The sequence below is a fragment of the Camelus dromedarius genome, chromosome 4, assembly GCF_036321535.1.
Source record: "Camelus dromedarius isolate mCamDro1 chromosome 4, mCamDro1.pat, whole genome shotgun sequence".
NCBI classification, from domain to species: domain Eukaryota; kingdom Metazoa; phylum Chordata; class Mammalia; order Artiodactyla; family Camelidae; genus Camelus; species Camelus dromedarius.
In genome coordinates, this window is record NC_087439.1 from 85,439,131 (window position 1) to 85,561,026 (window position 121,896).

Genomic DNA, 121,896 nt, shown 5'->3' on the forward strand with positions numbered 1-121,896 from the left:
TACTCGGGTGTGAGAATCACATTTTAAAAAATAATGATAGCCTTGCTCAAACAAAGCACATGTTGGGCATTCATCACCTATGTTCATTTCCTTTCCTAAGTTCAAAGCAGGAAATTGCGGGTCTTGGGAGAAAATATATTCTCCCCTTTAACTTTTCACAAGGGAATTGCCTAACATTGGGTTCCTTGGGACTAGACTTTAAGTTGAAGAAACATATGCAGAAGGTTTACGGAGAAATGTTCTCAGGAGATCAACCTGTAAGAACATGTGGGAGCCGGGCATGGGCAGTGGGGAAGCTGCCTGCAACTCTATTGCACCTGAGGGCTCAGCCTATCCTGGGGGGAGCTTCAGAGTAGGGGCACCCTTCAGAGTTGTCCCATGTGGAGAAGATCCTAGAACAAAAGGCTCCTGCTATTTTCTGGCTCCAGGGTCTGGAAGGACTAAGAGAAGGAAGGTCTAGAAGTGGGAAATGATTGAGTCAGAGTAGATAGAAGTGTCTTGACACCCCCACTCTTTTTGGAAGCCTCCAAATGGAGGTGCTGAGTCTAGGAATGCAGATATGTTTAAGAACAGACCAGCTGGGGGTTGGGGAGCACTAGTCCTTGAAGACAACTTCCTCCAGACACTGCCGTGCACCAAGTCTGGTGTGAGGAGACCAGCTTCCCCTCATCCTGCAGGCTTGCTGGGTAAAACCTTTGTAATTGCTTCTGTCTGGGCTGACCTATCACACATGGGGTTTTGGCCTGGAGCCCAGAAGTGACACATTTCAATTCCTGCTGCAGCCTGTTGGTCAGAACAAGCCATATAGTTCTGCCCAACTTCAAAAAGGGCTGAGAATTATTCTCTTTTATGTGCTAAGGAGGAGATAGAGGACAGGAAATGCTGATAAGCCGCCGTAATATCAACCATGGTACAATCAGCTGACTCAGTGGCCCAGCCAGCAGTCAGCATTCTCCGTTCTAATTTCTCCTTTTGCAACTAGATGAGGAGGTCAGAGTCCTATGACTTTGAAACCCTAGTTTTAAGACAGAGGAGGCTCTGTGGAATTCTTCAAACAGGCTTTATCATTCAAAAAGCTGGTCCTGCATTTTAATCCCCACCTGGTTCTCTGTGCCTTCCCTCGATTGGTTAGAACCCATGGGAGAGAGAGGAGTGACTGGCCTTCTTCAAACCATCCACATCTGGCAAAAATGTAGAGTGAGCTGTTGTTGGAGGTGAAAAATTGTCCACCCAGCACAAGAATGTGTGTGATGACTCAGGATAAGCAGTTCATATTTCTGAGAAGAAACTGAAACTACTTAATAGCAAATGATCATCTGTGCCCACTCCTTCTGTCCCCATTATGCCTTCGCACAGGAAGAACAGAAGTGTTGACAAAAAAATCCAAACAGCCTCCAGATGTATCATCTTTTTACAAATCCCTGCAAGATGCTCTGGAGAAATACTCCATCTTCCAGTCTGATTAGATATGAGGCAGGAAATCATGAAACACAGGTATAGAGGGTGTTGAGTTGATGAGAAGGCCCCTTTGCTTAAAAAAATACCTGCCTAAATCAGTCATAGAAATTATCTTACACTTGTCACACTACATTGGGATCAACAGCGTCATTTGGGGTTCTTATGAAACCATATTTTCTTTCTCTATCCTTCTGTAAATTCTTTTGCTTTGAATTCTTTATTTTTTTTTCCTTTTTACATCAGAAGACAGCCATATTTCTAAGGTTTAGAGGAGAAACAAAACATTTCCCATGTCAAAAAAGAGTGCTACAATTGGGGGGGAAATGTTTAGTGCAGTAATTAAATTAGATTTAGCAACTTATGTTCCTTTTGCAGAAAAATCTCAGCTTTCCATAATCCAAAATATTAGGGCTGCAACTAGGTTTTTAAAAAACTTTATGTAGAAAAATCCCAAAGGCTATTTTACCAACATATTAAGCAATTTTTTCTTTGGATGATGAGATTTCAAGAGGCTTCCTGTGCTAATTGTACCAGGGTCCTTAAAGTGATTTACACTTTATTCTGTGGGGACCCAGGGCTGATAAGATGTTTGGGAAATCAGTTTCTTTTCAAGCTTCACATTTGGCCTTGAATTCTCTCTTTCTCTTTTTTTTTTCCTTCAGATTTATTGAAGTACAATTGAAAATAAAAGTGTAATCTATTTAAAGTACACATTATGATGATTCCATATACATACATATTGTGGAAGGATCCCCACCTTTGAGCTAATTAACATATCTATCACCTTACATATTTGCTTTTTTATTCAATTTATTTAAACTAAAAAAAAAGGCAATTTACTCACTTTCCCCAACTCTGGCAGCCATCAATCTGTCCTCTGTATCTATGAGCTTGTCTGTTTTTAGATTCCACATACCAGAGAAACCATGCAGTATTTGTCTTTCTCTGTCTGATTTATTTCGCTTAGCATAATGCCCTCAAGGTCCATCCATGTGTTGCACACAAATGGTAAGATCTCACTCTTTTTTTTGGCTGAATGATATTACATCGTGTATATATATACTACCATTTCTTTATCTATTTGCCCATTGGTGGACATTAGGTCATTTCAACACCTTGGCTATTATAAATAATGGCTCATGTGACTCTGTTTGGAGATAGGGTTTTTAGGAGGTAATTAATTTTAAATGAGGTCATGAGGGTGGAGGTACTAATTTGATAGGACTAATATCCTTATCGGAAGAAACTCAAGAGAGCTCTCTCCCCCTTCCTCCTCTCATACACACACTAAAGAAAGACTGTGTGAACATGGCAAGAAGATGGCCATCTACAAGTCAGGAGGAGAGTTCTCACCAGGAGCCAAATGAGCCCGTCACTTGATCTTTGACTTCTCAGAATCCAGAATTGTGAGAAAATAAATTTCTGTTGTCTAATCCATCCAGTCTATGGTGTTTAGTTACTTAAGCCTGAGGAGACTAAAACAACTTGTTTTTACTTTTTTTTTTTTTTTTTTAATTTTCTTCAAGGTGTATGCATTTCTTCTATAGAGGTTATTAGTTCTTTTCATTAAATATTTCTGTCTCTCTGCTTTCTGAGCCCACAGAGCATGGCACCCCTTCATCTCCTTTGAAGTTAAGCACAGCCATGAGACTTTATCTGGCCAACAAAAAGAGCCTGACCCCTGCTATACTTCATTCTCTTCCCCTAACTAGGGTGAGCCTGGAACCTGGGATCACGTGATTTTGGCATAGTGTTTCTGTCATTTATAGTCTTTGAGTGACTATGATTAGCAGAGACTTCCTACTCAATGGTCATTGATTGTGAAATAAAGCTATAATATCTTTACTTGTTACTGCTGCATTGCATAGCCTATCCTAACTGATATAGCTACTAAATGAAAAAAAAATTTTTTTAACTTTTTAAAAATTATATAATACCTGCTTTTGCCTGGAATTAGACTTTACTTAGAACAAGTAAGCCATGTCAGTTGTCATCTACCTTGTGGGGTCAATGAGCACTAAACTATCTCCCCAGCCCAAATATTTGTTGTATATATGTATATATTCTTTTTCATATTCTTTTCCATTATGGTTTATTACAAGACATTGAATATAGCTCCCTTTGCTATACAGCAGGACCTTGTTGTTTATCTATTTTGTATATAGTAGTTTGGCCAGATAATTGAATTCTTGAAGGACAGAAGGCAGGTGAGAACACTGGGTAGGTTGCGTAGTACAGAGTTTTGGACAGTAAGGGCATGAATCTTCTGGAAATAAAAAGTGAAAGGTGATTAAAAAGGAAGAAGTCTAGAATGTCTTCACAATGGTCCACAGAGAAGACTCCAAGATACTCCAAAAGAGTGTAGTGAGTGCTTTTTATCTTGCAAATCAGAAAAGGCTGGAGGAAGAAATGGGGTGTGAAATGGACCAATTAGAAGAAGAAAGCTGGACAACAGTTGGAAAGTGGAAATGCTTCTATATGTCACAAGATATAGTTACAGGACCCTCACTAGGAACACAACTTCTCTCAGAATTCAGCATTCCTTGTTACACGTACAGTATGAATAAAATATTGGGCAGTATTTCCAGAAGAATAACTTTTTATAAAAATGGCATCAGTGAAAGAAATGGGCAAGGCAGGAGCAGTCAGGCAATTAGACTATGAATATCATAGCACATATTTTTCCATTAAAAGTAAATGCCCCACATAAAAATCCACTGCTCCACAGCAGCTATTCTGTTTTGTAGCTTCTGTGAGTCAAGCTTGGTCTATTAAGTATGTGAATGGACAATAGTGTGTCTTGTTAATTACCATCTTTTCCAATTGGCATGGAGCCTGAGTGGGAAAAGTGCAATTTGTAGCTCCCTACTAAAAGCTAATACCCTCACAAATGTTTTCTAAAATATACCGTTATCTTCTTTATTTCCAAAATATATGAAAAGTGACAAGATACTCTTCCTTCTCCCACTTCTGCTGACAGAATTCCATATTAATTCCTTTGTGGGGATGCTCAGTTACTGAAATAAAGAAGCAAATGGATCTTCAAATATTACAATGTTAGGAGAATCCCAAAGTATGTGAGTAAGATTAGTTCTTCTCGTCTCTCCAGTTTCTGCATCTTTCTCTTTCAACTCCTAACACATTTTTATTATTCTTTTTTACTTCTTTGTGACTGCATGGGCAGAAGCCCTTACTGTGTCTCTGAATCAGCCCTCTCCTGTCACTGTTTCCTTCTGTCTCCATCTTAGACGCCAGGGTCCATCACCTGAAGCAGGGTCTAGCCAACATCCTCAATGCCTTTAGTGCCAGTCTTTCCAATGTGCTCATCTAGTGTATCAGATTCAAACAGCAAAACACCTATTCAAAATGACGTAAGCAATAAGGTAATTATCTCACATAACAAGAAGGCCACTGCTTCAATTATGTTAACAAACAACAAGTTCTCTCTTTCAGCCCTGCATCCTTATATGTCTTGCCTTCAGGCCATTTCAGCAAGCATCACTGCAGGCAGGACAGCATCCCAAGGTAGAAAATTGACCATCTCTTCCTTCTCTCTCTTTTTAGAAGCCAGAAAACATTTTCCTGACTGTGGAATCCACCTCATTGCCTAGACTTCCATCACATGCTCATGACCTTGCCCAATTCAGTCACTGATAAGGGACCACCATACCTGGCTTAGAGTAATTAGAACCAGCCTCCTCCATCAGTATCAGATGGGCCTGCCTCCCTTGAAGAGAGGAAGGAGAGTGGTCACCTAAACAAAAACAGGGCTCTGTACAGAAGGAGGAAGGGAGAATAGTCAGTATGCTACAAGCAACCAATCACGTGTGAATTTTAGTGCAGTCTCACCATCCACCTGTCCTACAGCCTGACCACCAGGCTCCGCTGGCAAAATCATGCAGCATGTATGAGGAATGCTCGTTAATGACATTTTGACAAGCTGGACACTAATACCTCCTGACAGTTCATCCAGACGTGTCTTCCCAGAGGGGATATTCTAATCATCCACGTTGTTTCATATCCTGACACCCACATCTCCCTCTCACTTCCTGAAAATCTCAGGGAAAATCAGTGACTTCGGACAAGAGCTCTATGAATTTTCCAAACCCATTCTGTAAACCGTACTTACATCTGCCTCAAGCCATTTCTTCTTCCTTCTTGTGACGCTGGAGAAGCTGTTCCTGATCCTAAATACAGTAAATCCTTTTACCTCTGTTACTGATCCTGCCCTTTCTCCCTTTTCCAGGATCCTTCTGCCAGCAGGCTCCCTCTCCACCCTAACTTGAGTCTCTCCTTCACACCCAACTTAATCCTAACAACGTGTGGCTCTATCAGCATGCTCATTTCAAGCCAATTTTTTCAAAAGAAATATTCCTCCTTTATCCCACATCCCCACCCACTTCCACACTATCTGTGTTCTCACCGTTACAAACTTCCAGAAAGAGTAGACTCTGCTTCCTGTCTCTTCTTGTCCCCAGTCACATCCCAAATCATGAAACCTGATATCCACTCTCATCATTTCACTTTACAAAGCAGTCTCACCGTGCTCACTGACAACCTCCTCATCACTGACCCCAAGTCACTCTGCAGGCCATTTCCTGCTTGACCTCCAGTCAGCACTGGTCACACTATTGTTCATGCCACCCTCAGTTCCTTTCTGCTTCACAAGTTATTCCTACGTCCTCTGTCCATCCCTGGGGTCCTGGTGGATCTCAGGCCTCTCTCAGGGTTTCCTTTTCACCTTATTATAGATAAACTAATCTGCAGTGATCATCTGGGTGGTATGTAGCTGAGTGCACTGTGGAACAGACTACCTGGGGCTCATTCTGGATTTTACCACCAACCATTAGCTATGTAATTTGGGCAAGTTACTTAACTTCTGTAAGCCTCAATTTTCATATTTATATGAGAAGGATAATAGTATTTATCTTGCAGGGCTGCTGTGAGGAATGAGACAATGAATATATAGCACTTAATAATATTTGTATGTAGTAAGCCCTCAAATGTTACATTTTTTGTTTTTTTAATGTATTTTATTTTTATTGAAGTAATAGTTAAGTGTTACTGGTGTGCAGCAAAATGATTCAGTCATATATAGATATGTATATACATGTTCTTTTTCATATTCTTTTCCAATATAGTTTATTACAAGATATTGAATATAGTTCTCTGTGTTATAGTAGGTCCTTGTTTATCTATGTTATATATAGTAGTTTGTATCTGCCGATCCCAAACTCTAATTTATCCTTTCCTCCCTGTCCCACTCGTTTTCCCCTTTGGTAACCATTAGTTTGTTCTCTGTATCTGTGAGTCTCTTTCTGCTTTGTAAATAAGTTCATGTGTATCGTATTTTAGATTCCACATATAAGTGATATCATAGGATATTTGTCTTTCTCTGTCTGACTTACTTCACATAGCATGATCATTCCTAGGTCCATCTGTGCTGCTGCAAATGGCATTATTTCATTCTTTTTATGACTGAGTAGTATTCCACTGTGTGTGTGTATATATATACACACACACACACATCTGCTTTATCCATTCATCAGTCAGTGGACACTTAGGTTGCTTCCATGTCTTGGCTATTGTAAATAATGTTGCTTTGAACATAGGGGTGCATGAATCTTTACCAATTAGACTTTTCTCCAGGAGTAGGATTGCTGTATCACACGGTAACTCTATTTTTAGTTTTTTAAGGAAACTCCATACTGTTCTCCATAGTGACTGCACCAATTTACATTCTCACCAACAGTGTAGGAGGGTTCCCTTTTCTTCATACCCTCTGCAGCATTTATTATTTGTGGACTTTTTGATGATGGCCATTCTGACTTGTGTAGGTAATACCTCGTTGCAGTTTTGATTTGTATTTCTCTAATAATTGGAGACGCAGAGCATATTTTCATGTGCTTATTGATCATTTGTATGTCTTTTTTTGAGAAATGTCTACTTAGGTCTTTGTCCCATTTTTGGAATGGGTTGTTTGTTTTTTTTGTTGTTGAGTTGTATGAGCTGTTTATATATTTTGGAATTAAGCCCTTGTTGGTCACATCATTTGCAAATATTTTCTCCCAGTCTGTAGGTTGTCTCAAATGTTAATTTTTATGTTTTAATCTAATTATGCTGATGACGTTCAAAACTGCTTGTCTGATCCAAATGCTTTCTAAAATTCAGGACCATTTATTCAGTCAGATATTCAGTAACTTGTCTTGATGTTTCATGGGCCACTCAAACTCAAGAAATCAAAAACTAAAATGATCTTTAAATTTTTAGTTTAAAAAATAAAATACATAAATAAAATAAAAATAATTTTTTAAAAAATGTAAATGATCATCTTCCTTCTCTTGCCAGACATGTGCCTGTTCCTGTACACTACCTTTAAGAATGGTGCCTTCATCCATGGCAGAGGCACGGGATGCATCCCTGAATCCTTCTACTCTTTGATCAGTTCCACATCCTCTGCAGTCCACCCCCTGATCCCCGCTTCACCTTTCCCAACATCACTGTCACCAACCTGGTTCAAACCATTATCTCTCACTTGGATGACTGTGCAGAGCCTTGTGAAATCCATTCTCCACTTTGAAACTAGAATGTTCATCTTGTAACATCATCTGAGCAATTTGCACACCACCTTCCTCCTTAGCCCTTCCCTGCTGTTCCCATACCTTCCAGCCTTTATGAATTTTTTTGTTCCATTTTCTTTATGAATGTTCATGTTATACTGTGTTTGTTATGGCCTCCTCAACTTGCCTGACACCTTCTCCCTCCTTAGCCCCTATCTTATGCCTACTCTTACTTCACATCTTCACTTTAGTCCCAATTCCTCTGGATGTCTCCCCTCACCCCCATCCCGAACATACACACACTTAGTTAGATGGTCCTGCCATTTGCTGCAAAATACTGTGCACTCCTCTCTTTCACGGCATGGATCATTAACTTCCTCACTAGGAAATATCAGTGAGAGCAAAGTCCCTGTTCACCATGATGTCCCCAGCATCCCCCAGTGCGTTGGGCAACTCAGAGAACTTGTTCAATGAGGAAGTGCGTTTTCCTTTACCTTTTCTTTAATTTTCACCCTGCCTCCTTTTCATTCCTTAAACCCAGAATACTCAGTTCTTTTATGTTACTCCTACCCACATACTTCTTAGAAATATTTCTTCTATCAAATCCTCTTTCCTTTTAGTGCCCAAACCAGGCTGGCACTAGAATCACCAGGGAGCGTTTTACAAACAGTGTTTCCTGGTCCTGTTCATAGACCTACCAAATCAGAACCTTCGGGATGTTAGATTTTTGAAATATCCCAGGTGATGTTGATAACTACTTGGTACTGAGGACCACCTGCTGTTTATAATCCCAGTAAGGGCTGTTTTACAAATGAGTGCTTTGGGATGTAGAATTGCTCAGTCAGACTGACAAATCAAAAGTGATATACTAATAAATTAGTGTGATACGCTTCCCAAGGAATCTAAAAGAACATAGTGACTCACTCTAATTAGTGCCACAGTGCCACTGTCTCCGATGGCCCCTCAAAATCTGAATTTAATGGAAATATTTTAAGGCAGGTTGGTGGAATTTATTACATTCAACAACATTTACCTGAGCAACTCTGGTGTCTTAATTTCTGGGCCAGTTGGTCAGAAACAAAGATATGCAAGGTGTGGAGTTTACAGCCTAGTGGGAGGAGAATGATATATACATGGGCAGGCATGCTATAAGGTGAAAAGGCCAAAAGAGGTGTGAAACAACAGTAGAACATAGAAGTGCTATTTGGGCTGAGCCTTGAAAGGTAGACAGTACTTAATATGTGGATTGGGGATAAAGAGTATTCAAAGTGGTGAGAAAGTCATGAACAAAGGTCAGGACAGTAGCAGAGTACAGTCAGGAAATAGGGAACTCTTGGATCCAACTGGAACATGGAGGAAGGAGTGAGGGTGAGGCAGAATGGAGACAATGACAGACGGAAAAGGAGACAAGATAGTTAGATTGAAGTTAGAGCAAGACGGCCTTGAATGCTGAACCAAGGACTTAATTCTATAAATGCGATGGGGAGACAACAGCAGATCATTGCAGTAGTTTAGCTACTAGACAGTCATGATCTGAACTAGGGCTGATAAAACAGAAAAGAAAATGAGATAACGGGTTATGTTTTAAGGATTGTTAAAGAAGCCTGCAATCAGTCAAAACCAAACTGTTCAGTGTTTCCTTAAAGAGGACATTGGAATTGACTACTATAGTGCTTAACTATTGACCCTCTGAGCCAGAAACTATTATTCTAGTGGTAACAGATATAGTTACCAAAGTTACGAGTCAAACATAACCTTTGTGTTGTCTGAACAAAGACAAAAATCAATAACACTTCAGCTTTCTCTTTGGAAGTTATGGGACTTATCCCTCTTTTAGGCTGCTCTAATGGATGTGCACGAAGGCCTCAAGGAATAAAATGCTTATTATAGCCTCGTTTTTTACGCTAGGTAGATGATTTTTTTTTTTTGAAATTAATGTTGAAAGCATGTCTTTCATTATCATATCCTCTAATCCTTAGAGTAAAAGACATCACACACACACACACGCACACACACAATGTGGAATATGGGTCATTTTCAAAGATCTAGCTTTCCGCAGAGTTGTTAATCACTTCAAACTGAATCATCTCAACAAATCTGATCACTACTCTGCTGCTAATGTCTATGTAATCGCAGTAGAAAATTAGTAATGAACCTGAATAACTTGACTTGAGCATACTTTAAATTTCTACTTTAAAATGTTTGAATTAAATCATCAAAAAGACAGATAACAAAAAGAAATAACAAACAAATGCTGGCAAGAATGTGGAGAAAAGGGACTCCTTGTGCACCTTTGGTGGGGTTGTAAATTAGTACAGCCACAATAGAAGATACTGTGAAGTGTCCTCAAAAACCTAGAAACAGAACTATCACACAATCCCAGCAATTTCGCTTCCAGAAACATACCCAAAGGAAATGAAAACACTATGTTAAAGAGATATCAGCACCCCTATGTTTACAGCAGCACTATTTACAACAGCCAGCACCTGGAACTAAACTAAAAGTCCACTGACGGATGAAAAGATAAAGAAGTTGTGGTATCCATACAATGAAATATTATCCCACAAAAAAGAAGAAAGTTCTGCCATTTACCACTTGCAACAACATGGATGGACCTTGAGGACACTATGCTAAATAAAACAAGTCAGACAGAGAAAAACAGATACTGTATGAGCTCAGTTATATGTAGACTCTAAAAAACAAATAAAAAACTCATAGAAAAAGAGTTTGGATTTGTGCTTACCAGAAGCAGGGGTGGGACGGGGAAGTTAGATAAAGGTACTCAAAAGGTATAAATTTCTAGTTATAAGATAAATAATTGCTAGGAGTGTAATGAACAATGTGATGACAATAGTTGACATGGTTGTATGGTATATCTGAAAGTTTTTAAGAGAGTAAATCCTAAGATTTCTCATTACAAGGAAAAAAAGTTTTTTTCTGTTTTTTTATTGTACCTATATGAAATGATGGATATTCACTAAACATTGTGGTAATCACTTCACAATATACAAATTATGATGCTGTACATCTTAAGCCTATACAGTGCTGTATGTCAATTATATCTCAGTAAAACTGGAAAAAATTAGATTGAGAAAAATAAAATAAAATGTTTGAGCCAAAATGCAAAGGTGTAAGTGTATAAAATATGCTATATATAAACGAGAAAATTGAGCGCTATCTCAGAAACACTGTATATGCTGATTTGATCATCAAATACAAATCCATTATGTAATCAACCCACACAAGTAGATCTCTGCACCTGTTCTCCAGAATCTTAAGCGTTTATATAGAGGCCTGAATAGGGTTCAGCAAGATGATCAGTCCAGATGGTCTCAACAACACCTCACTCTCTCAAGGCTACATCCTTGAAACAGTCCCTACTGTGGGAACTGTGGGCAGAGGATACATTTCAAGGACATGGGGCAGGGTGAGGAGCCCCTGATTGCCAGGATCCAGCTCTTGGGTCAACTGGCAATCATGTCCTCTTTAGAAGTTCCTCCAATAAAAGCTTTCCTTGGCATTTCCCTCTGAGACCAACTACACACACACCTAAGCCTTTGTTTCTTCTATTCATCTCTTTGTAGACTTGTATTGTCAATATTTGTTTCTGTGGTTACCTGCCCCAGTTGGCTGTGAGCTCCTTAAGAGCCAAGACTTGCCTTAGAAATATTTGCATTCTCAGTGTATACATATCATATCACTTCTCACATAGTATGAGTTCAATGACTGTGAATTATGGTGGTGATCCTACTAAGAAAACAACATTTATTACAAGAAATGAGAGTTTCTGTTTTCCTTATGGTTGACAGAAGGGTTACAAAAGAGACCAGGGGAATTTGTTTTTTTTTTAAGAAATAGGAGAGATTTAAGATTTCTTTTAGTATTTTAGTTTGGAAATGTGACAGTTTTCAAAGGTAGCCCATGGCATAATTGCAAATATCAGGGTAAGACGCCAAAACATTCCCTTGAAATTGCAGTGAAATTAGAAATCTAGTTTTGTTTTTGTTTTTTTTTTTTAATGTCTGGAGTAACTGAAAATTGTAATAAAAATCTGATGTGGTCATGAAATGAAAAAGAGCCTTAAACCTGCCTTATTAACTAGCACTGAATTTTAAACAGTTTAGACATTAACTCTTTGCTGCAGGGGGTGGGAAGTGTCAAAGGCAAGAGATCTTGTAATGCTAATTGCTAAAGTACTCCTCATTTGTTTCCAAGGGTTTGAAGCAGCTCTTAATTGCTGCTCTATCTTTGATCAAGGCAAAGAAAAAAATCATTAATGTTAAATTCATTTAGTATTCCCAATGCCCAACAAAGGGCATATGTGTTAAAGTTTTTAAAGCGTAGCCAAAAATTAAAATCTAGACAGCTGGCAGACTTTAGTTGACAATGAATGTAAAGACAGACTTGTCCCTTCCATCTGAACTCCTAGAGAATAGGGTTTCTCAGTCTGGTATGTGGATCTCTCATCACTCACTTTATTTTTACAGGAATTTCAAGGTTGTAGTTTCCTCAATTGAATGTTGGAAATATTTTAAGACGATTATATATTTTCATTTCTGTAGCTAGGATATGTTCGTTTATGTCATTTTAAGATACAAATTGCAAGTAAGACTACATCATGATTTCCTGAAATTTTTCCCAAAATAAAAACAGTGTGAGTTTCATCAAAAACAATTGATTACTTTGACCATGATTCTTCACTTAAGGTCAGGAAAATATTTTTTAAAATACGTTCAAACCATCAGGTAAATGCATCAAAAAATTAATTTACATAAATAAAAATGAAGGAAAAAGAAATGCTAGTAAAGACAGAAAATTAGATTACTGCACAAATCCATTAGAAGCCAGAAAGGCTGTAAGAAAAATAAAGAGAAAAAGTGCAGAACTATAGCAAAAGGAGATCTTAACTCTTTTTTTTTTTAATAGAATGATTCCACTATTCTCTGAAGACACAATAATTTCACTTAAACAATCCCAACAAATGTCAATATAACGTTAAGGCACTTAAAGTGGACACTGTTGGATGCCTCTCCAACATTCATCTTCCAGCTCTTTCTTACTGAGTGTAAGTCTCTTTTACATAATAAGCTCAAGGAAGATGGCCCAGTCCCCAGTCCAAGGGTAAATCTGAATCAGTCTTGGCCTTTTATGTCATCGTGTTCCCTTTGCCAGTAATTATTTTAAAGATGGGCGTATGTTCATCATGTGATCAAAGCAGGACACTCCTTCTTCCTTTTTATTGGAAGTTATTATGTCAGGATCTGATGCTTGGAACTGTGGCAGCTGTCTTGCAACCCTGAGCTGGGTGAGCCTGAGGACAAACTGCCATTCTGAAGATGATGGAACAGACAAATTAAAAGAACTTGGATCCTCAAGGATATTGTCAAGGTCATAAGTTAACAAACCCTGGAGTCCTGTATTTTTTTTCCACGAGACAATAAGTTTCCTTTAAGTGCTTTGCCATCTGGACCGAAGGTTTTCTATTTCTAGCAGCTGGAAACAAACTAACCGATACAATATGATAAAAGAGGTTGCAGAAGACCACATGGCCCCGTCAGGCTTACTTAGTTCATCAACAATGAAAAAGTCCCGTAGACTTTCACTTGCCTATAAAACTGTCAATGCTTTAGCTTCTTTCTGCACCAATGACAAAAATAAGATAAAAATGAACTCTCAGGACCGAAGAGACTTCGGAGGATATGAAGGGAGAACTGATCTTCCCCCATGCATCTGACTTCCACTCCTTCCCAACACTCCTTCCAACTTTTCCTCTCTTCCATTTGACTCCTGAGAATTTTCAGTAATTGAAACACACAGCCAGAAACTCTGCCACTTATCAGATTTGTGACTTTAGGCAAACCACACAATTTCTCTTGGCTTTGATTTTCTTATTTATAAAATAGGAAAAATCACAGTACTTAACTCATGGGGTTACTGAGAGTATCGAATGATGTAATAAATGGAAAAGAGCCTCTCAAAACAACACCTGGTACCTAGTGTCAGCTTTTATTATTATTATTAACCATAGTTTCCCCTTGACCAGATAAAATTGTCTACCTCCATATCAACAATCACATTAAGGAATGTGATAAGAACATATTTGTCGTGACCAAAGCAGATTATCATGATCAGAGAGAGAATACATTTTTTTCATCTTAATGCATTTTAAAAAGTGTTCAAACAGCTATGCTCTCACTTTACACCGTGAAATTCCTTTTGAATACTCCTCACAGGAGCATACATTTTGAAACCGTAAGCAGAAAAGCATAATTTGGGAGAATACCTTAAGCATTTTCCCAAGTGAGCTCTTGAGAAAACTAATTCCACAGTTGTGCACACATACACAAATACACTATATTTCTGTGGCCAAATAAGTAGGGGAAAAAACGGGACTCAAACAGCAGTAAATGCTACTATCGCTCTTCAAGACATTTATGAGCGACTCGTAATAACCTTCTAAGTAGTCTTTCACTCAACCTCTTTCCTCCTCTGACCCACTCGCTAGATCACAGTCAGATTTTAAATCGCAACTAGGTCGTGTGATCAACATCCCACCACTATTTAAAACCTTTTAATATTTTTCAGTGGAACAAATTACAAACGTCCTACCATTGCCCCAAAGCTCCTCTGTGATTTGGCACAACAGCTGCCATCCCATCTCTTTCCCTGGTTTATACACTAACCTTAAGATGCTTGAAGAATCCTCCAGGCTCTTTCTTACATCAGGGTTTTTGCACTTCCTGGTCTACATGGTGAGAATGGTTATGTGCTTTTTTGAAGAGCTTTCAGCATAAATGTCTGCCTTCAGAGGATCTTTCCCTAAACACCATCTAAAGTACTTCCTCACCTTCAACAAGCTTTTTCTCCATAGCAAGATGTCCCTTAGCTTTTTCCACAATCAGTAATTTTGTTTACTTGTATGGATTTTCTGGCCCCTCACAGTGTTATAAGCTTCACGAGGAGAGCAACCATGATTTCTTAGTACACAATTGTATTCTCCGATCCTAGTACAGGGCCTGGGGCATAAGTGCTCCATAAATATTTGATGAATAATTAAATGAATGAATAAATGAACACTTGAAAAATTTGTAGGGCCTCATCTGATCTATACCTGAGATAAGCTTCCTGTTACTTTTCAAAGTCAGTAAGTAGCCTTTCTTTTCCAGAGTTCCTCTTTCCAGGAGCTTTGGTTTCAATCCACTCAAGACTTTGCTCCTCCAACTTTGTTCATTCTCAAAATTGGTTTGGCTACTTGGGTTTTTTTGTGGTTCCACATGAATTTTAGGATTGTTTTTTCTACTTCTATGGTAAAAAAAAAAAAAAAAAAAAAACCACTGGAATTTTGACTGGGATTGCATCAAATCTTTAGAATAGTTAAAACAGTATGGTGCTTGCATAAAGATAGACATATAGGCAAATAGAATAGAAGAGAATAGAAAGTCCAGAAATAAACCCTCATATATACAGTCAACTAATCTTCAACAATGGTGCCAAGAATACACAATGGGGAATAGCTCATCTTTTCAACAAACGGTACTAGGAAAACTGGATATTCAGATGCTTTAGACCCTCATCTTCTACCACACACTAAAATGAACTCAAAACAGACTAATTTAAACGTAAGACCTGAAACTATAAAATTCCTAGAGAAAAACATAGAAGATAATTTCTTGACGTTGGTCTTGGCAATGATTGTTGCATATAATCCCAAAAGCACAAGCAACAAAAGCATAAATAGACCAGTGTACTACATCAAACTTAAAGTCATCTACATAGCAAAGGAAACAATCAGCAGAATACAAAGGCAATCTACAGAATGGGGGAAATATTTGCAAGCCATGTATCTGATAAGGGGTTACTCTCTAAAATATATAAGAAACTCCCAGAACTCAATAGTAAAAAATATTTTTAAAAAAATAAACCTAATAACCTAAACTATACATAGGTTTCTCCAAAGAAGACATGAAAATGTGCTCAACATCACTATCAGAGAAATGTACATCAAAACCATGATATCACCTCATACCTGTTAGAGTTGCCATTATACAAAAATATAAAATAAATAAAATAAAAAGTGTTTTTGAGGATGTGGAGAAATTAGAACACTTGCACGCTGTTAGTTGGAACGTAGAATGGTGCAGCTGCTATGGAAAACAATGTGGAAGCGCCTCAAAAAATTAAAAATAGAACCACCATATTACCTAGCAATCCCACTTAGGGAAATATACCCAAAAGAATTAAAATCAGGATCTGAAAGAGATGTATGCATCTTCACATTCATTGCAGCATTATTCACAACAGCAAAGATATGGAAACACCCTAAGTGTCTATCAATAGAGGAATGAATAAAGAAAATGTGGTATATAAATGTGAACTATTATTCAGCCTTAAAAATGAAGGAGATTCTGCCATTTGCAACATCATGTATGACCTGAAGAACATTAGGCTAAGCAAAATAAGCCAGTCACAGGACAAATACTATATTATTCCATTTATATGAGGAATCTAAAATAGTCAAGCCCATACAAGCAGAAAGTGGAATGGTGGCTGCCAGGGGTTGGAGGTGGGGGAAAATGGGGAGGTGTTTTCAATGGGTATGAAGTTCAGTTTTACAAGATGAATAAGTTCTAGAGATCTGCTATACAATACAGAGCCTACAGTTAACAATAGAGTGCTGTGCATTTTTTAAAAAGTGTTAGCAGGGTAGATCTCATGTTGTATTCTTATCACATACCAAAAAAAAAAATTGGAATGAGAAAACTTTTGAAGGTTATGGATATGTTTATTACCTTGATTGTGGTGATGGTTTCTTGGGTGCATGCATACACCCAAACTCATCAAGTTGTATACATTCAACATATGCAGTTTTTTATATATAAATTACATGTCATGAAAAGCTGTTAAAAATATTAAATGGAAAGTGGAATTAAAGGCCATTGTGGAAAAAAAAGACACTGCCCTCTGTCCTCGCACAGCCCATGCTGTAACCAGATTCAGCAACACTCAACAGGCAGCTACTCTGATGTGGCTATCCACATTCTCTACAATTCTTGTACATGTGCATTTTAGGTGTCAACTTGGCTAAGCCACAGCGCCCAGATATTTGGTCAAACACCAGTCCAGATGTTGCTGTGAAGATATTTTTAGATGAGATTAACATTTAAATCAGTGGACTTTGAGTAAAGCAGATTACCCTCCATAATGTGATTGGGCCTCATTTAATCAGTTGAAGGCCTTAAGGAAAAAATTGACTTCCCTAAGGAAGAGGTAATTCTGCCAGTAGTCTGTCTTACAATTCCAGCTGCAATATCAACTCTTCCCTGGGTCTCCAGGCTGCCAGTCTACCCTGCAGATTTTTGCTTGTCAGTCTCCACATTTGCCTGAACCAATTTCTTAATACATACACACACACACACACACACACACACACACACACACACACACACACACACACACACATACTGTCCCTATTGGTTTTATTTCTCTGGAGAACCCTAATATAGTCATTTGTTTTAAAAGAAGAAAAAGAAGTTCCTTATTTTTATTTTATTTTAATTCAAAACTCTATAGATGTTTACAGAAGTTTCTACATGAGCCTAGCACTTTTTAAAGAAGCCACCCAAATAATTCTTAATATGTTTAAGGAGGATTTATTTTACCCACAAAACAAAGGTATTGTGGTTTATTTCCCTACTTTTGTTTAAGGGATATAATATCAAAGTTAAAATGTACAAGTAATATTAATTTGCACTGAAGAAAAACTTCCTGAGGTAACACCTGTGACAAAAACAAGCAAATCAAACTCAATCAACTGGGATTACACGTCACATTTTAATTATCAAGAGAGGACATCTAGATGGAGTACTTCCAGCTTTATATGTGAAGAGACATGCTGTTTTAATTTCTAATTAATCCCAAAACTGCCATTTCAAAAGACCAATCAGCCATTCAGCCATGTCAGAGTTGGAGTTTACAGATTTGATTGTCAATAGGCAACCATTCACAGCTTCCTAATAAAAAGCAAAATGAGAAGAGGTTAATGGAGATCTCTAGGATTTAAATAATTATAGTTCTTAGGAGATTTCTATTTGATAAACATGCAGAGGTTCCTGCTTCTGAATACTAATAAAAGTATTATTTGCTGTCATTTTCAAAGAATCCCAGTTAAACCAACAATCCAATCAAGTTGACAGACCTGACTGTTTTGGCCATGCCATGGTTTATTTGCTTGTCCCCAAAGGCCACTAGGTACTATTCTGAGTGTGCATGAACACATACATACACACATATAAAATGTCATATTTAACAGTGGTGATAATTATATCACAATATTAATCACAAACATACAGTAAGTGCTTTTTAAATGGCAATCACTGTGCTAAGTATTTGACATGTGTTGTCTCATTTAAAGCTTACTACCACTCTACAGGGTAGCTACTTTTGTTATTCTGTCTTCCAGGTGAGGAATCTAAGGCTTCCAATGTTTAAAATATGTCATAGCTAAAAATGGACAGAGATGTCTAGGAACTCACACACCAAGATCCAAGTTTCTCAGTGTAGAAAGGGAGAAGAAAAAAAAATAACAGTAATAATAATAATGATGAGGATGACAGCTATTGCCTAGAAAGTGCTTATGTGTTTCCAGGCATTGTTTCATATGTCTTGGATATTTTTATTGATTTACTCCTCACTGCTATAACCCCTATTTTGCAGACAACGAACTACGGTAAAAAGTGCAGAATAACTTGCCCGAGATCACACAGCAAATCAATAGTGAAGTTGAGCTTCAAACCCAAGTACCCAGTTCCAGCTCCCTTATCCACTGTTATTATACTACAGCAATTCTGTAAAGAAACACAAAAGATTTTCAGTGGTTCTGCAAGATCAAAACTATTTTAATAACTGTACTAAGGTATTAGTTGTCCTCCTTACTCTCATTCTTTCCTGATTATTACACTGGGAGTTTTCCAGATGCTACATGATGTGTAACATCGCCACAAATAAGTGTAGGAAAAAATATGAGACTCCAGCAATCATCCGTGAAGGTAATCATTGAAAACACATTGCAAAAAATGAAAAAGAATGCCACACTTTGGGAAAATATAGCTATTTTTCACTTAATGATATTTAGGTTGACAAATAGTGGGTTTATTATTGTTCTTCCTTCTAGAAAGGAAATAGTAAACAAATATTATTTTGTTTCCATTTTTAACTCGGTAAATATTGATAAATATAAACCATAAACTAAAGCTTTTTGGGGTCCTCAATAAGCTTTAAGAATATAAAGGGGGATCGGAAACCCAAAAGTCAGAAAATGGCTATTATGATATATGCTATGTTTTTCAATAATAGCATCTAGTCATAGGGGTTTTTGTGAGATTAAATGAGATAGTTGATGTAAAAAGCTTAACATGGCACCTGGCACATGGAAAGTGCCAGCATATGTCAATAATTATTGCCATTGTTATTAGAGATGGAACAGCTTGCCTGAGGTCACCCTGTTAGTGGCAGACCATGGACCTCAAAAAGCCACAATTCTCATCAGTAGTGTACTAAGCTGCATTCATTAATGATTTAATAAACTTTATGACCAAATTCACTTCCACTGAGCAATAAAAGTACCACAGAAAAAGGATCTGTCTACAACTAATACCAACTGAGAAGCAAAATTGTGGGGTGTAAACAATTCTAAGTAGATGACTATGCTCTAGATCCCAGGCCTGATTCTGCCATTAGCTAAATGTGTTAACAAAGGCAAATCATTTTAAATCTCTGAATTATTGTGATTATATGTTTAAAATAAATTATATATTTCTCATCCATTTCAAAAGTGTAAAATGACTTCATTTATGTAAAAGTGATCTAAAAATGTAAAATGAGAAAAGAGTTTTCTACCTCACTTCTCATAACAAAATAAATCCCAAAGGGATTAAAATGTTAATGTCAAAAATATAAACAAACATTACTAGAAGAATATATAGGAGAAAATTTATATACTCTTAGGGTAAGGAGAAACTTCCTCAGTATGACAACAAAGAGAAAACATTCTATAAAAGTACTAGAGTCGCATCAAAGAGAAGAAAATACTTAGGAATAAATTTATCAAAAGAAATACAAGACTGTACACTAAAAACAACAAAATATTGTTGAAAGAAATTAAAGAAGACCTAAATAAATGGAAGACATTTCACATGCATGAATTGGAAGACTTACTATTGTTTTAATGGTTGCTTCCCAAAATGATCTAAAGAATCAATGTAGTCCCTATCAAAATCTCAACTGCCTTTTTACAGAAATTAACAAATTAACCTTAAAATTCATCTGGAAATGCAAGAAACATAGAATAGCAAAAAAAAAAAAAAAGAAAAAAGCCAATAACAACAACAAAAAACCCAAACCCACAGTTCACTGATTCACATTTTCTGATTTTAAGACTTACCAAAAAAAGAAAAGACTTACTACAAAGTTATACTTATCAAGACATTGTGGTACTAGCACACAGATAGAAATGGCTCAGTGGAATAGAACTGGGAGTCCAGAAATAAACCTTTACAATTATGTTCATTCAGTTTTCAACAAGAATGCCAACACAATTCAATAGGGAAATAGCACCTTTTCAACAAATTATACTGCAACAATTGAATAATCACATGCAAAAGAATGAATTTGAACGCCTACACCATACAATATAGCAAAGTTAACTTGAAATCAGAGATCTGAATGGGAGAACTAAAACTTTAAAACTTTTAGAAGAAAACAGCAGTAAATCTTCGTGAATTTGGGTTACTCAGTGGTTTCTTATATGTGACACCAAAAGCATACATGAAAATAAATGATCAATTTGACTTCATCAAAATTAAAAGCTCAGTGCTACAAAAGGCACCATCAAGTTAAAAAGATAACCTCAGAAATGGAGGAAAATATTTGCAAATTATATGTCTGGTAAAAGTCTGGTATCCATAATACATAAAGAACTCTTACAACTTCACAATGAAAAGACAAATAACTCTCTTTAAAAATAAGGAGAGAAAAAGAATACAAAGCTTTATATTTAAAAAAAAAAAGTGAGCAGAGGACTTGAATAGACACTTCTCCAAGTAAAACACACAAATGGCCAACATGTACATAGAAAGATGCTCAGTATCATTAGTCATTAGGAAAATGCAAATCCAAATCACAATGAAATATCACTTCACACCCACTAGGGTGACTATGTTTACAAAGACAGAGGATAACAAATGTTGGTGAAAATGTAGAGAAATTGGAACCCTCGTCAGTGCAGGCGAAATTGTAAAATGGTACAGCCACTTTGGAAAATAGTTTGTCAATTCTCCAAATGTTAAACAAAGAGTTACTATATATGATAATTATATGCATGAACTTGACTAGGCTAAGGGATGCCCAGATAGCTGGTAAAATATAATTTCTGGATGTGCCTATGAGGGTGTTGCAGAAAAGAATAACATTTGAATCAGTAGACTGAGTAAAGATCAACTTCAGCAATGCGAGTGGACATCATCCAAACCACTGTGGGCCCAAATGGAACAAAAAAGCAGAGGAATGGCAAGTATGCTCTGTCTCTTTGTCTCTCTCTCTCTCTCCCTCTCTCTCAGCATGAGCTGGGACATCCATCATCTTCTGCCCTCAGACTTTGAACTCTCTAGTCCTTCTGACTCTGTGACTTAGCTATTGGCTTCCCTGGTTCTCAGATCTTCAGCCTCTGAATTACACCATCAGCTTTCCTGGTTCTACCACTTGCAGACAGCAGATGGTGGAACTTCAAAGGCTCCCTAATCATGTAAACCAATTCCTATAGTTAATCAACATCTCTCTCTCCCTCTTTCTCTCTCTAGCTCATTATTTTATATACTTTATTTTATGTTAACATTTCATATTTTATTATATATCATATTGTATATATAATGCTTAGGTCGACAATATAAAAAAACATGTTTTCTCACAATCATTTAATTACTTTGCTGTTGTAGACTTCTAAAGAAAATTAGAGAATGTAAATCAAGCTAAGTCTGAGAAAGTGATTTACTGTGCTTCTGAAATATTAAACCAGTGACTGAAAAGTCTCCTCTTCAATTAGGGAAAGAATTAGGGAAGTTGTGGGTGCAAACTGCTTTTGCTCTCCCACATGATGGATTATGTATGTCTCACATCCCTAATATGAGAAAATATCAAAAAGGCAGGAAGCAGTGATTTTGCTAACAAGTCTTAGACAAAAGGGCAAAGCTAAACTGCTGGGCAGGTTATATCCACTTGTCTAAAGCTCCACTCCATTCATTACAGTCACCAAGGAAAGTGGTGGCTTCTGGATGAAAGTCTCATTTCCCAACGATTTCCTTTATTAGTCTGTTTAGTCTACTGTGCACAGAAATGTATTATCTTTTTTAAATTCAGAGGAACAGCTGGGTTGTGCATGCTGGGTCACAATGGTTCACCATTGCCAGAAAAGCAAAATTAGAGTTTTGGGGTTAGCAAATAAATAAATAAATAAAAATCTGTAACCTTTGCTCTGATGAAGGAGAATTAGTGTAAGAGCAGATAGAATCTGGCTAACCTACACCATGCATTCCAAGGCTTAAAAGGGTGATATTGTCACCTCTTTGGGAGTCATTAGCTTACAGGTAGGTGGTAGGCTATGGATGAGGACTAAATTGCTTGCATAAAAATGACCCAGCTAGTAGATTAAACCCCAGGGTTCACCAGGGAATCTACATGTTTTAAAAGTGCTCCAGCTTTTAAAAATTGATGGAAACCCAATTTGGAAACACAGACTTAGGAAGTAAAAATCACATAATCAAATCAACCTTCCTAAACTAATTAGCAACCATCCAATGACAGTTCAGCAAAAAATCAAAGTATGTAATCTTTATTTCTTTTACTTAAAAAAAATTCTTTATTGAAATGTAGTTGATTTACAATGTTAGTTTCAGGTATACAGCAAAGTAACTCAGATATATATACATACACATACACACATGTATTTTCAGATTCTTTTTCGTTATAGCTTATTACAAGAAATTGAATATAGTTCCCTGTGCTATACAGTAGGTCCTTGTTGTTTGTCTATTTTATATATAGTAGTGTGTATCTGTTAATCCCAAACTCCTAATTTATCCCTTCCTCATTTCCCCTTTGGTAACCATAGTTTTTTTTTTTCTACGTGCAGGAGTCTATTTCTGGTTTGTAAATAAAATTTGTATCTTCTTTTAGATTCCAAATAAATGATATCATATGATATTTGCCTACTTCACTTAATATGATAATCTCTAGGTCCATCGATATTGCTGCAAATGGCATTATTTTATTCTTTTTGATGGCTAAGTAGTATTCCATTATATATCTATACCACATCTTCTTTATCCATTCATCTGTGGATGGCCATTTAGTTTGTTTCCATGTCTTGGCTATTGTTTACAGTACTGCTATGAATATTGAGGTGCATGTGTTTTTTCAAATTGTAATCTTTACCTTTAAGCAGTCTTACCACAACACTGAAGCAGCCGTATTGGAAATAGGAAAGATTTAAATAATCCATCAGGTATTTTCATCTTTGAATCACCAGTTCAATGTTTTTACAGTCCCTACCTTACTTAATTGAGCAGTTGTTTTGAGTTAAACATGTACCACTTCCATCTCAATTTCAAATGACGTATAAAACTGAGGGACAGAAGTAAGCTGGTACTGTGGACTCTATAATGACATATAAAGGTTAACATTATTCATTATTGAACTAATTAGGCTAACTGCCTTTTCAGAAATCTAGATTTGAATATACTGTAGACAGTGATAGTTTATTCCCACATAGCTAATGCTACAGTTGGAGTTTAATCAGAAATTCCATGACAGTCTCGAATTCAATCTTCAAGTTCAGGCAATCTTTCTAGGCCAAAGCTTTAGCAAAGTTGCAGATTTTAATCATGTCCTTCCCAAGGGTTTTTCAACTTTCAGTGACAATATGGCCTAGAGCCAACTGTACTGGGAGAGTTGAAGACCTAGGTCAGTGATTCCCACTGTGTTCCCCTTTAATTACCGGAGTGGGAATCACCCAGGACCTCTGGGAGGAGCTTTGGAATCTGCATTTCCACAAGCTCCACGAGATGATTCTGATGTGAAAATACTGCTCAAAGATTCTATTTTCAACTCTGTCACTAGCTGTATCGGCCCATCTAGATAAAGCACAAAATCTCTCATGCCTTGGCTTGCCAAAATATATAGTGAAATAATGGCATTCGACTCTTCCTCTCCCCTAGGAATACTGGAGAGATAACATTAGTGAATTTAAACTTAAAAGTTGAAACTGAGGGTTATGTTTAAAAGAGTAGCCTAACATATTGGCTAAAAATAACAGATTTAGCATTAGAAAAATCTGGATCCAACACCCAGTCTTCTGCTTACTCACTAAACTTGCATCTCAATTTCATATCTGCAAAAAGGAGACAATAATGCTGAGCTCATAGCTATATGAAATTACAGTAGATATTATATGCAAAGTACTAGTCTTGTGATTGCCACATTGTGGATACTCAATCTAAGGTGGAGAAGAGCTACAAATCTGATGAGCTTTTGCCAAGTAAGAGTGAAAGTAAAATTATGTTGTCACAGCCGCTAATATTTTGGGAATGTTTGCTACCCCCTGTGTATAACTAGCCTCTCCTGACTGATGCAGATGTCAATTGATGGTAGAGTGTTTTGCTTTTAAATAAAGGAACTACTAGGTACAGCTTTCTTTATGAACTTTGGTCATTATGAATATAAAACTCTTTAAGTAACAAAAAATCTGCAAGGTAGCTACCCACAGATCCTCTACTTATGAGTATCACTTGCAGAGGCAAACACAAAGAGCCTCTGGCAGGAATACACCTCGGGCCAGATGTTAAGTTTCACATTTAACCAGATGCCCCATTGTTTCTATTTTCCAGCCCTAATTCGTTACTAAAGCTCATGAAGATGAGATCTTGAGATGCCGTAAGAGCAAAGCTCTCTCCTCAGAGAGTTTGTCTCTACCCCAGAATCCCAGACTCTCTGGAGAGCAGTCTTGCCCAGATCCATCAGTGCTGCCGCTGAGTGAGACACCGGCAGCCCTCTCCCTGCTTGTTTACCGCCCTGGCAGCTCTCAACACTCCTCCCTGAGGCCAGGAAGACCCCTTGAGTCTTGTCAACATCTGGCATGGGTGAAGTGTTTGCAAGGAAAGACACTGCTAACACGTGTCAAGAGAGAAAAGTAATGATGAGAAAGCACCAGGAGTGAAGCATGAAGCCTATTATTGTTACAGATCAGCACTGCTTAGGAAAACAGAGCAGAGGGGCTAAAAAATAGCAGAATTTGGACTCAAAAAACAGGGATTTGAAACACAGCTTCTCCAGTCCTATGAATAATAGACCTAACATTTACTGAGCGCTCTCTAAGCACATTACGAGCATCATCTCATTTAATCTTCACAACACACGAGACAGAGTCCACTGTATCATCACTCTCGTTTTCTAGATTGGGGAACTGAGGAAGAATGGGGTGTACTCCAAACAAGAATGTTGCTTTCGGTCCATCAAACAATTCCTCTTTTTTTAAACTCCGAAGGTGGTCAATTCTTCTGGATCTCTGTCAATTAAACTCAGGGAGCCAGGAGTCTGAAATGTCCATGGAATTAGTTTCCAGTACAATCAAGGGACACTGGGTCTGGTAGGAAACACCTCCTGCAAAGCAGAGCAGTGACATTTACTACAGGTGAGATGTAAGCCAACAGCATGTGAGGACTGGGTAGAATTAGGCAGAACTGAGAGGAATAAAGCTACATCATCTATAGGCTAAAGTGATTTGGTAGAAACCCAATTTCTTTACACTGGGTTATGTGAGCATTTCCCCAGATATTTTCCTCCAGAAGTGTTTCGTGTACGTTAAAAAAAAAAAAGAAAAAGGAAAAGAAAAAGAAAATTAATAGCTCTAGATGGCTTACCCTACCCACCTGAAACCTTCAACAGCTCCTCAATACCCAAAGAAAAAGGTCCATAACCCTTATCAAGAAACTCCAAGCTCTTCACAGTCTCCACCAAACATACCCTTCTGGCCAGCCTTAAACCTTCTCCCCACCACCCACCCCACTAAGCACATACACTGACCCTAGGTCACAGCCACCTCCTCTCTCTGTTACTAGAACTTACCTTTCTCTCTCTGTCTTTGTTCGTGCTGTCCCTCTACCACGTATACTGTTTTCCTAACCATTATCTGTCAAAACAACATCCCTGCATATCAGTGTGCTAGGACTGCTGTAACAAAGCCTCACAAACTGGGTGGCTAAAAAAACAGAAACATATTGTCTCACGATTCTGGAGGCTGGAAGTCTGAGACCAAGGTGTTGGCAAGTTTGGTTCCTCCTAAGGGGTGTGAAGGAAAATCTGGTCCATGCGTCTCTCCAGCCTCTAGTAGCTTTCTGGCCATCTTTGGCACTCCTTGCCTTGAAGGTGAATCATCTCGATCCCTGCCTTCATAATGTCCTCCCTGTGCATGCCTGTGTCCGAATATCCCCTTTTTATAAGGACGTCAATCACAGTGGTGTAGAGACCTACCCTACTCTAGTTTGACTTCATTTTAACCAATTACATCTGCAACCACCTTATTTCCAAATAAGTTCACATGGTGAGGCCCTAAGGCTGAGGACTCCAACATATGAATCTGAGGGAACACAATTCAACCCATAATTCAATGTTCCAATTCTTACATCAAAAATGACTTCATTTAAAAATGTCCCCAAATTCCAAGGTGGCATGTAAGTCCCTCCCCTCTGAATTTACAAGGGTGATTCACACGGAATGACTTTGGAATGTCTTGTGGTAAAGCCTAACACTTCATGCTTCCTAGTTGTTCACCATTCTGTTTTTCTTCTGAAGGTAGGATTTATGTCTCGTTGATTTTCATATTCTCTTCGTGAATACTACCTTGACACAGCTGATGCCTCATCCATGTTTGCAGAATAGAATTCTAATCTCCTCTTTATTCTCATGTAGTCATTTTTTATTCCTTTTTTTTGTTTTTATTGGGAAGCCACACCTGGCAACACCCCAAAAGTTGTTCATTCCTGACAATGTACATCACCGCACATCACAGAGCTGATCTGGTGACATGCATGAACTAACCACATTCCTTAAACATTTTGATGTTTTGTAACTTCCCCGTATAAGCAGACATTTCTCACAAATTAAGCCACTTAGTCCAGAATACCAGGATGGTGTCTAACATAGGTAATTATACCCATATGTTTAAATTCTTGCTCTACTAGTAGAATGCCACTAGATTTACTGTAAAGAACTTGAAATTGTTATATTTAATCTGGTAAACCTGCAGCTGTAGACTAGAGCCTCTTCAGATCCCAAGGAACCAGTGTTGTGCAGCTTTTTCTTTCTTTTTTTTTTTTTTTTCAGTGGAGGTTCTGGGGATTGAACCCAGGACCTCATGCATGCTAAGCACAGGCTCTACCACTGAGCTATATACCCTCCCCACTTCTGCAGCTTTTTCTCATCTACACTATTAGCATCACGGACAACTAGGGAGTTTATCCCTACAGATAAGGATTACAGAGGATTCCAGGGACGACTACTCCTAACATTATTTCCTTTCCCCGAAACAAATAAACATTTAATCACAGCATCTACATAAATATTAGTAAGTTTGTGCTCATAGACAAATTACAGCAAATGACATAATACTTTAAAAGCAGCAGTTAAATGCCTGCTTCTAAAGCTAGTATGTAAAATGAGTATTTAAAGACAAAAAAAAGATGGAGCTATTTGAGAGGCTTACATTTTACTCTTTATTTCTTGCATATCAGTTGCTACTCGCCTTATCTAAGGTTGCCAGCCTGTTTTACCCTCTCCTCTCTACCCATTCCTCGCAAAGATTTCCAAGACTCAGCATGGAGAGGTGGATATGGATTTCTGCCACCCCAGCTGTCTCTGGCTTCTCTATTCATACAAGAAGCTTGCTAGTCAGTAGAATCCTTAATCTAAGTCAATAATTCACATTCCTGATTGTGTACTGGAATCACCCTGGGAGATGTACATTTACATCTAATCTCTCAACCCCAGACTTTCTGATTTAATTAGTTGGGCAAAGGGCCCATGGAACAAGCATTGCTTTGATATTTTTAAAAAGCCTCCCAGTGATTCTAACATTCAGCCAGTTTAAGACCCACTGAACTAACTTCAGTCTGTCTCTCAAAGCCACTGTTTCAGAATGTGTGATCCACTGACATCCTGCATCAGAATCATTTGGGAAGATTATTTAAACAGTAAATCTCCAGGTCTTCCCCCAAACCCACTGAATCAGAATCTGTGGGATTGAGGCCCAGACATCTGCTTTCAACAGGTTTTAAATTATTCTGAAAACTTGAAAATGACAGTTCTAAAACAGTAGTTTCCCAACTTATTTCGCTGGGGCTCATTTTCTGTCACTTCTTGTTACTCAGGAGGGAGGCTTGTGACACACTGTTGGCTGGCTCACCCAGCAGGCAGTTCTAGCCTCTTTCTCCCTTCCTGCTTTCCCCTGTAGATGCCAGAAAAGTGAGAATTCAGTTTTGCAGGTTCCCTCTTCACATCTAGCAGCAGGACGGCACTGTGATCCAGTCTGGCACATAACTCACAGGGGGAAGTCTGCTAGCAGGACGAGGATACACTTGCTTCTTCATGAGAAGGACCTGAGCAAACTACATGCTCCTGGCTTCCCCCCAACCCTGTTCTTTCTGCATCTTTGAAACCGGACGTGGTGATATCTAGTGACTGCCGAGGAACAAGAGTAAAGACAAAATAGCAGCACACTGTGGCTGATGCAGAGAAACGACGGGGAGACCCTGGCGTGCTGCTTTCATTAAGAAGCCCACACATGCTTCAGGATTCCTAACTGAGGAAGCACACGCCTCCATAATCCAGTCCACAGAAGGACCGCATTTAAAGAAGCATGACCTTTTAGAATCTGAATTTTTATTCCTTTTGAAACATTTAATATTGTCCAAAAATTATTCTACAAGAGCTAATATATAAACTCGGGTACCCCGGTCCTAACCTCCGCTTCCGCCCTGTCTAATCTTGATGGACTTTCATTCTACTATCTCTCATCCAAGAATAGAAAACCGTCTTACCCAGGTTGTCCCGTCCCACCATCCAAGTGCTGTGAGTCCTTCTTTCCTTCTCACAATGCTCTGTTCCCTCTCAAATGTACCCTCACAGGCTATTTCCTTTCTCTCCTAGGAGGGTGAGAGGAGCAGGAAGAATCTAAGCAGGGAACGGGGAGTGGGGAAGCTGTGGACCCCTCCCATTAATGATTTTTAACCCCTCACACAAAGAAACCTGAAGTGTAAAGACACATAGACTTAGATGTTTTAGGGCTGGAGGCAAAAAGGAGAGGGTAGGAAGCCTCCATCACATCCATCCATCCATCAACCTCCAGAGCTCCATTCTCATCCCAAGCCGTCCTCCTGGTTAGCCATTGGAGCTTTCCAAATTACAGAAACCAGATTCTGCCCCCAGAAAGTCAGATACAGTAGACTCTGACATCTGTTGTTCAAACTTCAGAGGTATCTGATGAGATCCAGCGCTGAAAATCCCAGACCACAGAGGGCAACTTGACAAACAGCTCTCGTGGTGAATAGCACCTCTCCGTGAAACAAGGAAGTCTTGTCCCTTCCTGTACTCTAGTCTACATTTAAAGCAATTTGAACAATGATCGAGGCATTTACCCAGACCTCTGGTCACTGAGATGTCATTTCACCTAAGTAGAAGGAATTTGTAACTTGACAAAAATGTGAAATCCTTGATTCCCCGAGAATCTCCTTATCTAGCATGAATGCTTTAGCACAAAGCAAGAATGGCCTAGGCTGCTAGTGTTTCCATGTTAGATCCTGTTATTTTATCCACGAATGGTTTACTTTCCCTGCTTCTGATGGGTGACCTTGGGTGACCTTGGCTGACAGTCAAACCGAATTTTTACGATGAACAAATACTTCTCCAAGGTAATGAAATTTTTTAGACATTTTCGGGAAAATTGACAATCATGCAGCCACCACCATCGTGCTTAGCAGCTCAGGCTTGACCACATTTTATCACATTCTTACTTAGCATTCTAGGCTTATCTGTTCAGGAAAAAAAAGGTAGAGAGACAGCTAAATATCTTAGTCTACTTCTCACTGTGAATTTTTTATTAGAATAATGAAAATCCTTTGCCTTTTGGAATTACTCTTGGAATCTCTAAATACAGGATGAAATTATTGGTGAATACCAGCATGAGGTAATGGCAATGTATCAAATGAAGTGTTTTTTTAAGGCTTTGGTAGGATTTGGGGGAGTTTGATGATAAACTCACAGCTCTAACATATCATTGTGTTTCCCAGATACGTCACTACTTGCTAAACTTTTCCAACGTTTCTTTTTCTTAGGTCCCCAGTCTCTAAAATAAAGGTGACCATCCATCATGACCACCACTCTCACCAGCACCCTGAGATAATGCATGCTTCTGAGAGTGTGGCATGTTTTTAAATATTACCAAATTAAAAGTGTAATTTCCATGGCTAAAAAATGTTCCTCATTAGTACCTGTTATTAGTTCCTCTATTTAAGTGAAACGATTCTCCTTAGAAACTGATCTTCCTTCACGAAATATACTGAACCCAAATGAAACTGAGGCCTTGTAATTAACAGGAGAAGCTAAGATCAATTGAATTGATACTGTTCCATAAGGCCGTCCTTTTCATTGATGTCTTGTGAATCATATGAACTTCAGGGAGCTCTCACGCCCATGGTTTTCATTAAGGAACAAAGTAATGCATTTAGCTTTCTTTTTATGACTCAGTCTAGGGAACGCTATGATCTGGCCCCTGGGGGTTTGAAATAAACAAACTACTTTCTCATCAATATTGAGATAACCTCAGAGAAGTTGGAAGATAGGTTTTACTCAGCATGGGAAAAAAAAAAAAACAGTGAATATTACAAAGACAAAAAATTCTGTACAGCACGGTGATAAAAGTTGTCTGTGAAGGTTTATGGCACAACACCCACCTGGGCGTGCAGAGGAGTAATTCTCTGACACAGCAGCTTCCAGGGTCAACCCTGAGAAAGAGGTGAAGGATGCTTTTACCACATGTGTTGGGAGCACTGATTCCCCCTGTTCTCCTGATACAGGCAGTAAGTCACCTAGACGTTATGCACCCACATTGTCATTTAAGGCACAATTAGACTCAAACTACCAGGGAAGAAATACTTGGGACTGGGGAGGGGAGAGGGGCAGGAGATCTCTGTCCTTTGTTGGTGGGGCAACGTATGTATAGCCTGCATCCTCATAACTTCTATTTCACAGTCTTGCTTTTTCTAACATGTTCTCAACTTAGTCTTCCCTGTTGAGTTAACACATTGCTGTTTTTTTTAATAGTTTTTTGAAGTATAATTGATATACCCAAAAAAAAGGCATGTATTTAATATATGTAATTTGATGAGTTTGGACATATGCATATACTCATGAAACCATCACTACAGGTAAGTACTAAACATACCCATAACCTTCACAAGTCTCCTCCTGCTCCTTTGTTTCTTTTGTTCTTTGTTGTTAGTGTGTGTGTGTGTGGTAAGAACATTTAACGTGAAATTTACCCTCTTTACAAAATGTTTAAGTGCTCAATATAGTTTTGTTAACTTTAGGCAGCATATCACTATAAAAATGCTGTTGAAAGTGAGCTACATTTGCAGAATGTGCTCAAGGAGAAAGACTATTTATTCTGATCTTCCCCTAGCAATGCTTCTGATTGTCATTAACAGACTTTAAAAGGTCACTGAACAATATCATCACTGTCCTAAAGAAGGAGAAACCGTAGGATGTATTTTTTAAAGTGACTTTGTATGGACTCTTGGAACAAACCAAGATCTAAGCTGCATGGACCCAAATTCTTATCCTTTCTCAGAGATTGTTTCTTACCTGCAAATGAAACTCATTCTGATTAAGAAGGTAGGTTTTTTGTTCATTACAAACAAGTACAAAACAATCACTGTTAGAAAATAGGATACAACCTATTCTTAGCCTTTTTGAGATCTCCCAATTCCATACAATCTAGCACATACTGTTTCTACTGTTCCCTAGTCATTCAGCCAAAATTTCTCTAAGGTTTCCTTCTCTCCAACACAGAAAATGGAGAGTGACTCAGAGTGATAAAGTCCTTACACACATATCAAGCTAATGTCATTATTATCCTGATTATATTACAGACATAAATTAAAGTCATCTACCTCTCAGATTTCTGCCTCCATGTTTTGAATCCAGCCACCATGTCCTCTTAGGAATGGTTCTATTATCCTGTCTCAGCAACTAGCTCTTCCAGCTGGTGGAGGGACATCGGGACATGACAAAGGAGGAAATTATTGTTTTGGTGCAGAAACTAAATATAGAAAATGGGTGGGATAACTGTTGTGTAACTTAAGGAAAGCAACTTTTGAAAGGGAGTGGATTTTTTGACTCCGTTTTAAAACTTGGTATCCGTCATGGGAAAATTATAACTCAATTCCAGCCACAAAGTTAGTTTACTTGGATTGTGTTAGAAACAGAAAGGGGATGTGAATGTTAAAGAAAGCTTAAAGGAGGACAAGTTTACAAGAAAGGAAAGTGCGGGGAAAGAGCCTGAACCATCTAGTCAGTGTTTAATGATAACTCATGGTGCTGCTCATCAGAGTCACTTAATAAATATTTGAAAGAAAATGGAGATGTACTTAGATACCTCCCTACCTAGTTAAAAAGAACATAAGGTACTTTGAAGTTCATCTTCAGACCTTTTGCGCAGATATGATGAACAAAGACGAGTTACGACTCTGACTAACTAGAGGAAATGAGTCATAAGACGGAGGATTTAGCTGTTTGAGTTTCAGCACCACAATCAGCCAATATGACGTTCAGTTTGTTTGAAAGTTGAGAAGTAAACTTACTGAACACTGTTACTATTGTTAATATATTCATTTTTCAACACGAAATACATTTCTTGATCCTGTAAGTTTGGACTCAACTCTACGGTGACGTTCATTCTCAAAAGCCAAGAGGTTTTTATTTTCTTCTGTTTTTCTTTCTAAGTAAACATTTGCATTATAGGAAACTCATAAATGCAATGAAATAATCTATGCTCTATTTTCCTATGAGACATAAAAATTCACATGTGTTGAAAAGAAGTTAAATTAACTATTTCAAAAAGCCAATCATGGCAACTATTTTGCAGTGACATCATAAAATATATAACCTAGGGGTCTAGAAAATGTTTGGTAATGTATCCAATGAAATACAAAATATTGACTTTTTCATGTTAGAGGAAAAGATAGTATTAAATTTTCCATTGCACTTGGTTCTATCCATCCAAACACTTAGATCCAGATTCATGATGAATAAATATCTCTTTTTAAAGCAAAGTGTCTTCTTTGACTCTTTGTTTGTTCAGGAGTGTGCCATTTACTTTCCACATACTTGCAAATTTTTCAGTTTTATGCAAGAGAATAATCCATAGGACTTCAGTTCTCAGAGAATAAAATGATAATTTTTTCCCATATTTAATTGATTGTAATGTCTTGGACTAGTAGATGGGCTCAAGGAATATGTTGGCAGAGGACCAATAACAAATACGACTCATTAATGGACTGGATGTAAGAGAGAAATTTATTAATGATGACTCCAAATTTTTCAGCGTAAGTAAATAGTGATGACACTTATTGAAATAAGAAAGACTAGGTAGAAATACATTTGGGGTTGGCAGCAGAATTAAAGGTTCTATATTAGAATGTTGACTTTGAAATGTCTATAAAACATCAAAGAAGAACTGTCAGGTAGGCTGTTGAATATACTCAGAGAAGATGTTTTGACTAAAAAGATAATTTGGGGAGTCATAGGTAGTATTTAACGCTATAGAAATGGATGAAATTATCTAGGCAGAGAATGTAGAAAGAGAAAGCAAGACAAGGAAAGATCTTGATGTCTTTCTGAATCATCCAAGAAAGAACTAATCATGTTTAGCATAATTAACCAGAGTTAAGAGGCTTTTATTATACTCCCAATCTTGGTGAATCTATAATTTGTGAGTGGCAATAAACCCACATTTCTATTCCCCAAATAATTTTTTTTCAAATGTATTGAATGACATAGCCTTTTTCTGAGAACTGTTTTGGGGTACGTGTTCATCTAAACAAAATTTGGGAAATGCTGATAACTGTGATTAGTATAATATATTTAATATAACTTTTTTATACATTCATTTTCTTATACTCATCACCTACAGTTTTCTAGTCAAAGAGTTAATATTAGCCTTCCTGGCATGAAGAAAAGCAGCAGATTTCAAATAATCTCTGTGATTCAGACTTGCACTCCATTTTATTTCTATCTAAATAGTATACTCAATGCACTCCCTCTTGAGGTGATACCTATCCAGAAGTTAAATTCCCTGCAGTTTAATAATACGGAGAGAACAAAGACTGTAAGAGTGGATACTCTCCTGTCATCTGCTCAAACATTTTGTCCTCCACTTGTACAAGACCATTCTCTGTTTTCAGGAAGGCAATGGGAAAAGGAAAAGGAAACAATAGATGAGAGAAGAACAAGAGTATGCAAGACAATGAATTTAGTGCCAACAGCCATTCCATTTTCTGATGAAAAGGTAAAGAGGTGGTGTATTTCTACTTTCAGTATAGTTGAGTGGCTCCTATCAGATCAGCCCTCAAGTAAATAATAGCTACAAACTCTGGACAAGATATAAAACATAATTAATTGAAAGTACTGAAGGATAAAAAAAGCAGGCAGAAAATGGAGTAGAGTCAGCATCTATAAAACAAGAATGGCACTGGGTAAAATTCCACTTTTGATAACTTTTTGATGATGGCAGTCTCAAGGATAAAAGAACTAAACTGAAATTTGAGGAGAGACAAAAATTTTCAGTTTCAGTTTGGCAAGTTACCAGCTGAAATTTTTTTAATCGATATTCTTCAAAGGAACATAACAGACCCAAGAGTTTCCATAACACATTCTTCACAATACAATACATAATTGTTCAACATACAAATTAATAGAAAACCGTGGCTCATTCTCAAAAGACAATATAAACCAGTCCTGAGATGACCTAGATGTTGACATTAGCATACTGGGATTTTAAAGCATATATTGTAATTATGCCCAAGGATGTAAAGGAAAATCTTCTCATAGTGTGTGAAAATGAGGATATCTTAGCAGAAAAGTGAAAACCATAAAAAGGAATCAGATATAATTTCTACACCTAGAACAAGCTGTATCTGAAATTAAAATGTTAAAAGATGGGCTTAGCATCAGAGTAGAGATAACAGAGGAAAGATCAGCCAACTAGAAAACAAATCAATGGAAGTGATCCCATCTAAAGATGAGTAGAAAAGAATATTGAAAATAACAAAAGGAACATAGCCTCAGGGACTTGTGGGACAATATCAAAAGGTCTATATATATATATGTGTAGTTGGAGTCCCAGAATAACAGAAGAGAAATTACGGGGTAGAAAAAATTTTTGAAAAAATAATGGTTGAATTTTTTTCAAATTTGGTAAAAGTAATAAATTTACAATGAACACCAAGCAGAATTAATGCAAGGAGAACTATTCCTAGACCTATCATAATCAATCTGGTGAAAACCAGAGAGAAAATCTTAACAGTAGATGAAGGAAAATAACACATTGATCACAAAGGAACAAGAATTACTGACATCTCATCAAAAACAATAATCTTTAAAGTGCTGAAATATTTTTAATAGTGAATGCAAAATTTTATCTCCAGCAAAATTATCTTTCCGAAATCAAGATCAAATAAAGATATTTTCAGACAAGAGAAGACTAAGTTTTCATGACCTGCAGATGTGTACTGCCAAAAATGCTAAAGGAAGTTCTCCAGGCTAAAGGGGATGGAAACCTAAATTTTCAGGAAGTAATAAAGAGTATTAAAATTGAAAAATATATTTAAATATATAAAAGACAATTTTTTTCTCTTAAATTTAGAAATACATATGACTATTTAAAGAATCACATTGATGCAAGTGTGATATATACCATGTCAACAAATGAAGAAACAAAAACTATATGATCATCTCAATAGATGCAGAAAAAGCATTTGATAAAATTCAACATCAATTTACAATAAAAACTCTTACCAAAGTGGGTACAGAGGGAACATAGCTCAATATAACAAAATTTATTTATGACAAACCCACAGCCAACATAATACTCAGCAGTGAAAAGCTGAAAGCCTTCCCACTAAAATCTGGAACAAGAAAAAGATGCCCACTCTCATTACTGCTATTCAATATAGTATTCGAAGTCCTAGCCACAGTAATCAGACAAGAAAAATAAATAAATAAAAGGGATCCAGATTTGAAGAGAAGAGGTAAAACTGTCACTATATGCAGATGACATGACACTATATACAGAAAACCCTAAATACTCCACACAAAAACTACTAGAACTGATAAATTCAACAAGGTAGCAGGATACAAGATTAACATATGGAAATCTGCTGCATTTCTTTACACTAACAATGAAATGTTAGGAAAAAAGTATTTTTAAAAATCCCTTTCAAAATTACATCCAAAAAAAAATTTAGGAATAAACCTGACCAAGGAGGTGAAAGACTTATGCTCTGAGAACTATAAAACATTGATAAAGGAAATTTAACATAATTCAAAGAAATGGAATGATATCTCATGCTCTTGGATTGGAAGAATTAATATTATATATGGCCCCCAATATAAAAGAGCCATACTACCCAAAGCAATCTACAGATTTAATGTGATCCCTATCAAATTACCCATGACATTTTTCACAGAACTAGAACAAATAATCCTAAAATTTATATAGAGTCACAAAAGACTCAGAATTGCCAAAGCAATACTTAGGGAAGAGAACAAAGCTGGAAGCATAACCTTCTCAGACTTCAGACAATACTACTAAACTACAGTAATCAAAACAGCATGTTATTGGCACAAAAACAGACATTTGATGAATGGAACAGAAATGCAATGGGAGAAAATATTTGCAAATGCTGTGACTGATAAGGTTTTAATTTCTAGAATATACAAACTGCTCATACAACTCAATAACAACAACAGCAACAACTAATCAAAGAATGGGCAGAAGACCTAAACAGACATTTCTCCAAAGAAGATACACAGATAGCAAATAGGCACATGAAAAGATGCTCGATATTGCTATCAGAGAAATGCAAATCAGAACTACAATGAGGTATCACCTCACACCAGTCAGAATGGTCATCATTAAAAAGTCCACAAACGATGCTGAAGCAGGTGCGGAGAAAATTGAACCTTCCTACACTGTTGGTGGGAATGTAATGTGGTGCAACCACTATGGAAAATGATATGGAGATTCCCTAAAAAACTAAAAATAGATTTACCATGTGATCCAACAATCCCACTCCTGGGCATACATCTGGAGAAAACTCTAACTTAAAAAGATTCATGCACCTCAATATTCATAGCAGCACTATTTACAATAGCTAAGACATGGAAGCAACCTAAATGCCCATCAAGAGATGACTGGATAAAGATGATGTGGTATACACACACACACACACACACACACACACACAATAGAATACTATTCAGCCATAAAAAAGAATGAAGTAATGCCATTTGCAGCAACATGGACAGACCTAGATATTATCATACTAAGTGAAGACAAATGTCATATATCACTTATATGCAAAATCTAAAAAAATTATACAAATTAACTTATTTACAAAACAGAAGGAGACTCACAGACATAGAAAACAAACTTATGGTTACCAAAGGTGAAAGGGGTAGGGGAGGGATAAATTAGGAGTTTGGGACTAGCAGATACAAACTACTATATATAAAATATACAAACAATAAGGTCCTACTCTACAGCACAGGGATTTCAATAGCTTGTAATCACCTATAATGAAAAAGAATATGAAAAGAAATACATATCTATGTATATCTATGAATCACTATGCTGTATACCAGCAACCAACACAGTAGTAGATCAACTATACTTAATTTAAAAAAAGAATCATATTGATCTAAATATCTGAAGAGAGACTGAATTTTTCATTTTCATCTTAATGTTATTAAGCTTAGATCTTAAAAAAACATCAAATTTTTCCTGGCATGAAGCTGACATTTAGATATAATGCAATTATTATTTTCTGAAATTAAATATATATATTCTACTAACGTTTACTTGTCATAATCATTCTATTTGCATTTTTTCTCCCCTTTGCAGAGACATGTGTCTAGAGTTAATAAGCCTAGCAACTTCTAGCCTAATAAGATTATTCTCAGAACATCTCTTTTGAGATTTTCCTAATGGTCTTCCATCTAGAGAGATTTCTGGATTGTGAATCAATGAACCAATAAGTAGTGAACACAATCCTGTGTAGTTAGAACTCCTAGGTTCCAGAAAGTGTACTTTGTTCATTAACTCTGCTGACATTTAAGTTAAAATAAAGATCAAAACATGTTCAGATAAGGGTAAAATTCTTGGAGAAAAAAGATTAAAATATACAGCCCTGGGGGAAAAAAAAAGTTATAATGTTAAATTCCTCCAAAAAGAAAAGACTAATTTAACAATTAAGTTAAAAATGCATCCAAATGCTGGTGGAGAGAAGGAAATGACATACTATTTAAACTTTTGAGCAAAAATATCCAAAATAAAGTCATCAAAATCACATTATATTCAGAATATTTTCATAATCTCTAGAGGTAAGCAAAAAAATTATTTTCCCAATTCCTGCATTTGCCTGCTGGACGTTTGTTCTGGATGCTGTATCAATGCCTCAGCATCTATATATCAGCAATTAAACTCATCTTCTGTCTCAAAACACTTTCCTCTCCTAACTTCCCACTCCCTAGAGTCCACATCTTTGTCTCTGAAGTCCCAAATCTAAAAATGGCCCTTGGTTTCCCCTCACCTCTCACACAAGGATTGATCCTCTCCTATTTTATAACTGCAAAGTTTCTGTAAACTAGCCTTTTCTTTCCCTTGCCCCCGCTTCCGATATAATTTAGGCTATAGAACATGTCACTTTGGGCCAAGCCTGGATTCAGGGCTAAAGAATACAGAGGTAAGAAGATAATGTGCAGCCCTTAAGTTAACTGGTGTGCCCTGACCATTAAATTAGTCCATCTAATCTTACTACAACTCGACGAGGGAACCATGATTATTATCCTAGCTTTAGAGAAGAGAAGACTGATATAGAGAGAAATTAAGTACCTTGCCCAGGTAACACATATATGTACAGTAAGGCCTAGATTGAAGTCAAGCCAAAGTGTAAGTCTTAGTCTTAAGTGTTGCCTTCCAGGGCCAGGTACTGAGGCCAAGACGTAACCTGATGCCATCATCCTGCCCTCACTCCAGAGCAAGTCCTCTCCAATCAGTTAAGTTCAATGTGCAAAAAAACATGGTAGTTAGAGAAATGTGTTCCATGGATCAATACCTGGTTTATTCTGGCATGCTCTCCTTTACTCTCAGCTTTAGAAGAAAGATAAAAATGGAATCTATCTAGCTAATGGGCAATACTTTCTTGTGTAAGGGAAAAATCTATTCTATGTCTCAATGGATTCAGCTTCCACTAGGCTGGCCCTAATTATTTAGAGCTTCCCTGCCCTCAGTCACTAAGGCCACTCCTATCCAGAGGAAGAGGAGTAAGGTGCAAAAGTTTTAAAGCAGTTGGAGTTTAAAAGTGGCCCTGCCAGACCTGGAGGGAGATCAAAGAGCAGTTGCTATTGACAATGTCAGCACCTCCAATAGGTTGCTATTCCTGAATGAGCCTGAAGATACAGAAAGAAGCATAGACGAGGGACAGAGGAACATATGGGGCTGCCATGCTGCCTCCATGATAGGCAGTTTTTGCTTTGCCTTTTGGAACGAACCTTCTTGGGATGAAATTCATCTTCAAGTGTGCATGAGGCCTGTGGTGGAGGGTCTCTGTTTCCCTCTAAATCTGATTCTTCTATTAGCTCAGATTGGGAAGAGGGTCCCAGGGACAAGGCTGGGACAGCCTGGAGGGCAAGGAAGATTTGCTCCATATGGGAGCCCAGGAACTGGATGTTTTGTCCCACTTTCTATGCACCATCTTAGCAACCATTGTCTGTAAGCAGCTTTCAGCCAGAGTCACAGCTTAAGGGGCCAGACTCCTGGGTGAAACGGACAGGATCTGAGCTTTTAGCCTGTCAAAAATCCATACCAGCTGGCACAAGAACAGAGATTCCTTTTTAAAATTGAGTACATCAGCCAAATTAATCCTATTAAACTCTGAATGACCCTCCACCGAGGAAAGCGCATTAAGAAGATTGTTGCTATTTTACTCTTCCTTCTCTACCATAGAAATCTTCTTAGGAAAACAGAATTTTTAAAAATGTCATAGAAAGTCAGGGGTAAAGGTAATCTTTAAAGACAATAGACTACCTTAAAAAAAAAAAAAAAAAGGACTATAGACTGCCTTAGTAATATTCCCATCCAATCGTTTTATTTTACAAATGGCATAAAGAGAAAGAAAATTCATCGGGGTATATGAATTACCTAAGGTTTTTTTTTCTTAGTTGAAACATAAAATACATGCAATATGTAAGATCTATCATTTGACTTATGAAATAAAATAAAAATCAGTAAATGTTGACAATTTTTTTAGTTCCCTAAAATGAATCTCAATATAATCTAATCTAAAGCCTCTTTTAAAGATAATTTGAAATAGCTCTTTATGTAAAATTGTAATCTATGCCACTTCTGGGTTGATGCAAATGCCTCCTCTGGCCAGATTGATCTTCTGTCCACCATTAGAATAAGCCTGATAGAGCATTTTCTTCCCAAGGTCTAACCCATTCTTGATATTTCTTCACAGGTTGAGTTCACTGCCTTCTCCTCTATATCACTATACATAATTTGACTTCCTTCTTTCTGTGTACTTAACTCTAGGTTGAAATTTTAACATGGTAGAAAGTTCTTGCAGCTCAAGTACTGGGCTTCCAATGCCGATCACACTTTAGGAAAAACAAGCAAAATCCAGCATGAGATACACTGTTGCTAACTATCACTAATGGTAGCAACAGCTACTATGTAGAGAGTGCTCCATAAGTGTGAGATAACTTGCTAAGTGAATTAACTTCATGTTATCATGACCCATGATTTTACGTAGAAGGTGGTGGTACTAAAATCTCCATATTGCCTATAAAGAAAGAGGCTCAGAGTTAGGAAAATTGCCCAAGATCTAGGAGAACCAGAATTTTAATCCTGGAAGTCTGATATAAAAGCCCTCTCCCTTAATCACTATACAAACCTATCTATAAACATACGATGGACCATAGTGACAGAGGAAGCTGGAAAATGACTTGTGACTAGATTTATTTGGAAGTTTCTAATGTCGTGGTACAGGGCTGAGTAGAAGAGGGGCACTTAACCCAGCCTGTTGGCTCAAGGAAAAAAATTCATAAATCAACTGCTTTCAAAGCTGTTTTGAATGAAAAGTAGGAGTTACACCCTATGGCAGAGATATTCTCCAATCAGTGGGAAGAATTTAGAGGAAAGAATAGAAGTATAAGAGGGTGTGGTTTACCCATTTTTTCTGGATTTAACAATTTGCCCTGATTTATAAGTGTCATTTGAAAAACACCAGTCCATTAAACTATGTAGAAATAAGTATGGGAAAAGTTTGTAAAACAAATCATACTTTAAATATGTTTAAGCCAGGTTATCCGAAATTCTGGATTTTTCCATCATGTTATGATGATGTTATGGCAGCCAGGTAATCCTTAGCTTTAGCTGGAGTAAGCCTCGTAGATCTGGCTTCCCTGCAGACTCCAACCTCTACGTAGTCCTCTGTCATTTGCCTTTCAAAGCGCTCCTTTAGGGTTAATTTGGCTGTTTGAGTAGCATCTTCAAGCTCTAGATCGTCATTGTATCTTTTCTCAAGGTTCGTTCTCCCAGTCACATAGTTCTTCCCCATGATGTGACTTTTCAGGCAAAGTAAGTTCTGTATGTATCTGACTGAATAAATAGGGTTGTCCCTTTTCCCAACCACAAGTAAATGAGAAACTCCACCTGACTGGGTGTATTCCTGCATCACAGGGGTTAGGCTCTGCACCAGCAGAGTTGCAGCAATGGGTTCTTAGTAAACAAGATAGTGCTGCTGAGCTGGTTTTCCAGCTCTGGGCACCAGCACTCTGCAGGCTGGGCTCACCCCACCAAACCTCTATGCTTGGTCATCACTTCCACTTTGTGTACACTTCACTCACCCTGCAGAGTGGATTTCTGTTTCTTCTCTGTTGCGAATACCACACCATTTGCAGCTCTAATTCCCACTGAAGGGTCTCCCCCAGCTACAGCAGCCAGAACACATTCAATTTGGATAAGTTTAGCAGACAGGCTGAAAGCTGTCAGCGAACAGCTGCCACTACACTCTGCCATCTTCACCCGGAGAGCCATTTTTGTCTTTTAACCTTTTTTAAAAATTGACGTATAATCCATTTTCAGTGTTGTGCCAATTTCTGGTGTACAGCATAATGTTTCAGTCATGTATGTAGATACACATATTTGTTTTCATATTCTTTTTCATCATAGATTACTATAAGATATTGAACATAGTTCCCTGTACTGAACAGTATAATCTTGTTGTTTTATCTATTTTACATATAGTGATTAGTAAATATCGAACTCCCAGTTTAGCCCTTCCCACCCCTTTTCCTCCCAGTAACCATAATTTTGTCCTCTACGTCTGTGAGTCTGTTTCTGTTTTGCAAGTAAGTTCATTTGTGTCTTTTTTTTTAGATTTCACATATAAGTGCTATCATGTGGTATTTTTCTTTCTCTTTTTGGCTCACTTCACTTAGAATTATAATCTCCAGATCCATCCATGTTGCTGCAAATGGCATTACCTTATTCCTCTTTATGACTGAGTAGTATTCCATTGTATATATATACCACAACTTCTTTATCCATTCACCTGTTGATGGACATTTAGGTTGTTTCCATGTTTTGGCTATTGTAAATAGTGTGACTGTGAACATTGGAGTGAGCCCTTTTTTATTGTTTATAGTAGCTTTATTCATAATTGCCAAGAACTAGAAATAACTCATACATCCATTAATCAGTGAGGACAGCAGAGTAAGTTCACTGATTGGTGAAGAGGCAATCAGTGGATGTCAAAGGATATTATTTAAAAAAATCACAAACCAGATAGTGAAGATTAAATAAGAAAGTATAGGAATGGGGACCTTTGAATAGTACAAAAGGAACTACTAGTGAAATAAAACCTTCCTAAATATCAGAAGAAAAAAATCTTAAAAAGCAAACATAAACAAACAAAAAATCACAGAGAAATACAGAAAACAATGTAGTACATACAAAATAATTCTTTAAAGTCAAGATCAAACACAAAAGTCCTATTAATAAATGTGAATGGATTTAACTCATCTATTAAAAGACGTAAATCTTTATTATGCTCACAGAGTGAAACCTAACTTTATGCTGTATTCAAGGGACATACCTAAAACAAAGTGATTCCAAGGTTTAAAATGAAGTGATGGACAATGGTATACCAGGAAAATGGAAATAATAAGGAAGCAATCTTTCAGATTCTGACATCTCAGATGAGTAGAATTCAAGCCAAACATCACTGACAAGAACAAAAGATCTTCTAAATACTAAGTTTTAAAATTTACAATAAGGATCAAACTGCTGCAAGTATCAATGCACCGAATGAAGTAGAAACTACTTTCATAAAGCAGAACAAAGGAGATACAAAGAGAAACAGAAACACACCAATAGTAGGAGACTTCCCCTTTCAGTAGAAAATAAATCAAGTAGACAATAAATAAAGATATAGGAGACCTAATATATTCAGTAAGATAGCTCTTATGGATCTATTTGAACTTTAACCCCAATAACAGAGAGCACATCTCCTTCTTGGGCACACATAGCATATTTACAAAAGTGATCAAATATTAGGTCATAAGGGAAACAATACGTTGCATAAGTTAGAAAAATAACACTCTCTGATGGCAATGCAGTAAGTCGATAATTAATAAAGTTTTTTTTTTTTTTAAGCCAAAGGCCCTTCCTCCTGGAAATTTAAAAGCTACTATTAAACTGTCACAGGTCAAAGGACAACTAAATGCGACATAACATTCAGAAAGGATCTGGGAACAAAAAAAAAGAACACATTAATGGAAAAACTGAAGAAATCCAAATAAAGTCTGGAGTATAGTTCACAGCACAGTGTACCAGGGTTGGCTCTCAGCTTCAACAGAGGTCTCACAATAATGTAAGGTATTAACAATAGAGGAAACTGGTTGGGAACTCTGTACTATTTTTGCAACTGTTCTGTATACACAAAATCATTCCAAAATAAAAAGTTTGTTTTAAAAACTTTAAAATGAAAATGTTTTTATCAAATAGCTATTAAGTACAAGGAACTATACAACCAAAATAACAGAACTTCTAAGAATTATTATTTTATTTTTGACTTAGACATTATTACTCTCTAAGACATGACCAAATGGGCCTAATTATTATTTGTAAAATCTCTAAAAATCTATTAAGCTCTCTAGTGTCCATATACAGAAATCAATACTATATAAGCCATATTACTAAAGAATTATGATAGCAAATTTGAGTGATGGAGAGCTTTTGATATAAAGCCCAAAACATAGGTAAGCGAAGCCAAAAGAAGACTTATAATTGGTTGAAACACCGCAATTCAGAATCTGTGGGACCAACTCATGAAAGCCAAAAAAATAAGTGAAACCCACCACCACCACCACCACAACAAAGTAAACCAAAATATAACACAAGAAAAGAAATAATAAATATAAAGACAGGAATTAATGAGACAACAGAAAAAAACAGTGTATCTAATTAGTAAAACAAGATAAGTAATTTTTTAAACATCAACAAAATAAGCAAAGCACTAACTAACTTAATTGAGGGAGAAAGCACAAATATACAAAATTAATGACATTCATTTAAAGAAGAATGAAATAGAAGAGCTTTTTAAAATAAGATACTTTGCAGACCTCTGTACAAATACATTTGAAAAATTAGACAAAATGGATAATTATGTAGAAGAATACAGTTTTCCAAAATTGACTCATTAGAGACAGAGTTCAAAAAGGTACATTTCTGTGGAAGAAGAAGAGAGAGCTTCTAAACTGCTTGTATAAATTAAAAGAACAAAAAAAACTTCTGAAAAATTAAAAAGGTGAATTCTAGGCTCCCCTCCTTTTATGAAGTTCTACATTTTGATTCATTTCATTTTTTTCCCATTACCCTTTTCTGCCGTTTTCCTCCCTTCATTTAAGTTCATATTTTTCAGGTTGAACACTGGCTCAGAAAGAATTTTCTTACGTAAACTTCCCTTTTGGCTCCAATTCATATTAAGAAATCTTTCAGTTACTTCATCAATAATGTAATTTCAGTTTATTGTCCGTACATCTAAACCCAGTGGCACATATCCCTTTCATATGCCCTTCTGAAAATCTTTTCTCTGCTTGAAATAATAATTTGTTAAAGGCGAGGAAAAAAATCAAAATCCAGACAAGAGACTTGACTCCCCATTTGAAATAGATCTCTTCATTGTGAAGAGATCAATGATCAATGTTTTACCAACTGTCTTTGAAGTCAAACCTGTCATGTGTCCTCTGAACTTCTCCTAGAGGTATCATGTGATCTCTCCCTTCAGAAGCATTTCTCCTTTTCATAAACCATCACATGAGTGAGTAAACAAGCTTCTTTTGGTCATTTCTCCACTTCTGCCATCTCTGGCAATACTGTCATTGTGTGGTTGGGTTTTTTCCTCTGAATTCCATCAGACTTCCAGCTAATTTCATAATAAGCCCTAGTGGAAATCACTGGCATGAATGGTCAAAACTATTTGTGTGGTTCATGATGAATTAAAGTCATTCTTACTGTAATGGGAATGAAAAAGAACTGAATAACCCTTGTTATCAAGTGATAAGTAAAAATATTACTATTTGATGATTTTTTTTTCTTTTGAATTTCCTTGGTTTTTTGTTGAGCCGGATTCTTAAGAAATAATGTTAAGTGGACTATGCTATTTTTTTTTCATTTGTAAGTTTTATGCTGTCAACAGAACCTGCCTTTACTGTCATTTAAAATTTTAAAGAAAATCAAGCTTTTCTTCCAGAGGGGTTATAATGAATGAACAGATAACTTTGTTAAGGAATATGATGAGACTGTCTGTTTAGTTTCAAAGAGGAAAACACAAGTATTTATATGTTTTTTTCTTAACTATTCTCAATAGAATAAAAGTTTAAAGACGCTAGAAAGTGTCTAGTTTTATCTTTAAGTTCCCACTGCTATCTCTCTTCAATTTCCTCCTTTCCATGACTTACTCTTTTTTTCTAGCGCTTAAGACAAATTTTGTTTTTCATCATTATCTTGGGTTAAATTCAGTTGGGAAGGAAATGAGAAGCGTGGGAGTTGATAAGCATGAAAATTCAATTCAAATAAAACTGGCTCTTGCATTTTTCAGTCTTCAAAGAAGAGTCACAGTTAGATTTGAGAGAAGTCTCATTCTGCCGCAGCACTGAAGCCCGCTTACTTAGAAGTATTACCCGTGTGCCAGCCATTGAGAAGGGGTGTTGCCGCACTCTGGGGATACGACGGTGAGAAAAACAAAACAGAAACCTGACCCACAAAGTATAGGATCTAGTCAGGAAGATTAACTAAACAATCATGCAAATTAGTGTAAGCTACAGCACATGCAAGAAAGGAAGGGTAGGTGGCATAATGAGCGCCTATGACAGGAGAGCTGGAACACTCCATCAGGTCAGACGAGGCTGCTCTCAGCAAGCGGCGCTGTAGTTGAGTTGAAGACGGGTGGGGGTAGAGGATGAGAAGAGTATGGAAGCAGGGGCATGGGCTGTGCACAGCCTCTGTGGTATGAGGAAGGCTGGTATAATGAGGAACTGTAAGGAGTGCCTCAAAATAACTTCCCATCAGTCATGTTGAAGGGAAAAAATAGAAAAATGGGTCACAGTACTTAGCACAGAATAAGTACTAAATAAACTTGGGCTTCTATTATTAGCGTGTTCCATTTCAACACGCTGCCTCCCACCTCTCTCTCTACAGCTGCAGCTCTCTCAGCCAGCTTCCAAGCAGCTTCCAAGGTTGACAGAACTGTACTGTCAGCCCCCAGGCAGGAACCCTTTCCAACGTGTGTTCTAAAATCCATCCTGTGACATAGCAGAAGTCTTCCTTGGATACATAAAAGTAATGTATCGGTCATTCAGCAAATACGTGTGAAGCAGGTATGTGGTTAACAATAGTGACAGCTCACACTTGCTGAGGACGTTACCATTTCGCCAGGGATGTTGTATGAGTGAGCTCTTCACAACAATTGTATGAGGCGGCTACTTTTGCGGCCATCATTTTAGCAAGGGAGGACAGAGAGGTTAGACAATTTCTCCAGGGTCACATATCCAGCAAGTGGCAAAGCTGGGCTTTGAATGGAAGAAAACTGTCTCTAGAATGTTTAAGAGCCCCATACTGTCTCTCTTAAGCTAGACAATGTGTTTGCTCACCTAGAGCTCACAACCTGTTTGGAAAGAGGCGGGAGATGGTGGCGATTTAATAAACAAGTCAATGAATAAGGTGGATAATTGCCATTTGAGATTAATCTTATAAAGGGATTAAACTGAGGGAGGTGAAGAATAGGGATTAAGAGTGAGCAGGGCAACACTGCTTTCAAAGGAGTATTCAGAAATGACTTCTTGAGGGAGGGACTTCAGGACTGATATTTAAAGGATGGAAAAAGAGAGAGCTCTGTGAAAAGGTAGGGAGGAGAATTCCAGCAGAGGAAATACCAAGTGCAAAGATCTTGAGATAGGGTGAGACTGGTGCATGGGAGGAGCTAAGGGACGCCAAAGAAGAAGGTGGAACTGGAGAAAGATAAACTAGATCATGTTTAGGATCATGTCCCTGCCACCGTGATGGGAGATTTGAATGTCCCCTGAAAAACAATGGGAATTTTAAAGCAAGAACCAGGGTAAAAAGATTTAATTAATATTTTTAGAATTTCATGTTAACTTTCACATTGGAAAATAGATTACAGGAGTCAAGAGTGAAAGAGAAGACACCAGTTCAGAGCTACTGCTGTTAACCCAGTGAGGGGTGACCACAGTTTATACTAGAGTTCTGACAGTGGGTATGGAGGGATGGGAGTAGAGAGCAATTTAAATCTTGCTCATGAATTGGATGTAGAGAATGAGAACAGGAAGACCAAAGATGACTCCTAGACTTTTGGACTTAAATAACTACAAATGGCAGACCCTCCTAAGGAAGACAAGGGAAGAGCAAATTTGGGGGGAAAAATTATGAGTTCCACTTTGAATACAAAGTTGAATACCTATCAGATCTTCACATAAAAGTGTAAAACACAAAGTTGGATATGCAGTTGGACCTTAGGGTTAGAGAAAGACATGTAAGAGTCATCGGCATATAAGGTATATAATAAAGCCATGGAGATCCCCCAAGAAGGTAAAGAAGGGAAATGGGTTTAGGCCATAGTTCCTTGGCATCACTGGCTAATTCGCCGTCCCTCTCTGGGTCTCAAGATTCCCTATCAATTAAATGGGAGCAAAGCAGTAATGACAGATCCTGTCTCAGGCTGGAGGGATCTTGATCACTCCCCTACATTGCTGGCAAGTAAGGAGATATTTTTATTCTTTTCCCGAACAGATTTTCAAACAGGTTGAAAGATTAATAAGGAGCAAAACAAAGAATAACTCTTAGAACACAGGTCAATTTTCCTGCAGATAAAGCTCCAGAAAAGTCCTTATTCATTTTCCTTTCAGAATGTTCATGAGGGTGGGGTCAGGGATGTTACTAACATCTTTATGTAAATCCGATGAATCTAAGTGACTTTCTGTGGCTCTGAGGAGTAAATAAGCACAAACCTCTGGATTCCAACCACATAATCGCATCTGAAAATTCAGTTTCAGCACCAGGATTTACAAGGACGCCGCAGATGCTTTTGTCCGTCAATCAGCGAGTATTTACTGTGTGCCCTTAGGGTGCCTGGTAGTGCAAGAGGCTGCTTTTGTGAGCAAGCAAGCGGGTTCTCTGCTTTGAAAATAGAAATTTAATCACTTGCTCATCCAAGCATTTCCCTTCAGCTTTTCCAGTATGCTTTTTTTTTTGTGAATGACTAACAGAATAGCTACTGCAAAGGCAGCTGCAAATCCCAGCCAGAGGCCCTGGGGGGAAAGATGAGTCATCGGCACCTGACGTCAAAGCCTCTGTTTTGAAGGCTTTGAGGAGCAGGAAGAGAATGATAATGGCCTGGGTAGAATGACCCAGCTGCCCTCTCGAGCCTGTGTGGGTCATGACAGCTTCCTCCTCCCCCGCCTGACAGTGATGATTTCAACCCAAAGAAAGTTTAAACTGTGAAAACTCCAACTTCATCATCAAATTGACTGGAAAACTAAATACAGGAGCTTTTCCTCCCTGTCAAGTAACAGCTAATCTTTGTTGTGAGGTTTTTTTTCCCCTTTGGAAAATGCTGAAGGCACGCAGTCCCTTTCATGGTGTGTTTTATATTGATTTGTGTCTTAGTTCAGGCTACTGTAACAAATAACACCCACTAGGTGGCTTAAACAACAACAAATGCTTACTTCTCATAGTTCTGGAAGCTGGGAAACCCAAGATCAAAGTGCCAGCAATTTTGGTGTCTGATCAAGACCCTCTTCCTAGTTTGTAGACAGCTGCCTTCCTGCTATATCCTCACACGGTGAGAGGAGAGAGAGAGACAGAGAGAGAGGAAAGGAGAGAGTGAGCTGCAGTTTCTTTCTTTTCTAATCAGGACACTAATTCCAAAATGGCAGCTCCACCATCAGGAGTGCGTCTAAGCCTCATTACCTTCCAAAAGCCCCACCTCCAAGCAACATCACATTGGGGGTTAGGGTATCGACATATGAGTTTGGGGGCAGGGGCACCCCCAAACTCAGAAATGCTTCTGTACACTTCGTGCTGTGTCCTGGGCCCAACGGTTGCTCCCTCTCACCTCCAGGAATAAACATGCAGGAAATAATGGTTTACTTACAACATATTAAAAGTGATCATTTCCAGTATGCCTTTTATTTCATGATTTCCAAGGACTTTACCGGGTTACACAGAGGGCCATTCCACTACTCACTCTGATATCTCCACGAACAGAGGTTCAAGTGCACGAGGTAACCGGCCACCTCACAATTCAACAAAGCTCTGACATCCCTGTGCAAGAAGTCAAACAAATGTGCCCTGGGAGACTTTCTGGCCATGCTCTGACTCCTTTTTCTAAAGTTTATGTAAATCGGTATCTTCTGAATTCTACCCCTTCATCTGATTTCAAAACTCTGTGCCTTTCCCGCTGTTTTTAGGGGGCCACTTCTCTGCTGTTGTTATCATCATCACTGTTACTGAGACTCTGCCTGTTGGGTTCCTGGAGGATATCTGACATCTGCCTGGTAGCCTGTAGCTCTTAATATTCAGTGTTCAATCTGGAATGTTCCAAGAAAGTGAAGCAGTTCAGGAGTTCAGCCTAAACAGATCCAAACGATCGTCATCTAATGGAGAAAAAGGATCATGAGTCAATATCAGAGGTGAGAAAAAGGCAGGTGGTTCATGGTTGTGAACCCCCTTTAGGGGAGGAGTGGGCCCAAGATGAAGCACGTGGTAAGTGTAAGAGGCATAATGGTGCTTAGATTTTAACTCTATAGAACTCAGTGTGTGATGGTGTAATAATAACCCCAGTTATGAAAAAAACTAAGATTCAGAGAGGTTCAATAACGTGAGTAGTGTCACAACTTGTGATAAAGCTGAGATTTGAACCATGTTCCTGTCTGGCTCAGATGCTTCTCTGCACTTCCCGCTGTGTCCTGGGCCCAAGGGTTGCTGCCTCTCAGCTCCAGGAATCAGTCCTGGTATTTCTATTGACTCTGTACCTGTTTTCCGTAGGCATTTCATCTCTGCCAACAGGGAGTTTAAAGTGGAATAAGAGTGAGAGATGTCTGCATGAAACATACGCTACATTTTCTTAACTGTTATCTCATCTTATATCTCTACTTCCTTATTCCATTCCTGAAAAACATCAAGTCAAATCAATTTCCCAACATGGTGGGGGGTAGAGTATAGCTCAATTGGTAGAGCACATGCTCAGCATGCACATGGTCCTGGGTTCAATCCCCAGGACTTCCTCTAAAAATGAAATAAATTAATTAATTAAATAAGTTACCTCCCCTCCACACACACACACACACACACACACACAAATTTCCCAACATGGTAAGTATAAACTGATGATCCAACAGCCTTGAATGAACCCTTCGTGTTCTGTCTGACACAGTTCCTACTATTATTTCTCTTGTTCTTCCCTCTGTCAAAGGTCTGAATGTCAGCCGTCTGCAGGGCCCTCCCCCAAGTCCTGAAACTCACCATAAGCCCAGCCCAGGTATGGAAGATTCCTCCCCCAAGATTATAGGTTCCAAAAACTGCAACCTCTTTCCTCACTTCCCTAAGAGGGGGAGCTGCTTCCTGCAGTTACTTCCTCTGTGATACATCAGGATTCCCTTTTAGGCTTTTCAACCTTCCATCCTGTCTAACCAATGTTTATTTTTAATTATCTTTGTTAAAATGGATGATTTCTGTTTTCATGACTGGATCCTAACTGATACAGTTATTGATACCCCAAAATTGGACTTCTTTCCCACCCACTGGCTCATGTCTTAGTAAGGTACCTAAAGTAGTTGGCATTTCCTGCTCTTCTAAGTCCAACGTGCACAATGCCATCAACGTTATTGTCATAGGCTAGTGTGTTACTCTTTGGAATATCAAGATGATTGCCTTGTCGGCATACTACATTGTGGCAGGCAGTGGGAGGGTTAACACAACCCGGAGCCCACAGTTAGAAGGCACAGTCTTGGCCCCCTCAGGTGAAAGCAAAGTGCTTCGAGTAGTGCCTGCAAACTGGTCCAGGGCAAGAGCCATGGTGAGGTCAGTCACTGCTTACCAGGTGCCAGGGGCTTATGTAATTTGCTTCAGTAAAGATGCCACATCTGGAACAGTTACTACAGCTGGAGTCACCGTCTGATTCAGTTTATGATACTCCACAGGAATTCTCTAATATCTCTCTGCCTTCTGAATCAGCCACATAGACAAGAGGAATGTGGCTGCAACAGACCTCAACACCCCTGAATCTTACACGTCTTTGAGGTCATTTGGTGAGAAGACTCACAGGAAGACTTAGCTCTCATACTTGCGACGCTGTGTGTGCTTCAATCAATCAATAATTGTATTCTGAGCATTGAGCAAAGGATGAAAAGATGATGAGACAAGAGGCCTGCCCTCAGGGAGTGCTGTTTTTTATTATTCTGGAAAAGGCAGTCCAGTAGAAGCAAATTTTCACATATAAAGTGCAATATAGTCATTAAGTGGTATGATGGGGTACAAAATTAAGTGACGTCAAAGTACTTTATATAAGGAAGGCTACCATTTATAGAAAAGTTCCTTGAGAAAGAAATTAAATATATTATTTTGTAATTGGTTAGAAGCCAGCATTGGTATTATAATCCAAGTTTTCATGTTAGAGTAGGTTAGCAGGTGGGGTTCATTTTCTTTTCAAACTAGAAATATTTGCATTTTCCAAACTTTTCTCTAATAAACTTACATTTGTTTTGTAATTTGAATAGATCTTATTTTAAAATTCTCTCAGACAAAAGTCCTATCCTATTTAATAACTACTCAGAAATCCTCCTTCACATATAGTCCCCAAAGCCAGATGTAAGTAATGGTGATAATAATGATGCTTGTGATGATGACAATCTGGCGTCACCACTTACCTGCCATCTGTGTGATCTTGCTCTCTGTGTCTGTTTCCTCAAATGTAAAATGGAGTGATAAGAATATTTACTTAATATGATTGTTAGAAGAATTAACTGCATGAGGAAATACAAAGCCCCTAGAATAGTGTCTAGCACATAGTAAGAACTCAGCAAATACTAACAATAACAACAACAATGAAATAATTGCAACTTGCGTCTATTGAGCACTCACTGTGTACCAGGCACTGTGCGAACCATCTCAATGCATTATGTCATCTGCTCGCCCCAGCCAGATGTAACTAGTGAGGGTGAGATTTTAATTCCAACTGCTTTAGTTACCCACAGTCACAGTTTTGCATTTGAAAAGTGGTATGTGTGCAAAAGAATGAATAACCCGTTACTCCATTAGCTACTCATTTCTCTCATTCTTCTGGGTCTTTCCACTTAGAAAACAATGAGATAGATCACATCTTCATGCCATGAGCTTGGACCTTTTCCCCAAACTGAACAAAAGCTTTGGATTCTTCCAAGGCAGCACAGACTTCCTTTTACAACTTGCTCTTTCGGAATAGGGACTGACTGCAGCATTGACCTCAGACAGCAATCTCACCGTCAGGTGATCTAAGTACTGTTGTAGATGAATTCACACTCTTTTACTGAGGCTTCAGTCTCCCACAAAGAAAAAGGAAGAGGAGGTGGGGTGGGAGAGAAAAGGGAGGAAAGGAAGAAAGGAAGGAAGAGAGAGAAAGAAAGAGAAAGAGAGAAAGAGAGAGAGAAAGAGAGAAAGAAAGAAAGAGAGAAAGAAAAGAAAGAAAGAAAGAGAGAAAGAAAGAAAGAAAGAAAGAAAGAAAGAAAGAAAGAAAGAAAGAAAGAGAGAGAAAGAAAGAGAGAAAGAAAGAAAAAGAAAGAAAGGAAGGAAGGAAGGAAGGAAGGAAGGAAGGAAGAAAGGAAAGAGAGAAAAAGAAAAAGGAAGGAGAGAGAAACAGGAAGGAGGGTGGGAGGGAAGAAGGAAAAAAATGCAGAGAGAAAGAAGTGGGGGAGGTAGAAAGGGAGGGAGGAAAATGACAAAAACCAAAAAAAAAAAAAAAAAACCAGCTTTGCATATGCTCTGCACTGTAGGTCACAGGTAGGGGTAATTTTTAACCTCAAAGAAGGATATCTTTAATAATTTGTTTCTTGCTCCTAGCTTATCCAGATAAAACCAGATTCAAAGGGACAGGCTTAAGTGGGAGCTGATGGAAACCATGAGATAAACGTTTGGCAGTGTCTCCTGTAAATTGTTGAGGGCTCTTGAAGTACATTTAGTCTTCTGAATCCAAGTCCTCATCATAAACACAGTAACCGAGAGGAGCCTGATGTAACTGATAAGTAGGCTGCTGAGTGACTCGGAGGGGTGTAATTCACACATCAACACCAGTTATTCTTGCTTTTCTGCGTCATTCCCTCTTCAGGGACAATTTTAAATCATCTGTGGGTAGACAGTTCGGTCAACTAAAAGTGAAATTTTCAATTTTCATAAAATAAATCCTATACAAATACAACAATGAACATAGGGACATCTCATTCTCCTTTTGGGGTATTTTTCTCTCTATTGGCATCCTCCCTTCCCACAAAGCCAAACTCGTTCATCCCAGAATGGGACGTGTGCTGAATATATACTCATGCCTTCAGAACATATTTAGCAATCATTGCCACGTATCAAGTTTTTATGCTAAGCTCTAGGGATAAAATGAGTTCCTGGTCAGAAGTCCTGGTCTCCAGGAACTTACAGTGTAATGAGGGACACAGATGAATAGGCAAGCAGCATGACAGTGTTAAAACAGGGAAGTACTAGAGAGAACAGAAGTGCCCAGCCTGAGCATATCACCATTGGGTGGGAGTAGGCGGGATCAGAGGAGGCCCCCTAAGGGTAACATACAGGCTGAGGTAGAAAGATTTAATATCAGTCCTTCATTCAACAAATATTTATTGAGATCTAATCTGCACAGGGGTTGTTGTAGCCCTTGGGACACAGTAATGAATAAGACAAAAACCTTGCCCTCTGGTAGCTTATTGAGAAAGATTAACAGTAAATAAGTAGATAATAAATATATCCTATCACTTTAGGTGCTGGTAACTGCTGAAAGCAACGTAAAGAAATAGAACAAGAGTATTTCTGAAAACATATGAATAAAGTAGGAATAGAAATACATTTATCTTGTTACAAAATAAAATAATAAAACAAGAAGTAGAAAGTAGTGGAACAGTCAGGAACAGCCCCTTTGAGTAGGAGGCATTCAAACGTAAGTGAGTAAAGGAAGGAAGCCAGACAGTTGGCCCTTTACTGTCAAATGGTGCCTGCGGCAAACAAGCGTGAAACCTCTGTGGATTCCATCACTGAGTTTGTCCCGCCCACACGCTCGGGGGCTCCGCTAGGAGGTGCTGCTGATCTTGGCTGGGTTCGCTCACAAATCAGGGGTGAAAACCAGCATGGCCCCAGTAAAACAATAGGAGAACAACCTGAGGATGGAGATGTTGGCAGGAGCCAGGTTCTTGTAGATGATGGTAAAGGATCTGAACTTGATTTAATGCATGGTGGGAAGCTTTTGAAGGTTTTTGAGAAAAGAAGTGCCATGATGGGACTGTTATTTCAAAAAGATCATGCTTATTGTTACAGGATGAATTATAGTAAAGCAAGAATGGAAGTGACCAGATAAGGGGTCCTAATGATATCCTGGCAATAAATTTTGGTGGCTTGAACTAGGGAAGTAAAGGCAGAGGTAATGGAAATAGTCTGAATTTTTAAAATTTTTTGAAAAGACATCTGACAGTTCTCAGAGGTGGACTGGAGGTGGTCAGTGAGGGAGACAGATGAGCGAATTCTAGAAGCAGATTCTGCAGGCTGGACTCACCAGTCAGCCCCACAGGAACATGGCATGGGTCCCCTTCTTACTCTGGGCAGCTGTCCAGAGAGGTGACATTGCCCCTCTGCTGCCATTCTGACAGGTGGCACCAGAAGATCAGACATAAAATGGCATGTTCCTCACTCCGGATTGCCAGTTGGAGCACTGAGTCCACACCCAAAGGGAAGCCAGTAGGATTAATCCCAGTCTCTACAGGTTACCAGAAGCATGAGTTCTGCAAAACTACATCACCTCTCCGAGTCTCAACTTTAAAATGGAAATAATAACCGACAACACCAAGTGCTGGCAGGGATGTGGAGCAACAGGAACTCTCGTTCACGGCTGATAGGAATGCAAAATGGTACAGCTACTTTGGAAGACAGTCTGACCTTTTTTTTTTAATTAAGCATACTATGGCCATATGATCCAGCAATCACACTCCTTGGTATTTACCTAAAGGATCTGAAAACTTATGTCCACATGAAAACCTGCACACAAATGTTTATAGCAGCTTTATTCATAATTGCCAAAATTTGGAAGCAACCAAAATGTCCTCCAGTAGATAAGCGGATAAATACATTGAAGTACTTGCAGACAATGGAATATTACCCAGCACTAAAAAGAAGTGAATTATCAAGCTATGAAGTCATGGAGGAAACTTAAATGCTTCTTACTAAGCAAAAGAAGCCAAGCTGACAAAGTTACATACTCTATGAGTCCAAGTACATGACATTCTGAGCAAGACAAATTTATAGTGACAGTAAAAAGAGCAGTGGTTGCCAGGAGTAGGGTTAAGGGAGAGATAAACAAGCAGAGCACAGAGGACTTTTATAGCAATGAAAATACTCTGTGTGTTATTACAGTAATGGATATATGTCTTTATAAATTTGTCCAAGCCCATAGAATGTACAACACCGAGAGTGAAGCCTAAAGTAAATCATGGACTTTGAGTAATTATGATGCATTAATGTAGGTTTATCTTTAGTTAAAAAAAAAAAACAAATGTGCCTTTCTGGTGAATGATGTTGATAATGGAGAAAGCTGTGCATGTGCTGGGGAAGGGAGTATACGGGAAACATCCATCTCTCTCTCAAAATTTTGCTATAAACCTGAAAGTGCTCTTAAAAATAATAAAATAAAATGGGGGTAATAATATCCACTTCATATGGTTATTGTGGGCACTAAGTGGACAAGAACATGCGAGGGTCTGACCCTCTCCTCATCGGAGCATCAGTGTCACGTGAAGCAAAGGCACGTTCTCCATGACGCGTGAGTTATCTGGGTCATTAAAAGTACTTTCCGGAAAAATGTTTCTGTCACTCAAGTACAATTAGGAAATGCCAAGTTAAAAGGTCTCTTTACAATAGGAGTTTCCAAAGCCTACAGTAGGCTCAGATGTACTGTCACTCTCCACGAGGGAGGGGAGACTGTACAAAATTTCTAAATGTTTCTAAAGCATTTTCATCACAGGACCTTATTTTCTTGAGTGTCTCCTGCAATGACTTGGACGTTTCACACCGTGGGGAGGACTGAGGTAAAAGGTGTGTATCCTGAGGACCCCAAGTAAACACTCAGCATCAGTAACCATTAACTGCCTCACCTCTGCAGGGAAGTGGGTGTGATACGGTCCAGCCTCTGCCTTCGGAGCTGCTGGGAGAAATGGATCAGAGGAGTGGACTCTGAGGCCAAGTCCAAGGGGTCAAATACCAAGGAATGTTCCAGAGTCACAGGGAACTGGAGGAGGCTGCAAGCAGGCAGCCCAAGGTCAGAGGCCAGAGATCAGAGGTGGAAAAATCCCACCTCTATGATCCCCAAACCTAGGGGACAACAAAAGAGAAGAGGGACTGTGGAGCGAGGGTTGAGCACAGGTTGACCGAGAGCAAGGAACATTCAGTCCTGGTTCAAGGCAAATCCTGTGACTGTGGAGTTGTGTCCCTCCTCCCCCCACCCCCTGATCTCTGGCTTGGCATGTTCTATTTGGGCCAGGGCAGGGCCTTTCAGAGGCAAGGACTGATAAAAGGATTGGGATATTTGCATGGATTTGCTAACGGGACAGAAATGGGTCACTTTGCACCAAGGCAGGGTACCTCTGATGGAGCGGTGAACATACAGAGGTGCCCTGGAGAAGGCTAGAGGCAGGGAGGGGTTCCTAGCAGGGGTCTGGAGACAGCAGCCGGTGATAGGTGAATGGCTTGTTTGTCGGTGTTACATAGGCTTATCCTGAATCCACCAAGATTTCTTTTGTTCTGGGTCACAAGTTCACAGAGGAGCCCGGTGCCGGACCCTAGGTGTCTCCAAGAACATCCAGAAGCTTGAATCACCTGAAGGACACAACCACATTCCTTTCTTACCCTCCTCCTCTTGGTCAAGCTTCCATTCTTCCATTTCAAGTACATTCTTGGCCAATCTAGGAACAGGCAGAAGTCCATTTTTAAAAACATCTTGAGCCAGGAATTTGGCCTTTTACTCAGCTGTTTCTTTGGCAAAGTTCTTCAACACATTTCTCATCTACCCACTCACCAGTGTCCCAAATCAATCTACTTTCTGACTGCAGTCTCAGAAGAATGTCTGTCACCACAACAGCTCAATTCTACCATTCAAGTAGCCATAACAGGCTTTAGCTGACATTTATTGAGTACTTTCTAATTGTCAGTCATTGAACCAAGCTCTTACAAGCTTTACTTCATTTAATTCCCACAACAACCTTAAAGGAAAAGGGAATATTTTCCCCCTCAGTTTTACTGTCGAAAAAAATTGAGAGGTTAGACAAAACCCTAGGTCCTACAGAGAATAAGTGGCAGAGCTGAGATTTAAACCCAGCGCCAATTCCAATATTAAATATGTTAAGTGTGCCATTGAATGAGGAATTCTAAAACTTCAGCACTACACTAGGAATCCGGACATGTGGGTTACAGTCTCAACTCTGCAATTCTCTGTCCAATAGGAAAGTCACTTGCTGCAAATAAATTTATTTTAAACGTATTTAAAAGCTTTTCAATTATAATAAAGACATGGGGTATGGGTAAGACAGTGTCAGGGGTGAGAAAGAGAGATTGTTACCCAACTGGAGTGATCAACGAAGGACTCTCCTAGGAGGTGACATATAAATTGTAGGTTCCAGACATACAAAATTGCAGAAGAAAGCAAGTGACTGTCACATGTTGGGGGCACAGTTGCATGCGGGGTACTGTGATCACTGAGGGCAGAGAGGCTGGGGCAAGGCCTAGGTCCACGCCAAGGAGCGTGAATGTTATCTCACAGGCACCAGGGGACCATGGCAGGGTTTAGAGTAACATGAGATAGATTTTATCAGCGTGTAAGCTGCACTTTGCTCAGTTCCTAAGAAATTGCTGGCACAGGACCTGGGTTAGCAAATTCCTCTCAAATTCCACATTGGAAAGATTGAAACCATCAACATTGTCTCTTTCTCTAAAAAAGGGCAAACAATGTAAACTATGTGTGACGTTTTTCAACAAAACAAAAATGTAACCCTGATTACATTCCTGGGCAAGGGTCTGAAGCCAGACTTCTATGGAAATAACCACTGAAGTCACACGTGATGAGGGGTATGTAACGTGCCTTACAGCATCCGGTTACAGAAAGACATACAGATCAATCAAAGAGCACCTGAACCCCACCCGAGGAGGGGGTCCTGCAGGCTGCACGGAAAAGGAGAAGCTTCCTTAAGAGCAAAGAATAGAGTGTCCTGATCTAGAACATCTCCGCACTATATGACCCCAGGTGACACCTCCCTGCTACAAGGGTCCTAAAAGCCAGAGCACAGGTGTCAGAAGCCGTCAGGTCTATTTCTTAAGCTCAAGGCAGAACGTTATCAATGTTTAAAACGCGCAGTTTCTCCAGCATCTGCTTTGAGCACTTAGGAGTGAGAAGATGTCTGTGAGGCATGGCAGTCCGTGAAGGCTTCCCAAGACGGGCAAAAGTCGCAATCACAGACCCACGGCCCTCACTTGCCATCACTTTATTGGTGGTAAAATACCCTCATGTGAATAATTTAATAGTTACATTACTCTTCTATCCTGGGCAGTTAGGTTGCTCCTAATCTTTTTAAATACTGCAAAACTACTGCAAAGATCATCCTTGTCCATGTAGACATTCCATATCTTGGATTATTCCTTAAGTAAGATCTGGAGTGGGCAAATTTGTTGTTGAAGGGGCCAGACAGCAAAAATTTTAGAATTTGGGAGCCATGAAGTCTCCTCCTCCTCCTCCCCCTCCGCCTCCCTTCCTCCTGTTTCTCTTTCCTCTTTTAATAAGGCTTTACAACGGTACATCCATCCTTACAGGCCACAGGTTGGATTTGGCCCATGTTTGCCTACCCCTGCATTAGATTCTCAGAATATGCAGATAAAGGATTTGATCATTATAATATCATTTACATGCACTAACAAATGCTTCTTCAGCAGTGTATGCTGTTTATCTGTGCCATCCAACATTGGGCGTTATTTTTAGTTTTCTTTTTTTTTTTTTTTTGCACTAAATATAATTTGAAATTTCATTAAAGAAATTTCGCTAGGAATTCTTATGATTTCAGTTGTACTAAAACTTTTCAGAGTTTGGAAATGGAGCCCATTCTCTGAAGATAAACTTGATTATAACGCATTCTGATCCCACAATTGTTTCACCTGTCAAGGTAGGCTCACCGCTGTAACAAACAAGCCCTGGAGTTCAGCAACTTAACACCATAGAAATTTACTTCTGTCATACATTACCAGTCCAGTGTGGCTGTTCCTGCTTGTTTGGCTTTCCTGACAACCTTTTTTTGGGTTCCTTCCATCTCCCAGCTCTGCCTTCTCTGGATCGTGGAGTATTTTCCTTGAGCTATAAACCAGGAAAGACAGAATGGAGGGTCACAGGTGGGCATATTTTTTGAGCCAGACCTGCAGTTGGGCATATGTTACTTCGATCCACATGCCACTGGCTATGATTCTATTGTGGGCAAACCAAACTTCAAGAGCTGGGAAATGAAGTCCAGCTGTAAGCCCAGGAGGAAACAAGGAAATGATTTGGTAAATGAACATCTGGTCTCTACCGCATTTTTCCAGCAGTGTTTGGCTTCATTCAGCACTGGTTCCTTGACTCAGAACCAAATGTGAAGGTCTTATTTCACAGTTAGGTACAAACAAGGTTGGAATAATAAGCTTTAGCTAAATGCAGGAAATGTCTCTGAGTTCAATGATTTTTCAAGATCATTGGTCCCTTTTATTCAATATTAGTCAAAAACTATATTATTCCTCTATTCTCTCCTTCCCTGTGAAACACATAAGATATTCTACCTCCAAAACCCCACCACACACCCTTGGTAAGTCACTTTATCTGTATTCCAAGCATAGCTCTTCTTCCTACGCCTGTAATGGTATACTTCATTTAAAGTGCACTCAGTATATTTCACTTGTATCATTTAAAAGGGTGAAAAACATGCTTGAGTGTCATTAGGCTTTTATTTCATAGCAGGAAAACAAGCTCATCAAAAACTTTCATGAGGTAACACCTTTGATCAAGACAAGGTTTAATTAAACAAATGATTCACTGGGACCTGATCAAAGCACAAATGTTAATGTACCGATCACTCTCCTCTTCTGTATAATGAGTGGTTTAGACTAGCTCAATTCCACGATCCCATCTGACACCGATGTTCCATCCATTCCAAAGAGCAAGTTCATGCACCTTGTCAGGGGCACATTCTGGACCCGCATGAAGGTCCCCAGTTACTCAGCCATTTTGATGCCCTGAACGTAAACGGGACACTGAGCCTTATGGCTCAGAACATCCCTACCAGTGAGCTAAGGCCCACTCTGTACTGAGACACTGATGGCTGAAAATCCTACGTAGAAATTTAAAAAATAAAAATAAGCAATTTCCCATTGATTCAGAAGTTCACAAGAGTTGAAATGATATTCAAATAGCCTTTGGGTGGCTGCCTTAGAAGAATTCCCAAATTCAGTGATTGTGTATTTTGGCTCATAAGATTTTGAATATAGAATGCACGGAGAGCAGGGAGGGTGTAAGTAAAAGAATGTACGCATGCAACACTTCCCAAAGTAAGGAGTTAGCCTGATTTTTACTTTATAATTTGTCATTTTTGAGCTTTTTTTGTGTATGTAGGTAAAAGATTTAAATTTTCTTCCAACTCAATTTGCTCTCTGCTTTTACATGTTTAATTTAGTTTTTGACTAATAGAGGAAATATTATGCACACTATTTTCTTTACAACTACTGCTATTACCATGTGAGATTGGGTATTTTAAGTAGAATGTAATTGATTTTATTCATTTTTCTTATTATGTGGCTTGGTTTATTCACTCATCCAGCCATCACTTCAGCTTGGCTTTTAATATTACAATTAGCCAAACTCTGACCTGGTAAAATAGCATTAAAAATTTGTTTCAAGAAATAAAAATGGTTATTTTTAAAAATAGGAAAATATAATTTAAACAATTCATTTAATACAGATTCCCCAAAATTATTTAATTCTCCATAAAGGAAAGTAATATTTATATTTCAAGACATCTTTAGAAGTTTATTTTATTAAATAAGAATTGGTATTTCAATACTTCCAATTTCTACTGCATTTTCAAAATTATATTTTTATCATAACTGTAAAATTTATTTTTGTACCATTCTAAAACATGTAAAGATCTAAGTTATTTTTTGAAACTTAATTTTTGACCATAAACCCCTTACAAGTACATTAGTACTTTTTTTCCTCACATTTATGTAGTCTTAAATTTTATAGACATCTTTCCACCATAGTGGAAATATTTTATTAAAACTAGCAGCTTCACAAATTCAACAGATGTCTCTCCCTCCAAAAAATAGTATAAGAAAGAGTTTAAATCACTGCTGAAGCAGTATGAGAATTATCTCACACTGGGAACCCAGTGTTCTCGTAATTCTTCCTCTTCTTCAGCTTAAATCTCTTATTTACTTCAAAATATTATCAAGTCAATTATGCTGGTATCTTTCTCTGAAACATCCACTTTACACAAGATTAACTAACATTTTAAACATGTGCAAATATAAAGTAAGAAGCAGAGTTCTCTTACAAATTATAACAATATAAGGTGTAGCTCATAAAGCAAGTTCTAAGGGCATGCTAATAACAGCAAAAGCCCACACAATCCACACATGGTTGCAGAAATGCCCACTTTACCAGCCTCCATGAAAATGCTCAATATTTTCCAAAGGAATGAGGAAAAAGCACCACTTTTGAATAATACTATCAGATAGAAGACATGACAAAGACACGAAAAAAATTCTAATCTAGAAAATGGTTAAATCATAGTCTCGTATTAATCTACCCTTGTTAGGAACTATGCTGTGAAGCCCTGAAGAGAAATGCTTAGATCATTATTTATTCTGTAATGTAGCAAAACAAACTAGCTAATCAAAGAGTAAATTAGCACTTTGAAACAAGTAAGTTACGATGGAGACAGTATATAAATTATGTACTGATGGCACAGATACAAGGAGAAAACCCTGGATTCAGTTAATGTGTGAGTCAATTCACAAAAACTTATCAAGAGTAAAAGTACATCTGAATTCCACATAAATATAACTATCAGAAGGTGACTCTGGGGAGTGAGTGAGATGGCCTGGGTTCAGTCCCCAGTACCTCCATTAAAGAAAAAAAAAACCATATTTATATATATATTTTTAAAGGTGAATCTAATACAGCCCTGGCTGTTACAGTCCTTTCTGTTTTTAGCTTTATATGACAAAAAAGATTATTACTATTGAATACCATAGTACGTTGTCTATGGGCAGAGTTTTTCAAGAGTTTGTCAAAAGTTAAAATAAGAACTGAAAGAAAAAATGTAATGACCTTCCCTTTGCAAATTATTGAAAAACAGTCATTGGCTTGCTTTAAGTATATTCCAGAGCATCCTCTGAACTTAATCCAAAATTGCAAGGACCATGTGAAAAAATGCAGTAACATTTACCAATAAATTTATTCATTAAACCTTAGAAAAGTAAACAACACAGTCCGTCAGTGATGTTTCATAGGGAGGACAATACAACTCGTAAAGAAGAATTAGCAGGTGTAGAAAAACAACATGTGTATATTTGACGAAAATGTTTTGTCATTATTTTAGGAGACTTGATATGGGAAAAAGTTTGAATTAAAAAGTCACTTGATTTATCACAAGAAATGTTCACTTTACACCTGTTAATGAAAGAAAAGGAGTTAGTAGGTTTAAAGAATGATCAATGATTATACATGTAAAGAGATCAGATTCTCAAAATGTAGAAATGGTGAGAAAGAAGCCAATAGGAGCAAAGCAATAAATTCTCTTCTCTCATTTTCTGTCACCTGCCTATGAGGTTTCTCCCTGATGGTAAGTGCCGAGAAAATGAAGAGCCATATTACAGGGACTTCACCAGGAATTACGGGTAGCAATTTCAAGCATAATAACTAACATTTAAAAAAAATTATATTCATAAAAACACACTCAAGTTCCTCATTTAAAAATTTAAAAAATTTTATTTGGAAGTTTTATACAAATTTAATATTTATTATCTTTTCTTTCACTTGGTAGTTTTATTACAATTATATAATATAAAGAAAACATAATGATTATTTTCACCAAGGTCCATGTAAGATGTCCCCAAAATCCCTTGAATTCACCCGAGTGACGTATCGTTATGCCCATATTCTATGTGTGCTGCTCACGCGAAGTCTGAGGAACCCTGTCTGTAGCTCAAACGTCTAACGTGAAACTTCCCAGAATAGGTGGAATACATCTAAATAAGGTTTAGTCAGTACCTTCATCCAAAAATATTGGAAAACTTCAAAAGAACCAGAAAAACTTAGATCCACTTACATAAAGTTTACCTTTACAAAATGTTTTTTTAAAGAGTTCTGCTTTATTTAAAAAAAAGAAAGCTAAAGCACAAAATCAAAGATCTAAAGTAAACAAAGTGATAAAAATGACAAACTTCAATCTGATGCCCTAATTACAATTATATAATTAATTGGGGGAAATACTGCCTATTAAAAGCCCCATAATTACTCCATATACTAATCTGACTTGTTTCCTTTTACTAACGGTTATACTGAGGAGTTGGTCAATTTTTCCTCATGTTCTTCCACTCTTGTCTTGCCATTTTCCCCTAAATATGTCAGGCAGGATGAATCGAAGAGGATTCTCCAACAGCAGGAACACTCTTCTCTTAGGAAGAACACTAGAGGGACCCTAACCTTTGCAATGGTGATACTAGACCTCAAAACTAACACTGAAAATGCACAGGTAAGTCATCAAAAGCGGGGCACCGAGACAGAAGGGCACGAGCTGGTTCCCGAGAACGTCTGATCGCTTAAACCACCTAGTTTCATAGAACTTTCATTCCCGGAGGCATGAACGAGACATAGTCACGATGGTAACAGTCAGAGCAAATATCTTCTTAGGAGATGAGGAAAGGAAAAAGGAGAAAAGGCACCTACTGTATAGGCTGCAATAATCTCAAGTGCTCCAAGTAAGCCTAATAAACACTAAGTGTTCAAATATATTCCATATACATGAAAACACTGGAAACAAAATTTCTCAAACAAGGAAGAGTGCTTGGAACATAAAAGACAATGAAAATAGTAGTAGTAATAATTATTACTGCTACTGCTATTAATCTTTGCTATACTACTTTTATAAGAGAAGTCATAGACACTTTATCTCCAGATGTCCCAAAACCTTAATAAATACGTAGTTTGTAAAAAACACATCTTACTGGAATGCCCCTTATATTCAATCAGAAGGTGAAATTAAAATCTCAGCCTAGATAGCAGCTTCCAAGGCATCAAAAACACTTATATCCTATTCTATCTTTGGTTATTTTCCTTAATTCCAGTCCTGAAAAAAATTAATGAATTCAGGACATTAAAATCAGATACATTGTATCTGGACTAAAATTACAGTATTAAGTGTATTAAAAATGTCCTCTGAACTATTAACATAATTTTGAATTATTATACAATTTAAAAAGCTAAACATCTAGAAAAATTATTATGGATAGAAGATACACTTTACATTCAAAATCATGGATTATTACAATACAGTTTCAGCCTGTCCGCAGAGGGTCAAATGCAACAAGTATATTGCAACAGATTTATTTAAAATAGCTCAAAAATATGACATGGAGTTAAAACATTGCAAACAAATATTCAGTCTATTGCGTTATAAAGCAGTTAAACACCCAAGTAGTCATATACAATATAATACAGGCATGTAATAATGATAAATATATTATGTTAAACAACATTAACTTTTCTTAGTTAACAAGAATCCCTTTTAAGTTATTTTTGGCTTGGTGCAGAAGGCTCTATCAAATAACTGGATGCAAGGCATTGCGTATTTACAGGTTCACAACATGCAGCGCTTGGAGTCTTCAAGTTGATATGTGGTTAAAACGTAGGCTTGTTCATGTATTCTTCCATTGTCTGAAAAAGAACCAAATATTAGAACAATTTCACTTCAAACCACATCCTTTAGCAGACTTTGTAAACTTCTTCATTCTTCTACATGTTTATTTTGCCATTATTGAAAAGAAGCTTCTGGAAGTGTACATGGACATAAATCTTTGTATTCTACTCAAGAAAGGTGGTTCAACGTTTGAGTATGATTTGTAAACACATCCATATGGCTGGAATTAAATAACTTTCAACAAGAGAAAAAGCTAAGCTTGACCATAAAATGAATGTCTGATAAGAGAAAGGCTGAAGCAACAGCTGCCAAGCTATCACTGTTGACTTCAGAAAAACGTGCCTGCTAAGATGGTCATGAGGACGACCTCCAGGCACAGGTATTAGAGAAATCTGAATTGTATTTGTATAATGTGTATCATTACAGATACAGAACATCTTATTGCCAAGACATAACGGGAAACAGAGCACATTTCTTAAGAATTTCCTCCACATATTTTGAAAATGCTTCCCTCCAAAGTATACAAATTCTGTTTCTTTATCCTCTTCATCACTTACCAAGTTTGCTAACAGGCCACAAGGCCATAATTTTTTCCTAGTACTTTAAAAAAAAAAATGTTTGAACAGATTCACAATTACAGGCAAGCTGAAAGTTACAGTGATGTTGTAAGCCCTTTCTCGTGCGTGACAGGATGGACTTTCTCTCGCACTCCCTCCTGTCATAAACAAATATATCTGTGTAACGTAGTGGCACCTGGGTTGAATCAATAAGGGATCTCAAGGGGGTAGCCTTAGGTAACACCCCTACCTCTTCCATGTAAGTCACAGGCAATGCAATCAGCCATGTTCAACCTATTCTCAAGCTTGAACCCCAGGGGACGTGATCCACGTGCACCTGCCAGGGAAAACATCGCCCAGCGTGGGCCAAACAGACCAAGACCACGGTAAGGAAGATGGCTCAAAGGATACCAGGGTTAGAAACCAGGTTTTCTAACTGGCTTTCACCAGCTCTGCTTAGAATTCCAGTCTTCCTCTGCTGAAAACACTCGTGTTCCATCATCCGCACTTTCTTATAAGGCTCTTATGTCCCTTCTACGAGCACTGGCCAAGAGAAGCCCCCACCTTAAGACCTCTGTCCTGTATAGACATTGCCTGTGTTTTAATCTTGGCAGGGGTAGCACATTGGCCAGAGGTCCATGACTGTTTCGTGGTACCTAGAGTTTACACCATTTAAACAGGAACACAAAATTGGGTATAGAGTTTACTTAGAATGAGACAAGAAATGAGAGTACATTACGAATTTTTTTTTTGACAAATATCGCAAAATCCAGAACAAGAGCATAAGGGTTTCATTCATTAAGTGCCTGACACACTTTTGTAACATCTTATACATTCCTTACACGGCCATGAATTCTTTGCAGCCGAGATAACCTACCTTTGCAAATTTGACCTTATGAGCCTACAGGGAAGGGGCCTGGACCCGGAAAGGCCCCAGAGCTGTCAATTCTCTGGCTTCACAGCTGACTGGCCTCTAGCTATGCGCCCTGCTCCACATCACCGGAGAAGTCAACGTGCTAAGGACTGCACTGGCTGCCCCTTCTGAGCTGTGCTGTGACTCAGGTTACATGAGTCAATGACATTTGAGGTTGATCCTTTCTCGAGCTTGTCACTTGAAAGGTTGGAACAGGACTGGCACATTCTTGAAGTGCTCTGCCCTGGCCTTTCACAAGCGGACTCGAGTACCTTGGGACCCCTCCAGTTATCCATCCAGCACTGCAGTGTTTGTCTTGTGTATTTAGTCATATACACACTATTTTTTTTTTTACTGTGCTATGGTTTGGCTTAGCTGTTTTAACATGGTTTTTGCTTTTAAGGTGACAGTGTTGGGGTGCACCTAGCCTTTTCTCATGAATCTGCACATACGCATATGAGGTACCTTATTGCTTGACCTAATGAGGTATCATTTGACCCTCCCCTCTTAGCTTGCTTTCTTATTCTGCCGTCCTACCATCTTCTGTTTGTCGCCCCCACTGGTGATTCCAGAAATTGCAACCTCTGCATTTGAAGATCACTAGCTTCTTTCAGTTTCTTTCTCCTTCCAATCATTTTTGCAGCATTGTCCACAGGTACCTTCAAAATAAGGTACCTCTTAAAGTCATCCCCAATCAATTAAACTGTTCCTTTCTCTCCATATCATCAACTTCTAGCCCCAGTACATTTAGAAAAAGTTTAAGAGCATACAAAGGTTTAAGATTATGCCTCTTCTTACTAAATACATGGAGACAGTCTTTTTATTCAAAAAAAATTTTTACTGAGTAAGGGTCAGGGGAAAGTCCTAGGGCTACTTTGAGATTTGATTTTCAGTTGTACTAAAAGTAAATGCAGTATCACAAAGGCCTCAAACTTTAGCAACTACCAATACATGCTTAGGCCCAAAAGACAGGGAAAAAAAAAAAAACCACAGCATTTTTTTCTCCTTATGCAATCATATTACTTGTGTCTATTCATGCTAACCTTTTCTAACCAGCTATACACAGCAAACCACATATACAAAGTCAATTTTTCAACGAGCTCCCCCAATGTTCACTGACTTAGCTGAAGTACCAGAGCCCAGGAGAACGCTGGTAACGCTGTTTCTATTTGGCGGGTGCTGTTAATTCAGTGAGAGATTTAGAAGGCAGTCATGATACTGCCTGCTCACCATGAGAACGCAGGGGCTAATGGAGGGTCCCCTGAGACCCACCTATCAAGATCTTCCACTTAATAACCAGGGACATGAACGACCAATAAATGTTTAATTGTAAAAGGCCTCTCTCTTGAAATAGCAGGCAATATCTGCTTCCCAGCTCTAAATGGAACCCTGTAAGTTCTTTAAAACTATTTCCTACAAAGGGGGCAATTCAAAATAACCCAGCTATGTCTTGGCCCCAACTCAAGGAGCTTTCATTACTGAAGTGCTAAAGACCCCGATTAAATGTCTGTTTCTCCTATAAGGTGATTCCACAGTGAGGGCCCTGGGGATAGAATTATAAATAATCCCTAGCATATTTTTAAAAAGGTTGTTCTGTGGAATTTCCAAGCCACTAATTTCTCAAGTACGTTGTAAAATTCCCTTCCTGCGGCATTTGGAGAGAGCCAAGTAAACATCAGAAAGCTGAAATGCATTTTTTGAGGTGATAAGCCCTCTAGAAAGAAATGCATTAGCTTCCTAATAGGAACACACCCAGAGGCTTGGCGGTGCCCTGCGTCTTTCCCAGGGTCAGTTCTCCGAGGACTGGCTCCCGGGATGGGCAGGAGCAAGGAATCAGCTCAAAGATGCGTCAAAGATGTTGCTGTATAGGCCGAAGCAGGCTCTTATTTCCAAACAGTGCGCAGAAGGGCTTCACACCAATTTTTAAGGACTCTTAATAATGCTCTGGAATGTTCTGACCTGCTCTTAAGAAAACAGAAAAGACAGACTCAACGATGCTGTGGGAAGAACCCAGAGGTGGCAGAGCTGGGAGGGAACCCAGGCCCTCAAAGGCACACTTGAGCAGGGGCTGGTCAGAGCATCTCATTTGGGAGGGCAGAAGTCAGTGGGCTGAAGTGGGCAGGACATGAAGGGGCTAACGTAGGTAAGTTTGCTTACTAGGGACGATGCAAAGCTGGACTGCACTATGAGAAAAGCTCCAGTGTATTTCATACAAGTGTGACCAAATGATGCTTCAGGGCCCATTCATACCTTGGTTAGCAAGCCACAAATTCCCAATTTATTTATGCAGACAGGAGCACACATACAGCCTCTCCATGAAGGTAGGAAATTTTAATTAAAATGATAAATGCCGTCTTCAATAACAAAGTTCTAGTATTCCTGGCAGACACAACAGCGATGTACTGCTGCTCTCCTTTCCCAGGCCAGCACAGACATTTTAATGAAAGTCTTTTTATACCTCCCAAGTAAGTATTCTTGAAAAGAATAGCACCTAGTGTTTAATGCCATTTTGACAGTGAAAAGCTCACTGAAAAGCTCAAACATGAAGAGCAAAGACTTTGGAGCCCAACTGCCTGGGTTCAAATCTCTATTCCACACTTACTGGCTGTGTGATGTTAAGCAGTCACTAAACCTCTCTGTGCCTCAGTTTACTCATCCTTAAAATGACGGTAACAGTATACCCACCTCTTAGAGTTGCTGTGATAATTAAATAGATTAATATATGTAAGTTACTTAGAAACTGTACCCAACACAGAGTAAGCACTCAGTGAGTGTCAGCTAACACATCACCACCACCACCACCTTTTCCCAGGGCTTGGGAAACTGTCCTGATGCCATCATCACCATCATCATCGTCTCCCAGGGCATCAGAAACTGGATACTGACCTCCTGTAACATATCAGAATCCTCGATGGCTTTGACAGCGGATTTCTTGGATGTTTCCTGGATTTCTCCACCCATTATAAACTCATCCAGGATGAAGTAAGCCTTTTCGAAATTAAAGATAATATCCAGCTCGCAGACCTGGTAGGTCAAAAACAAATGTTTTGATTAACTTGCTGCAGTATCAGGGGAAACATCCACTGGTGTCTGAAACTTTTCAACACTGACCCCCAGGTGGCACACCAAAGGGAAAAATATCAGAGGGTATTTTAAGGCCAGAAAAGTAGAACTAGGGAAATCCAGACCCTGAATGAAAGTAAAACGGCATTCTATTAAAGCAGAGCGCGTCCTTAGATAATACTGTTTAATGTCACAGCTGGAAATTTGAGGCTCAGTCGAGGGGGGAGGCCGCCCTGCTCATCCTCCCATCTCACAGATAAAAGCTGAGCCCCCACCGCACTGCAGGCAGGAGGGCAGCGCTCCCTTCCTCTCTGATCTGTACATTTGGCTGCCAGCTTCAGAACTCTCAGAAGCTCACGCTTCAGAGGCAAATTAGCTCAACTGTGCTAATTCCTCTCAAAATGATGTCACAGGCTAGTAGTTCCCAAACTTCAGAGTGTGTCCCAATTACGGAGAAAGCCTGTTAAACCACCCACCGCTGGGCCCCACCTCCGGAGTCCCTGATACAGTGGGTCTGGGTAAAGTCTTCGCATTTGAACTTCTAAGGAGTTTCCAGGTGATGCTAATGGTGCTGGTCCGGGAGAACCATCGAGAACCACGGTCACTGCCACAGACCAAAGCAGAGTCTGTGGATTTGGTTAACTGTAGCAAGGAGCTAGAGCCCTCCCCGCAATCCAGATAAGGCTCGCTTCCAATGCTTCAGCCACACACAGCCACTCAGGCACTATCCTTGCTGTCTTCCTTCTCACACGTTCCTCAACTCCCCCGTCCACACCCTCCTGCAGGTCTAGCTGGACGTCCCACCTCTACCCCTCAACAGCATCAGATACTCTCCCCCAGTCTCTTGCTTGAAAATCTCCTCTCCCTTGCTGCCTGATGTTTGCAGAACTACTCAAGGCCCATTTCCCTCCTCCATCTCTGATGGTTCTTCTCAGGTTCCTTGGATGCTTTTTCTTCCTCTCCCCCACCATCTTGCATTTGTTTAAGAAGTATTTACAAAGTGCTTGGGACACATCAGTCAGCAAAACAAACATCTCTGGGGCAGGATGCTTACATTCCAGGGACCCACCTTCTCCTTAAAGACTGGTGTTTCTCAAGAGAGCCTCTTCTCTCTGCAACACATGCACCCTCCTAGACAACTCCGACTCTCTACAGCATGTGTCACATGCAGGTGGCTTAACAAACCTAGATGTCTGGGCCTGATCTCCCTGTGCAGTGCTAATCCAGTATTTCCACCTGCTAACCAGACATCTCCACTTGGATATTCCTCAGTCCAGGTCCCCACATCCCAGAGTGAAGTCAACCATAGTCTTTTCTCCTTTAGTTCCTATTTTGCATAGTACATGCAACCCCTATCTAGTGGCTCCAACTAATTCATTCTACAGCTCAATTTATTTTCCCCGTCTATCATTCCTCCCCCTCCCACTCTCATCCCTGTCCATTTGGTTACCAGTTCCTATTGACCCCATCCTGTAAAGAAACCCCTAACCCTCCCCCTCTTGCCCACTTTGTCACTGCTGCCACTCAGGCCTGTGACATCTCTCACTTAAGCCACTGCAGTGACCTTCGCAGTGGCCCTGTGCCCACACAGGGCCAAGGACCCCTAACACTTTGCTAAAATGCTGATCCAGTTCCTTTCCATGTAAGGTCTTCTGTTCGGGACCGTTTCAATTCCACAGCATGGCGCACCGGGATCTTCACAGCCCCGCCCAGGTCCTGCTCCCTGGCTTCCTATGCTGGCGCTCATCCCAAGCCACAGCCACACGGTCCACAAACTCACCCTGTTCTTTCACGCCTTTGCCCTTTGTACATTCCAGAAACTCCTGGAATGTTGCCTCAAATGTCCTTTCCTTCATTCTGCCGGCAAAAACTCAAGCTCATTTTTCATGGCCAAATTCCAAAGTTATGGGCACAATGATTGCTCCAAATGCCCTTTCCTCTCGTTGGGATTCTGCATCGCCTCCTGTGTTCTCTCTTCCATCTTGTGTGCAGGAGTGCGTGCCTACTTCTCATCACTGCCCCTGCACTGAGGGCTCCGGCTCAGACCCTGACTTAGTCATCCTCAGATCTCTGGTTCCTGGCACACAGTAGGAGGCAGTAAGTGTCTGCAGGATAAATGAACGAGTCAGCCACCATGCAGGCCTTGTTTTTACGATGCTGGGGATTCATGGCTTCCCAGGTCAACAGTCCTCTGATCCTACTGAACCCTATGACTTTACATAAAGTGGATGTCAATATTTTCACAAATTGTTCCATATATTTAGGATGTAGGTCAATAAACTTGTAGACGCCACAAGGAAAATGGCTTATATTGAAAGATCCAACTGAATCTAGAAGCATGAGAACAAATAAATACAATACCACTGTAATAAATGGCCAACTCAGAAGAACTAACCTAACTCACCTGCAAAGGTTATGGTCTCTTCATTCATTAGAAAACAGCATCAAGTCAACACGTGTGTCTGTATAATTATCAACCTCCATCCCCTCTCCCTAGAGAGCCTGACTCTCTCCCACTCTCTCCCTCTCTCTCTCTCTCTCTCTCTCTCTCTCACTCGCTCACCCTCTCCCCTCCTCCCCTCCCTCCCTTCCTCTTTTTCTCTCCATCTATCTATCTATACATACACACATGTACATATATGCATATATATATGACCGATTCAAAATTACAGTCTATTCGCTGAGACACAATCCTATACCCCAGGACTTCCCCCAGACCTTTAGGGTTCCTTCTTGAGAACAAGTATCAGAAAAAGGATGGCATCAGAAGAGGACATGTTCTCAGCTTATTAACCTTTTCTTTTATTGCTAGAACACCCTCATTCCAGGAATTTGAGTGACAATGAAACCAAGCTGCCCAGGCAAAACCGTGGAGAGATCAGAGTACAGCATGGGCTAGGTGCTAAGAACAAGGTTAAAAGTACAGCGATGGATTGGGGATAAAATCTGCAACACATATAACAGAAAGGAAAGCACAGTATCCATGATATAGAAAGAATTCTTGGCAGTCCCTAAGATAAACATCACAACATAAAAAAAAAATCAAATGAAGGCTGTCAAGAAGCAATTAATATGTAGAATAGATAAACAAGATTATACTGTATAGCACAGGGAAATACACACAAGATCTTATGGTAGCTCACAGAGAAAAAAAATGTGACAATGAATATATATATGTCCATGTATAATTGAAAAATTGTGCTCTACACTGAAATTTGACACAGCATTGTAAAATGATTATAAATCAATAAAAAATGTTAAAAAAAAAAGAAGCAATTAATAGACAAGGCAAGAAATGGAAAAACCCAATACTCATCTAATAAGATACATAGTCTCACTAGTAATCAGAAACATGCAAATTAAATTAATGACCATCTGACTATTAAGAAGAGATAATACCCATTGTCGGGAATTGTATGAATAAATAGGTACTCACACTCACCGTTGGTCCAATCTGTAAATTTTATAGGCCATTTTGAAGGGTCAAATTGTAGCATCTACCAACTTTAAATGCACAAATCTTTTTCCACAAGGAATTTATTCCTATGCGATGCCCAAACTAGTGCATAATAACATATATTAACAACGAGGATAATGGCAGCATCATTTATCATAAAAATTGGAAACAACTCAAAGTCTAGCCATAATGGAATTGTTTAAATAAAGTATGGTCCACCCCCACCTTGGGTATGGCTTCATATGCCATGAGAACTCTGTGTAGAAGTTGGAAAGAATGAAGTCGATTTCCATGGATAGACATGGAAAGAGCTCTATGATAGACTGGTAAGGGGAACAAAAGGAACTTGCAGAATTAAATGCATAATATGATCCTATTTTTCATTAAAAAAACTGTGTATTCTAGAAGGATATGTAAAAATATGCATTATTTTGCAATTTTAAACAATACAGATACACAAAAAGAAAGCACAGTAGATCAAACATCCATGCACATCAAAGAAGGTATGACAAGAAAGCCGTTACCAGAAATCAGGAGAGGTGGCAGTCAGGATTTATAGTAGCAAGAGCTGGAGAACCCCAGAGTTCAAGGCAGGTGGAGGCCAGGGACCCAAAATAAATAGGAACCTCATTAGGAGAAACCAGCAACCAGCATCCTGCAAAGTGAACCTGACAGATACTAATGCAAGTTCCCTGGGAACTTCTCACACCCCACTCTCCAGGCAGCAACGCACTCCTCCCAAGATTGTAGGGTTCACCAGCAGCCATGGGGCAATTTTACTACACCTAGTATCAAGGGACAGGGATAAGGTAAGGTGGTATGCAAAGCCAGACAGACACAACACACGCACATACACACATACACACACACACACACACACTCTCACACTCACAGGTTACTACCTCCAGATCATAAGGGAAATGGATACACAAGTTCTACTGGCTTTACAGAGAATGTTACAAACGAGCAACTCTTTCATGTGTAACAACTCCAAATGCTACTCTATTTTCTATTCTCTGAGTCTAACCCAAGTGATTAATGTAAGAAGAGAGTAAGAAAAGAAAACATTTCAGAACCTAAGACCTAATGCTGGTTTCTTCAGCTACTAATTATGCAAATACTATTTCTAATTCTACCTTCAGGGCGCTGCCCCAGTGTATCAAAAATGTGCCCTTGATGCTCAAATGACTGCACTCCATCTAATTATGCAAAAGTACATGGCTTTTGTGTTAATAAACACATGAGCCCCTCTACTTATTTTTTTCTCTTTTCCTTGTGTCTCTGTATTCTGGAAGAAAGCTTATACAAGGAAGAAACAGCAGTAATTTAACTTTATCTTTGATCTCCTAGCATTGTGCTTTACTATAATTTTACTATAATTTGGCTTGAGGGACTCGCAGCAGAACACATGATGTATTGAGGTTATTTCTGGCATTTCAATAAATAAATCCTTTTGGATAGAATCTAAAAGGGATTGTCTCTTAGTGAATTCTGTTCTAAAGTAAATACAAGTTCAAGTTACATATAACAAATGCATAAAACCATATATAAAATAATAACACAAGCTGCAGTTACATAGCAACTGACAGTTTATAAAGCATTGCTAATCACACCATCTCTTGGATCCTCACAACAGCCCCCATGAGATTAGCAAAGTAAATATTTCTATGAAACGTTCTGGGTGCCACTTTTGTTATCTGTGAAACAGAGATCTCTGATGAGGAAAACCCGGGGTCTGGTGAGTGAATGAGCTGTCCAGCAGGACACAGAGCGCCCGGCCGCTGACAACATGAAAGCTCCCCACGTCACGATCAAACATCTCCGGCTCGGCAACATGCACACTGTCTTGAGTGCATCAGTAAAAGCTCACACAGCAGCCCGTCATGGGAAAATGTGGCAATGCCTAAATCCTCAAACCGACCCTTACCTCTGGGAGACTCTGAGGCATTGCCTCTTAGCCTCTATAAATTGGGGTTAATGCTACTTACTGAAGGCCAAAAGACTTAACTAGTTAATCCTTGTAAATCTCCTAGGAATTGAAAAGTGTTAAAAAAAAAAGAAAAAAAATTAGTAGCCAGAGATTTTGCAATCTGCTATAGGAATATTTTCTAGTGTTATGAGAAGCTCAGCACAGAGGGGTTTTTTTCTGGGATAATATAAGGGCAGAATTCAAGGAAACCTTCCATATTAACACAGGAGGAAAAGAAAACCAAAGAGAAAAATGTTATTCCTGAGACAATGTCATGAGAATCAGTATTGTTGGGTTTGCACCTCACGGTTAATTAATAAGAACTGAACACCTCCTGGGCACAGAGTCTTGAATTGTTCTTAGCCGCTCTTAGCTTAATGAAAGATTCATTGAATTTTTTTTAGTGAATTAAATGTTGGCCCATGACAAAGACAGCTTCTAAAGGCATGCCAAAATAGGATAAAAAATTAATGTTAGAGAAACAGGAATGCATTTCAATTCTGAAGGTGATTCCATTTCTCTTGACAAAGCAACGTGTTCTGAAATATCTGAAATTTGGTCAGGTAAGATGGAGGTCAAAATTCAACCCCAATTCACATTAGTACAGATGGATAAACCTCAGAAGACACGATAGGTCAAGCCAGAGTGGAAAAATGAGCAGGAGAAGGGGGGTTACGGGAAGGCCCCGGCGTGAGGAGGACTCCTTCAGGGCTTTGCATTGAAGGCGAAGCCTGCAGTTTATTTTAAAGAAAGTACCCCAATGTCAGAATTCATTTGAATAATAGAAAGCATAAAATTAACCTCCAGTTTGAAAACATGCCCTTATATATTCGCAAATCTCTTTAAAAAACAAAAATAAACTTTGCAAACCAGGAGAAAGCAAGAGAAAAAAGGTCTGGCTGTCTTACCACTTTTATACACTTACCAACAATCTGAAACTCCTGAAGTAATATTTAGGTCTTATAACATCATTTACAAAGAAATAAAAGAAGAATCAAAGAGAGGAAGGTAGGGAGGGAAGGAGACAAAGTTATTTCAAAAACCTTTCAGGTCCTCATCCTTGTGAAGAGTGTTGCAACAAATCTGACAGAACCTTAACCAACACCTCAAGTGCTGTTTGCTCCGTCACATAGAATACAGCACAGAAAACTCTTCTGAAAGCAAATTCTCCTAACAGCACTTGGTAAAAATCTTCAGTGAGCAAGGGAACATCACTGAGAAGTATTACTGAGAAGAAAAAAAACATATTCCAAATCCACCAATTCATTTCTTGAGACTGTAAACTGGATGAAATGTTTCTGGAACATTTGCTAAAATCTGGCCCTGAGCTGGTTCCAAGCGATGAAAAAACAAATAAGTTCAGGTCATGATCTCAACAGACTTGCAATTTGGTGGTCAAGCAAATCCCATAAAAGGGGAGGATAATACAAGTGTGGTCCACGTGGCTGGAGCACTGGCTGTGTCAGGGACAAAAAGAGAGAGGAGCTAGAAGGCTGGAGAAGTGGTCTGGGCCCAGTGTTTAGAAAACTTAAATGCAGGATGGGGAGAAGGTAATAGCTCAGTGATAGAGTGTATGCTTAGCAGGCACAAGGTCCTGGGTTCAACCCCCAGTACCCCCACTTAAAAAAAAGAAAGAAAGAACGCAAGCTAAATGCCAGGCTAAGAAATTTGAATTTTATTCATTTAATATGAAGGAGAGTGACTGAGGAGGAATGTCACCCGAGATCTGTGCCTGGGAAGGAAGATGGTAACTAACAGGCCAAGAAAGGGACAGAGATGAGGTTTAAAAGAAAAGCAAACCTGTATCCCAAACTATATTGGCAACAGTGAAAGATGGAGATGAATTTTAGTCCAGTTTGAATTGACAGAGGCAGACTCAGTAAAGGGTGGGGAAAGACGTAAGAAACACTATCTTTTTGCGTTGAAGGCTCTTGGGACATAATCATTTCAATCACAAGACAGAATAGCTTTAGTTCTTGTCACGTTAAAGCTGAGAGGACCATGAGAAGTTTAGTGAAGACCATGTCAGCAAAGTGAAGGGGAGTCGCCTGGTGATGGATTTCCAGGGGGGAATGTCGAGTAGACACGCAGGAGAGTAGAAGGAACAGGGGGGCACTCAGAGGGCACGGGGAGGAGGGGGCTGGAGAGGACACCAAGGAAGGGCTTCAGAAACACGGGGTGAGAATCAGCAGAGCTCAGCGTCAGGGCAACATCAAGAGGAGCAGATTGAAAGAAGGGGCTGTGATGAGCAAGGGTCCAGCGCTGCAGAGAGGTGAGGGCAGGTGAGGACAGGAGAGGCATCGCTGGTGTGGACCCGCATGAGCACCTCACAGCAGTAAAGACGAAGCCACGTTGTAAGCTGCCTCAGAGTGAATGAGATCTGGGGATCAGGGCACCTCGTTAAGAGTCTGTTCCTTGGTGGCAAATGCATGGAGACTGAAAAGCAATGCGAAGAAAAAGGATTTTGGTTTTGTTTATTTGTCTGGTGGTTTTTTTAATGCATAAACAATACTAAAGAACACTTGGCGCTTAGTAAAAGAAACCAGAGAGGGGATAGCAAGTCAAAATAGAAGAGCGACAACAGTCAGTGGGGAATCAAAGACGAAACATCAAGGAATTCTTCACCATTAAATTCCAGTTCATTGGAACAAGGTGTCAGGTGTGGCTGTGGTCTGAAGATACACACGCCACCTGCCTCTGGAAAGCTCCGGATCTTCCATTTACGAAGAATTACAAGAAGGCAGGGGGAGAGCCTTGCCTTCTGATCTTCGGCACAAATGCAGCTCATATTTTAGACCTGAGAGAGAGAAGGAATGTGTGGAAGGACAGAACTGAAGTCAGAGCTGGGAAGGAGACTGGCTACTTCCAGGAGGCCAGGACGCCACTTACATTTCCAAAGTATTTGTCCAGCAACTCCACATAACGATGCACAGTCTCTAGCGTCAAGAGCTCATTGTCCTGATTCTCTACTGCACAGCAAAAATACAAACTGGCATACCTTGAAAAGAAAGAAAGAGAAAGCAAACTATGATGGCGCATCGCGGACCCTGAAGATAGATGGTTTTCTCCATGAATACGCAGTTGCCTCCTCCTCTCCAGAGACTCTCCCTGTCCACGTCCAAGAGAGAAATCATTATTCATCACATCCAATATCCTTCCAAAATGTAAAATGGGATATATAAAAATACGGTGCTGACTGGATTATTTCTGTTAATTATGTGAAAGGTCTTCAGAAAAACTTGATCTTGAGGAGCTGTTATCAGGCGACAGAGTCCTTGGCCCACGGTAATCAGGATGCCTGTTTATACCTCCTGCCCCAGATTATGAACTGGCCTTTCTAACCTCCAGACCCCTGACCAAGGGTCCCAGAGCCTACGGTCCCCACTCATCTTTTCACCTCAACTGTACTGCAGTGTCTCTCCCAGCCTCAGCTTGTCAAGTCCTCCCCTCCTGTGTGTTTCTTCTGCCTAAAATACTCCTCTCCTCCCCATCCGTGTGGCTCACTCCTACTTCTCCTGCAGCTCTGAGCTTGGATGTCGTCTCCTCCAGGAAACCTCTGTCCTCTCTGACTGCACGGGACGCCCCTGACACACACCCCTGCGCCTCCTCCACAGAGCACCCAGGACTCTGCATTCTGTATTGCACGGCCTGTCTCTCCCGCACTGGCTCAGTGGCTTCCTGAAGGCAGGTGCCGAGTCTGTCTTATTCACCATTGCTTATCCAGCACCTGTGAACACCTGTTGAGAGAACTGCTGTAGCCTATTTTTTTATACAATGGCTTAAATCACACTTGAACCCAAAGCTTTAGACACCAGCAGGCAGAGTAGGGACAAGCTTCTTGTCCTCAGGTATGTCCTGGGACTTTGCCTTCCCACCCCTGAGATGCTGATTGCTCTAAGGGGCCTCTGCTGACATCTCTCATGATGCGAGTCCTCAAAGCTCTGACCTTGGACCCAGCGGAAGCAGCTTCGCCCAGGCACTTTCTGGTAATTTACTCCATTAAATATAGCCTTTGATGTTACCTCTCTTTCCCCTTCCGGTTTTATAACCACTCCTTGCGAGAGCCTTTCTATTGTGTATTTTCCTTCCGAAAGTTGCAGTATGATGTTGGATCCAGGATCAGATCGCTGTGTTCTGGTCCTGGTTTAGGCATCATTTATCTGGGTCTTTAAGGGAGAAATTACTTCTCAGGGCCTCAGTTTCCTCACCTATAAATTGAGATCCCTTTCTAGTATGGTCTTGCCATGGCAAGCAGGTTCAGTAAAGGGAGAATACACAAATCTGGACTTGAATCCTGGCTCTGCCAATCACCACTCAATTACTGGGGCTGCGTACTAATTACTTAAACTCTCTGTGGCTTCAGTTTCCTCATCTGCAAACATGAGGGATAATGACCATAATAAAGAACTGCCCATCCCTGGATCACGTTAAGCTGCACTTTTTTTCCCTATAAAACTTGTTACTAACTGAAAATGTTTTGTTTACTTAACAGATGAATAAGCTTCATGAGAGCCGGAATGTTCTGTGTCTTGTTCACTCCTGTAGCCACACTCACTGGAACAGTGCTGGGAACATAACAGGTGCTCTTAAGATACTTCTTGAATGCACGTGTGCATTATCAACATAAAAATTAAGTCCCTAGAATCCATCCTGGCACACGGAAAGCCTTTTTAACAAATGAGATTTCTCTTCTGTTTAGTCTATGGGTACAAACACTTGGGCTCCAGCCTTCCAAGGTTTCAGTAAACGATAGAGTTGGTGTTGCAATCTACAATGTGCAGGGTTGAATAAACCAAAGCAATAACGGGAGATTCAGTTCTCATAAAGTTACTCACACCTTTTATAAACAAGCTTTAGCTCCTTCCAGTCAACAAAACTGCTTGTCCTCTGACCACGGGAGAGAATAATCTGAACGATTTCCCGGGTGATCTTTTTCCTTTCCTTGTCAGGGAGAGTAGTGTACCATTTCTGCAGCCGTAATTTCCCTTGTCGACTGAAGAGCAGTATGAAATGTATCTAGAACAAACAAAGGATAGGAAAAAAAAAAAAAAACAGAATTTGGTCAACAGCATCATGCTACCAAAGACACTGAAATTCAGCAGCAGGCTTTACAAAGGATTTTGATTCGGAACAGATGAAAATTATCGGCATGCAAACTATCTCATCTGACAAATTACGTTTAACTCATCAGAGAACAAAGAAATGCATACACTGCAAACATAGCTTATTTATATTGTAGAGGAGAGATAAGTTCTTTCTTTAATTCCTTTTATGAGCCACAAACTGCTTGTAGGGAGAAAAATATATCACGGAGGAATATAACTCTTTTGAGAAAATATTAAATTCTTCCTTCACAAGCCAAAAAAATGTTAAAAACAGTAGACAGGTTTACTTTAAAAACTACACTTCTGATCCCCCTACCGTCTGGGGACGGAAAAAAAATTATACTCCTGCTCCATATCACAACTGTAGAAGCATAATGATAATATAGAAACAAAGGAGAGAAGGTAAAGAAAGGAGGAAGCAATGGGGAAAAGCGAGAAAGCTAGAAGGGGACCATATCCTAATTTTTTGAATAAAAATTATGTATGTTTAGGGGGAGGGTATAGCTCAGGGGTAGAGTGCATGCCTAGCATGCACAAAGTCCGGGGTTCAATCCCCAGCACCTCCATTAAAAAATAAACAAAACCTAATTATCTTCCCTCCCCCAAAAAATTATATTTAAGGAGTGCAACATGCTGATTCGATATGCAGATACACAGTGAAGTGATCACTACAGTCAAACTAATTAACATACCATCTCCTCACACAGTTACCAGTTTTTGTGTGTGATGACAGCACCTGAAATACACTGTTAGATAATTTCTGGTATTCACTATAGTATTAACCATAGTCATGTTATAACACTAGATCTCTAGACTTATTCATCCTACGTAAACGCAAATTTGTACCCCCTGACCAACATCTTCCCATGTCTGCCACCTCCACACTTCTGGTAACCACTGTCCTACTGTCTGCTTCTATGAGTCTGATGTTTTTAGGTTCCACGTATAAGTTAAGATCATGCAGTATTTGTCTTCCTGGGCCTTGCTTGTTCCACAGAACGGGATGCCTTCTAGGTTCATCCATGTTGTTACAAATTACAAGATTTCCTTCTTTTTTAAGGCTGAATAATATTCCATTATGTGTGTATGCACACACACACACACCATACTTTGTCCATTCATCTGTTGCTGGGCGCTTTGGTTGATTCCATCTTTTGACTGCTGTGAATACTGCTGCAATGAACGTGGGAGTGCAGATATCTCCTTGAGATACTGATTTCATTTCCTTTGGAAATATACCCAGAAGCAGGATTGCTGGATCATATGGTAATTCTATTTTTAATTTTTTGAGGGACCTCCATCCTATTTTCCATAATGGCTGTACCAATTTACATTCCCACCAATAGTGTGCAAGGGTTCCCTCTTCTTCACGCCCTCATAACACTTGTTACCTCTTGTCTTTTTGATAACAGCCGTTCTAACAGGTATAAGGGATATCTCCTTGTGGTTCTGATTTGCATTTCCCTGATGATTTGTGATACTGAGCATGTTTCCATATCCCTGTCAGCCATCTGTATGTCTTCTTTGCAGGAATGTCTTTTCGGGTCCTTTGCCCATTTTTTAATTGGGTTATTTGTTTTCTTACTATTGACTTGCTTGAATTCCTTATATGTTTTGGCCATTAACCCTTTAACAGATGTAAGATTTGCAAAACTTTTCTTTCGTTCCATAAATGGTCTCTTCACTTCGTTGTTTCCTTTGCTGTGCAGAGGCTTTTTGGTTTGATACAATCCCATTTGTCTATTTTTGCTTTTGTTGCCTGTGCTCTTGGAGTCATATCCAAACTATCACTGTCCAGATCTACGTCAAGAAGCATTTTCTGTATGTTTTCTTCTAATAGTTTTACAGTTTCAGGCCTTACATTAAAGTCTTTAATCCATTTTGAGTTGATTTTTGTACGTGGAGTGAGATAAGGGTCCAATTTCATTCTTCTGTATATGGATATTAGATTTCCCAACACCATTTACTGAAGAGACTATCTTTTCCCCATGATGTGTCCTTGGCACCTTTCTCAAAAATCAAATTAAGTCTCAAATGTAAGCTCTTTATTCCACTTTGTGGGTTACTAGGCTGAGGGCTTTAGAAACAATCATCTCAAGATACAATTATCTCTGGCATTACAATAACTGTTGAACAATTTAGATCGTGTGTTGGCCATGTTAGGGAGAAACCTGATCTTATTTTTTCAATTAAGTTCCAAAATGTTGATTTGAAATGCATGGTCACATTTCAATAGATTTTTGAAAGCTTTAAATGAATAAAAGACACTATGACATGTAGAATTTACTGTGGAGCCTGGGAGATATGGAAGATTTATTTTCCAGAAATTGTCGGGTAGTCTGATCTTGATTTTATAAGAGATTAGGTTTTCTCAATCCATAGTATGAGAAGATCAAGTTTAGAATCATAATTTGAGTCTTCGTTTTGTTTTTAAAAAAATAAAATTCATTATTGAGGTTAATTGTGTCATGGAAGGAACAATATATACTAGAAACAAAATAATTAAAATTTTAGAACTTTTTACAAATAAAATATTCAGCTCTTTATTGAAGAGGTTTGGCTCTGATTGTCACACCATAAGTCACACAAGGTGATAGGAGGTGGCGAGATCTGAGGACCAACAGAAACCAGGCTCTTTGCTCAGAGCGTCCCCTACCCCCAACCTATAGAATTTGAGGCCTTCTTAGTAAGATATAGTCTGTCTCAGAAAGGAAACACCTGTTATAACAAGGACTTGAAACCCCTTGTTTTCAAGTGAAAAGAAAGCAGGTTAAAAATCCCTGCTCATCCAGCAGCTTTAAAAAAAAAAAAAAAATCACCCTCAGTCTGGAATTTAAGTGCCTGCTTAGAATATAGTATTTTCTTAAATACCCATTTCACTCTCAGCACAGGCATACATAATTCAATAATGGAACACAGCTACTGCTTTCTAAAAATCACACTGAGAAAGGCATTTTTGTTTCCAAGAAGAGATCATCACCAAAGTGACATTCTAAAAGGACAACACTGAATAGGGACAGAATAATAAAACCTCAGGAAGTTGAGAACAAGGCTCAGCTTCAGGTCATCACCAAACAGAAAAGACTATTCAACCCAAAGTCTAGTGACGGTCAGATTTTCACTAGAGAAATGAGAGCCACACATGTTCTGGGTGTTCCCTTTACATTTCCTGTCAGAAAATGTACTTCTTCCCATCTAACCTAAATCTCTTCTGTTATAATTTAAACCAGTTTTCCCTGTTTTTTTTTCACAGAGCATATTAAAAGACAGTATTTCATGATCCTTGGAATAACAACTAACTCTTCACATATTTGAAGGCAGGCTTTAAAGTCTACCCCAAGTCTTGTCCTTCCAGAAGAAATCACCCTGGTTTCATGTCATCTTCTTATTGGTTCTATTATCACATCTCAAAATGATCATTGTTGTGATTCCTCCAGGATTTCCTCATAGATGAATGTTACTCTTAATTTGAGGAGCTCAGGTGAATGCCCAAAAGTTCCGGTGAGAGGTGGGAACTATTGCTGAGTTTAATTGTGGATTATTTTCCAGTTCTTCTACTGCAACCTTCTCTCAAGATCAAGTGTCTGCCTTCTTAAACACAAATCAATAAGGCAGAAAATAAAGAAAGAACTATTCTTCATTCTAACAATGAATTCAAAGAGAAAGGATGATCAGGAACCTAATATACACATCTGTAATGCCCATATGAGATATAAAAATGTGTTTCAAATTCAAAAGAAGCAACAAAGAGGCTCAAGTTTATGCAATAATCACATTGCCTAAGGCAGTGTTGAATGATTTTGTCCTTTCAAGTTGTGCTCTGAGGAAGAACTGTAGCCTTCAAGTTGTGGTGTCTGGTGTCTGTTCCTTCTCCAGAGTTAAGAGTGTAGCTTGAGAAAACCTGCAGAATGAATTGCAGTGATTCACAGGAGTTCGTCACCTCCAGCAATTAATTTTATCCAATTTGTCAGTTTAGTCATTCAAGGCATATTTGGATAATATGTTCCAAGAGGTTAATCAAATACATTTTTATTAGCATTAGTTTGAATGAAAGAGAAAAGGCAACTGGAAGGGTTTGGGTTTTTTTTCCAGTATTTACAAAGAGCCAACTTAAATTCAAGTTGATGTCATAAACAAACTTCATCTGACTTCAGAATACAACACGCAGGAATTTTGTTTCAATAATAGTGCTGAGAAGAAAGGAGTAATGGAGAGACTGGCAATACTCTTCTGGGAAAAGCCAACTCCACAAATAACCATAAAATCAAATGGAATGTGATGAGCAACGCTGACTTCTTACATTTGGCCCAAATCCTCCGGCCGCAAGCGGGCATCTGGCTTCAGGGAGCTCTCCCCTCCCTATCTCAGAAGGAGACCCTTCTATCAGGAAGGAGCCCTTTTGAGCAGCCTGGTTCTGTCCCAGATGATCCTCCAAATCCAAATATGTCAGGTTAATCCAAGCATTCCTTGTCATCAGGGTGTCCACTAGAACAATCCTTGACCTAACTGGGTACAGCCCAAACATCTCACTTCGACCCATGATGTAAGCTACTCTGGGTGTTTTCTTAACCACATATTTCTAAAGCGTGTCCAAAGAGGCACCACTGAGCCTTCACGGGAAGCACAAAGCACATTAGTACCAACCGACTTCTTCTGTTGCTCTGAATCAGTGTTAGTATCTTCCCTCTAGTTGAAGATCAACAATGAAGACTTCCTGTAGCACCTCTGATTCTTAATGTTTGCAAATCTCTCTGCTCCCAACCCGAACTCACACAGTAGGTCCACAACCAGCTTCTAAGAAAAGAGTTATCCAGGAAACTTTTCCTATCCCCAACACCATCACGCCATAAACAGCAAGGACCTACTTGTGTTTCAAGAACTGAGCTGCAAACACAAACACACAGAGTATGTTCTGTTCCTCTCCTTCAACTCCATCAACCTGACAGGTCCTTGCTCTGGTGGCCCAGATCCCAGGATGCATCAATTAAGCTGACCCTCGGGGTCAGTAATGGACAGCAAGCAGCTGTTGCTGACGATGCTGTCTGCACAAGGCAAGGCTTTACCCACCCTGAGCAGCTCAAATTTGTGCAATGCCGTACTTCTTCTATACTTAAGGTTTACGTTACCTATCAGAGGACTTACACAAATTAGCTATGGCTTTAAGAAGAAATGCTTATAGACACTTGCAACCCTCCTGGATCTTAAACCTACTTCAGAGCCTGCAAAGCCATATTTTTTTTTTCTGCTAAGAGAGGAAAGTGTTCCTCCACCTCTACCGCCAGCTTTGTTTTGTACCAAAAAACCCATCTCTTAATCGGGAGACTGAATGATTCCTCCCTGGAGATACTAGAAGGCAGAGAAAAGACCCCTAGACCTGACAACGAAGCCTTGCAGGCCGCCTGACACGCCCCCAGAACTGCCTACTGGCAGCTTAGCACCCACTCTGAAATATGAGCAGAGACCAAGGGTCTGCAGATATTTGAGAATCATCACTAATGTCAGAGAAAGAGACTGAAAAGAACAAATGGGAAAAAGTAAGCGCTGGATACAGTAAAAAAAAAAAAAAAAAAAAAGCATGGAACAGGACAAACTGTTATACACACACACACACACTCACACACGAATATGCTCAGAGTTCAAAGAAGATGGAGTTCCTGTATCAACAAAATAAAAACAGGGTGGGGAAACAGAGACAAGAAAAAACTCCTGAGAATTAAAAAGCATGATAAACAAAATAAAGTCAAAGGAGTCTCCAAGAGACCAGAACAAACAGAAAAGCAGATGGAAAATTAGAGGAAAGATAAAACTAGTAAGGGGTCAATCCAGAAGGTGCAAAAACAGAGATCTCAAAGAAAGAATTTAAAAAAATGTCCTAGGCCTAACGACATGAGACTTCACATAAGAAAGGCTCATCCAGTGCTCAGCACAATGCATCTTAAAAGCACGTCGCCTGAAACGCCAGAATACTTAAGACAAGGAGAGCAGCCTGGGAGACTCTGGGAGGACAGAAAGTTCACAGTCACCGGATCAGCACTCAAAAGTGCGCTTGACCACCGGCAGCGCTAGCTGTGGGAGGACCAGACGTCCACATCCAACCAAATTATCAATTGAGAGAAAGAGGTGAAGAGAATTTGAATTTTCACACTTGCAGAGACTAAAAAGAAAAAGAAAAAAAGAAATCTGCATTCAGTATATCTTTCTCGGGAAGCCTCTTGAAGACGTCTCCCAGCAAAGTACTGGAAAGAGTTAGAGACCGTTACCCAGGGCACAGGGAACCCAAAGCAAAATGGTGCTTCGGAAAGGAAAGGGGAGAGTGACAGCCGCGTACCAGACCAAGAGAGCAACCGTTCCAGAGGGAAGTGAGGGAGGCTGCAGGCAGGGGAGGGAGAAACAGAATTCACAGATGACTTCATTTCTTTGTGTAGTTGGAAAAAATGCTGATAGCCATCTGAAAGATCTGTTGTGCATTGGGAGAGAAAAAAAAGTGACAGATACATAGGAAACTAGACAAGTGCAAAGAACATTTATAAACTCCAGAAAAGAAGCGATACAAGCAAGAAATCATACGCCTAGTTCTTAAAACCGCTTTGGGAGAAGGAGAGGAGAGGAAGCATGTGTGCGAACAAAGAAGAGGCAAATGCCCAATCACTGTAGCAGGAAGTCATGGATAATGTAAAGAATAATGAGTGGACCTGTAATGGAAAAAAATATGAAAACAAATACATGTATGTAAATGCATGACTGGGACACTGTACTGCGCACCAGAGATTGACATACTGTAATTGACTGTACTTCAAAACAAAATTAAATTAAATTAAATTAACGTAATGAAATGAAATAGCAAAAAAAAAAAATGAGTGGAAAGCTGCCAGCATAAATATATTACTTAGAAATGCAGGCGTAAATACCAAAAGAAAAGGCTGCAATTATTGAAAGTAATTGCCCCTAAGAGAAGAACGTGGTAATGGAGGAGTTGCTGTATTTCACTACAAAGTATATAACTCTATTTGATTTTTAGACTGTGTACATATATTACTTAGATTAAAAAATTTTAAAGGAATTAGAAATAAATAAGGGGTGGTAGAGTACTGATATTTGACAGTGACATTAAAAACATATTCTGAGATATTATCCACTCTCTCCCCCAATATTAAGCTCAAAAATTTAAAGGGAAAAATCCTTAAATACATTAACTGTTCTAAACTATCTGTTAAGAGCTCTCATTCGATTTTATCTGATGCAGTTTTATTTTTCAACCTGTCCCAGTTCATGGATAAGAGGGCCATTAGTTTACCAGCTGCCAGGCAGAATAATGCATTTTAATATATGCCCTGATTTTCCTTCAAGGCACTTAATATTCGACCAGAATTCTACCATTCCTAATAAAATTTTTAAAAAGAGAGGATTGACAGGAGTTTTTGCAGATTCTTAATGCACTAACAGTCCACTCAGCTTCCACCTGTGCAGCAAAGAAGTTCACCTCTGCAGCTTCTCTTTATACCATGGGTTTCTCAAATTCCTCATCATTCTGCATATTTCTTCCTGAATCATGTCAAACTCCATTCTTTGCTCATAACAGGGACTCAGAAAATATTGGTGGAACTGTTGAATGTTGAGAAACAGAAATTAGCTCTGGATTAATATTCTCAGTAGAGAACTGGGTTTTCTGTAAGGGTCAGAGAACACTAGTTTTTTTGAGAAGACTGTCCTTAAAAAGCCCAGGGTTTTACTGGGCATCATAAGCTTACTCCTGGGATGACTTTTCTCCAGATGCAATAAACTCAACTATCACTATCACTGGTTGTATCTGCAGATCTTCTGGTAGCTTATCCTGACAGGTTTAACCGTCCTCTGGCCAGAAGAGCCTCCAGCTGCTCAATTCTCTCTCCTAGATCAATTATAAAAATGTTACATGCAACCTTACTGGGTCCTCACTCCTTCAGGACCCACACATTATATTTGTATATAGGAATGATCCCGTTAACAATTACCCTGATTTCCCTCCTCTAAGCCTGCTCTGAAAGTGACAAGACCAACCCTCCAGGGCTGAACCCCTATCAGGAGGGCTTCCAGAAAGCACAAAGAAGGGCTAGCCACCGCTTCCCCCCCAGCCTCATGTATTCACCTTCTCAAAGGGCTCCAGTTCCCTCTTCCACAAGCCAAGTTGCCTTCTCTCTAAAAAGGTCATTTGCTCAAGCTTTCAGTGATCTACCCTCACTACAGATTTTACCAGCATGCCCCAGGTGGAAAGATGAGTCAGACTAACGTTTCCCAGAATTCATTTATACATGTTCTTAAGACAAAGATTCACTGACAAGTAATGACTCCTCTAACAACAGTGACCGTATGGAAATTAAAATTCTAGTTTTTTCAAACTCATTATATGCCATCCAGCCAAAATGGTGCATCTCAACCGCTGTTTCAGATTTGGTCCAGGACATGGTGTGCATTTGCCACTAGGCCAGCCCAACTGGATAAATGTGGGGCATTTATCACTAGGCCAGGCCACATCCTTGGCCCGGGGCCAAGGGCAGAGGGGTGGGGAGGGGTGCGAGTGGTGGACATTTAAGCAAGTAGGTTATTACGTGGGATGACTCTGGTGATGGGCAGCTTGCGAGTTTGCATTTGAATCCTGGCTCTGACATTTGTGAGCTAAGTGAATGTGGAACAGTTACCTGCTCTCTCTGGTCCTCAGTCCCCTCATCTATTAAATGAGGATGACAACAGTAATGACATCAGTCACATTAGGGGGACATGATATCACACATGTCAACCTTTCAGTGCAGAGTCTAGCACAGAGTTAGCTCTCAATACATACTTGCTACAGCTAACACATCATCCAGTAGTCAGCCCCGCCCATTTATAGCCCCATTTATCTTCACTAAGGCAAGAAAAAACTTCTCTGCTTCCTCCTTTGAATTCACTCCATGTCCACTCCATCACTTTTCCAGAAATTGGTCCCCATGTTCTGAAGGAAAGGGCCTGTGACTGCTACTTCGCAGGAACCCAGAAAAGCATTCTGCCGTTTCTTTGGATAATCAGAAACCACCCAGTTTCTAGCTGACTTGCTACCTTGCCTGTCTCATCAATCACCTTCCAAGGAGTTTACCCCAAAGACAGCCCAAACGTGCAGGGAAGTTACTTAGGGTTTCTTTATTTCTTTTGACTGCTGACCAACGGTGTTCTGATCATGTATTTATTAATTCTCTCCAAGTTCCTTGTAAGGTGTTTACTTTAGGGTTCCCCATTTTTTCACTTGTGTTTCTATCATTGAGTCACAACAGTTCAGGTTTTCGCCTTCCCTCCCGACTCTACTTGAACTGCATCACTTGTCTGTGGTGGGTCCCTCTCCGTCTTGCCCCACCAGTTTCTCTTTCACGGAGGCAGCAGGGCTCAGTGGGAATTCCAGGGCAGGTGTGGCACCGAACCAGCCGTCAGCTCCCCTCTCCAGGCCTCATCTCTTTGCCTAAGAAACAGGAGAGCAGGGTCAACTAGTCAGATACCTTTCGTGGGCTGGGCAGAGGCAGGCCACATTTTCAGTGAGGGCCAAGGTTCCGCATCATACAACAAGGGGTGGAAGAGACAAAGTCAAACTACAAATCACAGGTTCCCACTGGAGGCACAGCCTCAGCTCAGCCATAGCAACGTACTGCCAACAAAAACAGCCAGTCTTGCCAGGCCTCCAGATTTTTCTTTTTCCAAAAGAAGCCTGAAATCTGGATGATTATGGGAAGTACTGGGATTATTTTAATATTGGCAATTAACAGGAACCCTGACAACAAAACCCTGTTTGAACAAAGCACACACTGTGGGTGGCTGTGGCCTGTGAGCTGCATTTGGGCCGCAGGCCTCATTCGAAACGGCCGAACGGGGTGACAGCTGCTGCCCCTGGTTTCACGGAAGCCGTTCCACAGCTCTGCTGTGCTCGACAGATTTCCCCTTTATTGTGATCTCTGAATCTACCCATTTGAGGAAGTGGCCCTCAGACCCGTGAACCTTGCTTACCGCCTCTGGGCCTAATATTATTGTTGAAACTGTTCGGAGATCAACATCTCCTATTAACTCTTTTTGTTTCTATTTTTTTAAATCGAAGTACAGTCAGTCAGTTTACAATGTGGCATCAGTTTCTGGTGTGCAGGCATAATGTTTCATACGTATACATACATGTATTCGCTTTCATATCCTTTTCCATTACAGGTTACTACAAGCTATTGAACAGAGTTCCCTGTGCTCTACAGTAGAAACTTGTTTATCTATTTCATATACAGTAGTTAGAATAGTATCTACAAATCTCGAACTCCCAATTCATCCCTTCCCCTAGAAACCATAAGTGTGTTTTCTATTCTCCTATTAACTCTGATTTATCAAATGTTTTAGGTTTCTTTTCCTCAAGATTTCCAGCTCAGGTTTCTGTCTCCACAGTACAGGACGAGACACTGTTTATGGAGAAGTAAAGTCCACACAATCCCAGGACCTCATTTTTGGCTCATTATTCCAGCTTCCTCCTGAAATAAAATGTTGACAAGCTGCTACACTGGCCAATGTGCTTCATACGCTTTCCCAGTCCTTGCACACCATCTGGTGGTGGGACTGTCTACTTAAAACAAGTGAAATGCTCAGTGAAGAAGGAGAATTTGGTGAACTGGGTGAGGAGGAAAGAGTTCGGAAGAGTAGAGTCAGAGGGACAGTAAGAGAGAAAAAAACAGGGGCGGGAAATGAGACAGAAACAGAAGTCACAAGTAATCCACAAATTAAAAGGTCAACTTCTGAGAATTAGTTCATAGCCATTTATGCAAAACTTTAAAGGTTCCCCTGTAAAGAAAATTCCTCATAAAACGGTCTGTTATCCATCCACCTGTATTGCACAATAATGTTTATTGGAGGAAAGGAAGGAGAGAAGGATGGATAGATGGGTAGTTACATGACAAGGACCAGATAAGCAGCCTGTCATGGGCTGACTTGCATCACCTGAAAATTCTTATGCTGACGTCCTAACCCCAGAACCTCCAAACATGACCTTGGTCACCACAGATGTCATGAGTTGAGATGATACTAGAGTGGGGTGGGCCCCTAATCCAATATGATAGGTATCATTATGAAAAAGGGATATCTACACCAAAGACTGGAGGCAAAGCACCAGAAGCTGGGAGGGAGGCATGGAAGAGCCTGTCTCTCACAGGCCCCAGAAGGAACCAAAACCTTCATCTGGGGCTTCCAGCCTCCAGGACAGTGAAACTATAGATTTCTGTTGTTTAAGCCCCTCAGCGTGTGGTGCTGTTAACAGCAGCCCTAATGCACAGCTTGTCTCTGGCTTTGAATTTTATGTCTTTCATTTTTTCAATCTCAAAATCACCACCATTGTTTTCTATGTCATTACAGTTCAATATCATAAAACCAAATCACCTACATTCCAGAGATAAAGTCAGCAGACCTCACTCAACTTAGCAAATATTTAGTCAGTGTCTACCCTACTGAGGTATTTAAAATGAAATCACCACTCATTCCTGGACTCACGAAATGGTAACATTAGAAAGGACAGCAGAGCTGGCTGGGTGCAAGCCTCATCTTAAGACAGAGACCCTCGGCTGTGTAGTTAGCAAGAGGCAGAGTTGAGACTCCCGCCTGGCTCCCAGTCCAAGGCTCTTTGCACTTGCAACCTTAAATCACTTTTTTTTCTGGCAGAGTTAAAACTACTACTGTTTTTTTTCCCATTTATGTGAATAATTACAATCAGGAAAGTCTTAAGCTAATACCAGAGACCTACTTATAAGCACTGACATGTGAACAAGTGCCAACACCATGCTAAGCACTTTACATGCAGCACCTCATTTAATCTTCATTAAAATCGTTAAGATATAGATACTACTTTTACCTGCACTGGATTGATAAGGAAACTGGGGCCCCAAAAAGTTAAGTACCTTACTCTGGGTCAATCAGCTAGAAAGTTCTAGAGCTGGGCTTTGATCCTACAACCCACTGTATAAATGGCTATGGAACATCACCTCGTGGGGTGACAGCAAAGATACAGACACTGGCATCAATGAGGCTGCATTCACCCTCACTGACTTTCACCTTTTTGAGTAGGGGGAGGTAATTAGGTTTATTTATTTATTTTAATGGAAGTACTGGGGATTGAACCCAGGACCTTGTTCATGCTAAGCACACGCTCTACCACTGAGCTCTACCCATGCTCCGACTTTCACTTTTAAAGTCAATATGATATTGACCATCCTTATAACTAGAAGGTAGTTCTTGAAGCTCCCCTATCCAATACCAAGAGTTTCTGTACCAATCTTAAAAATGAGCAGGAAGGCCCAAAAGGCCTGTGCTTACCGAGATTAAAATAAAAGAAACAAATATTCAACTGAAGGTAACAATGACAGCAGCAAGGAATCACATTGGGTCACTACTATTAAACAGATCACAGCAGGGACACCAAGATGGGTGGGAAGAGTTTGAAGCAAAGTTTCCTGGACTTGAAACTTTTTGCTAGCAGAAAAAGATCATCAGAAGCCATCTATGCAGTTTAGCCAGAACAAACACGGGCCCTTACCACTTCTCATATAAATGAGAGCAATGAGGAACTTGAACTTGGGGGAAAATTCCTTTGAGGTGATAACTGTAACAGGGAAGTCCCTGTTTCTAACAGAAATGGGGTGGGAGGTAATGAGGAGGATGGCAGAAAATGAGAGGAAGAAATACCGCTGAAGCCTGCTGGGCTTGCCTGCTTATTGAACATGCATTCTGTCTTTCTTTGTTTCCTTCTTTCACGTATTCATTCAGCAAGTACTTACTGAGTATCTACTAAGTACCAGGCACTGTGCCAAGAGTTGAGGATACCACCCAGAACAGGACAGAAAAGCTCTTACCTTCATGGAGCACACCTTCCAACAGAGAGAGAAGGACAATTAAACAGTATGAATTATATCCGCGCCTGATGTGGTAACACACACATAGCACAAAGAACTATGAGAAAATAAAATAACCTTGTCTACACTTGTCCCTTCCTCAGGGAACTTTTGAGGAAGTGACCTTCAAGACAGGACCTGAAATGTAGGTTGCTTCGGGTAGTGTGGCCATTTTGAAAATGCTGATGCTTCCAATCCAAGAGCACAAGACATCTTTCCATTTCTTTGTATCATCTTCAATTTCCTTTATCAATGTTTTACAGTTTGAGTATAGGTAACCTCCTTGGTTAAGTTTATTCTAGGTATCTTGCTGTTTTGGGTGCAGTGGAAATGTATATGCCAGTTATAAAATTCTGGTTTTTGAAGTGAAAAAAAAAAGTGAATTAAGGGCTGCAAATGGCAAAATATTCTTTCTTTCTTATGGGTGAGTTGTATTCCCTTACATATATATGCTGCATCTTCTTTATCCATTCATCTATTGATGTGCATTTAGGATGCTTCCATATCTTGGTAATTATAAATAATGTTGCTAATAATGGGGTGTATTTATCTTTTTTAATTAATTCTTCTTTTGTGGTTGGCTTTATTCCTTTGATAACTATGTAAGTTTAAAAAGCTAAAGCTCTAAATGTTCTTAGAAACAATGAACAGGACATATATGTAAATTACAAAAATATGTGCAGTATATTGTATTTATGTATTTACATGCAATATATTGTATATGTACAGCCAAATTGTAACAATTCTTTCTAATAAAACTGAAAAAGGAAAAAAAACAAAGATAGGATCTGAAAGATGAAGAGGATTAGCCAAATGGAAACAGCAAAAGGAGAGGGTAGGGCTAAGCAAGAATGATCAGACAGTGGAACTGAGGAAAGAAAAGCCACAGGAGGGAAAGGATATGGCGTCTTCTGCAAACTGAGGACAGTGCATTTGGCTGATTGACTGGAAAGGAAGAGTGGGGAGAGATGGCACAGGAGAGGTGGCAGAGGCCAACAGAAGGAGGGTCCTGTAAGCTGTGGTAAGGAGCTTGGACTTTAAGGAGGATGGGAATGAAGAAGCTCAAGAATGGAGCAATACATCAAGAGACGACAACAGTGGCTTCCATCGATGCCGCAGTGAGGATGGACAGAAGTTGAAGGGGTCTAAGCTACTAAAGTAGTAGAACCAATGGGACATGGTCAGCTGAGGGTGTGAGAGGGAGAGGAGATTCAAGAATCATTCCCAAGAGTGGGGACAAATTTTCTGAGCCAAGGAACCCCGGGAGCTAAACCAAAGAGGAGGGGGCAGTCATGACAGTGGCAACAGGCTTGGAGACTCGACCAGGTCATGCTTCAAGCTCCTCTGGAAGGCAGAGACTGTCCTCCAACAGAGGTCCAGCTGGAAGAACCTTTCTACATCATTTGCCCTCATCCCATGTTTTTAAATAAAGAAACCGAGGCACAGAGACAGGAAATGACTCACCAAAACCACGCAGGAAGTGAGTAAAATCACATGTAGCATCCAGCCCATGTTTAACACCCCACAGTGCTTCTCATGAAGCAAGAGGCGAACTTTTTTACCCCTTCCCATCACCGCCCTAGAGCAAATCTACCCAATTTGACAAGAAAGACAGCATTAGTTATATCCCGCACTGCTTGTCTATTCCTTTAAAACTTTGGATTCATTAAAGAAGAGCATTTCAAAACACCTCAAAAAAAAATAATAATACTATGTAGATTGAGAGTATCTCAGTATTTTGCAATAATGAACCATTTTCCAACAAGAAACCACATAATCAGCGATGCTTATACGGAGGATCCCAAATAATGTTATTTTCACAGGTAAGAAAAAACTAACAGTGACTTTTGCTAGATTGTTTAAATCATTTCAAAGTTCTTCAACATAACGACAAAAAAAAAGTATTTTCTTATAAAACAGTATAAAAATTATTAATGGCCTTTTGCCTTTTTCATTCCTAGTAATAAACCCTATCTTTAAAAAATAGTTCCCCAAATTATAAATTACATTCTTAGGCAATATGGGAACTATAATTAAAGAAGACTAGCTCTTAAACAATTTTAAGAGCACAAATCCTAAATGCAGCAAAGGCAAACCATGTTACACACACATACGCTTTTTCATTATAGGTTGTTACAAGATATTGAATATAGTTCCCTGTGCTGTACAGAAGGTCGTTGTTGTTTATCTATTTTATATATAGTAGTTTGTATCTGCTAATGCCAAACCCCTAATTTATCCCTCCCCAACTCCCTTTCCCCTTTGGTAACCATAAGTTTGTTTTCCATCAGACTAATCTTTTTCTATGACCGCTTGAACCCCCTTAGAGAAACTTTAAACTGCAATGATGCTATCAAATGCAAACAGACACATCTATCAGCAGTCGGGTGTTTTCTTCTTATAAATCGTTAGTGCTCAAGGAAGACAATCCACCCCAACTCCAAAATCGTCTATCCTCAAATAGAGCATAAGTTCACTTATCTTCCTCTTTCACTTTCTGAAAGTGAAAGTCTTCCTCTATCAGAAAGTGAAAGGGTTTTTTTCACCAGTTAATTTTTTAATTTATATCCAAGACAATCAAGAAGAGTCAAAACCGCATACCAAAAAAATGAAGACTGTTAGCAAGGTTTATAATGCCCCGATTTCATGGTGCAAGTTCAGTGTCACCAAATGTTTCTGCTCGGAATTCCACAAGAAAGTGCTGTCACTTCATGTAATAATAAACTGGCTTTATCCTAATAACAGCACGGCACCCAGCATGGGAGGAAAGGGGACGGGTCAGACTCAAAGAAAATTTTCTTCAAAGTCTCAGGATGGCAGGTCACTGATTATCTTTGGTGTGAAAATCAAGTCTCCAAAAGATACTTAACACTGAGTACAGTTTCCCTGACCTTTGAAAAGTGGAATGGACAGCACAAATGTAGGGTGTAAGGACGTCTTTATTCAAACTTAAGTAGAATGTTGAATTTTGACCCAACAGACCCTGCGTCTCCCTTTTCCATAGTCTGAACAATGGCCCTTTAACAAAGAACAATGTGTGGTGACAGCCAGGTAAAGCTAACTGTGGAGAACCTCCCAAGTGATGCCGAGGTTCACGCTCCTAAATGTAGGTCCCACCCATGGCCCCGGCATGACAGAGCAGCCATCAAGCGGTGGCTGAGCACGCATGCCAAACCCTCCAAACAAGTGGCTGCAAATCCGCGCTGCCAGCCATAGGTGGAGCCGCTCATTAACCCTACCACGCACGCTCAGCTGAGCCTGCCCGCTCAGCCAAAGCCACAGTCCCCTTTCTTCCAGGTCACTGATTCCAAACTAGGGAGGTTAGAATAGACTGGGATCATCTGGATCAAATGAAAGGAAATAGAGTTTCTAAAATAAGAATAATCAATGGTAAAGTCTGCAAATTGGGTTTGTGGGTCCATCTCCAACACTGCATCCTAGGGAAAGACTGGATTTTACAGCAGTGTTGTAGGAAATGGGCATTTCATTGCTAGTTAGTTGAAAACCACCTTGAACTAAACAGCTGAAATTACATAGGCTTTAAGCTCATGTGTGTACAACAATAAGTCAAGGAGAACAAACCTGTGAGAAAACATTCCAGGAGAAGCAAGTGCAGAAAGAACTTGCCTCTGAAAGGCCAGCAAAGTAAAGGCCAACGTTGAACAGAAGCCTTTAAACCCATCAGTGGGCATGGGAAGTAGGAAATAGTGATCATTATAGTTTTAACATATGTTGATGTATAATTTCCCAAAATACCTCTGAAGACTATGCCTTTATGTCTACAATACATAGTGCTACACTTCTGGTGTCAAAACAAAGTGATTTAGTCTCAAAGTTTATTCTGCCTGGGAAGTGATCCACCAGATACTTTAGATGTGTATTAATACCATTCCAAATTACTTTAACAAAAATATGCTAATGCCTCACTGTCGTTCAGAACCACATCTAACTTGTTATACATTTGAAAAAATGTATTTTGGTTCCTCACAGGCTGTTCTTCCACCTACTTTACTTTAAAGTTTCAGAGAGCTTTTTCCTTTTGCTGTATTTGTTTTACCCAAGTAGTATACATAATTTAGTTATAACTTTTTTCAGAAATTTTGCAAATGGTGATGAATCTGCGGTTAACCGTGAATACGTCCTGTGCCTTCACTAGTGTGAGTACACCAGAAACCTCCATTCCGAACACTGATTGATCAAGAACAGAATCAAATGTTACAGGAGAGTCGGTGCTGTACCAAGTAAAGGTGTAACCTAATGAGAGACAGAGAAAGAATTGTCAAACTTTTACTTCTAGAAAAACAAAAATAAAGACAGACTTGAGTACACACACTAGAAAAATTGCAAAGCTGTCCAGCAGGCATGCTTGCCAAGTTAAAAAGAAGCCAGACAGGTTCCAACTGAGTGGATGACAGCACACATTCACTGCGGGAAGTACCAAACCCGAGTAACCCTCCTGCTGATCACGGTGCACACTTGTGAAATTCACGGCCACATTTCAGGTCTTGGTATAAACAGAGACTTATTTTTACATCCCTTAAGCTGTACACATTTCACATATTTAGCTGATAACTTTTATATCACTTTATATCACGTAGCTGTATTTTATATCATTTTAGCTGCATACCATTTCATATCATTTTAGATTCTCCCTTTTACTTTTCTTACCTTTGGAAGTTAACGTTATACTTTCAGTATTGAGAATATCTATAAATACATACATATATATGCTGAGATATTGTTTATGTTTACTTTTTATAATATTTGAAGAAAAAAATAATAGTATAAACAACATTGCAGTGGTTCTCCCAAGGCATTCTTTCAGGTGGTTTTTATTTTCTTCTTTACATTTCTGGGTTTTTTCCAAAACTTTTATAATAATTATGAATTAGTTTTTAAAAAAATTTAAATGTCAATCCCCAGGGAAATACAGAACACAGTAGCTACTCCAGCACAGGAAGGGAAGAACTGGGCTTTCTGGAATGCTGGATGGCTGGACGCAGATCTATTATTAGGGACACGGGAGCAAGGACTCCGCCACTCACCCCGCCCGATGCCTCCACCCAAGGAAATAGGGCTTTGCTGTTGTTTGGTTTAGGTCAAGAAATGACCAGTACTTGTAACAACGTCCTTAATCAGCAGTGAAAAAGAAAACAGGTAACATAAATTCTTCCCGATGGCAGGGTAAGGTGACGTGGGTAGAAGAGAGCTTCAGGGATTTGGAGAACCCCATCCTGCTGTCATCCCATCGCTGGCAGCTGCGGGCCGATGTCATCCTTGAGGGCCCAGGAAGTCAGGCTGAGAAGGGCTGCCTCTGCTCTCCCTGTGCAGCCCCCTCCCTTCGGATAAGTTTTAAATTCTAGGCTAATTAATGGGAATTTAATGCCACATGGAAGGGGAGGGTTCTTTGCTTTTTGTTTTTTCAGTCACTCTATAGGCCACAGGAAACATTAGAAAAGCAAGGACTCTTTCCAGTCACTTTTACCTTAGAAAGTTGTATCATGTACAAGTTCTAGTTTTAAATGGCTTATCTTTTCCTTTAGACAGACCTAAGGAGGCCCCTCAATTTTGATTCTTTGATGGCAAATCAACCAGAATGCAGTAGACTAATGAACCAGAAAACAATGCAGCTAAATTTCCTTAGAAATACTCAACATTTTCTTTTCAATAAAATTTTGACAGGCTGGTGAAGGGTTAGGAGAGCCCTCATTAGGAAGATCAGAGCAATTATTTCAACCATTGCTCCCTCACCATCTGTTCTTAATTCAGCAGCCAGATCCGCTGTAGGTCAGAGCAGGTCATTCCCCTGCTCAAAGCCCTCTCCCCAAGTAAGAGCCAAGTCCTTACCAAGACCTTCAAAGCCCTATTCAGTAAGCCCCTGTCTGCCTCTGACGTCGTCATCTGTTCTTGCCCTCTGTTCAATACGCTCTTCCCCAAATATCTGCTTGGATCACTCCTTCAACTCCATCAAGTCTATTAAAGAAAATCTGTCTCTCAGTAAGGCCCATCCTGAACTCTCTATATAAGATGCACTGCTGTCAGTCCCCGACCCCAGCACTCCTAGTACTAAACCCCACTCCACTGGCCTTCCCAGTCCTTGGGACCTGCTACTTTATTTTGTTGTTATTCTGCACTCCACAGTGTAAGCTCTGGAGGCAATGATTTTGCCTTTTGTTCACTGACGTTTCCTAGTGCATTCTGAATGAATGAATGAAGTGCCATGGCAGATCCACCCTCATGTGAAGATGATAAAGCAATGATTTACTTAACAGTTCCGTAATACAGAAAATACAACGTGCAGAATGTAATTACTTCATTAACTTACAATGGAACTGTGAGAATTTAGATTTATGTTCAGAAAATTGAGGGGTTTCGAATTATGTGTAAATCCATGACTGCTTCGCATTTTAAAAGTAGATTTTGCCTGTGGGAGAGGAAGTAAATTAATTTTCTCTGGAAACTGTTGATACACTATCAACATACAAGTATATCTGGTGTCAGTCTCTGATGGATAACTCTAGGACAACAACCAAAAGCAACATAACACTATGAATTTTTCTTCCTGTAAACATCATTGTGAAAAAAAAAAGTAAAAATCTATCACAGCCAAGTCAAAAAAATCTCCTTGCCCCATTCATTGGTAAGACTAACAATCATGAATAATTGCCATGGGGACTTAACATTCAGTTTAACGCAAAATGAAGAAATGAACATTTAACTTTTCAACTGGCTGCCAAATATCTGTTTTCCAACATATTCAATAACATTACCTCCTCCCAGAAAACGACACAGTCACGATAAGCAATCAGAAAACAAATAACGGCCAAAGGAGATGTCTTGACAACACAAAAGTACCTCGGACTGTACGTCTAGGATGCAGCTAGCTGCCAAGAGTTACCACGGTATAATAAGCGGAAAACAAACCTCTAAGGACTCTTGAAACTGTAGGTAAACACGACATTTAAGGGTTTTCTTAAAGCCATTGTTAGAGGTGGTCATTTTCCTTTCTCGTTTTGTTGGAAAAACGCAAGTTTTAATTTCCAAGCCACTAAATTCAGAATGAAGATCCAAGCCTTTGTCACCATCTATCCCTTTCCATTTGTTCTCCTTATGATTTTTCCAGGACAAGAGGCAGGACAGCGTGGCGTCCACCAGCTCTGGAACTCTAGAGTGAGCGAATAACTGATTCCATCAGCACTAGTGTCAGGGGCTTCCCAACAGTTTTCACAACACTGCTTCTATAAATGATACGCAGAATGATGTAACAGAACAGCTTCTAAAACCAAGATGCCTTCTCAACTCAAGGCCATGAACTGGGTCCGCTGGGTTTCCCAGAGTTCATTCAGAAGCAGTCTTGGAGGAGTTTTTTGGGTTTAGAAATTTGAAAAGAGCTATATGGATCAAGAGCAGAGAACAGTATGTTTTAAAATCTGTGTATGCACTAAAAACCCCAACATAACAGACCGAGGAGTTCACAAAAGGCTAAAGATGGATAGAATCTAATGGAAACTCAGTTTTACAGGAAAAGCCTCAGCTCAAAGTCACATGGCCATTAAGCTTTTGAGTCAGGATGAGAGCCTGGGGACCCTGACCTCAAATATGGTTGTCTTTTGACCAAAGTAAAATACAGCTGGGTCAGTGAAAATGTAGATGAAGTAGCTTAATACATGACTGTGGAAAAATAAACGATACCTGGCCTCATCCCAGCGCCCTCTCTCTCATAGTCTTCTAAATGCACTACTCTTAAGTTTGTACCTGGCCCAAAGAAGCAATATTATTTCCTTTCCTGAAACAACACATCAGGTAATGCCTGCTTACCTAAATGCAAAGATGTGCTGTCCCACCTTAAAAATATACATACTCCAAAGAAAATGCTCAGCAAATATTTTGTGGAGGGTAGAAAACTCCCAGTAATTAGGTAGTCATTATTTGCATTGTAAGAGACCATTTAGGGCTTCTCCCTTACAGACCCATTCACTGCAATACTCTTTCAGAAAATACATTATCTACTTACTATGGTTTAAATTTTGGCTTCATTTTAAGTTTTTTTTTTTTTAATTTTTACTGTTAAAAAAACACACATAACATAAAATTGTCTTGTTAACCATTTTTAAGTGTAAAGGTCAGCGTCATTAAATGCATCCATAATGTTGTTCCCAAAATGAAACTCTGTACCCATTAAACAATAACTCCCCACTCTTTCTTTCCCTAGCTCCTGGTAACCACCATTCTACTTTCTGTCCCTATGAATTTGACTAAGTACTTCTTATAAATGAAATTACACAGTTTGTCTTTTTTGCGACTGGCTTATTTCACTTCTCATAGTGTCTTCAAGGTTCGTTCTGTTGTAGCAGATGTCAGAACTTCCTTTTTAAGTCTGAATAGTATTCCATTGCATCTAAATAGCACATCTTGTTTATCCGTTCATCCATCAATGGGCACCTGGGTTGCTTCCACATTTTGGCTATTGTGAATAATATTGTTATGAAGATGGATGTACAAATATCTCTTCAAGTCCCTGCTTTCAGTTGTTTTGGGTGCATACCTAGACATGGAATTGCTGGAGCATATGGTAATCCTATGTTTAATTGTTTGAGGAACTGCCATATTGTTTTTCACAGCAGCTGCACCATTTTACAAACCCACAAGCCGCACACAAGGGCTCCAATTTCTCCACATCCTCACCAGCACTTCTTATTTCTTTTTTTTTTTTTAACCATAGCCATCCTAATGGGTGTGAAATGCTATCTCGTTGTGGTCTGGATTTTCATTTCCCTAATGAACCGTGATGGTGAGCATTGTGACATTGTGCTTACTGGCCACTTGGATATCTTCTTTGGAGAAATGTCTATTCAGGCCCTTTGCCCGTGTTTTTGTTGAGCCATTTTTTACTCCATATTTTAACACCTCCACTTACATACATCTATGGATGCTGGAGGCATTCTGGTTTAACAGTTACTTGGACTTGGGAGTTGTGTTTATGTCTTGGGGCCCTTGGACATAAGGTGTAGAAATTAGAATATGTGATCTGGTAGTTTTCAGGTGTCCTACAAGTAGCTGAAGGCCTGTTTATTCTCTATTTACAATTGATCCAGTAAAATAATAGTTTTAGGAAAACCAATACGGTACTGTGGCATAAAATGTGGTTACAAGCCCAGATTTTTGCCAAGAGGCAGTTCTGTGTGACTATGCAAGCTGACCAGCACCTCTGGGATGCTTGGCCTGAAATAATTCCCCAGGTTTTTTCCAACTCTAACTGTCTGACACTAGACATCTATCACACAAGGCAATGACAACCACACATTCTTTAAAATAATGGGATACAGAGAGTGATTATCAGATCAGCAGTCCCAAAGCATTTTCACATATGTCTCAGAAACCATATATTACAGAAAAACACAAATACATTTACTGACCAAAGTCCTCCCCCACTTACGCATGTAGGTGTGTGAGCCACTGTTTACCTGGCGTAGGTAGGCAGGTGCAGTAAGCTTGCGTTCCCTTTCCTACCCCTTGCCCTGGGAGAAGTAGTCTTCAAGCTTGAGAGATTAAAAAAAAAATGTAGACTCTAGATCTAAATAAAAGTTAATTACAAAGAGTAAAAAGTAAAATCTGACCAGCTATGGTTAAAGAGAGGTTGAGGGCTTCAGAGAACTCCATGGAGCTTTGCTTGAATGTCACTGTCTTATTGTTCAAACAGTGGAGGGAGAGGGGCAAAGTAAAATTAGTAATGTGTAATGATGTCACAAAAACAGAAACACTGAACTCAAAACTATCAATAAAAACAATGAAAAAAATTCGCTTTTCTTCTGCAATTGCCTTGTGTACGCCCTTTTAACCGCAGAATGCATGTTACAAATCTCAGTGAGCAATTGTTCTACGATTTCCAAAGCCTGTCTTTTGGAATTTATGCCCAGAGCATCTCCATTCAGGATACTCATGGGCCTTCATCCCTTATATGAGCCCAGGAACAAGAGAACAAACATACTGAAATCTTGGGAAGAAGAATGAATAGTACAACAAACAACAGTATTTATTACTATTGTACATTACTTGGACTATCATTTGCTCCATGTCAGGCCCTGTGCTAAGTACTTTACATCATTTAATCCCCACAACAAACACATGAGATGGATAACAGTTATTCTCCATCTTTTTTTTTTTTTGAAGTATAGTTGATTTACAGTGTTAGTTTCAGGTACACAGCAAAGTGATTTCAGTTCTGCATATACATACATACTTCTTCTTTTCAGATTCTTTTCCATTATATGTTATTACAAGAAATTGTGTTATTCTCCATCTTTTAAGTTGGGGTAACTGAAGGGCAGAGAGGTTAAGTAACCTGCCCAAGGTCACACAGCTATACGGTAGAACTGAGCCTGTAAGCTAGGCAGGTGAGCAGCAGATCCCCGACTCTGAGTATTTTTTACTAACTAAAGCCCTGTTTGGAGGACCCAGCCTGGCTAAGCCCACTCTGTGACACAGCCCCTGTATCCTCCTTGTAAGCCATTTTCCAACATATGGTCATGATGAGTGCCAACGTACAGAACAGCAAAGACAAACACATCAGCCTCGGAATCAGAGGCAGCCCCACTGAGTGCAAGCGGGAAGCAGGAAGGGGCAGGCCTCATATCCACATATGGTCTCAAACTTAGAATCGTGCATAACTTAGGCTGTCAGAGAAGCTCTAACCAGGCTGAAAGACAGATTCATCCTTTATATGGCTAGAAGCTTGTGCCCCGTTACTAGTTCAAGATCCTGGCAAACATGGTGAATCAATACATTTTTATAAATCCTAAAATATTTTGCAAAAGGCAAAATGAAACTGCGCAGTATTTTATGCATCCTGCATGTGTTATCTTGTTAAGCATAAGGCTTGAAAAGGTGCCACGATATTCATATCCTTACTTGAGCACTTCTTCATTTTGTCACACACCAGAGGCTTTAGAATATGGAAGTGGCCTGGGCTTTGCACCCACACCGTCCCCAGGCTCTGACACCCCCATGGCTCTCATTGGGAGTAAGGCTGCACTGAGTAAGTTAGAGAAAAATCATGGGCAAGAGGCCACGGTGGACATGGCTGGCATCGCTGCGTATCTCACAATCTGTTCTGTGTTTTGCCCATTAACAATGGGAAGCAGCTGTTCTCAGCCTCTCATTTTCTGTTCTGCTCTGTCTAGTTCACAGCCTACAAGCAGAGACCCCGCCCATCAGTATTGAGCTTAACAAAGAAGCAAAAATGACAAAGGGCTGGCCTTTTTGCTTCTCAGACATCACCTAATTCTGAAACTAAATATGCTTTAAAGGTAACATGTAAACCATCCCTGGCCACTTTCAAGGCCAAAATAATCAGGGACGTGTGGCCAGGAATGGTTTTCTAAGGACCCTACCAAACTTCACAAACAAAATTCTCATTGATCATGTGACAATCCATCATTTGCAAAATATGTATAGTCTCGTGTTTCAAACACAGCTGTACTTCAATCAAAACGAGGCTTGTACATTAAATTAAAAAATACAAGAGTTCTAAGACTACAGGAGATTTCAAGCTAGCAATAATTGTCAAGGACTCAATCTTTATTTCATTTTATTTCATTTTTTTATTTCAAAAACAACTTTATTTATAAAACAGTGAGCTTTATAAATACTTTTAAAAACAGTGAGTCAAACCCTGCTCAAGGTAATCTTTATTTTAAATGAATGTGATTTAGTTTTTGACCTGGACTTTTAACTTCTTACCAATAGGGTGGATAGTTAGTAAAACTATATCATTGATTCTGAAAGTTCTATAGACCACACTGGAAAACCTTTGAGAATCTTTTGCTATAAAACTAAGGACAGTCATTGGTCCCCTTGCTTGGTAAATTCCAGTCGTGGTCTCCAGTATACAACACATTTTCTTAGAGAGGAAGAGCTTGGAGCAACTAACTCTAGGAGAAACCATCCAGGGTAGCTTTTGGATACAATCCAAGGAAAGCGAGAGACTGTTAAGTTCCAGACAGACCCGAGTAATGATTGTTTAGGGTCTAACCCAACTCTCAGATAACAATCACCTTCCCTCCTAAGTTAATGAACCATCTTCAAATTCCTAAGGGCTGTGGTAGAAACAAACCTAACAGGAACATTGCATAGATTTGTGAAACCAACCTAATGTGTAAACCTTGTAAGAAAAACTAAGGTAATGGGCCTTAGTTAACTAGGAAATCTAATAATTGTTCAATGTGACAGCAAATAACCCAAGCATTCTTATTTATACACTACTCTGCATTCCACAGAGCACAATAATACCAGAACGAACTCTGTCATCAACCAGGTTAATTGTTTAAATTAGGAATGTAAATAGTATGTTCAATGATAAACCTCCACGACAGACAGTGGATGATTATTTTTTCCGTCCCTGTGCATTTGTAAAACAATGACTTCAACCGATCACTTGTCAGAAGAGAATCAACAGATCTGATGGCCCTTTTTGAGCAAAGCCAGGCTTTGCAGGCCATGAACCCACAGCGCTGCTAAGAGAAACAGGAAATGTTAAGTAGCCACCAGCCATCACAATAATGATAACCACCAGCAAGGAACAGATAGTGAGTGTTCATTCGAGGCCATGGGCAGATGCACCATTGATACCCATGTTAACAACTGAGCTGAAAGGCTAGTAAATGGCGGAGAGGGATTCCAGCACAGATCTGACTGTAAAGCCTGAGGTCTTCCCAACATCCACACATCAGTCCTCCCCACAGTCAAAAGCAGTCTTCATATGCACACACTGTCGATGGGACTGGTTACACGACACGAGTCTTTTGCGTCTGTGTTAAACACAGATGCATAGCATTAGACTCAACCATACTGCTGACTATTCACAAAAGACTACAGGTAATCCCCATAGCTTGGCAATTAAAATTAAAGAGCCCATAGGCAGTGTGAAGATAGACGACCTGGTCCAATGGACATGACCATGGTGTGGTCAGAGTACGACACAGCTGGAATGACAACCAGAAAGTGGCCCCAGGTCTACAGCTGCCTGTCTGAAAAAGTGATGTTGACAGCGGTGGTCTACTTAGAGTCCTTGGAAGAGAAGACAATTTGGAAGAATGTGTGAGCACACCTCCGGGGGAAAGGTGCCCATCCAGACTCTATGAGTGTCTGCTGTTGACCTCGTTACCTCAAGAGGAGACAGATACAACAGCTATGAGTTAGATGACACTAGAGATGCTGTCACTGGCCACGAACTCTCCCTTCTCTGGTCCTAAGCTCCCCCAAGAATCTTCTGATCATCATCTAACTTCTCAGGGAGACTTTCCTCCAAGAAGACTCGAATCTGCTGACAAATTAATACAAACATGGTATTTCACATGACAATTATATTTCTCAGTAAAAATGACCCGCTGCATGGGGGTACAAGGCAGGACACATGTATATACACTACACTGTTTAATCCATATAACTAGGAGATGTACCAACATTGAAGTCAAAATGATAATAATAATAATGGTAATTAAATTGCTGACACACTTAAAGGACTTACCCGGAGTCATCACGCTATGGGTGGCAGGGGTAGGTATTGAATGCAGGTAGGATTCTATAGCTTTACAAGAAACGTCTAAAGTCTAAGGATAATCTGGAAGAGAAAAGGGTGTCAGAAGACTTCCTAAAAGCATATTTTGGATTTATGGGCATTGCTCTAAGGAAAAGGTCAAGAAATTTCAGCAGATTTCCAAAAGGGTTCTTATCCCAGAAAATATGAAGAACTACCAGCTACTTTGAAGAGAACATTATTTCACCGTCACAGATTTGAGCTTCGGTCATGGGGAAATAGTTTAATTCTATTTTAATTGCCATTCAAGTAATTCCAGGGCTAATTACTTGATGGTGAACCTGGCCTCCTGCTCAAATCTCAGCATATAATTCCTCTCTGGGCCTTTTTCTGCTCTTACAATGCAATATGATTAAGGGTGGGCAGTAAATAAACAAGCATTGGCTAGGGTTACATGTGTTCTGTACCTGCTGGCCTCCGGCTCCCCACACAGAAGCAGCACAGGGGACATCAGCCCCCGCCCAGCACTGGCCTGGCCCATCTGGGGTCAGAGCACTCAGCCATGTGCTGAGAGGGCTGAAGATGGACTTGACATCGTCAATGTTGGACGCTTGTTTCTTTTTTCATTAGAATGGCCAAATAGCATGACTTTTTTTTTAGGGAGGATGCAACAGGTAGTCTGGGGTCACTTTTACTGGAAGTAACCATTCTTCATGCCACCCGGTGGAGAACCAGGCAGCGGGAGAAAAGCACACTCTATTTCCTCATTTCTTTCCCCTGTCCAACATTTTATACAGTTGTCTTAAAATTCAGAAATCTAACCTAATTTTAGGAATGTGCAGCTACAGAATAAAGTCATTGGCACCCATAAATAATTACAGCAATTGGCAGTAAAATTGACATTTAATTATAAACCCATCAAGGGTGTTACCAAAAAAAGTACCACCCCAAGATGCTTTGGTCTATTATACCTCAGTAAAAGTAAGGAGAAAAAAAGATGCTTTGTAAAGAAAAGGAAGTTCTATTCTTTTTGTGAGAATCTTATTTCACAGTTAATTAAAAAAAGAATTTATGTCTTTTTTTGGTCACTTGCTCAAGTGTTTAGCTTCTGTAGCCAAGACTCTAGGATAGAATATAGTTCTAAATTGGAACTATACCATAGAAGCATTCACGTTGTAAATATTTGCTAAAAATAGAATGATTATTATAGTTAGTTATCTTAAACATTCTTTTCTTTGAATTCTTACTGATAAAACACAATTATCGTCACTGGTTATAAAAAGGAGCTCAGGAAAATGGGATTTAAAAGCTGGTTTTGTTTAAAAGTCTTGATGTAACTCTTGTTAGAAGGATTTAGTGGAGCCTTTCAGATAACAGTGTTTTGACCCCAAAACTGACTTATGTGGAGGAGAGATTGCACCAATGCAAATTTTATCAACAAAATTGACACAACGTTTGCTAAGCTGGTTGCTCCAAAAATTACTTTCTATCATGATTTAAAAGGCACTTTTGATATTGCTTTCACTAATAAATATGGATCAACAACAGTTACTCAGACAAATCCATTACTACAAAGAAAGTCAATTTAAAAAGGTTTCTTCTCAGACTAAAAGTTATTTGACTTGCAATTGACACTGGATAACTCTTTTTCCAAATGCTTTACACAAGGAGCCAGAGTTGAAATGTTCACATTTGGTCCATTATGTTTTAAAGTGTTTTCTTCTTCAATAAGTTTAATGGTTTCAATTTTATCAAGCAATAACATATAAATATTTATTACCTGGATTTCCTTCAAAAATGATCATGGACATTCAGTGATCATTTCACAATATACACACATATTGAATCATTATGTTATACACCTGAAACTAATATAATGTTGTATGTCCAGTTATATCTCGAAATACAAAGGAAAACTTTATAGCAATTTGGCATTGCCAACATCCAAGTTGACAATCAGTAGGTTCATGCAATAGAAGATGTTAAAAAAAAATTACCAAAGATAGACTCGTTTTTCTAAGATATATATGTGATTGTTCAACTTAGCTAATAAAAAAGAAAATGAACATAAAACTTTAAATTTCACTTTAAAATCCTCCTGAACAGAAATGCAAAAAAGCCAGACCTTCCTGGACTGTCCTCCTGAAAAATGACAAGGAGAAAATCTCTGTCATTCAACATCCTCCACCAAATGACTCCATTTTTTCTCAGGAACCAGGTTTCCAGGAGGGGTGCATGTGTGTTGGATGCGATTTCCAAATTTATTCCCACAGGCAGCCCTGCCAACCTGCTTGCAGGCCCTAAAATATGTCTTGTTAGGACCCATCTCACACACCAGCTCCCCACTTCCTGCCCCATCCCTGAAACACACTCCTCACCGAGCCAAGCCCAAAACTCCCTTTCAGAGCCTCTCATACAGTGTACACTTCCCCGTGTACCCTAAACCCTCCCCACCAAGTCTTTATTTCCAACTTTCTTGGAAGAAACCCAAAGCTTGGGGTAGCATGCAGCTGCTCTATTTATGTTTTCCCTCCCTGTAGGATCAGAAGCAAAGTCATTTCTGTCTCCTTTGTATCTCTTAACCATCTCTAATCCTGGGGACAAGCCGCAGTCGGGATTCAGAAGTGTGGACCTACAGCAAAATAGTAACACTGCGCTTCTTTTACATTCTACTTGATTGAAGTCAAAACTGCACTTTCTCCAGAACTTCAACACATACACAAACAGGTCTGTGAGCAACGCGATGACTCCGCATACAGTGACATGGGCTCTGTCGGCACGGCCCTGGCACATTCACGGTCCGCGATGACCCCCACCTGCGAGCTGCGCTTCAGACGAGCCCAGCTCCTGATCCACAGTGGCACCAGGGCACAAGGATCAACAACTTAGCATCAGGTCTGTGCGGCTTGATTCTGACACATTCATAAAACAATGTGCATTGGCCTTGGAGAGGCATATGACTTTCTTGTAGCTGATAACAGACTGTGAGAGCCAGAAAGGATTTTCAAGATTAGCCCTCGGGCCCCAGCTCACCTCAAGTGACAGGTGAAGACAGGCACCAGGAAGTCATGCCACCTGGTCAAGGTCACAGCTATGTGACCACCTACAGCTGGGTGCAGGACCTGAATCTCCTTATCCTCCAGTCCTGCAACCCATCCAAGCGTCATGTTCCTCTGTCTTTCTAGGGATGTTTGTCTCATGCTATGAAAATAAGCTTCCTTTTTCAAAACTTTCATGAACATGGTGGAGGAAGACAGCGTGGGAGCAGATATAGAGGGCAGTGCAAGGATGTGACAGCATTTGGATTTTCAGAGATACACAAGGAAACTAACCCACTCAGAGACAAAATACATGCACACAAGCCTAAATACACCTGCAACTTCAGTACCATTGTTTCTTGGCTGCCAAGAAGATAACTCATCTCCAAAACCCCAAGTTTTAAGTGAAGGGAGGTTCCTCCTGACGTTGGACAAGCCTCAAGTTACTTTTGACCCATTTCCTAAAATGTTTAAGGAAGGCATTGTTTATTAACTCTAAAAGAACAAGAAAAAAAGTTCATCATTTTTAATTATCTGGAAAGTCCATATGTGAGAGCCATCATTCCCTACACATGCTGAGTGAAAAACTTCCTGGTGGGGTTGACTGGAGGATGGAGTTGGAGATGGAAGAACCAATAAGAAACCAGTTGCTGGTGGTAGATGTTCTGGCTCTCCTCCTGGATTTGCATTTCCTTAATACTACCTTTCCCTGTAGTCTATGTATTAACTCCTTCCCACTCACATACATACCAGACACACACACGCACACCCTTTTCTGAAAAGCTGAAGGCAGGGTCACCTGCCTCCTTTCCAGACTCAGCCCAACGCCTGTCTCTCCCCTCAGCCCCTCCCCTGTCCTCCTCCACGGATTCCTGCAGTGGTTATATAATCTGAACGACCTTCGGAGCTTAGTTATCCACTCTCATAGTTGTTGAGATTTGCTATGCCTGGAAGAAATTTCTTTCCAACAACACAAATAATCTTGTAATCAAGAAACAGATCTTATACTTGTAGAATTTTCTTTTCTTTTCTAATAGCCTGCCCAGTTAAGAGCACAAGGTTAACAAATGGGAAAAAAAAAAAAAAAAAAAACCTCAAAAGTGATTCACATACTATTTCTCCACTTATCATTTCCTCTGGACAGAATAATCAACTCAGGATATATCAACAATACGTGTTGGTGCTTTAATTTTGCCTTAGAGTCACGATGCCCCTAATTAGATCTCTTGAGTCTTTTGAGAGGCAGACTGGCCTTTGGTTCTGTTTCAGATCATTCAAGGAGGAAAAAGAACCTGGAAATAGGGAGCAGAACTTCCAGGCAATGTTCAATATGACTTTGAAGTTGAATGAAACATTAATAACTTGGGATCCCATTCATATTTCATAGTGGTGCTTTCTTTGATCTTTCTTAGTGTGAATTTTTTGAGGTCAGGACCAGCTTTGTACAAGAGGCTGTGATTGCGAGGCTAAACGCAGCACCGTGCACAGTAATGACCACCTAAACACTTACTAAGAACCTTCCTTTCTCTTCCTACTGCAGCCTACTCAACACTCATTAAAAGTCTGTCCCCCGGGCCTTCACAACTTGACAGCCATGCCTACAGTCGTGAACAGAATTTAAGAGAGTAGGAGGTGGTACATCCATCACATCCATCACATCCTTTCAAAGTCCAAATCCCATGTGAGAGACAGACTGGCCTTGTTACACAGTCAAGCCTCCCCGTGCCCCCTTACTTTTTGCCAAGATTGTTCGTGTAGCTGGGACTTTCTGAATTCTTAAGGCATCCAAATCGTGAGGCCAAGCAGACTTAGAAAGGTGGGACTCATACACAGGGCACTTGGGACTGAGAATCTAACATCTTATAAAGAAACTGAAGGTAAGTACTTGTTCAAGAAATAAAAGGAAGTTTGCAGGCATTATAGAGGCTATTACTAGAGACTCGATAGACATTTTTATTCCAAATAAGTCCTTGTGGACTGTGCCATCTGTGGGAAATCTCAGGGCAGATGTTTATATCTGGTATACACTGAAGAAATCATTTTCCTCCTACTAATTTGACTAATTTGTAATAGCATTTCTGAGTGTTTTCCTTTTTCCATGCGTGTAGTTTCTTTTATCTGCAATTAACAATATTCTAATAAAAGCATCGCAATTAAAAAAAAAGAAATAAAAGGAAAACGTTGTATACACACACTGAGTTTGGAATCACACTTTTTTTTTTAATGTGATGCTACGCTAACCCTCATCTCCTCCCACCTCTCCAATATTTGGAGTCTGTGATATTTTGTTTCTTTATTTCATATGTTCAAATAAATTTCTCATTAAAACACAAACAAACTTAAGAACCATCTTTAAGGTTTTCATTAGTTTTTTTTTTTCCTATTTCTCCTAAAAACAGCCTGGCTAATCTTTAGGGAGTGCATGTCAGGTACCAGGCCCCACCTAAGGGCTGAACCATATTGGTTCATTTAATCTTCAGGAAAATTTAAGAAGTGACCTGGTCATGAGAGCAAAGAGCAGAGTGTCTGGATCACAGAGCCTGCACACAGGGCCTGGAGCTATCTGCCTCACTGCATTTCCTGCCGCCTGTCACACCCACAACCCACACCCGCCTTTACAAGTGAGCACCTGAAGGCTTCCTGAGATGCTGTATGTATGTTGGGTAGCTCGCCATTCACACAACAAAGACGTCTCCGCCACCGGAAGACATTCTGACATTCCTCCCGAAAGAAACCATTTTTTTCCACGTCTCTTCTCATAGCTTTGGTTACATAAAGAAAAGTCGCTTCCTTGATTTTTTTTTTTTTCCTCAAGGAAGGCGAGGGAAGCTGTGGGTGGGCAGCAGACACTGAAATTGGGGCGGAAACACTCAGTCATAATCTGAATCTGATACCGGCTTTGACTGGTCCTTCCTGACTTTTCAGGGACATGACTTCTCGGGCTTGCGAGAATGTTCCACTGCCTACAGAATGCAGGGAGGCCAAACCCAGATGACCTGACAAGCATCTCTGTACTCTAATGGCTCCATCCTTTGAAGCGACGAGAAATGCTATTTTATCTCATTACCGAAAGTGGTCAGAGTCGGTGAAGTGAGAAAGATGGATCACGTTTTTTCCCTCAGCTATTCTGTTCTCATTCAAAAGCAAGGTACAATCAGGAGTCCTGGAAGCCTGGCCAAGAGCCCAAGTTAAAGAGGAAAAAGGAGAGAACATGTCTGTGTGCGTATACGTGGATGTGTGTACATGGATGTGTGTCTGCACACATTCATGGGTGTGTGTACATGGATGTGTATGCATGCATGCGTGTGTGTATGTGTTTTAAGGAAACTTCTGCTTCCATCCCAATTCCAGACACATCCAAGCGTAGGAAGGTAAAAACAAAACAGAGTTCTGCTGGAGAAGTCGTATAAATGGAAATATTTTTAAAGTCATTTTTCATATAATTTAAAAGGAATTCCATCCAAATAGAAAAACCTGAAATGTCTAATAGAACATGCCATAAAGAGTGAATCTTTCTGCCACACCATATGTTTAGAGCCCTTCCCGGAAACAGTCACTGTCTCTAGCATATCCTTCTGGATGTGTTTTGTTTGTAAGTAGGCATACCTGTCTCATTTTACGCAAACGGGGAAATAACACACGAGGTCTAAGCTGAAAAATTACACCAGATCTGATGATTAGGGCAGATGTGGGAGGGGCCAGGGAAGCCATGGTGCCCTGTGCCCAGTGCTTCAAGGGAACGCGGACAAAAGCAACGCCAGCAGCAGAAGCACTAATCTAAGGATCTGATTTAAGGCAAAGGCGGAAGGATGGATGTGGTTCTAAACTCTCTGTCCGGTCAGAACTGGTTCAGGAAGTAACTGAGCCCAGGCAGAGAGAGCTGCAGGAACGGCCCCAGCCCTCAGGCCATGAAGGGATGGGGTGACAGGGCCCCCAGTGGCCACCAAGGCCAGTCCTGCTCCCTGCTCCACAGGCCTGGAAGGGGCCCCCACACCACATCTGCAACTCCTATGAAGTACAAGTGAGATGATGAGTAACGAATGCTTTACGGCATAACCCTCTTTGTGCTGGGTACAAAATACATACTCAGAAAGTTTGGAGAACCTCCTCCCGAGAATGCAGGCTCCAGGAGAACAGGGGAGCTCCTGGCTTGTCAAGCATGACCTCAGGGGCCTACACCCAGACCTGGTTCTGCAGACACAAGAGCCCTGTGTTCAGAAGGGCACCACCCTTGATTTAACGCTTGGCTGCCACTGTCTCCAAATTCTCAATAAATTCTGAAGAAGAGACCCTACACTTTCATTTTGCCCTGGGCATCACAAACTATGTAGCCAGTCCCGCCAGGAACACTGCCTGTCATAGGGCAGGTAACCAATTTATTTGTCAAATACACATATGCATGAATTAATGGACGTTGCCTTAGAACGTGGGTCTACAGAACAAACCACCACATCATGGGAGGGGATAGCTCAGTGGCAGAGCACAAGCTTAGCATGCACAAAGTCCTGGGTTCAACCCCCAGTACCTCCATTAAAGAATAAATAAATAAATTAAAATAAACCTAATTGTCTCCCCTCACACAAAAATAAATAAATAAAAAGATAACATTAATTTTAAAAAACGGCGGGAAAGGGTATAGCTTAAGTGGTAGAGTGCATGCTTAGCATGCAGGAGGTTCTGGGTCCAATCCCCAGTGCCTCCTCTAAAAATAAATGAGTAAACCTAATTACCTCCCCCCTCATGAAAAATTAAATTAGATTAAAGTTGAAAAAAAAAAAAAGAAAAGAAAAGAACAATCGCCTCCACTGAATTCTGGCCAGGCATCTGTTTTTGTAAGTAAAGTTTTATTAAAACACAGTCACAGCCATTTGCATCTTGTCCGTGGCTGCTTTTGCTCCACTGTAGAAGAACTGAGCACTGCATGGCCCATGAAGCCCAAAATATGTACAACCCAGCCCTTTACGGGAAAATGTTTTGACACCTGCCTTGGAACACTGTCTCACATTTTTCTACCCAAATAACTGTAACAGCAGAAAAGACAGGGAGCCTTGTGAGACCCAGAGGGTAAGCCTTAAGCCACTAGCCATAAACAAGCTATTTTTTAGGTTTTTATCTTTAAAGTTTATGTGAATTTTGCATCTTGGACCCAAATATATTAATGTTTTAATGCAAAACAAAATTTTTAATCTACAATGATCTGGATGAGTCGTTTTTATTCCTTGAGGTCCCCCGTCCCCTGCCCCCACCCAAGCCCACCCACCTCCACACCACACAAGGACGAGTATGCAAAGGGCCCAAGCTCGAAAGTTTGTAAACTGAGGCCTGAGTTCCTGCTGCTTGACAGACCCAGTGTGAAAGGAAGGCTCCCACTGGATCTAAGAGGTCACAGAACCTCACCCCACACCCACCATCTCTCACCAGTCCAGATGCCCTGCTAGAGGAGATCCAACAAGAGCATTAAAAGTGGAATCCTGAAAATATATACAAGATCTTGTGGTAGCTCATGGTGAAAAACAATGCGACAATGAATATATATGTATGTCCATGTATAACTTAAAAATTGTGCTCTACACTGGAAATTGACACATTGTAAACTAACTATAACTCAATAAAAAAAATTTTTTAAACTATTATGTATAATTGTAAAATGATTATAAATCAATAAAAAATGTTAAAAAAAAAACTGCTATGTATAAAACAAGCTACAAGGATATATTGTATAACACAAGGAATATAGCCAATATTTTATAACTATAAATGGAGTCTAAACTTCAAAAACTGTGAATCACTATATTATACACCTCTAACTTATATAATATTGTACATTGACTATACTTTAATAACAAATATAGTAAAAGAAAAAAAAAGTGGGATCCTGACGTCCTTGCTCTTGACTGAATGTAACACAGGTCTACGCCCCAGCGCGCTGACTGTATTATTTTCCCCCAGGCAGTTTTCAGAAACTTTTTAGAGGGAGCTATTTTAGAACCCAGCTCTACCTGTTGGGAAGTTTTCAGACCTGGGACTTTGTCAGAGATTTTTTTGAAGGCCAGCTTCCTCATAGCAGTCAGTGGCATTTCATTTCTAACGTCAACAATTTGCAGTACCCCCTTGCCACTGTTAAAATCCTTCCTCTAGCCCACTGTTAGCAGCCACGCAGTAAGTCCTCTTTGGCTAGCCAGAGTGCTGCCAAGACAGTTTAGAAGATCCCTGAGAGGATTTTAGGGGTGTTTGCCTCTGATATCTGCACACACTCCTTTACATCACAGGATCTGGGGCTGCAAACGGTAGAAAAGGAGTTTCTCCTGGGCAAATGGCTCGCAAGGAAAGGCCCCAGGAAAGCAGGAACCCCAGGGAAGTCTCGGCCCTGGGAGAATCTCTGTGCAGCAACAGCAAAATAAAACTCAAGAATGACTCATAGAGATGTCAAGACACGCTTACCTCTGGGGACTCCTACAGGGCGTTTCTTTATTTGTGTGGTGGGGAGGTTTACCTTTATCTATTATGTCTTTGTCCGTAATAAAATAATTCATGGGACCCCAAAGGACAGACATTGGAAACAGTGTGGCAAATCTGCACTCTACTGAACATTTCCTTCCACTTGCTGTTAGTAAAATACTACTTAAAAATTGTAAGCTGTTGACAGTGTTTGTCACAAAAACCAGTATTGGGAACTCAGAAGTAACGATCCTGGTGAAGGGTGAATACAAGTCTCACTGGTGGTGTTGGGAGACCCAGGGGAAGGGCCTGTTATGGGTGAGCGCTCTTGGGAGAAGTAAAACCCCATGGAGGGTCATTTCCAACCCTATTCGCAACCCCTCTACCCCACGGGAACTGCGGGCCAGCAGCCCAGACCAAGCCCAGAGGAGGAAAGCTCCCGCGGCTCTAACAGGCTACTTCACTCTTCAGCTGGAAATTAAACCACCTAAATAACCACACACTTAGCACCATTAAGCCTCAGACAATAAAACTGATATACTGTGATGGGGAGGGGGGGTCATGGCAGGATCTCCCGGCTCACAGTTAGGTACCTCCACCCTCACCCTCAGCAACCTCTTCTCACCTTTCCTATTTCTCTGTAATACAATGAGATTATGATGAACATGAGAAACTTGGAATTACTCGATGTAGGAAAACTCATGCTATTTTCAACATGATTTCAAATAAAGGAATGACTTCACAGTTCAGCTTGAGAAGGTCTCTCTCTCTCTCTCAAGTCAGATGTAAAAATCACACACAAAAATTCCTCTTTTTTTTAGCATAAGTCTATCTCACTTTAGATAAATAACACACATGAGAATTGGATTTGCAACACAAGATGCTTACTCATATTTCAAAAGGGGGCACCGTTTGAGTTTCTTTCAAGGGGTAATTTCCCTATTTTGTTCACAACATGGTTTTAAAAGTCACCTCAACTTTTCAGAAGCATTCGGACTGCATTAAGTGATATCCACATGCATTTTTATGAAGGGTGTTCCCAAAGCCTTTCAAACTTCACCCTATAAATCCTCGCTGCTGTCTTTTTGCAGGGAAGGAAGGAAGGAAGGAAGGAAGGAAGGAAGGAAATGAAGGAACAAATGTTTAAAATCTTCCTTCCATCAACACTGTCAATCATTCAATAGTAAATTCTTCCCAGTAAAATGTTGAAGTGCACGGCGCTCAGAACCATGGGGATCCCCAAACACAATAACCCTAGCATTGTTTTCCAGAGCAGAGATTTCTGAACAAAGGCAGGGTGTAGAAGTACAAGGTTGATGTAACCAGTAATATCCAGGTGCAAACACATCCCCAGGATGCACAAGGTATGAAATCTCTGCACCAAAAACCTGGATCACTGGCCCAGCGGAAGCCAGGACCATCTTCTGTATGTAGGTACCAGGCGGGATGCTGTAAGCATCTTCTAGTTTCCTAGTGTAAGAGTCAGCAAGAGTCAGGACTGAAGCAGGGGAGATACAGGGAGTCACAAAGTGGCCCTCACCAAAAGGCCTAGAGGTGCCAGGCAATAAGGAGGGCCACTTCTGCTTCCCTACCACGTGACAATAATGGCAGATGAGAGGCAACAGCCGCTGAGCACTTACACCTGCATTAACGTACCAGAACCTGTCCGTGACTCCTTTTCACTCTTAAAAATTCTGCCCCAAAAACCTTTTGTTTATGTAGGTTGTATCCACTGATGTTTACTGTATTATGAATTTAACTAGAGAAAAATTTTAGATACTTATTAATTCACTTAAAAATTATAACCAATCTATCACACATTAACAGAAATAACTTTTTTATGAACAGTAACAATACTTCACAAAGCAAAAAATCAGTGAGAAGAGAGGCATTGTTATACATTTTGGCAAATTTCCTTAATGCCTAACTCAACAGAAGACAGCTGGACTCTCCTAACTGCTTTTGTATTCAGTCTGTTGCCCTCTCCCAGGTCACGTTTGCCTCAAGAAAATTGGAACAGTCATGTGAAAAGGGCAAATAATATCACTGTGCTATTATGAAGATAGGTTTGGCTTTGTTGAACTCTGGAAAGTCTTCATGATTCCGAACGGTACCCAGACCACACTTAGAGAACCACTGCCTTACGAGTTTGGAACATTTATTACTTTCATTTTACATATGAGCAACCTGGCATCGGGAGGTCAAGGCATGGTCCAAGGACACATTGCTGGGACAGGTCAGAGCAGGTAAAACGCAAAGAGCATAATACCCTTGTTTGGTTGTTTGTTGCAAGGACTGACTGAGATCATGAAGGTAAAGAGCTGACCATTCTGCTTGGTTATCACAAGCACTCAGTAACATGAGTATTTCCCATTGTGCAAGGGACAGTGGAAAAGCTAGGGAAACTGCACATTTCTGATGAATGACTCATTCGACACCAGCACACCAGCAAGAAAAAATAAAACTCCACTGCAGGTGTTGTCCAGAGCATGGACGCAGCCCCAGCCCTTAGGGTGAAAGCAGTGTCTTGCTGCTCAGAAACTCTGGGACCTTATTCCACCCTCCATTAGGGAAATGATGCAGCAGGCTGCACACATGTCACCTTGTTCCTTGGGAAACCTGAGCAAGCCAAGAGAGCTGCTCCATTATTTACAGCCTCCTTTTTACACCACGCTGTATTTACAAGGAACCCTCAACAAACCACAATAGTGCCTCCAGTCTGGGCAGCCAAACCTCTCCTAAGAACCAGCACCTGTGGTCTTCCTGCCTAAGCGCTCAGCTCTGCCTCTCTTAACCCGCATGGCGCTCCTGCCCCTGCCTGCCCAGGGCGCAGGTCACTTCTGTTTCTCCTTGGATTTGGGAAGCCAGCTCACCGAGGGTCGTGAGTTCAGCCCACTGCCCTCTCAAAACACTACCCTAAGCTGAAGGTGAGAACAAGAGGAACCTGGAGCTACTACTTCCGCCCAAGTGCGGCCACCAGGATCTCTCACCTAGAGCACTGCAAACTGGTCTCCCTGTCTCCACTTTGACACCCTCCTCCTACCCCACCCTTCTGCTCTCCACAAACAGCCAAAGCGAGCTTTTAAAGGTACAGAAGAGATAAGGTCAGTTCTCTAGCTTAAAACGCTCCGAAGGCTCCCCCACTCCATTGGAATAAAAACCAGTCTCCTTAACTTGGCTTATAACATCTGGCCCCTGCCTACTTTTCTCGCTACAAGTCCCTCCTCTCTGGCCTTTGCCCCTTCTGCGCCCACTACCTGCAGTGCTCCCCCCAGGACCACCAACAGCTCAGATGTCCCCTCCTCAGAGGCCTTTGCTGTGTGCCCTCTGTGGAGCTGCCTCTCCATCCCTCCATCCGGTTGTACCTGAGACTCCAGAACACTCACTCTCGGAAGTTACCTTGATTACTAGTGCATTTATTACTCAACTCCCTGCCTCCACATCCTCCTCCCAGACGGTAAGTCCCGGATAGCTTATCATCTACCTGGTCCCCGCGACATCTCCAGTGGCTGGCACCCTGCCTGGCACAAACTAAGCGCTCAGCAAACGGTCGAATGAATGAAGCAGCAGCGCTCGGTGGCCGCGAGCGTCCCAAGCCGGCTTTCCTGGTGCCCCGGGCGCGTCTTCATCCTCCGGGCGCCAGGACCACAGGCGAGCGCGGGCTAGAGGGGTGCCCAGCAGGGCCGGGCGGGACAGGCTGCTCCCCTACCCGGCCGCGCGCCCGGCCCGGCGCAGCATGTGCCTCCCGGGAGCGCGCACACACGCCCCCATCCCCCCGCTCCCCCGCCCCGGTCCGCCCCGCCGCCCCGCTCGCCCGCACTCACCATGGTGGCCGGGCCGCCGCGGCCCCCGGCCGGCGAGAGGTGAGCGCGGTGATGGACGCGAGGGCCAGAGGCGAGCGCAGGAGCCGGCGCGGCTGACAGGTGAGGAGCCCGCCTCAGACCATGGCTGCTTCCCACAATGCCCTCGAAGTGAAAGTTTGCAGACTCCTCCCCGCGCCGCTGCCCTCCCGCCCCTCCCGCCCCTCCTATCTCCCTCCTCCCTCCCCCTCCCTCCTCCTACCTCCCTCTTTCTCCCTCCTCCTCTTCCTCCGTCTCGTCTCCTTCCTCCCCCTCTTCTTCCCTCCTCCCTTCTCCCCCTCCCATCTCCTCCCCCTCCCTCACGCCTCTTCCCCTCCTCCTACCCGCCCCGCCCGCAGCTGGCCCCGCCCCGCGCCGCGCTGGCCGCCGCAGGTGCGAGTACACCTGCGCGCGCGCCCCGGCGCGGGGCCTGCTCTGCCCCCGCGCGGGTGGGCCGGCCCCCGCGGGTTCTACAAGGGGGCTGCTTTCTGATTCTGCCGTGCGAATGTAACATTCATTCATTCCACAAACGTTTCATCAGACCTGACTTGCGGGAAATGTCTTAGGTTGTCTTGCCCTAAACCGCGTAAAGGAGGGAGCCTTTGGCAGAGCCGGAACTAGAAGCGATTTCCTGCCTCCGATTTCTTTCTTTACATATGTAAATTACATAATATAACTGCAATCCGAGGACATATGTCACGTCAACAGTCCCGGTTTTAAGAGTCTCCCCTAAGAGTGTGGAGTCGAGTTTCTAATCTCTCCTCCTCCCCTTGATTTTTCTTAAGTCTGGAGTTTCCACGTGGGCCCTTAGGAGTCTCCAAGCCCCCAAGTTGTAAGCAGAGTTTTGAGTGCATTTTAATGTTCGTTTGGGAGAG

General features: G+C 40.0%; 1 protein-coding gene and 1 pseudogene across 1 annotated transcript; both read right to left on the minus strand.

The window, feature by feature from the left end:
* Window positions 1–41,791: 41,791 nt before the first annotated feature.
* On the minus strand, window positions 41,792–42,477 carry LOC105088306 (proteasome subunit alpha type-2-like; annotated as a pseudogene).
* Window positions 42,478–64,250: 21,773 nt separating this feature from the next.
* Window positions 64,251–121,173, minus strand: AP1S3 (adaptor related protein complex 1 subunit sigma 3). The gene is made up of 5 exons (XM_031452266.2): window positions 121,007–121,173; window positions 80,997–81,175; window positions 79,049–79,157; window positions 70,557–70,694; window positions 64,251–66,217 (listed from the first exon to the last, which is right to left on the minus strand). The coding sequence occupies exons 1-5, from the start codon at window positions 121,007–121,009 to the stop codon at window positions 66,182–66,184; spliced, it is 465 nt and encodes a 154-aa protein (XP_031308126.1). The 5' UTR covers window positions 121,010–121,173; the 3' UTR covers window positions 64,251–66,181.
* Between the last annotated feature and the right edge of the window lie 723 nt (window positions 121,174–121,896).

Excerpts from the sequence above, each read along its gene's own strand:
- AP1S3 (XM_031452266.2), bottom strand. Across the intron at positions 79,158-80,996 it reads CTAAAGCTTGTTTATAAAAG|GTATGCCAGTTTGTATTTTT; the intron begins GTGTGAGTAACT and ends TTTCTTTTCAAG. Across the intron at positions 70,695-79,048 it reads TGGACAAATACTTTGGAAAT|GTCTGCGAGCTGGATATTAT; the intron begins GTAAGTGGCGTC and ends TTGACCTACCAG.